Source organism: Aedes aegypti, chromosome 1 (genome assembly GCF_002204515.2).
Source record: "Aedes aegypti strain LVP_AGWG chromosome 1, AaegL5.0 Primary Assembly, whole genome shotgun sequence".
Taxonomy (NCBI): domain Eukaryota; kingdom Metazoa; phylum Arthropoda; class Insecta; order Diptera; family Culicidae; genus Aedes; species Aedes aegypti.
The window spans coordinates 156,362,652-156,504,613 of record NC_035107.1 but is presented as its reverse complement, the minus strand read 5'-3'; the positions used below and the strand labels follow the sequence as shown (position 1 = coordinate 156,504,613).

The window sequence follows — 141,962 nt, the reverse complement described above, 5'->3', positions numbered from 1 at the left end:
AATTCCGACAAGGACGACTGATGCGATGGCTTCTGTGTCGGGTTCAACGGGGGCTATCCCCAAACAACCAGATTTATCGAAGTTTGTCACTAAAGACGACTTTAAAAGTACGATGACCGATATTGGGAGCCTTATTCAGGCACTATCGAGCCAATTAAAGGGTTTGAGAGAAGAGATACGAAAACCTCCAATTCCCTCACCCCGAACATCTCTCAACAAGACAAATCCGTTCGTAATGGACGAAGCACCCCGAATTCCGGGGGCTGCGACAAACCCATCGAGCCCGGCAATCACGACCACTGCAACTACAAGGACGGGAATATCCTATGGACCCCCTACCAGCAGTGTATCGCTGAGAGATTTCAACTTGATTGGTTCAGCTACCGCGTTGCGTTCAACAGCAAATACCGATGTGCCATTTCACTTCCCAGGCGGTGAAAGTTCATCACCGAATTTTTTTGAAGTGGGTTCACAGGTCCGACCTACCACCACAATTCAGGGTAGCATTCCTTACCCTCGGCCGGCGATTAACGCTTCGGATGCCAATGATTCGTTTTGTCGGAAAATTAACGAACTTTCTTTCAGCCCGTTATGGATGGGACACAATATTCCTTCCTCAAACATAAATGTCCAAAATATTCAAAGTAATCAAGATTTAGCGGCATCAGCGCCTTACAGGCCATCATCGATGCCGCCGGCAACGTCGCTAAACACGCAATCGACTATGCCGCCGAATACTTTACAGACTTTCCCCTCAAGTATTCCTCCTTGTCCAATGGCGATTCCACCGGCAATTCCGCCACGCAAGACGACGCCTGTCTCGCAGTGGAAAGTGAAGAAATATTCTGGTACTGATCATGGCCTAGAGCTCAACGAGTTTCTTTCCCATGTTCAGCAATTGGCTATTTCCGAACGAGCCAGTGACGCTGATTTATTTGATTCGGCCATTCACCTCGTTGAGGGACCCGCTCTATGCTGGTATTCCACAAAAAGGAACCAGGGGTCACTCAGAGATTGGCATCATTTTGCGGAGGAACTGAAAAGGGAGTTCAGGCACCCGGACCTCGATTCCATGCTTCGAACAAAAATCTATCAGACTCGGCAACAAAAAGGGGAGTCCTTCCAACAATATTACCTCCAAATGAGCAAGCTGTTCCAGGCTATGAGCACGCCCATGTCTGACCCCGAGAAGGTAGAGGTTTTGAAGACTAATCTACGATATGATGGTCGGAAGGCTTTAGTGGGTAGGCGTGTATCAACGCTTCTCGATTTAATAACTATTGGAAAAGATCTGGATGCGACAGATTTCTCAGCATTCACAAAGGTTTTTGGTTCAAACAAGAAAGAATCTTGTGCGATAAACACCGGAAATGAAAATCCTCCATTTACGCGGACATTCGTGAACCGAAATCGTCAAAATGACTTACCTGGGAATCAATCCCAGCAAAAATTCAGTAAACCGAATCCCAATAACTCGAAATCTGAAAACAAACCGATCCCTGATAAGAACTTCCCGGTAAAAGGGGCGAAAACCGATAGTCACCCGATTGAACAAAAATCCGGCGGTAGAAAACCGAGTTTTCTGGCCAAGCTGATATCCGATTATAGGCCACCAAGTGAAGGCGAATGCTTTAACTGTGGGGATGACCACGAGCTAGTAAAATGTCCTGTTCCACGCAGGGTATTTTGTAGCCGATGCGCCCTAAAAGGGTTTACAGCAGACAATTGTCCGTACTGTATAAAAAAAACTCGAATGGGAAGCCCTTAAGGCGCAGGGTCTTCCTTTGGCGCAACCGGAGCCATCTCCGGAACCATGGTTGCCTGATTTATATCGCTTTTACGAGCGCAGATCAGTCAACCCAGATGAAGATTATGAACACCCTAAAATCCATAAAATAAATTTGAATAATGTAAACGATAATCGACCACATACCACAGTTAAGATTTTTGATTTGTCAGTAAATGCTCTTCTAGATTGTGGTAGCAATTTATCTTTTATCAATGCTGCAGTTTTCAAAAAACTAAGAAATGTTCGGCTCAGAAAGCCAGCATATTCCGTCGAATTACAGACCGCAGATGGCTCACCTTTAGAAATTCTAGGAGAAGTTCTAATTCCGTTTACCTTCAATGGTAAAACAAGAGTTTTGCCTACCCTAGTGGCACCCAGCCTGACGAAGGAGTGTATTTGTGGGATGGACTACTGGCATCTCTTTCAAATTCATCTGGCGATTGCTACAATCTCCGAAGCAGATGAAGAGACAACATCCAAACACAAAAATGCAGGACCGAATTTATCAAAAGCGCAGCTTGAGCGGCTAGAAAACATCAAAAAAATGTTTAAGGTAGCCTACTCTGATACACTCGAAACTACTCCTCTCTGTGAGCACCACATTGTTCTCAAAGAGGAATGTCAAACGAGCAAACCAGTAAGACTTTACCCGTATCCAATCGCACCAAAAGTTCAGCAAGGTTTGTTTGCTGAAGTGGATAGATTACTCGCCCGAGGAATAATCGAGGAATCTAATTCGGATTGGTCACTCAATATCGTACCAATTAAAAAAACATCAGGAGCAATACGGCTTTGTCTCGACGCTCGCAAGCTAAATGAGAGGACCGTACGTGATGCCTATCCTCTCCCGCACCCTGGACGAATACTTGGCCGTTTACCTCGGGCCAATTATCTCTCCACCATTGACCTTACCGAGGCCTTTTTGCAAATACCGTTGGCCCGAGAATCAAGGAAATTCTGTTCGTTCAGTGTGCAAGGAAAGGGGATGTTCCAGTCACCCGGGAGCATCATGACAGCTGCAGTACAACGTCAATGTACCGAAAAATTTTGGTCCGTGGTACTGTCAAACTCAATGAAATCATGGAGTGTTCTCAAAATAGGGCGTAAACTAGAATTATGCTTGATGGACATAAAAAAAGTTTTACATATTTTGTTTGGCATTTGTAACATCATTATAAACGAGTGATCACCAAATAGCGATTCTCTAAAAGGATTTGTACGGTCATCGGGAAGATTTTGTATGGCCCACGAGCGAGTTTTGAATAGTGGTGTGATGTGGTCCGCATGCTGTAAGTTGCTTATAGTAACCGTTCCTTTGTTTACGAAATTATTTTTTGACCACTTGGCAATTCAAAGCAAGACAAATTTGTTAGGGATCGTTCAAATATTACGTTCAAACACAACAAGGAGAGGTAAGGGATATTTTGTAGTGTTTCGGTCTATACAATAAATTGAAATTTTCCATATAAAACCTGTTACTTCAGGGAAGGAGGGGGTTTAAATTGGCAAATTTCTTCGTCACATAATATTTGAATCATCCCTTAGATATTTACGATAATCATCAATTTATGGGAAATTGACTGTAGTTATAAGCTTGAAATCAATCTAAGATTATATCAACTCGCAGTACATTTTATTTTGAGGATTTGAACACTTTTTTTCTCATACTCACCGCCAGATGTCTAAGTTTCAATCAGATAAGCTTATTGGATGAAGTATCCCGCTTTTACGAACGCTCATATCACCAAAAATTAGCCCACTTTTACAAAAAGGGATCTAGTGATCTGGCGTTTGACTTGGGTCGCTTGATATGGACTTATCCACCGGTGCACTAAATTTACTCAGTCCAAGAATTTTTACACTTGACCGAAACACGTGGGAAGCATCTACGTGACCCGCTAAAACGTCAAAATTCTTTAACCGAGTGAATTTATCACACCGGTGGACAAGTCAATAGGATAATATTTTCAAAGCTGAACGATCACTTCGACATTTGGTGGCTAGTAGGAGAACCGTCATAAAAGAGATTGAGTTGAGACCGCACCGTGTGCAGCATAGGAAAGAGCAAACATATTACACTTTTTCTCGGAATAGTTATGTTGTAGACGATCAGAGAGCATTGAAAAACCTGATAAACTTTTTTTCCTTCGAAAATGTACAGATCCTACAGTGCTCATGTACGATTAGTGGGATAAAATTGGAAAATTGGTGTTTGGCTACATAGGTTATAAACCTCCGGATTCTTTGTTTGTGGTTAAATTTGTTATGAAATCACGCGTATCGCAAGAATAAAGGGTCGAAATGATTATGCCAATGGAAAATAGTTTAATAATTAATTGATTATGAGCTAATTTTTGGGTAAAAAAAAATGAATTTTGGACGTAAACAAACATTTTCAATGACATTTCTCTCCTTCTTCCCTAGCGACCTCTATGATGGTGGCGCATTAAATTTGCCTATTGACCGGAACAAAGCCAAACGTCAATATGTTGGATCCCTACCAGAAAGTAAGCTAACTTTTGGCGGCCATTACCGCTTTTAAAAAGCTGGATAGTTCAGCCAATGGACTTATCCACGGTCTACTTTTCTTGTTGATTTTTTCCGATCTAAATATGTTTACATAAAATAACATCCACGCCAACACGAATGTTCATCGGATGAACAATGCGTGGATGAATGTGCAACGAAATCATTTATTTTTCTGTATACATCGCCCGCTGTAAAGGTTTTCTTCACGCTGAAAGTTGCAGCGTGACGTCATCGTATATTAGTTCATAGGCTTATTTGATTGAAACTTAGACCTCTGGTGGTGAGTATGAAAAAAAGTGTTCTAATCCGCAAAGAAAAAAAAAACTGCAAATAAAAAAATATCACTTTTCGACTTGATTCGATCTCCAATAAAAATATAAGGACACCGTCTCCAGCCATTTAGCTGCACGGAATGTAACTTAACACTAGACAATGGATACACACTTAGTTTTTATTTCGTTGTTCGGTAAACATTCTTACCGAAAACGTCCTGTAAATGAAAAACGAACTGAAGTTTCGGTATCGCTAACGAGCTTTACCGAAAAAAAACTTGAAAAAATAGGAAAATCATAAACATATTTATCTTTTTTTACCGAAGTCGTTATTACATTTACCGAAAAACTGTAAATCGTTCAGATTTACTGTAGACTGTGAACTTTTACAGTAGTTCAGTACTAACGCAACAATGGTTTACCGAACAAATTGTAATTTGTTCCAAACACCAAACATGCCGCCATATTTGTTTCAAAGTGCAAAACAACGCGTTTGGATTGTGTCCGATGATTTTTAAAAGATGTGTTCGAGATCATTTCTTAAAATCGAAGTAGGATGAACAAGACGTGCGTTTGGTTCTTATCCGTAAGTATGATAAGTATATTTTCATGGAAATTTTATTAACGAGCTGTATTTTAGGTTGGAATTTGCTGTTTCGTTGTTGAATACAATTACCAGTTCACGTCTCGGATTACAACGTCCTATCAAGCATATTCGGAAACATGAAATCAATCCTGCCCTACGAAGTTTTATTGTACTTCTGAACTTCAGACTGTAGAATAATGTACTTATTTCATACATGAAGTGAAGACGAATATGAATACCCAAGATAAATCAATTTGTTTCATTTACCATCAATATGAATTTACTTTTTCATGTTTTTTTCAATCATCTGGAACGAAATACTTACTGCCTGCTGATATCAACAATACGTTCGGTAATTAATTTTACAATTTGCTCGGTAATCGTTAACGAACAGTCTGTAATATTTTGACAGCTGCGTTTTGATTTAAATTACTGATCGTTCGGTAATTCTTAACTTTACCGAAAGCATTACTGAGCGCTCAGCGGTTTATATTTCGGTAAAAAAATTACCGGAGTCGGTGGTATTTTCTAAGTGTGTAAGGATGCTCCAGTGGCACAATTGAGAAACATTCCTGACGAAAAGTTTCAATGGCTGGAGTGGGAATCGAACCCACACCCAATGACACGATGCGCTTAAATGCCTAACGACACTAACCGCACGGCCACGAGGCTCACAATATTTTATTTTATTTTACGGCCAGCGCTTTCTTTTGAGGGCATAAAAGCGATCCACAAATCAGTTAGGCTGTATTGTAAGTAATTTCTTATAGATTACTTTTCCGCAAAACAAAGCACTAACACGTCATTTAATCTTTTCATCGAACGAATTGGTACGCTCTTAAGTTCATTTGGTGCTTAATGGTTGGTATCCACTTCGTAAGTACTGTGCAAAAGGATAGGACAAGTAATGGTCAAGAAATACTTCAGCTGTTCAAATTACTTGAGCTGTATCCAGTTGACAAGTAGAGCTAATTTCGTAACATTGGTAACGCCTGCCGTACAAATCAAATGGAGCTGTCACTATTCCGTACGGAAAAATGTGCCGCTCAATTATTCCGCAAGTAAAAGTGACACTTCGCTCATTCTGGATCAGCTGTCAAAATTACTTTGGTAATTAGCAACAAATTGTACTTGACCGCTCTACTTAGGATGTGGATACTAGGCTTAAACTTGGTGATTTTATTAAATTTATTTCCATTGGCAGACGAAAATATCAGACTCGCCCTTATTTCATTTCATTCCATTCGTTGTTTTGCACCCGTCAACAACGAAACAAAATTCCGATCTGCCATAGTGAAAAATTGTGCCGGCAGCGGTGGATGGCCCCATTGTTTACGTTGAAAGTAGGTACGTGAAAATTGCGTTATCTGTCACTTCGCGGGGGGGTTGGGTTCAGTGTTGTTCAGACTCATTTCCCCGAAAATAACATTTTCCGAACTACGAAGCCACGAACTACTACAACCATGCTCTATCCTCCTAAGATAGAAAAGCAGATGGTTAAGCTTGAGTACTGCACACAAAATCGATCAATTTTGATCCCAGAGAGCCACAATTCAAGTTTCGGTGAAATGAAATGAGTGAGTGAGTGAGTGCGAATCATTTCACCGAAACTTGAATTGTGGCCCACCGAGATCGAAACTGTCGGATCCAATGTGCAACACTCAAGCCCAACCACCTCCCCCTCCATCTCAGGAATACAACGCACAGTTATAACAGTTCATGGCTTCACAATTCGAATTTCGGGGAAATGAGTCTGGCCAACACTGGTTGGGTTTAATCAATAGCCCAGCAACGCTAGCTCGCTTGATGAACCGAGTATTAGGTCAGGGTGAACTGGAACCGAATGTCTTTGTCTACTTGGACGACATCGTCATCAGGTATCAGAATTTGGGCTCAGGCGGCACGTTCCCCTACAAATGGGAGATTTGTGCCTCGCACGTCATAGCCATTCATCACTTACCCGATGGGAAAAGGACTAGGAAAACAAGGAGAAAGAAAAGGAAACTTGTAAGGGATGATAAAATTCATACAAACACCCTGGAAGGATGCTTGTAAGAATTGATGAGCATCAAATTTCACTTCTGCACCCCCGGAGGGATACTGAAAATGATTTCTAAACAAATTCTCACACTCTATGATGATGTTACATAATCTACCACAGCAGAAGATGCTTTGCCTTTAGAGTACGAGAACCTGTATTATTTCAGAGAACACGACAAGAAACTATATGAAAACCCGTAGTTTATCAAAAAGTTTCGTCCTTAAAGGAGGATTGAATAACAATTACAAATACTGAAAAAGAACGGAGCTGTCCTTTTTAGTATATGTGTCTTTTTAATCCTTCTGAAGTTTCCAAAACAGCTTAATTATGGGAAACCATACGATTAGACACCGTTTTGATTTAAATCTTCAACAGCATTCCGGGAAATGCAGCAAATACTGCACTGGTGAAGATTATAAATTTATTAATGAATTTGTAATCAAATGACACCTATTCATTTATTATTAGCAAACTTCATTTGAGCCAGTCTTGGGTTTCCTGGTTTCCAGTTGAAACCAGATTTTCCAAGTCTGAGCTTAAAATCGAAGAATGATAAGATTAATGAAATAGGTGCCGTATGATATTGCAGGACGTTTAAATCCTTCATCAGTTCATCATTCATCGCATTCATAAAATATGCCTTTTAAGCCTTATTTGCAAACGCAATGAAGTTCTTGAACTGCTAGTTTTCCCAAAGAGAGATTATACCGGTCAAAGCAGCTTTGCGGTATTTATCTCTCTGGGTTTTCGCATAGTTTTTGCCTTTGGCGGCTAAACTAAGATCACCACTATTCATGGCCAGGGGCTTCACACATTGTAGTTCTTTTCCAACATGCAGTATTTCTCCTTTAGCACGTCCAGTAAAAGCTTTAGAAGAACTCACTGAATGCTGCACGGAACTACTAAAGGATTTAGCTAAAAGCTCAGCTATTATACCAAAACTAATATAATCGCAAAGTCAAAATGATCAAACGTCCAGAGTCAGAAAAAAAATGCCTACTTCTGATCGTCTAATTATAATTGTTGTTGAACCAACAAACAAACTGTTGGCGAAAAATTGATCGCCAAAAGCTATAGAAAAGAGTCTACACAAAATCATAAACGAATTGCACTACAGGAATAAAGTCAAGGCGCACATTTTGCCATACACCTTTAAATACCCCACGTAGTACAAGAAGCTCAAAAATTATAATGCACTCTTATACTCTCATGTAGAGAAAAAATTAGTTTGTAATACATGCAATAAATCATAACGCTGTATTCCAACCAAACGACGAACATTTACTGTCATACGTTACCCATGAACATATACAGCTTTATGTTATTTTAGTGGAAATACCAAATAGTGAACAATTTGTAATTCAGGGATATTTTACCGACGCACATAATGTCATGCACCGGAAAGATACCCCATTCAAACAAGTGATCATACAAATAATCGAGGAATCTAATTCGGATTGGTCACTCAATATCGTACCAATTAAAAAAACATCCGGAGCAATACGGCTTTGTCTCGACGCTCGCAAGCTAAATGAGAGGACCGTACGTGATGCCTATCCTCTCCCGCACCCTGGACGAATACTTGGCCGTTTTCCTCGGGCCAATTATCTCTCCACCATTGACCTTACCGAGGCCTTTTTGCAAATACCGTTGGCCCGAGAATCAAGGAAATTCTGTTCGTTCAGTGTGCAAGGAAAGGGGATGTTCCAGTTCACCCGCCTTCCATTTGGTTTAATCAATAGCCCAGCAACGCTAGCTCGCTTGATGAACCGAGTATTAGGTCAGGGTGAACTGGAACCGAATGTCTTTGTCTACTTGGACGACATCGTCATAGTAGCAGAGACATTCGAGGAGCACGTACGGCTTCTCATAGAAGTTGCCAGACGCTTGCGGGAAGCTAATCTCTCGATTAAATTGGAGAAATCACTGTTAGCCACTACGTAGCTAGCGCACCTTACTCACTTCCTAGCTACGCCGCTGTTACTGGTGAGTGGTAATGATCCATCTCTTATCAACGATCCGGTGAGTACCGATAAGAATAGAAGGGAAGAACCAAAACAAAACAGGTAGGCGGAAAACTAATCAGAATTCGTCATCCCACTGTATACCAGACCGCCAAATTTGCTGTACCAGACCAATACAGCTTCCGGTGGATGATGAAAGACAGAGACTCTTGAACGGAAAGAGATAACCGGGTGCCAATTACTGCAGCTTCGATTCCACGACTAGAACTCGAAGCTGCAGTAATTGGCACCCGGTTATCTCTTTCCGTTCAAGAGTCTCTGTCTTTCATCATCCACCGGAAGCTGTATTGGTCTGATTCCAGAGACGTTCTTTGCTGGATCAACTCGGATCACCGGCGCTACAGCCAATACGTAGGCCATAGGATCAGCGAAATTCTTGAAATATCCGAGGCGCAAGAATGGCGATGGGTTCCGGGAAAACAAAATCCTGCCGACGACGCTACGAAGTGGAGCAATTTACCAGAGTTATCACCTGAGGACAGGTGGTTTAACGGCGCAGATTTCCTTTGGCGCCCTGAAGCTGACTGGCCGACCACGCACAGCCGCCAAGATTTGACTGATAACGAACTTCGTCCGTCGCTTCTTACACACCACTTTCCGGTGGAACCAGTGCTTTGCGTCAACAACTTCTCGACTTGGGAGAGACTACGCAAAGTTGTCGCAAACGCACACCGATTTTCTAATAACTGCCGCCACAAACACCGAGGAACAACGGCGGAAACAGGTCCATTCTCGGCAAAGCAACTTCTCATGGCCGAAGTTTGCTTGATTCGACTCTGTCAACGGGAATCTTATCCGGACGAAATGGCAATCCTTCAAAATACACCCCAACGCCCTGAAACAACTACGATCATACCAAAAACCAGTGGCCTATACCAGCTAACACCATGGCTAGACGATAATGGAATCATGCGCATGCGGACCCGTATTGCTGCGTGTCACTATGCCACCCAAGACGCCAAAAACCCCATCATCCTCCCGCAAAAACACTACACCACTCGTCTGATAGTTGCATACTACCACCGCAAATATCATCACCACAACCACGAGACGGTTATAAATGAAATCCGGCAAAAATTCCGTATTCCTCGCCTGCGTGTTTGCTACCAGCAAGTGCGTAAGGACTGCCAACAGTGCAAGAATCAGAATGCAACTCCAAACCCACCATTCATGGCTGACCTTCCACCTGCCCGCCTAGCAGCTTTCTCACAACCGTTCACGCACGTTGGAATCGACTACTTCGGTCCGATCGAAGTCACCGTCGGTAGGAGAGTAGAGAAACGGTGGGTATTGCTTGCCACTTGCCTGACTATTCGGGCAATCCACTTGGAGGTCGCATACTCGCTTAGCACAAGCTCCTGTATTATGGCCTTCCGAAATTTCATGGCCCGTCGTGGTACGCCTCAGAAGGTCTACAGCGACCGTGGAACGAACTTCGTGGGAGCAAATAGAGAGCTGATGGAGATTAACAAAGCCATGAACGAGAGTGAATTTATGCAAGAGTTCGGGAAGTCCGGAATCGAGTGGGTTTTTAATCCGCCTCTCACACCACACATGGGTGGTAGCTGGGAGCGGCTGATCCGAACTGTAAAAAATAACTTGGCAGTAGTATGTCTATCAACAAGGCCATCGGACGAAGTGCTGCGGAATCTGTTGACTGAAGTTGAGAACACCGTGAACTCGCGACCCTTATCTCACGTGCCGATAGACGACGATTCGGCACCAGCCCTAACACCAAACCACCTTCTGCTCGGCTCGTCCAATGGATCGAAACCGCTAACCGACATAGACGACAGTGGTGCAGCACTCAGGAGAAACTGGCTAGCTTCCCAAATCTTGGCAAATCAATTTTGGAAACGCTAGGTAACGGACTACCTCCCAGAAATCACCCGCAGAAGTAAGTGGTTTCAACGCCCGCAGCCGATCGTCGTCGGAGATGTCGTAGTTATCGCCGACCCTAAACTACCACGAAACTGTTGGCCGAAGGGAAAGATCATCGCCACCAGAGTCAGTTTAGATGGACAGGTTCGGTCCGCTACCGTGCGGACAGCGTGCGGCGTATACGACCGCCAAGCGACAAAGTTGGCAGTTTTGGACGTTCGGTGCGACAAGGTGTAAGCCAACCCTGGTTGTCCTACCCGGGGGGAGTGTTAGCCACTACGTAGCTAGCGCACCTTACTCACTTCCTAGCTACGCCGCTGTTACTGGTGAGTGGTAATGATCCATCTCTTATCAACGATCCGGTGAGTACCGATAAGAATAGAAGGGAAGAACCAAAACAAAACAGGTAGGCGGAAAACTAATCAGAATTCGTCATCAGTGATAGAATATAATTGCATTGCCCAAGTTTCTTAGCTAGTGTTAATCTAATCCCAGTTGTACTGAACTTAAATACAATAATTAGTTAAGTGCTGTAGGAGCTGAATTGTATCTACTAAAATAGGTGAGCGAATGAAGCAATTGTATGCCACAAATAAGTGATTCACACTGAACTATTTTACATAGAGTTAAAGCATCAGCGGGATAGCTTGATGATCCCTAAGTTTAATAGCCGGTAAGAAATTATGATTTACTGCAATACTTTTCTTATGGTTTCGCATTACGATACAACTAAATCTTCCAGAGAATAAGCAAACATACATTACGATAGCAAGATAATTACTGCAGAACTGCTTACAAATATCCTTCTGTGGTAAGCAAATTACCCCTACTACATCCAAATGCTCAACTAAATCTTAACATTTATTTAAATTAGAACCTCCTGTCGCGCCAACCAAGCCTGATTGTCAGCACATGTTGTATGAAAACCTAGTGAAGGGACTAAACGTAAGTCGCAACAGTTTTCTAACCATAAAAGTAAAACCTATAGCATACAAATGGGAAACCAGGGGTTCCCATAACAATACATACGTAGCATCATAGTAGTAAATCTAAATGAAAATGTTATCAATCAATATGCATCTAACAGCAATTATGGTATTCTTCAACAGGAAATTATATTCTTCCAATACCGAATCACTCGTGTTTAATTTGCTTTCGGTCGGAGAATAACGTTTCGGAAATCGTTCCCGTTGAAACAGAGTTTCAAAAATCACATTTCTGCCTGACTGAAATCCCATTTCTGGGTTATGTACTTTGTTCTGAAGGTCTGAGAATGGACCCTGAGAAGATAAGGCCCATAGTGGAGTATGATAGACCATCCACTATCACAAAACTTCGTCGCTTCATAGGTATGTCGAATTACTATAGGCGATTTATCGCCGAATACAGTAAAATAACCGCGCCTCTTACAGAACTTCTCAAAACGCAGGCGAAGACTGTGAGATGGACGCCTGAAGCGGAAGAAGCGTTCCAGGCAATCAAAGAAAAACTGATTACGGCTCCGATTCTAGCGAGCCCTGATTTTGATCGGGAGTTCCTCATTCATACCGACGCGAGTGATCATGCCGTCGCTGGTGTTCTTACACAGAATTTCGATGGCCAAGAAAGAGTAATTGAATATTTTTCCAAGAAACTTACCACCCAAGAGCGAGCTTATCACGCAACTGAGAAGGAAGGGCTCGCAGCGCTACTATCTATTGAACACTTTCGCGGGTATATCGAGGGAAGCCGCTTCGTGCTTGTCACCGATTTCTCAGCGTTAACGTACATTATGCGCACAAAATGGAAGACCTCCTCGCGACTCAGTCGCTGGAGTCTGTCTCTCCAAATGTATGACATGTTAATTGTCCACCGGCGAGGCAAGGACAATGTGGTGCCAGATGCGCTTTCGCGCAGCGTGTTGGCAGTGTCCGCTAAAACTCCCTCTTCGTGGTACCATGAACTGAAACTATCCGTCGAGAATAGACCAGAAGACTATCCCGACTTTCGTGTCAGTAATGGTTAACTGATGAAATTTGTATTTACCAATGACTTGGTGGACCACCGGTATGATTGGAAGGTTATTCCATGTCCCGAGGCTCGTCACAATATAATACAGGCCTGTCATGATGAATTCATGCACATTGGTGTTGAGAAAACTTTAACTAAAGTGCGCCAGCAATACTATTGGCCGAAGATGGTTAGCCAAATTCGCAGCTACATACAAAAATGCCAGATTTGCAAGGAAATAAAGCCTGCAAACTCAGCAACTTCCCCTCCCATGGGTGAGATGCGCGTACCGTCTAGGCCGTGGCAGATTATTGCCTTAGATTACGTGGGCCCCTTACCGCGTTCCAAAGCGGGTAATCAATACGTGTTAGTTACAATGGACTTATTTAGTATTTTTCGAAAATAAGTGCCAAAACCCTTTGCACGGAGCTCACTAGGCACTGTTTTTTTAGAAACTCAGTTCCATCAATTATCCTCTCGGATAACGCAACTACTTTCACTTCCAAAGAGTTTGATTCTCTTTTATCTAGATTTAAAATTACCCACTAGTTTACGTCAAAGTATCAAGGCCCAAACGCATTGATAGCGGAACGGCAACGGAATGCGGAACCGGTTCGCCAGCATGAACTATAATCAGCTTGTTGACTCAGTGTTGGTCGAATTTCATTCGTTGTCAGCTCAGACGAGATGTAGTGATTCATGCTGGCGAACCGGTTCCGCATTCCGTTGCCGTTCCGCTATCATTGCGTTTGGGCCTTCACTCGCAGGCAAACCCGGTCGAACGGGTGAACCGTGTGATTAATACCTCACTTCGCTCATACGCGAGAGAAAATCAGCGAGAATGGGACACTCGGCTAGCCGAGGTGGAAGTAGTAATAAATTCGACAATTCTCGCGTAACAATTCTAAAGGGCCAATGATCAAATTGTAAACAAATCGGGTTTTGATACCATTCGATAGCACCTCCCAACACCCACAAACTATGCAAACATTGTCAAAATAATCATAAAACTTACCGTTATAAACTCGGTTTTCAAAACGGCCAATAACCGCTTTTTTCCAAATCATTCATTGGCCCCTGCTCGAAAAGGCCAATGATTGGTTCTCGCTCCATCAAGAAGGCCTACAATCGGAAAATTTCGCAAACTGTCATTGGCCTTAGCATGGTGAGAGGCCAATGACTCTCTCTTGCTCATTCATTGAAAACCGAAAAGGCCTAGCCTTGGGCCAAGCACGCTTATAAAATTCTATTTTTAACAATAAAAAAGGCCCATGCTTTGTTTAAAATCAAAAATGGGCCAAGCATTTAAACTCATCATTTTTTCCGCATTTTTGTCAGTTTTCAGAATAAAATCAATTATTAGTGTGTAGTAATAGTAAATCGTCACTCAACTAGCAAGAAATCACATTGATTGATTTGAATACTGAGAAATAGGAATTGAAAATGTGGTGAATAATGTTCAAATTGAATTTTCTCAGAGTCAACGATCTGAGGATTGGCCCTTTAGAAATGTTACGCGAGAATTCATTCATCAGCAGGGTATAGTCCATTTCGAATCGCAAAAGGTGAGGAAGTGGTGCTCCAGGGAGCAGACCATGAATTGTACGAAAATGAAGATGAATCTACAGTCGAGGCCCGACTGGCCCGAATTAGCGAAGAAATGCCAAAAAACTGAAAACGGCCACTTCCAACAGGATACCTAAAATCTACTATACAGTGGTCATGGCAGCCTAGAAGCCTGGAAGAGCTTTCGGAAGCATCACTTTCTGCAATCTTGATAATTGATACCCATATTAATGTAATTCCGGACATGTTTTGAATTGGCCACTCGGGGCACCTGAAACCCACTACAGTTAACTCTCCCTCACTCGATATTCCGTATCTCGATATCGAGTTAGAGAACCATAGTAAAAGTTGGTTTTCATGGCTAACTCGATGATCCCTTGGAACGCAGTTGCACTGCTTTTGTGTTCTGTAACTCTCCCTTCAATATCGAGTAAGGGAGAGATGACTGTATAGAGTTGTCATGGTAGTCTGTGGTTTTGGAAATTCTTCTGGAATTATCACCTTCAAAAATCTTGAAGTTTGATGCCCATACCGATATGGTTCCGAATATTTTCCTAATTGGTTACTTCCCCCCAAGGCACCTGGAACCTATTGCAGTCTACATGAACATATTAAAAAACTTATAATCTATTAAACATTATTTTGAGTCTAGTTATAAAAACATCTACAGATACATTGAAATCGAACACACTGACAACACTATTAAAAACGCTACACATTGCTCTTAGAGGCTCATTTTGTCCATAATCTGTTCGGTGATAATCAAGTCGTAAAAAGTCACGATTCCTAAGTAACCGAGGAGGAACATTGAAACTGATTTGCCTCAATAGAGTGGGGGAGTCGATGGCGTTCAAAAGCAGTTTTCCGACGAAGGCAGCTTTCGATATACTTCGTCTGTTGGAGAGGGTTTCTAGACCCAACAATCGGCATCGGTCTTCATATGGTGGCAAGTTTTCTGGATTATTCCAGGGTAGAAATCTAAGAGCGTATCTGATAAACCGTCTCTGTACAGCTTCAATCCGTCTACCCCAGTTGTCAGTGTAGGGACACCAAACAATAGATGCTGACTCTAGGACTGATCGTACCAGCGCTACATAAAGAGCACGTAAGCAGTAAGGGTCTCAAAATTCGGATGAAATCCTAAAAATCAATCCTAAGTTTCTGTTTGCTTTTGATATGATCGACGAGTAGTGATCCGTGAACGAGAGCTTTGCGTCGAGCAGCACTCCCAAGTCTTTCACCACAGATGTTCGTTCTAATGGTTCTCCACACATTGTGTAACTCCAAACGATAGGAGTTTTTCTTCTTGTGAAAGATATGACGGAACATTTCGAGATGCTTACTAACAATAAATTCCTCGAGCACCAGCCTTGGAATACATCTATTAACCGTTGCAGCTCTTTACAGTCCTGTATAGACCTGATTCGCAAAAATATTTTGAGGTCATCCGCGTAAAGTAGCCGGGTTCCATCTGGCAGCACTAAGCAGATGTCGTTGAAAAAAATCGAGAATAGGAGCGGCCCCAGGTTGCTCCCTTGTGGTACTCCCGATGTTGCCTGGTAGCATACCGATGTTGCATTGCCAACCTTCACGTAGAGAACACGGTTATATAGATATGAGCGCAACCATGAGACGAATCTTTCTGTTGCACCAAGACGCTCAATTTTTGCTAGTAGAAGGTCGTGATTCACCCGATCGAATGCAGATTTTAAATCGAATTTTGCTCTAGCATAATATATGCATGATTGGAAATACAAACGTGACTGGCCACATTTTCCGGAACAAGTTTTACGGAAATGATCATATTTCTGAAGATTTTCAATGAATCTTGATGCGTCCACCGACATTCATCTATAACGCACAAAAATACAAGTGACCGAATAAATGCCATTTGGACAAAAATAAAGTTTATTTACACAAAGTAAAATCAGTCTGAAATGATTGATCTAATTTCATGAGAGCTTCAGTTTGTTCAAAACTTCAATTTTTTATTAATTAATAATTTCATTGATTTGTATTTTTCATAAAACTATCATGCATTAAAGAAATAGTCCTCTGTATAAATATATTTACATCATTTAAGGTGAAGATAAATCGAAGCCAAAGTTCAAATTTTCAAGAGCACGGATCTGGAGAACCAAACATCCGTTTGAGCTAAAAACCTAATCGATTGGTCACCACCAGCTACTTACCAATCGATTAAGTTTTCAGCTTAAACGGATGTTTGGTTCTTCAGATCCGTGCTCTTGAAAATTTGAACTTTGGCTTCGATTCATCTTCACCTTAAGGGTTCTGAGGACTATGCACCTGAAAAAAGTAATCGAATATCTTGATGCCTGGGATTTTTTCAGAAATGGCCAACTAAATAATTTTTCTTAGATCGCAGTACATACAGTTAAAAAAAAAGACACGGATACCGTCTTCAGCCATTTAGCTGCACAGACTGTAACTTAACACTAGACAACAGACAAGCATGCTCCAGTGGCACAGCCAAGAAACATTCTTGACGAAAAGTTCCAATGACTGAAGCGGGAATTGAACCCACACCCCATGACACGATGCGCTCAAATGCCTGACGACACTAACCGCACGGCCACGGAGGCCCACCCAGTTGTGAAGAATTGTAATTTCAAATGTAGCTAAAGACATTTATTTAATTATTCCTGTCAAAGAAATTTCCACTTTTCTTGTACGGAACAACATAGCAATTGCAAATTATAATATGGATAGCTAAAAGTGATATTAACTTCATAGATAAAAGAGATGAAAGATCTGGAAAAGATATCTAAAATTAGTTACTGGAACAACATTGGCATGTCATATTTAGATACTGTAGGATTTTAACAATAACTGCGTTCTATTCGTTAGATCCGCGAACATTGAATTTTGCTATGGTTCAGAAGTTTCAGGATCAAAATTATGATCTTTTATCTATTAGGTCAATCAAGTCAATATTACGTTTTGTTTGTCAGAACTTCGCTCGTACTCGGAATACTTAACATAAATGTTTTTTTTTTGTTACCTATATTTCTGGAGGCTGAGCATATTTATTTTCTAAACAGTTATTTAAAAAGTTTTGAGAAAGCAACAGTTATGATTGTATCTGACAACTTTCTGTATATTGGTAGTTTGAACTTTGAAATGCATTCGGAACTCAGCACGAATTTCGGATATTTTGACCATTTTATGAAATTTAGATGTAGTGTGACCTCTTTTACACGGCTTATTCATTGCTGAACAATGTGCTTATTAATTGTTATTTTGACCTCTTTTGGATCAACTGTTCTTATAATATACCGAAGTTGAATTAGGATTTTATAAAATGATTGTTCAGCCCTTAATCATAATCATGTTAAACATGTGGAAATAGCTGAAGTGCGAAGCAAGTAAAACGTTAGTTCGTTTTCTGAATATCCATTTGTTTGGAGGAATATTGGCTTTTTAGGGGGGAAACGTGTTTTGTTCAGCTCATTAGTAAAACTTGCCTAGTCTAATGAGAATCTTTGGAAACGTTTAATAAGTGGTGATTCAACTTTTGTTTATTCCAATGCATAACGGTGAACATTGACTTAAGTTTGTGCTTAAACAGCATCTTTTCAGCTCCTTATAGTGCAAAACTGTTATTCAGCTGTCATTACCATTAAAAATGCATGCTTATTTGTGGCTCTGAATTGTTAGTTGGGAAACCACAACGTATAAAGTAAAGTGGGGCAAAAGTTCGAGTGGGGCAAGAGTTTATTTTTAAGATTTCTAGCTCAATTCACAACAAAACTTATAAACATTATGGTGGTTCGAATGCTATTCAAGTAAGAGACTTTCATTCCAAATATCATAAAAATCTATTGAGATTTGAAAAAGTTATGGCTATTTGTTGTTTTTCAACATTTATATTGTAATTTTTGGTCAAATTTTCGTTGCATGGAAACAAATGAAGATAAAATCTTTTTCAATATTTTATGTGAGGGCGTTTCTAGGCCTATCATAAGGATGCTTTGAGGTTTATTAGTTTTTGTATAAATGCTTGAAAACAATTTTTGGCCCATAGCGGGGCAAAAGTTCGACCCATGTATAAACTCACGGAAAAAATGCAAATTGCCTTAAACCCACATATATTTTTTTTTTAAGGCACTCCGTGCTCGTGGCCACTACTGTGCCGGAATCAGTTCATTTGTATCTACTTTACCGATACAGATCTATTTATAACTAATCTATATTTACATCTGCTTTCACTCTCTTCTACTCTTTTACTCTCACACCGAGCAGGTAGGAGAGAGCTCTGCTGTTAGTGAGGCTAGCTGCCTGCGAAGAGGGTCAGTTTGTCTCAGTCACCATCTGATACTGACGGAGGATGGATGTGCTCCCCAAAGCACGGTCCTCCGTGCGGCGTCTTCTGGTGGCTGGACGGTTTTTTTTTGTGGTGGGGCTGGGAATTGAACCCATGACCTTCCGCTTATGAAGCGGAAGCGTAACCTCAAGGCTACGGACCCCCCCAAACCCACATATTATCTTCAAATTTATCAAAATTTGTCTGATCGTGCGAAAAATGTCACAAAAATTTTAATTTTTCACTTGGTTTTGCGAAAAACTGTTATTTTTGGGTATATTACAATTAACCCTGTTTTGGGCAAAATTTTGATGAAAATTTAGTGTGTATTTTTCGTCAACCTTAAGTTTACGGCTGGTGTAAAATATGCCTGTCATAAAAGTATCGGTATTTTGTGTTTTAGCCTGCGAACTTTTGCCCCACACTTGATTCGAACTCTTGCCCCACCGGTGGGGCAAAAGTTCGTTTAAGACAATTTATTTTGAAATTGTTATAACTAAAAATGGGTAAATATTTTAACTCAAGTTTGTTCAGCAAAATTATAGCCAATATGTTGAAGGTTCACTGTATAGTGTTTGTTTCGTTTCAACTGGAATTGTTTTTCTGGAAACTTTGATTATACCACTAAGGTCGAACTTTTGCCCCACCTTACTCTACCTCGTTTGGCATAATGCCAAACATAACATAACGTTTGACATAACAGTTGTTTGGCATGATAGCCGCTTGGCATAATTTGAAAAGGAAGATACTGCAGTAGTACAGTAATATCCGGGACCATAACATGCGTCATAAAATATCATGGTAACCCTAACCATCCGTCCTTATTTAGCAGGACATGTCCTGATTTTGAGATTCTTTTGAGGTGTCCTGATTTATTTTCTATATTTCAAATTTTGTCCTGCTTTTTCCTGCTTGCCGTTAGAATTTTAAAAATAATTCTAATATCGATAAGCTACCATTCTATTGCAATTTGAATGAAAGAGATCTTCGAAAAAGTCAATCAGGCATTCTCTTATTTGAATTCCAAGAAACTCAAAAGTATTGAATCAGAGAGAATGAAATACTGTTTTCATCATTAAACATGTTCTTAAATAGCAGAATTTGCCATTTCAATGGAGACGATAATTAAGAACAACCATGGCCAAAACTACGATCTTGCATTGCGCATCATGGCGAACTATGGGTTTTTGAAGAAATCCTTAGCGAATGCTTCTCAGAACTTTAATATCTTTTCAAGATTTTTTCAAAAATAATTGATTTTAAGTAGGATTCTTTACTAATTTCTGGCGACATCCTTAGCGATGTTAATGAAAGCCTAACGGAAGCATCTTTGCAAAAATCTGAACGCGATTGTTATCAAATTCTTTGTAAAACTCTGATTAGAGGATTGTCCTGACAGCATTTCCTTGGAATTTCAATGAACCTTCGAATAAATTCTAGGCGAATTTTTGTTAGATTTTTTTTTGCAATATATGTACTTGGCTGTTTTCTGACATGCTGAGTAATTTTCTCTCGAGATCTAGAAGTAAATGGCCTAGTAAATTACCGCCAAGATGGTTGCAGTATTGATTTTAGTTTTGGATATATAAATTTATGTTTCGAGACCCTTGGCAAATTCTATAAGGATTATTATTGGTGGATTGGGATTCTTGGAGAGATGCTTCAGGAAATTTTAAGCGACAGTTTGGCATAGAGGATTTGTTTTTCGGTAGATTTCAAACAATAACCTTGAGAAAAATATTGTTAGATACCCAGCAACATCATTGAGTATATTGAGTATAATATTCTTACGTAGTCAACCTAGTGTTTTCGAACGGTTAATATATTGAACAATTTATACTTTTATCCCCTTATTAAAAATTTGTTGAGATCTTCCGAGAACTACGACAAATATTTTACTGCAATTGCGTTAAAACAAACTAATATGATTTATTTTATTAGAAGAAAAAATGTCACTTTCACTTGTTATTAACAACAGAAGACAGTCTTAAAAAGTGTTTTGTCGTCTCAAATTTTGAATACCCTAACTTGAACGGTACTTAATGCAATTTATCGGGGTTTATTTTTAAGTTGGACTTCTAGTCACCCTAAGAAAAACATAAAATCGTACTCCTGGTCACCCCTTTGGCGGTTTTTTTTTTTAATTCTGCGTTCCATTCCACAAAGTTCTTTTTCACTCTGTTTCATGAGCTTAATTACGTTTGAACCATTGCAAATTAAAGTATTCAGGTAAAATGTGGTCAAACCAACGGGGTTCCCGGTTTTCCGAATCTTTAAACAGTGGTTTCTAAAGAAAATAACTTATTTTTTCCACAGGATTATTAATTTTTACAAGTCTATTACATTAAAAAATAAAAAATCTCCGGAATCGCTGCTGTTCGCTGTTGACAGGAATGTTGTGAGAACTCACAGGAAAGTTGTGAAAATTACAAAATGTCCTGATTTGGAATCTTCAGAAGATGGTCACCCTAATGGTGCGCTCAGTCAACACAAATATCATAGTCCTTTTTTAGATAACATGGCGTATCGTAGGCGTTGAACACATTTTTGTGAAAAGAGGGCTATATCCCGGACGTATAATTACCCCGAAAGTTATGAATTATGCAATTCCAAAAGAGCTTTATTGGATATTGGATTCCTTTAAAAATGAAAATTAAAAGTACATCCTATCAAAAACCCTTTGCCTAATGAAAGGAAGTTGATCAAATTCAATGGTTTTCGCAATTATGCCAAAATGGCGATTATGCCAAACGACCGTTATGTCAAACATATGCCATAATGCCGTTTGTAACTGTATGACAAGTTACAAGTTATAAGTTTGTAAGTAGCATACAATGTGACCTTATGACATGACTATTCAGTTAAAAAACATTGAATTCCGTGTTTCCGATTTCAGGAAACTGTGGAATTCATTTGTTTCATAATATTTTTATAATGCCAGCTTATGGAGACTCAACATATGAACTCAATTTAATTCGATAGTGACGAACTATAGAACAACTTTGCTGAAGGCACCAGACTTCATGATTGAGTTAAGATGGCATATAAGTCTGAAATATACCGATATACACTCGGTTTTTGTATGACGATTTGGTTGAAACGTTTTGCTGAAATATGTCATCAAATTACCAGATGGCAGTCAATTGCAGTTCAATTTTAACGTCTTCCAATTTATTTTATACCTCGGGAATAGTGATGGTTCTCTAGTTCGAGGTCAGTGAAATTAACTCAGATAAATTTGTTTGCGAAATTATTCATTTAAATACGATTTATTCGTGCTGTTCGGAATTTGAATCAAGGTGTTCGGAATATGGAATAGAATGAACACAGTGTTCGGCATTTAAACCAAAATGCTGTTTCATACTTTCACGTAAAAACCATACTAAACAAGTTTAAATAAACATTTTTAACGGAACACCCAACAGCTGACAATTAGACTTGGCGAAGAAATTAAAATGTTCACTAATATCAGCTAATTTATGCCTATTAGACGCATTTGAATTTTGGGGCCTTCCTTAGCCGAGTTGTTAGAGTCCGCGGCTACAAAGCAAAGCCATGCTGAAGGTGTCTGGGTTCGATTCCCGGTCGGTCCAGGATCTTTTCGTAATAGAAATTTTCTTGACATCCCTGGGCATAAAGTAGCATCGTACCTGCCACACGATATACAAATGCGAAAATGGCAACATAGGCAAAGAATGCTCTCAGTTAATAACTGTGGAAGTGCTCATTAGAACACTACGCTGAGTAGCCACTGGGACAGAAGTGGGGACGTTAATGCCAAGAAGAAGTAGAAGACGCAACTGAATTCACTGTTGGCCTTAAGTGTTCGGAATATGAATCAAAACGGTATGGGTGCTCATTTGCGCCTCCGAGTGGCACTACTCCGACCTCAGGTATGCTTAGCATTACTTTTGGTAACCAGCAACTTTACTGAAGACATTGGCCTACTATTCGATTTGCATTCTGATATATATAGTGTCCACATCGTTTGGCATAATTTTAAAAAGGAAAATACTGCAGTTGTACACTAATGTCCGGACCATAAGAAGCGTCATAAAATATCATACTCCTTCTGTTTTTCAAATAACATGGCGTAGCTTAGGCGTTGGACATAATTTTGTTAAAAATGCGCTATACAGTCGACTCTCCATAACTCGATATGCAAGGGACCATCGACTTATAGAATTATCGAATTATAGAATATACCGACACAAAAAATCAAAATATCAAAGTGTAGTATTATATTTCGGGATGTTTTTCCTACCCTAGCTGAACAGGAAGTGTGCTGGCGGGAACGTGAACGTATATACTCTACAAAACTCTCCCAAATCACTGAGCCTAAACTGAAGGGATAAGATCTGTTTGTTGAAATCGAGGGGTAATTTCCTATCTCTTTGTTTCATGTATCGTTGCGATCTGAACGGCAATCGATAATAGTTCCTTAATCGATTCTGTAACATTCCTGTAATAAATTGAAAATTCTTATTACTGCCCATTATCACTCAATTCACTTTCAGATCCGTTATCCGAAGGTCTCGTGGGATCACGCTAGTACAACCGCATATTTTGTAAGTCGAATATTCTCTCAAAACGTTTCCCTAATACCCGATAGTCCTCAATATCGGTAACAACATAACGGTTTCTATCCAACACTTTCTTGACTTGATAGGGGCCTTTGAATCGAGGCCTCAGCTTTTTATTCTCACCAACAACCGGAACGCTACGGCTCACGACTAGGTCCCCTCCAAATAAACGGGTTTCAAGCATTTACCATCATGGTTTCGCTTGTTATAATCTTGGATTTTACGCATATGAATAGCCGCTTCATTCCAAAAAGACTTCAGCCAACACAATCTGGAGATTCTAGCAAATCCTGAAAATACTGGACGGCATCATTGGATATTTTACGTAGCTGCAGAACACCAAACAACAGTTTCGACGGTATTGCTCCAGATCCACGGTTTGTTGTATTATTCAAAAGATATTCGGCGTCAATCAAGGCACTATCCCAAGACGAACCGGAGGACTCAACTAGTTTTGCCAATAAGGGTACTAATGTATCTTTCCACTTGCCCATTGGTTTGTGGACAAGCCGTTGCTGCGAGATTATGAACAACCCCATGCGTCTCAACAAAACTTTTAAGGCGAAGTAGGCCGTCATTGAAATTTGTACGCATCGTTGATGATTGCTGCTAATTCATCTCACGATTTCGAATCAAAGAAAATCAGTTGGTTTTGCACTGACCAAGCTGAAAAAGTATCAGCATACTTCAAGCATGTTAGCGCGTACAGTGATACAGTTTCAAGACTGAGTTTTATCACTTTGAAATGCAAGCTAAAAAGTCATCATTGTTTTTTTTTAGTACTTTTATTTGGTTTATTTGTTTATTTGTTGCCAAAACGAATGACGGGCTACTTAGCCTTAAACGCCTGAGAAGTAAAGCATGCTCCACGATCTGTGACAAGTATCCTAGGAGTACTGTAGTTGATGAAATAAGACTTCAAATGCTTCATAACTTCATGCGTGTTCGTCGTCTTGGTAGGATAAAGCTTAATAAATTTGGAAAAACCGTCCACCACCGCCAAAACGTATTTGTTTCCAAAAGGGGCGATTACCTTTATCGATACTCTGAAGTTCTCCATCTGCTTTCCTAGACTTCGGATTGAACATGATACAGGAAATACATTTTTTTCGTGTGTGCAAGAACCTTTTCGGCCATTTTAGGAAACCAGAAAGAACGTTTTATAAAATGTAGAACCTTATCTTTACCAAAATGACCGAGAGAATCATGGAACCTATATATAACCGACTCCTCCATTTCTTCAGGGATATACAGAAGAAGGCGACCGTTATCTGCTTTGTACAACAAGTTATCACGAATCACATAACCAGGAATTTGTCCTTCCTCTACAGACGATTTAAGACGACAAAGCCTTTCATCTTTAATAATAATATAATAATCCATTTATTTATCTTTTGATAATAATATACAGTAACTCATACATACAATTTTATGATGTTATTTATCTATACTTAAATTTAATCCACGTTGCGCAGTTTCTTTTGAATTCAGTGACGCATCTAGCATTTTTGATTTCAGCTGGTAATTCATTAAAAATTCTTATTCCATTATAATACATAGATTTTTGAGTACTAGTCATTGTGAACGGCACAACGCGTAAATCATCACTTCGTCTAGTTCTATGGTTATGAATGTTTCGTCCTCGTAAAATAATATTTGTCAAGTATTCCGGCAAGAGATCATTTGTCAGTTTAAAAATCACAGTCAGCACATTGAAAATAATACGCTCTTTCACAGAAAGCCATTGTAGCACCTCTAACATGTTTTTAATTGGTGTATATCTGTCGCAGTTCAAAATGTATCTCATGAATTTATTTTGCAACCTTTGCAATCGTTTTAGGTGAGTTTCACTTGCTAAGAATAACACTGAAGAGCAATAGTCAATATGTGGTGCCACTAATGTTTTATACAAAAATATTTTGCTCCAAAACGTCAGTGGACTTTTCAAACGAATTAGCATGCCATACTTTCTTGCTACTTTTTTTATTACGCTATCGATATGTGCACTGAATGACAATTTCTGGTCAATTATGACTCCAAGGTATTTAAAGACATCTACTTTTTCTACTTCAACTCCTTCAATATGAATTTTCAGTTCTGTGTAATCCAATTGCTTCTTGTTACTTATAACCATCGATTTAGTTTTCTGGACGTTCAATTTGAGCTTTTTTACTTCTTACTTTAATCTGTGCAACGTACAGAGACGGGGTTGGTGGTCTGATGGCTACCGCTTCTGCTTCATATGCAGAAGGTCATGGGTTCAATCCCAGGCCCGTCCCTTTCCTCGTACTTTGTAGTTGTATATCTCTCACTTGCTTCTATCTTCCATTCTAAATATATCACACTCAAACTATTCGTTCATAGCAAACGCTAGAACCAGAGACGGACAAGAAACCGTTTTCCTAACGCTTCCTACTTCCACGCGCACGCCTTTCTTACGCCTGATATATAGGCAGTCTGCTAACCACAAAAGCCAACCTCTCTGCCATGCCTTTCCCCCAATCCATACACTCCCGCATGAACTGACGTGGATGCAGTGGAATATACGGTCTACGTGGGAGTCAGTTCAATGCATCATCAATTCCTCCCCCTTTCCCTCATTGGTCTGCATTCTGACGTGGCAGGTGCCATTGTTGCCTAAAAATAGAAGATCACCAGCACTTATACACTGAGGATGCCTGTTAGTCCCAAGCAGTCATTCGGTTGGTTCCTTGTGTAAGTGCAGCTGATCTGGCGATACTGGAGTGCATCCACGGGCGGCCAATCAAGCTCAAGCTCAAGCTTACTTTAATCTGTGCAACGTACAATGAATCCTCAAACAAACTTCGACTTCCATGTTCATCTACCTAGCTTTCAACCACCGAATAACGATTGTCGAGTCCGACCAGAAGAAGCTCCTAGAGAACTTCAAATCTAACGCAGAGATGCCCTTTTCATAGTCAGGCGATACCTCGTCGTCCCAGTAGCCACAAATGCTGCATCAGTATTTTTGCTTGCACAACAACGGGAGCGATGATACCAAGCGAGTCGAATAATTACGCAATTGCTGATAAAATATTGCGCTTGATAGCAGGTTGGTTCTTCACCATGAGGGACACATCGAAACGATAGACATCTGCTTCAAGGACCCAGCGTATTCCCAAGGTCTTGATTATTTCACCGGGATCGAACCTCACAGACGATTGTGTCCCAAGCAGCTCAGAGGGAAGTCCGGATAGGACCGGGAGGGAATTCGAACACCATTTACGGAGACGAAAACCTCCCTTTTGTAGCGGATTGGAGAGTTCTTCACGGAGCTGAATTGCGTCTTCAATACTGTAGGCTCCAGCGAGTAGATCGTCGATGTAAGTGTTTTTCTTGATGGCTGTGCTTGCATGCGGGACCCCGCCTTCGTCCTCGACAAGTTGCAGGAGCGTTCGTGTGGCGAGGAACGAAGATGGAGCCAAACCGTAAGTAACGGTGCTCAATTCAAACTGTTGAACCGGAAGCGTACTGTCGAAGCGCCAAAAAATTCTTTGCAACGGACGATCTTGTTCGTGCATCACAATCTGGCGGTACATCTTCTCGATGTCAGACACCAAGCGATTTATTACCTAACAGTTATAGTCATTTGAATTTGAGGTCAATATGACCCCATTGTACAGACAACGTTCTATTTCAAGAAAAAAAACTCGGATAACTATTCTTCAAGATATTTGGAAATAACTCATGCGCAAATACACTCAAAATAATCCAAACGTCATTGCTACGTGAAAATCACGTAGATCATTCCAAATTCATTTTACCTCCACTTCACCTGACTAAGATAAAGATCACTAAGCCATTCATAACCACTAAACAGTGACTCGGTAATTGTTACTGAGGTTACCTATCGCACTTACGGGAAATTCACGTAGGTGCCTAAGCACATTTTGACATCTGCATATTGTACGTACATTCGGTGTTGAGCTCAAATCCTAAGATGGCGCCCGCTTGATTTTTGAAGAACTTCAGAAGCTGCTGAACTTTAAACCCTGTGTAAGATTGATTTCAAGGTAAATATGCTTTGAATACCGAAGAATCCCTGCATTACTTCATATATTATACCTGATTTATAATCTCTATCAATTATAGCACGCGAAGGCTACAACAAGACAGACCAAACTCACAAAATCTAGGAAACAGGATTCAAAATCCTCAATTGTATATAAAAATATCACAATCTTTTAAGTTTGTTTATATTTTTCAATTGGGAATTAGTTTTCTTCCAAAGCCTTTTAGAAATAAGGTTGGTCTTCATTACGGTTAAATTTAATGCAAACCCATCTAGGTCCTATTGAAACGCTTCGTAAAGGCTACCGGAAAATCCACGTAGCACTTACGTGTAGCGCCGGTGGAATGGACGAAGTTCAAAAGTTCATGCGTTCATTCTGGGCTACCTATGATTCACGTACGTGAAAAGTGCGATGAAAAAAATCACGTATGTTTCCACGTAACAAAGACGTTTGGATTATTTTGAGTGAAAAAAAAACTGCGGAAATGCTGAAAAAATTTCACAAATCCGTTTACTAACAAAAAAAGTTACAGTCCTTCAAAATGCTTTGGAGTCATATTGACCCCAGGTTTACCAAATTCGGATGTTATGGTCGCACAGGACACCAAGATAAAACAAATGTAATCAATAAATTAAAAAGGTAACACAATGATTAGGATTTCGGATATCTTACACATACAAGGAACAGATAGTTTAGATGCAAGATATGTATTTACTCACATCATGAAACAGACTTGCATTAAATTCTCTATCAACAGCTGAAAATATAGCGAAACAAAATTACATAAAACATATCTAATATCTAGATGTATTATTCACATAAGTCAGCGCGTTGGAATTACCACTGGTACCTACTACTTGACTTTCTTATTTTTGCGTTCGGTATGCATACATATATCTGCACAATATCAAGATAAACACCTGTATGTTTCTTTATTTTCATAGATTCTGCCACTGTGTTGCGAACAATGTTTGTTGCGTTTCAGTCCGGCGGGTTATTTCCTCATGAATACCGTGACTGAGCCATGTGATGTGCAGTTTCTTATAGCGTTCCCTACATAGTCGCAACGGGTTGCCACGGCGCAATCCTTGATCCGTCTCGCCATACTCATCCAAATAAGGAGCAGGGATGAAACAACCCTTATTCATTCCAAGTAACAATATTTCAGATTCACGAATTCTTAAAAATACTCCGATTCCGGCGCCACATGTATGGACATGATAGGTGCACGAACCTACTGAGCTTTTATCCAGTTCTTTCTGACAACAAAACGATTGGGAGCATAGAATTTCGCCACAGACTAGACACATTGTAGGGTTGCGAGAATCGTCTCGTACATTGTTTGGGCAAGTGAAAGATGATACACTGTTGATCAGATCACTGTAATCTTCCGGGAGATCTATCAGCTGCCGGATGGGTGGTATGGCCTGAATAATTGGAACAATATCTTCTGATTGCTTATTCCGTATATTCTGTTTAACGGCTTGAAGTTCTTGAAGGTTGGCATTGATCAAATTGGATATGAATTGACCGTAAATATCGTTGTTGAAATACGTGCACACGTCTGTTTCCAAGCCTAAATACGAAGCTAGTGCTTCGAAATTGTCTCCACTAGGAAGCTCTACGTCCGTAATAGCATGGAACAATAAGCACGAGCATCTTAGAAAAGTTTGACTTTGTTCTTTGATAGTATTTGCCAAATAATGCCCAATGGAGGTTGGAACATTCTCATCTTCAACATTTGTGTGGTAAATATTATACTTCATAAAAATATTACACAGATTTGTTGATACTTCTTTGTCGCTACCAGTAGCTGTCTCATCGATATCCATGACATTGGAAAATTTCATCTCATGTGTAACGACGATTCTAATTGCATTCACCAGGAACATTGCAGTCAGAATGTCATGGTCGATCACATTTCCTTTGGGTATAGTTTCTTCCTTACTGGCGCTAAACAAAACACATCTAGTTGCGAATATCAACGATGTCATCATGCTGAAGATATCCCACTCCAAGAAGGAGGATCCTCGTTTTCCAAGCAACGTATCGTACAGATCACACATGTAATCGATCAATCCGGGGTTGAATCGCTTAATATTGTTTCCTAACACTGCGGATACCCGAACAAATCCACTCAAGCAAGAAGTGTACCTGAAAGTTAATAAAAAGGTCAATTATTTTGTTATACCTTAAAAAATCTACAAATTTAAAATCACAGCAAACATAAACAACGCGATCAATGAGAGGGGGGATCAATGATGATTATCCCGAATTTGTTTTTTGATGTTTAAGTTTTGCAATTTTTATGCATAAATCTGAGATAATTTGGTATTGCAATATACAATATGAATGGTTTTGCAGTTTTGAACGTATTTAAGAGAAGGGGGATTTGAAAAAGTGTTTTTTTGTGTATACTAATCAAACATTTTATGTTCTTGTGAAGACCTCTACTGTTCCTAGAAATAATTTCTGGCTACGCCACCGCAACATATAAATAAAACAACGAAAAAAGATAACATTTAAGTTCGTTTATCGAGGATTTCAATTTTTTTTCCTAGTGATTCGATTATCCGGAGTGAAAAAATACTCCGGATAATCGAGTCCGACCTGTACTACTTTGCGCATGCGCGAGCAATATATTAGGGTTAAATGCCGCCTATAAGAGAACAAGTCGGCATTGCTCCAATCGCTATCAACAACAAGTTCAACGAGACCTTACAGCAAAACCGAAATCTTTTTGGAGGTAGGTACGTGAATGAGCAGAGAAAATTGTCTGTTCTGCCTCCAACATTAGTTTTAAATGGAGATGTCGCTCAAAGCGTTTGTCAACTCTTCGCTAATTCCTGAGGAACTCGTTACTCAAGCCGCCAGCAACGTTCCGTTGGTCAACGATTCGTCTTTTTATTTACTTTCACCGCCTTTTTATTGAATTTCTAGCCACATCCAGAATTCCTCAAGGCAGCCACTTGGGACCGTTAATATTTTTGATAAACTTCAACGATGTTCATTAAATTCTCAAGGGGCCTCGATTATCCTCCGCTGATTATTTAAAGATCTATCGACGATTTTTTTCGGACTACGACGCAATATGCCTTCAGCAGGATCTTCATGCATTTGCCAACTGTTGTACCCTTAACCGAATTACCGTTAATCCTGGGAAATGTTCTGTGATTTCTTTTGCCCGTATACGTAGGCCTGTTTCTGGCACGAACTCTTCAACACTGTGAATCAGCGCGTTGACAGTGTGACAGATCTTGGAATGATACTTGATCCACAACTCACTTTCAAACACCATGTGGCGTACGTAGTTGCGAAGGCATCAAGGACATTGGGCTTCATATTTTGCGTTGCCAAAGATTTTACTAGCGTATACTGTCTGAAGTCGCTGTACTGCTCGCTGGTTCGATCAACCCTTGAATATTGCAATGTAGTTTGGAATCCCGACTACCAGAACGGATCTGACAGGATTGAATCAGTACAGCACCGCTTTATTCGCTTCACTCTCCGTCAGCTTCGGATGCCGAGTTACAGAAGTTGGTGCCAACTAATTAATTTCGAGACTCTTCAGTTACGTAGGGACATCGCACGAACTATGGTTGTAGCAGACACATTGCAGGGGAGAATCAACTGTCATGGACTTCTGCAGTCACTTGATTTGAAGAGGGTGCCCAAGAGTATTACGAAACAATATGATGCTTCGACTTCCATCGACTTTGGACAACAGATCGCCTATATTGGCATGAGAGCGGTTACATTTGAATTCGAATGTCGGTTTACTTTTGTATTTTTTGATTTGGCTGAAATTTGGCATATGCTTTCTTTATACCCAAAAATGCCTATTTGCATCATCGGTTCGCCATTTTTACCCTAGCGTTACTTTTGAGAAGGGCCTAAGAAAAAAAGCCTTAACAATTTTCAAAAAATTATAACTTAGAAACTATTTGTCTGATCGGTTTGGTGTCTTCCGCAAAGTTTTAGGTTATTGTTGGAACTATCTGGAAAAAATATACACTGTAAAAAAAATGTTGAATTTTTTTTTATTTCGAAAATAAAGCTTAAAAATCATTTTTTTCAAAAATCGTTTTTTTTTATTTTTTTATATTTTTATATTTTAAAGTAGACAAAAAATGGAGTTTTTTGCACAGTGGGTCAAGATGGAGAAATCATGGACAAAAAAGTTTTTTTAAAGAAGGTTGATTTTTCAATATGGTCTAAATCAGTGATTCCCAAAGTGGGCGAATTCGCCCCCCTGGGGGCGATTTTCAGGCTCAAGGGGGCGAAAATTTGTAAAACAGAATTTAGGGGGCGAAAAATCTAGAAAGGGGGCGAAAAAGCTAGCACGGGAGTATTTGAAAATAATTACTCAAAACCTTTGGAGGACACACATCTGAAAGTTAATCAACTCTAAACTTAACTATTCCCAGGACTATTTTACCTTAGATCGTTATATCAAAGACACATAATAGACCTCCATGTCCTTTGCAGTGGCCCAAAATCTGAGCCCGAGTGGGACGGACCTGGTTATATCTCTAATCATGGACATTTTAAAATTATGATAGACAACATTACATCACTGTCAAACACAAAATATTTGTGTTATGCATTGAGGTTTTTAAGTATCATGTGAGTTTTAAGAATGGTCAGCATTTGAGATTTTCACAAGATTTTTGCAGATGCCCAATATTTAATATAAGGACCTTTTTTTGTATGTGAACTTTAAAGGCTGGAAGGGATTATTTCTGGCATCCAGCTTTTTACAAAAAAAATCTACAGTACAAATTTTGGATAAAGAAAAACGTTCCCAGAAACGTCAGACATTTATTATTCACAATTTCTGAAAATTATTGCAGTAATTTTTTAAATAGCAGATAAATCAATATCATATATTCACGGGGTGAGTTCTTCCAAAAACGAACAATTGCGAACAGAATCAATGCAGTTCACCCAAATATGACATATCCATGCAAAAATAAATGCGATTGCTCGAAAAGCATTGCATTTGGTTAAGATTTGGAGAACTTCGCCCCCGAATTTGAGTTGAAACTGGACCGAACTTTTATCATCTGATTCAATGGACGCAAGATATTGTAAAAAATATTATTATAAATTACAGTCCAGGTTACCGATATGGAAGAAAATATTTTTCAATGTACAATGTACATAATAGTTATTGTATTAATATTCTTTGGATATCGGAGTCGAGTGCATTTTTTTTGACCTTATCAAAATATTTTAATCACATTTCTGGGGGGCGATTCCAGATAAATATTGGCCTCAAGGGGGCGAAAGTTGAAAAGGTTTGGGAAGCACTGGTCTAAATAAACTTTTTGAATGCTTTTCGACCCGATTTTATAAAAGTACGCAAAATTTGCAACAAAAAAGGTATATGAGAAAATTTTGCTAATTGCTACAGTTTCCGAGATACAGCGATTTTAAAATTAAATTTACTGGAAAATCATTTTATACTTCATTGTTCTAAGCTATCTTTTACTTTTCACTTGATTATCACTTGCTTGTGTCTTTGCTGCATCAGCTCTTTTTTATACCAACATGGGTACTTGAATCAACTATTAGCTACGTTTCTGTCCGACCACAAAAATATACCAACGTGCTGTACTTTAAAAAACATCAGGTATATTTGTGTGAGACAACTGGGCACGTTACTCCTCTACTCATAAAGCTTTTGTTTTCGAATGGAAATATTTCATTATCTTAAATCGATATAAATGCATTTCACGTATTGATTGCTTTATATTGTTATTTCTTTAACTTTTAACATTTTGTTCAATATTTTCTTGATAATTACATATCAAAATATCACAATGTTGAATGTGGAAGTTGTGTTTCGTTAAAAAAAATAAATACATCATTTTTACAGGGCACATTTTTTATTTCGCCTCATACATACCATGAAAAATTACCAAATCAATATTTTTTCAAACATTTTAATCAAAAATTATCTGCTCTTTCAGACAATGAACAAATTTCTAGGCTTATGCGCCTCGAAAAACATTCGAAAATGACCGAAAATTGAAAATTATATCATAATTTTGTATTGAAATCGCTGTATCTTTAAAACGGTAAAAGTTAGCCTGATTTTCCCGTATACCTTTTTTGTTGTAAATTTTGCGCACTTTCATAAATTTGAGTTGAAAAACATTTAAAAAGTTTATTATGACCATTTTCAAAAATTCACCTTTTTTTAAAAAATCATAGCTTTTTTGTCCATTATTTCTCCATCTTGACCCACTGTGCAAAAGACTTCATTTTTGTTACTTAAATAAAAAAAAAAAACGATTTTGAGAAATTGATTTTAAGCTTTATTTTCGAAATATAAAAAAATTACAACATTTTTTTTACAGTGTATATTTTTTCAGATAGTCCCAACAATAACCTAAAACTTTGCGGAAGAAACCAAACCGATCGGACAAACCGTTTCTAAGTTATAATTTTTTGAAAATTATTAAGGATTTTTTTTCTTAGGCCCTTCTCAAAAGTAATGCTAGAGTCAAAATGGCGAACCGATGATGCAAAAAGGCATTTTTGGGCATAAAGAAAGCATGTGCAAAATTTAATCCAAATAAAAAAATATAAAAATGAAATTTGGGAAAAAAAGTCGTCATTTTCTGTGGAACCGCTCATGAAACGAGTGTTTAACAGGTTTCGCTTGTAAAAATTGTGAAAATTTCAAATATTATCAACAATCTTAATGACAATATTTTACATGAACTGTGGGTATGTGCCCAACCTTACCATTTGGCGTAGAAAACATCAAAATATATTGTCTATTTTGATTTCTATAATTTTTAAAATTTGCGCTAGGCCTTAAATGATTCTTAATTGTGGAACTTGTGTACCATCAGTGCACCAGTATCCGCTCATACTCCAGTAGCCCGCTCACACAGAAAAAGATAATTTTGCACAAAGTAAATTTGAAAACTTTAGCCGCTATACGGTTGAAATCGACAAAATGAATCATACTGTGCGCATTTGTTTGTGTATTTACTCAAATTACCTTACTTTTTAAGCTCGTGAGCGGGCTACTGGAACATGAGCGAGTACTGGTACGTTGACGGTATGCCAAAATCACGCACAATTTTAATTTTGGACTTTTGATCGCTACTATTTTAACCCGTATAGGCCTGAGTGCAAACAAAAATTCTAAAACCCTTACCGCTCAGCGAATTTTTAATGGATTCAAGTGATTGTTTGTCGGTATACTGGCACACATATCTAGTTTCTAGAAGTGCACAGAGGAACGCGGAAATATTCCTGTGGCCGGAGTTATTCCAGTGGATCACTGGGTCAGGTCGTGTGAGAAGGGTACTGTGCGTTTGTGCCCCTGGAGGTAGGCAAATTCCATGTCACAGATAATTTCCGGAATCGACTATAATGTGGCCATTATAGTTCAGGGCATTACGTCCGAATGGCCACATCCGGTATATTTTAAGGTGATTATAAAACGAAGCCAAACTTTAAATTTTCAAGTGCACAAGACGAGAGTATCTGACAACAGTTCGCGTTGAAAACCAATCAAATTGCTCGCTTGCTGGTGGTGACCAATGGGATAGATTTTGAACGCGGAGCGCTGTTTGGTTTTCAAGTCTTGTGCTCTTGAAAATTTGAGGTGTGGCTTCGTTCTATAATCACCTTAAACGATGCAAAACTCTTCATTTATAATGTTGAATATCATATCTTAATGATTTATGCAAATCCAAATGATTGTCATTGCAAATATATAAAGTTTACTTGGTATGTCCCAACAAATAGCCATATTCTACCCGACTTGACCCAGTGACCCACCGGAATAACTCCGGCCACAGGAATATTTCCGAGTTCCTTTGACTACTTCTAGAAACTAGAAATGTGGGCCAGTGAACTGACAAAAAATCATTTGAATCCGTTTAGAATTCGCTGAGCGGTGAGGGTTTCAGTATTTTTGCTTTCACTCAGGCCTATACGGGTTAAACGTAATTTAATGGATTGTTTCAATGCATGTACTTACCGTATTGAAAGTTCTCCACTAAGTTTCTTGTCCGTAGCTCTCAGCAACATTTCCAACGATTCTATTGTGTAAGCACACGACAGCCATGTGACGAGATATTCTTCAAAGTTTCTAGATGTTGACGGGAAGGGAGCTACGTCGTGAACAGCGGTGCAAAATTTATTAATGTACTCTTCAATGGAATCCCGAACTAACGATTGTGTATGACAATCATTTTTGTCTACAGCAATGCCTAATGCAGCTGATAATTTTGGGAGAATTGCTTCCTCATAAACACGCATGCAATTTTTGTTGACCTGCTCTTCAATGTCGGCTTCGGCTTCTTGCTGAGTTTCCATCTGGCTGGTGTTGGCATTCCTTAGGGTCACAGAAAACTCCTCCATCAATGTATTCCAATTTTGGAAATCGATTGCATCGGGTATTGGTTTAATGGAATTAGTGTTTTCATTAAACGTTCCAAGCGCTGGCAAAAGTGGTAGCAGTGCGTTACTTAAAAACCGACAAAGTGGACACAGAAATTCTCGTTTTTCTATATCGAACAGTACCGGAGTTCGATTGCGGTATGGTCGACGGTTTTCTTTAATCATTTCGTTGCTGAAATATTTTTCAAAGCAAGATGCATGCATAACGTGTCCACAAGTGCTGACATGTGGTGAAGGATGGATGCTGGTTTCCAAGTACTTAAGTTGCCCTTGATCATCTGTTTGCTGATAACGAGACAGTACACTCGATTTCTGCACAAATGCGGCATATACCATGCATTCTTCGGTTTTAGTAACCGAGGATTCTTCCGAACAGAGAATACACCGATGACGAGCCTCTTCAACGCGTTGGATTTTTCGTTTCAAACCAACACATGCCTGTTCGCCAGTTTCTTCAGTAGTGGCTTGCCAATCCATGCTGCTGCATCCTGCCTCCTTTTCGTCATCGCTATTGTTCTCGAACAGTTCAGCATTAGATGTCATAAAGTTTTTCTGGGCGTTCTGCATCTGGGCCAATATCTGGGCGCGCCTTTTGGCTGCCAATTTTGCCCGTTCTTCCTTTTCCAGTCGCTCTGCCTCTATCTGAGTCATTGAAGAAGTTTGAGGCTGCTCGTTGCTCGTGTGATCTTCATCCATTTTTTTATCTTGGAATTTCAGGGATACATCTTTGTATTTCTGTATGACCCATAGAAGGAGATCTCGCTGAGATTCGACCTAAAATGAATAAATAATTTAAAGCTAATAAACATTCAAGTTGCAATTTGTATTTTTGCACCAAGTAATGCATGGCATTCATTTTTAGCAAATATGAGCTTCTTTATAGCTCCTAATTAACTAAAATGGATGTATTATTTAAGGCTCAAGAATTCATCATTCAATCATTAAAAATGAAAAACCAGTTTTTTCGTTCAATTTTAAAGATATCCTTATGAAAATATATTACTGCATTACAGATAGCAAGTGCAATGCAATGATAGATTTTCATAAACATTGCTTCGGGAGTGAGCAAAAAAACTGGTTTTGAAAATTTGTAACACGATGATGGTTATTTTCCTCTTAACCTATTTTCAACTCTTTAAGTGACGAATTATTTGGTGCACAAATGCTGCTAGCATTCTGTATTGTGCTTAACAAAAGTTTTTTCTTACCCTTGCACTGTTGACCAATTCCTCCAACATGGGAAAAATATTCATCTTTTTGGATCGCTCAATGAACTTCAGAAAAGCATAGTTGCCAGATTCCTCTTCTTGAATAGCATAGCCGATTAGGTGTAGAGTCTTTAAAGGGAAACACAGATTGTAGATTAAAGAGGAACAGTTTATTTAATAATATTGCATATCTTACCCGCTGAACGTGACTTTCCGAGAATGTGATCGCTTTAAGGTCAAGAGCTCGTTTAAGCACAGTCTGCATTATAAGAAGCATTACATCGCATTGCAGCAAATTAGCAATCATGCTGAAAAGAAACATTGTTCATAAGTAGTATTAGAATACATTCAAACATCCATAGCTCGACACCCCGAGCAGAGCAGATGCTCCGACTGCTTTTAAAATCTTAACAAAATCATATCAATCGTTCAACAATTACGTAAACGCTGATACGACCCCCTCGGTCGTATATCAGAAAATCTTGTTTTTTTTTCTTTCAAGTGAAGGAGGATGGCTTGGGTAGAATCTCACGTAAGATTTTGTAGAATCAGTCAATCAAGTGTTTTACAATTGTTAGTTATAATTGCCGTAAAGATGCTATTCACCGCTCATGGCGTTTTTTTTTCAGGGGGACGCAATTTGGCATAAAATAATTTAGCATAACGGTCGTTTGACATAATAGTTATTTGACATAATGAACATTTGGCATAATCATTGAAAACTGAGTTTCTATGTTTTTGGCGTTACCATTGCTAACATTCTCATATGTGATTTTCCCTTCTTTTGGTCATAGGCTGTTCTTTCTCATTAGGGGAAGGGGTGGTAAAATGAACACCATAAGGATATCATCTTGTTTCTGATAGAAAAACGAGGAATGTGTATGGTTCTATTGCACAACATCAAATATAGGGATGTTATCTATAGGCCTTCCTTAGCCGAGTGGTTAGAGTCCGCGGCTACAAAGCAAAGCCATGCTGAAGGTGTCTGGGTTCGATTCCCGGTCGGTCCAGGATCTTTTCGTAATGGAAATTTCCTTGACTACCCTGGGCATAGAGTATAATCGTACCTGCCACACGATATACGAATGCGAAAATGGCAACTTTGGCAAAGAAAGCTCTCAGTTAATAACTGTGGAAGTGCTCATAAGAACACTAAGCTGAGAAGCAGGCTTTGTCCCAGTGAGGACGTAATGCCAAGAAGGAGGAGGAGGAGATCTATAGCAGCAACACGAATTCAGACTGAAATAGCTAAATTTTCACATATTTCTATCGCTAGCAAAAAACGATGCAAATGTTCATTTTACCTGCACTATGTGGGTTAAATGAACAACTGTTGGTGGTAAAATGAACATCATGCAAAAAACGTGAGCAAACCAAACATTTTTGAAAATTTTCATTGCATTTCCCAAAATGCATCCGATAATGATTGTAACCCATTTAAAAAGAAATCTAAAAGTATCAGATTTGACATCATATCATAACGATATTTACCTTACTGAAAAACCTCAAGACTCCCGAGCTAAATGTTACGTCAGTTTTAATTTTCAAACGTGGTTTTCTAAAATCTTAGTTTTCGTTGATATTTTCACTTCAATTGACCTCCGTACCAATCCGAACACTCCGATTTATGCTCTAAATCGTCCGTACGTGATAGAAATTCAATCAAATTTGTTTTTTTCTCGATAAAAGGCACGGTGTTCATTTTACCACCACTTCCCCTACGTCGTTAAATTAGTGGTTTGCATTGTAACTACAGTGGGATCCCGTTTTTGGCATGCTCCGATTTTGGCACTCCTCGATTTTGGCAACAAAATGGATCCGTTTTTGGCAACATTTTTTAATACCGTTAAAATTTGTAAATTTTTGTCAATATTATCGTGTCTGTTGCCTTAGTCATTTGAATAGCATGTCAACTCCACATCGATTAAATTCCAGAGCTCCATTTTCGTCGATATTTCCCCAAATCTCACCAACTACTAAGGACTCGCGTACGCGCTTATTTACTTCAGAATGGTCATTGGTCATACATTGACAACGTTTCATGAGGTAGGCATTCATATTGAGTGACCAGCCCACTTGAGTCTGCCAGTAGGTGCTACAAAAAAAAAACACTTTTCTTCAAATTTGGAACAGCTTGTTTGAACAAAGCACCAGCACCGACATAAGAGCAACAAAAAATCTATGGCTCACACAGAGTTACAATCATAAATCTTGTCTCATCTTTTTGGCTCACTGTCTTTATTATTATGGATTTACATACATTGCGCATGTAAAGACACACCGCAATAATAGATACAAATATGTACAGCAAAATGTCGTGTATCATAACTTTTAATAAAATTCATTATCATTCAAACTTATTCGCAATGATAATAATTCTTCGAGCTGTTTAGTATAATTCCTATAAGTAGATGAAAAAACCGAATTTAGTACTATACAATTTAATTCCACTAGAGTTTGTATCCTTTGCCAGATACGCGTATTTCGATTTCAAGTGTAAGGCCGTCTTCAGTGTCGTGTACTAGAGTCGAGTGTAGTACACGAAACTGAAGACGGCCTTACAGTTTAGGTCGAAATACGCGTATCTGTCAAAGGATACAAACTCTAGTGGAATTAAATGGGGGGGACGCGATTTGGCATAAAGCCGTTTGGCATAAAATAATTTGGCATAACGGTCGTTTGGCATAATAGTCATTTGGCATAATGGACGTTAGGCATAATCATTCGAAACTGAGTTGCTATGCTTTTGGCATTACCATTGCTAACATTCTCATATGTGATTTTCCCTTCTTTTGGTCATAGGCTGTTCTTTCTCATTACGTCGTTAAACTAGTGGTTTGCATTGTGACTTCTAACATTTTCATTGACAATTTTGCCTTCTTTCCTACGTTGGCATTATAACTACTAATATTTTCATCGACGATTTTCCCTTCTTTTGATCATCAAATCTTCTTTTAAGTAGCACTATTTAAATTTCTTATTTATTTTCTTTTATGCCAAACGTCCATTATGCCAAATGACCATTATGCTAAATGACCATTATGCCAAACGACTTTATGCCAAATGGCTTTATGCCAAATGACTTTATGCCAAACGGGGTAGCCCCAATTAAATGATACAGTACTAAATTTCGTTCGGTATTGGTGTGTATATTGATCTTTCTGCGTCAACTATTTAAAGCTACATTCCCTCTTTTCTATAGACTCTGTAAGGCGTTAGATCTGTTAAGAGACGATCCAGAATTCTGGACAAGATTGTTAATCAAGGATACGGGTCTCAACATCATCAAAATGGTCCTTACGAGCTGAGTCTATGAGTTTCCTAACTTTACCCTGGAGAATCCTTAAGGGATTATTGGTTCTTGTGGTACTTTTCAGAAATTTTAACGAATTCAAGAGGATATCTGCAGATTCCAAGTGGACACTGAGGGCTTCTTGAGGGATCCTTAGAGTGTATAATTGCTTATGGAGAATTATGTTCAAAATCTGATGATTCCTAATAAACTCTAGGGCATCCTGTAAATTTTAAGCGGGATAATGTGAATGTGAAAGCTTGGGGATTTTGAAAAGGTTCCCAGAGGAATTTGAGATGTGCTAGTGGTAGCCTAATAATAAAAAAAACTTAAAATGTTTTTTTTTCATCGGAGACTTGAGAATTTTCAGCAACATCGTAGCGGAATTTTTTTTTTTTTTTTTTTGTCGGTTGCGATAGGGGTAGTACTGGCACTCTTAATCTGCCCTAAGCTCCTTCCCAGCATTTGCTTTTATAAGCCTCTATTGCGTTCATCACACAGACGTTCCTAAGCAATGTTGCTCAAATGGTCACTGTGTACCCTAGCAGCAATCAGCCCTTACCGTAGTTTTGCAGTCTAGTAGTTCAGACCTGGGAGGGAGAAACCAATACAAAATTTCTCTACGTCACAGTGAGCCGAGATTTTGCTTTCACGAACTGTCACTGTGAGCCCAGATCTCAAACAATGGACAAACATGATAAAAGCGCATAATTAGCCTAAGCATATTTTTGCATTTCATCAAAAGTAGCAAAAATCGAATTAGAATCAATTCATGCACATTCAAAAGTAACGTCACGAGAGCACCGTTAATTCTTATTGAATGTAACGTATTGGAATGAGGCTTTTTTTACTGTTTTCATTAAAACTGAAAATTAAACGCATAGAAAACTGTGGCCCTTTTACAATGTTTGTCCAGAAAGATCGAAGGCACACAACAATTGAAAACTAGCGATTTTCACTAAGCCTGCCTTGATTGTCGTTAGCAAACTGGAGTTATCTTGCAATTTGGAAAACAATTGTATCCAATTTCGTGTGTAGTATCGGTGCCTCCCTCCCAGGTTCAGACTACTATCAAACTATGATAAGGCCTGAAATGCTACTAGAGTGGTTAAAGTGAAGAACGAAATAGTTTTATTAAAAGGTCCTCATTCCCCATTTCATTTCATCACTCACTATCGTCACTTTTATTTTCGACACTATCACGTACCTATATCACCCATTATCACTCAACAACTTTCGTAATACACTTCAGATATACTTTCCATTATATCACTTTTCTTATCACACCATTTTCATATAAATTCATTGTTATTACCATTTACCATCTGTTAGCATTACTAAGTTAAGTAATTAAAAGATATTCAATTTAAATGTTTCATTATTTTTGTTGCTGTAGAGTCATTACTATTCAAACTACAATTTAGCACTATCACGAAAGTTACAGTAAAACAAAATCACTTCGATCCATTCTTCTGCACTCGCTGTCATTATTAACACTTTCATCATGAATGTTTGAAGAACTAGGCAATAATGTTTATATTCAGAGAAATGATTGCAAAATGTATTATGGCCTTTAATAAATTAGTAGAGTTCACATCATTATACATCATCATTATTATATTTTTAACAAAACTATCAGAATCACTTCTAATTTCATTTTCAAATTTTCTTCACCATTGATTTTATTATAAAGTCACTATTAGCACCCTCACAATCACTAAATTTAATAACAATGAGTGTTACCCGCAGTTCCACCAAACACTCATTCATTTGTTGCATTATAAAACGATTGATCACACGTTAGTTTCGAAACTTAACCACCATTACTGATTAGTACAAAAGATGCTACAGCTCGTGGTAAACGAACTAAACCATCAACAACCAGCACTGGTTTATAAGTAACTAATGAGCCCTGGCGGTCCCTCCGTTCGAAGAGGTGATAATATGCCGAAACATATTAACAGATCCTCCGCCTGAATGCAGCCGTTTCATGATAAATCATGAAGCGTTAGAGGTGTGCCAAAGTATTGGGAAGGTGATATGTTTCACAGACGGGTATTATTATGGTGCACCTTCTACTTTGGCACCGTCAAACCCTGTGATCGTGGCCAGGGAGCAACATCGTAGCGGAATTCCAAGATGTTAACTCCTAGCGAAATCCTTAGCAAGATCCTAAAAACTCTATGCGAGATCCTACGGATGCTTCAGAGCTCAAGCGTTTTTTCTGTATATTTCTTTTGAGAACCTGAAGATTCCTATAAGGTTTTTGAGGTTTCATAACAGGATCCTGTAAATTTCAGTTGATTTCATAAGGTAGGTGTAAAACATATATCAAGCTCAATAAAAAAATATATCAAGTAAAAATTAAATTCTACAAAATTACAAGTAACATTTATGCATAATCTCATGCTTATGTTTGCCCTTTTGATTGCAGTAAACCATTCAAATGATGTTATAAATGTTATAAAATGCTTTGCTTTATCAGAAACATAAATTGCAAAAGCAATTCTAATCTTACCGATTTTTTCAAATTTTACGCTAAAGTCCAAAAGTTAAACTGATATTAAATGTTCATTCAATTAGAAAAAAACTAATACCGTTTTACAATACCCAGCGCTTTTGATTCGTAAATACGTCTTTATAAGAAAACAAAAAAAAATCGTGTTCTTTCATAGTTTTAAGAAAATGTCCAGTTCTTGAATAAAGGTCACTTATGCGATTATTGGTTTAACAAGGCCCTCTTATACAAAAATTATACATAAAGCTTCTAAAAAATAATTGAAGACAATGAGGCGTAAAATCGCCACCGCTATAGATTCATAGCATAGTATAATCCTTCGGAAAATGCTTCTAAGTGAACCTTTCCGAAATCTCAACGCCTTATGATTCCATAAAAATGATGTATTAACATTGTAATCATGTTTTCAAAACCAATAGTTGAAAAATAAAATTTGAAATATGGTTTCCGTTTTTGGCACGGTTCCGATTTTGGCAACTGAAAATTCAATCTTTGTTGCCAAAAACGGAATTCCACTGTACTAACATTTTCATTGACAATTTCATTCATGGCATTATAACTACTAACATTTTCATCGACGGTTTTCCCTTCTCTTGATCGCCAGATCTTCTTATAAGTCGCACTATTTAATTTTCTAATTTTTTTTTCTTTTATGCCAAACGTCCATTATGCCAAATGACCACGATGCGAAATGACCATTATACCAACCGACTTTATGCCAAATCACTTTATGCTTTTAAACTGAACTATTTTTGTCAACAAAAATTGCCACAATATAATAGCATACCAAAATGGAGTTCATTACAGTGGAATTCCCTATTGGCTGAAAAAAATCATGCTGTTTACGTCGAAAATTACTTCAAGGGCTGATAGCGGATGGGCAGCAAAATGATAGCGACTTTAACCCCTCTACCGCAGCTTCAGTTTTTACCGCAAAAAATATTCAAATCGCGATAACTTTTTTGTTTCGCTATATTTTTGTACCATTTTTTCATGAGATCTCAAAAAACTCTTCTAATTTAAGAATCCGTGTCAATATTAATCATTGGTGATCTAGTTTTGAAGATATTTCGATGTTCCTTGGGGGACAGACATTCTCCATATAAAATGTCTTTGGCGGCCATTTTGTTTTTGGTAGATTTATCAAAAAAATAAAATATATACAATATCAAATAAAAAGCTACCCTGAAAAAAACACACAAATCGGTTCAGTATTCTTGGAGAAATCTGAAAATTACGATACGAGGTTTGTTTAGAGTTTTCAAGATCTTTATTTGTCCTAGAAACATAAATGCTCATTACTCAAAGACGGCTGTACCAAATCGCTTCATTTTTTCACAACATACTCGCATTAATGTATCATTCCGAGGAATGAATATTCGAATACGATAAAAAAAATCTGTAGCCTGAGATATTCATGTGGGTTATGGCTACGCGTCGGTCCCCCAAGGAATTTTGGAATATCTCCGGTTCAAGATGACCAAGTATCAATATCGATACATATTTTTAAACTAGAAGAGTTTTTTGAGAATTTGTGAAAGAATAGTGCAAAAATATTGAAAAACAAAAGAGGTATCGCAATTTGAATATTTTCGTAACGGTAAAAAATGAAGCTGCCGGTAGAAAGGTTTATGACTAAAATCAAAATAATTTCTTCAAAAACTACGACCATTAGTTGCATAACCGGTATTAAATATGTCTCTTATACTGTATACTTATACCTTTTATACACCAAATCTCGCATAAGCCATTTTTAGCCAAGTGTATAGTTGTGTTACTGAGCAAACGAATGGATTTACACGTAATTTAACCTGTATAACTGCCCATACTTCCCAGGGGCCCAGATAGCCGTAGCGGTAAACGCGCAGCTATTCAGCATGACCATGCTGAGGGTCGTGGGTTCGAATCCCGCTGGTCGAGGATCTTTTCGTAAAGGAAATTTTCTCGATTCCAAGGGCATAGAGTATCTTCGTACCTGCCACACGAATACACACTGCGGCAACAGTGCGAGATTCAGGTGCCCACCGCTGCCGTTCAGCTACGGAAAGGTCCGGCAGGTACTCAGGTGGCCTTAGTACACCTACCTGTGGCGGACGCAAATAAGTCCGCTAAGGTAGGCAAGATCAAGGTTGGTTGGTCAGTATGCTCACTGAACATACATGAGCAACCGGTGATCTGCTTTAGGTGTAGGGAACCAGGACACAAGTCCTGGGGCTGTAAAGGCCCTGATAAGACCAAGTTGTGTAGGCGTTGTGGTGAGGAAGGTCATAAGGCACTAGGCTGCAAGAACCCTCCCAAGTGCTTGATTTGTTCCGGCAAGTCCGTGAACAACAATCATCCAACGGGAGGCTCAAGGTGCCCGACCTTCAAACGAGCCATTAACGAAAAGTCACAGTGCAGGTAACGCAGCTGAACCTGAACCACTGTGACGCAGCTCAGCAACTGCTGTACCAGGCAGTTGCTGAGTGGGGGACGGACATCGCCATCATATCGGACCCATACCGAGTACCCGCCGGCAACGGCAACTGGGTCGTGGATGGATCCGGAAAAATGGCGGCGATATGGACGACAGGTAAATACCCCGTCCAGGAGTTGGTGTCTACTACCTACGAGGGCTTCGTGATCGCCAAGGTAAACGGGGTCCTCTTTTGTAGCTGCTATGCGCCTCCGAGTTGGTCGACCGAGCGATTCACGCAGATGCTGGACTGCATGACGACCGTGTTGACAGGGCGAAGGCCAGTAGTAATAGCGGGTGACTTCAATGCCTGGGCCGTGGAATGGGGAAGCCGCATCACGAACCAGCGAGATCAAATCCTGCTAGAGGCACTGGCCGTGCTAGATGTCGATCTGGCTAATGTTGGTACCAAAAGTACCTTCAGCCGAAACGGAGCGGAGTCGATTATCGACGTTACTTTTTGTAGTCCTGGCCTAACGAGTAGTTCGAACTGGAGGGTAGACAATGCCTACACTCACAGCGACCACCTGGCGGTTCGCTACAGTATCGACTACAACAACAGCAGGCAGCGCGTAGAGGAAGCGGCTAGGTCACGGCCAAGCCCTCGTAGGTGGAAGACATCGTACTTCAATGACGAAGTACTTAGGGAGGCGCTCCGTCGTGAGCGTAACCTACTCGGCCTAAGCGGGGACGAACTGGTAGCGGTGCTTTCGCGTGCGTGCGATGCGACCATGCCTAGGAAAGTCCACCCTAGAAATGGGAGACCACCGACGTACTGGTGGACTCAAGCAATTGCGAACCTGCGCCGTGCCTGCCTACGGGCCAGGAGGCGGATGCAGCGAGCACGTACCGAGCAGGAGCGTGAAGAACGACGGGCGGTGTTCACCGCTGCCAAAGTCGCGCTGAAGTCCGAGATAAGGGCAAGCAAAAAGGCCTGCTTTGAGAGACTCTGTCAGAGTGCCAACGTGAACCCGTGGGGTGATGCCTACAGGATCGTTATGGCGAAGACAAGAGGTGCAATTGCTCCTACGGAGCAATCTCCACAGATGCTGGAGGGGATCATCGAGGGGCTCTTTCCGCGCCACAACCCTAGCCCATGGCCTCCTTTTGTAGGACAGCCGGGGATTGGGGCTGGCGATGAGGATAGAGTAACCGATGAGGAACTTGTAGGGATTGCAAAATCCCTAAGCATGGGGAAGGCACCAGGTCCGGACGGAGTTCCAAACCTGGCCCTCAAAGTCGCAATCTTGGAGGCTCCCGGTATGTTCAGATCTGCTATGCAGATATGCCTGGACGAGGGAGTATTTCCAGATGCGTGGAAGAGGCAGAGCCTGGTACTATTGCCAAAGGCGGGGAAACCACCTGGTGACCCGTCGGCGTATAGACCAATATGCTTGATTGACACGGCGGGGAAGGTGCTCGAGAAGATCATCCTCAACAGACTGTTGAGGTACACTGAGAGTGTAAATGGTCTCTCAAGCAACCAGTTCGGCTTCCGGAAAGGGAAGTCCACCGTAGACGCTATTCTGACGGTTAAGAAAACCGCTGAGATAGCACTCCAGCGTAAGAGGAGGGGGATTCGCTACTGCGCAGTAGTGACTCTGGATGTAAGGAACGCATTTAATAGTGCCAGTTGGGCGGCTATTGCCGATGCGCTCCTGCGTCTGGGGATACCCGAGTACCTGTACAAGATTCTCGGAAGTTACTTCCAGAATCGGGTATTAGTCTATGACACAGAGGTGGGTCGGAAGTGCTTTCACATAACCTCAGGAGTCCCGCAAGGTTCCATCCTGGGCCCGGTGTTATGGAATGTCATGTATGACGAGGTGTTGAGATTAAAATTACCGGCGGGTGTGGTCATCGTTGGCTTTGCCGACGATATTACGCTGGAGGTCTACGGTGAATCGAACGAAGAAGTGGAATTCACTGCAGCCCACTCGATCGCAATTGTGGAGGAGTGGATGAGCTCCAGGAAACTGGAATTGGCTCACCACAAAACTGAGGCGGTTGTAGTCAACAACCGAAAGTCGGTGCAGCAAGCGGTGATCAGTGTAGGCGACTGCACGATCACTTCGAAGCGCTCCGTCAAACACTTGGGGGTGATGATCGACGATAAGCTTACCTTCGGTAGCCACGTCGATTATGCCTGCAAGAGAGCCTCCACAGCTATTGTGGCACTGTCCCGGATGATGTCCAATAGCTCTGCGGTGTACGCCAGCAAGCGAAAGCTTCTGGCCAGTGTCGCCTCGTCCATACTGAGGTATGGTGGCCCGGCTTGGGGCACGGCCTTAAGTACCAAGAGCTACCGTAGCAAGCTAGAGAGTACTTATAGGCTAATGTGCCTGAGGGTTGCGAGCGCGTACCGTACCGTGTCACACGATGCACTCTGCGTCATCACCGGTATGGTGCCTATTGGTATCCTTATCATGGAAGACATAGAGTGCTTTGAAATGCGCGGCACAAGAGGCATACGCAGGACTGCCAGACTGGCCTCCATGGTCAAATGGCAGCGTGCGTGGGACAGTTCCACCAAGGGAGTGTGGACTCACAGGTTGATTCCGAGGTTAGATATCTGGGTCAATAGGCGCCATGGGGAACTAACATTCCACCTGACACAGGTCCTTTCGGGCCATGGTTGCTTTAGACAGTATCTACACCGTTTCGGTCATGCGGGTTCTCCCGAATGTCCAGTTTGTGCAGGTTTGGAGGAAACGGCGGAACACGTTTTGTTCGTGTGCCCGCGTTTCCGCACAATGCGTGACCGCATGTTAGCCACATGCGGTCGGGACACGACTCCGGACAATTTGGTCCAGAGGATGTGTGAAGACGAGTTTGGCTGGAATGCCGTTTCATCGGCTATCACCCACATCGTCTCGGAACTGCAAAGGAGGTGGCGAGTGGACTCGAGGAGTGGCTAGTGCAGACGCTAAACAACAGGTGGTCCAAGGGTTCGCAGTCGGCTACGTAGGTCATACCGGTGCCCTACGGTCGAAATCGACCCTTACAGCGATTAAGTGGCCGCGGGGAGAACATCCTGGTAGCGCTGCTGTCGTGGCGCCGGCCTACTGGGTGGATACGAGCCTCTGGTTGTTCGGGGCAGGTGGAGGCCCCTTCGTCAGCAATCCCAGCTGGTGCTAGCTGATAGGGCCTGAGCCTTCAGTAGGTCAAATTGCGAAGCCCGCACTATCAGTTCTTGATATCTGCGGTGCAGCTGGGCGCGGGCGTAGTGGTCGACCCTGCCCGCTTTCAGCGGACAACGGGAGGTGAGGACCACCTGGGAAGCTGGCAAAGCGCCAGCATGCTACCTTGGTGGACCCCCCTAAGCGTGTCATCGATGTTCGTTGCTGCATGGCTACGCAGCTAACCTGGAGGATGCGATGTGCAATAGCCCCTCTCCGAAGCAATGCCTTCTTGGTGGTCCCGGAGAGACGAAGGGTTTGGCGGCAATGGAAATGGTTTAGTGGGTCGGGGGTGTAGTCCTGTTTACTGCTTGCATGTAGTAAATGGTCCCTAACCCCACACGGCGTCTGTTGAGCAGATTATCCCCCCATTGCTTAGAAGAAAAAAAAAAAAAAAAAAAAAAAAAAAAAAAAAAAAAAAAACACGAATACACATGCAAAAATGGTCAATCGGCAAAGAAAGTTAATAACAGTGGAAGTGCTCAGAAGAACACTAATCTGAGCAGCAGGCTTTGTCCCAGTTGGGACGTAACGCCAGAAAGAAGAACTGCCCATACTCGCAAAGCAGTACTTGATGGTATCATACTTAAAACTGTATCTTTGTATGGACAAAATGCGAAAAAATAACGAATCATGTGCGTCCCATATTGAAAGTACCCGCATAACAGCCCCAGTAGTAGATTACGATGAAATTTAAGTAAACCTATTCCTGTTATGATTTCTGTATAATCTTGCATCGTACTTTTCATCCCACAAGTAAAAGAAATGCTACAAATTAGTGTTTTAAACCATCTCCACTTCATAACAAATGTTGTTTTTCATTTTTGTCTAGGATGCTTCTGGTGCGATGAGTGATAGAAACATATCTAATCCTTATGAGAGTCTAAATTAAAAATAAGATAAATAGCTTCCCTCCAAGTCAAACCTATACTGCCGTGAATCGCAAGTCAGTCCCATCTGCATTTTCGACAAAATTGAGTTGAGTTCAGTTTTCAACATCTTTTCCAATGCTCTTTCAGTCAAGTCAATTTGTCCCATAATGAAAAGTAACCGCATATCAGTCCCACTACAGACTTTCCCATCGCGAAACACTAAAATGTAACTTATTTTGATCATCTTTATATTTTTCTCGGAAAGATATCGTAGTGAAGAGCAAGTTGTGAAAGTTTCATTAAGATTGGAACATGTTACAATCCTCTGGAATTTTTTGAATATCGTATGGAAAACGAGTTTAAAAACTTCACAACCCATTTTTTCAATGCCTACTTTTTACAGATGGGACTGACTTGCGATTCACGGCAGTATAGTTGTCATAACTTTCGTCTTCTGATCAATTGCCTATCAATGAAATCTCCGCTGGGTTCACCTTTTTGAACGACATGGAGGGGAGGCTTTTTGGGCCAACATGTGAATTAGCATATCACCACTGGTATCGTCGGCTGGTCAAGCAGTGCGTTTAGCAATATTTAATGCTGAGAATTAAGAAAGTCCAATTAAAATCCCACATTATGAATTACTAAGAAATGTCCAACAGCTTTGTCGAAATCAAGCTAACAAAAACTAACCCGCCTGAATACCTGAGTTTCATATTCAACAACGTGCTGCAGATGAATCCAAAATACTTTTCCTAGGTATAAGGCCGGCCGCATCGCTTTCATCAAACCCAGGAATGTCTTGAGGACTGTCATTATCACCACCGTATTGTTTCATATTGTATAATAAGTATTGCCATTAAAATATGAAAGAACTATAGTAGCAAAAGGAAAAGTGCCTTGGAATCCATAGTAAATTTGTAAAGGTAAGTAAGCGAGTCCCATGTAATGGGACTGGTTCTTTTTCTTCTTCTTGGCATTACGTCCTCACTGGGACAAAGAATGCTTCCCAACTTAGTGTTCAATGAGCACTTCCACAGTTATTAACTGAGAATTTTCTTTGCCAAAGTTGCCATTTTCGCATCTGTATATCGTGTGGCAGGTACGATGATATTTTATGCCCAGGGAAGTCAAGGAAATTTCCATTACGAAAAAATCCTGAACCGACCGGGAATCGTACCCAGACACCTTCAGCATGGCTTTGCTTTGTAGCCGCGGATCCTAACCACTCGGCTAAGGAAGGCCTCATAGGACTGGCACTCGGATAACGATTCCCATTGACAACTATCTTGGATTTGTATATAAAAAACAACCGCATTCACAATATTTTAGTAGTTGTTCATTTTCTTGTACTCTAATGATAATGTGTTGAGTAATGCCACTAGAATTTTCTGCTACGAAAACTTTTGCAATAATGTTCAGTTGCGTTTTTCTCGACATGATGATTTTCCTGATGGGACTGTATTGGGAGTATGCGCAGTATAGCCCAGAGTGAAATAAAAAAGCTGAAAATCTCACCACTCGACGAATACTTAACAGATTTCATTTAATTTTTGGTCAGTATACTCGTACACGATCCTATAACACTTCCCCGAATACCATTACCCCGAAAACCATCACCCCGAAAGTCAATACCCCGAATGGTCAAGTACCCCGAAAACCAATACCCCGAAATCCATTACCCCGAATGGTCCGTTACCCCGAATACCATTTCCCCGAATGGACCATAACCCCGAATTTTCTTGCCCCGAAAAATTCAAAATTAAGCTTCGACAAATCAACACCATACATTTTTTTAATAATTAGTTGTGGTTAAGCACGTCTTCTCTTGTTCGTTGGAGGTCATTGTCTATCAAATTGTCGCTAATGTACCGTAAAATGGGGCGAATAGAAACACTTTCCGACATGTTTGAATGCGTACAACTTAAACCGTGTGGATAAAAACCAATTTTATTAGCCTTAAATATGGGTCGCGTCTTCCTTTGCTAAGACCCCAATTGCTGTTAAAAATAAAAAAAATATATCGTACAAAGATTTATGAAAATGTTGTATGTTTCTATTCACCCCGCAATGGGGCGAATAGAAATACCGTTCAGTAAATATTAATACTTTTTTTCATTTTAATGGAAAAATAAACACATTTACTTAGCGAAGAAAAAAAATTAAATTTTTGAAATCAAGTTCAATTTTCGATCATTTTTTAAATCAGTCAAAATGGCGGATGTTTCAAGCTATCAAAAATGATTGAGATTTCAATATTTTCATCTTAATTTTTTAATGAGAAATGTAGCAAAATTTTTAATTTGAAAATCGTCTAGCGATATTCTGTTGTTATTGAACTAATGGAAAAAAAATATTTCAGTAGGTTTTTAAAGTTTATCATTACATAATAGTCGCATTTTTTACTGAAGGTCGCTTTGTTTCTATTCGCCCACTGTTTCTATTCACCCCGTTTTACGGTATATGACAAAAAGAATCTGAAGATTCGGAAGTAGAAAATTTCTCCTCTATATGACGAAGTGTTCCCTACTTCAAAATATACTTTACTCAATGATATTAAATAACGGTACTAGCCTGGAAGCCGCCAACCAAATATAATTTACTACTTGATTTTTATTTGAATTCGTGTTCTTGTTATCAAAGATTTATTCTTCTTTTAATCAACAGCTATTCTTTGAGGGTCAAGTGAGAACCAAAATCTCATTCACAGGCGTGCACTTAATTTTGTGAGGATGGCTGTGTTCACAGATTCATTGTTACATTTTTCGAACTGCTGATAATGCTGGTACTGATTTCGTTTTCACATGTTAATATTAGATACCTTTACAGCCCTCTTTCAAAAGCGTTATATCAATTGATGATCAACATATTCTGGAATGGCACTAGACTATTATACTGACAACTATTTAAAAAATGCATCGCCAAAGAGCCGATGATAAAAGAAGAAAAAATCATTGCTGAAAACGTTAAAAATTATGATGCCGATAGTCACTTTACAAGCGCAACTTTTGAAAGAGTAGTCGATAATTAAAAGAAGGACAATTCTCTTGTTGGAAGTTGTAATACCTACAAGATGTAATACAGACTAGTAATGCAGGAGCTTATTTTCAAGGTCGCCCGTCTGAACTACAACTCGGCTGTTCTATAACTCAAAGAAGGGAAAATCATTGGTTAAAACGTACACTCTGGCATTATACAACCTCGAAAGAACAGCCGATGATTGAAAGAATAAAAAAATACTTATAGAAATGTTAGTAGTTATTACGCCGACAATTATTTTAACACTGCCAGGAAAACCTCGCTTGTCGTACATAGAACGAGAAAAATGGAATTTTAGGCTCAAATTCGCGAGCGTCTTCGAAGAATTTCTTGAAGTGCATCACTGACTTTCGGGGAACTGGTTTTCGGGGTAATGTGTCATTCGGGTAACGTTGCATTGGGGTAATGGTTTTCGGGGTAATGGTATTCGGGGAAGTGTTATAGGACCCTCGTACACATACCTAATTTCTAAAAGTGGCCGAATCCTCCTATATCTCACTGTAGTTATAGTTTTTTTTTTATCTTGGCTCATTCATTTGCTTAAAATCAACGAGCTACACATTCGGTTTGTAATGACTTTTAGGACGAGGTCATAAGTTACGCGAGAAATGTAAAATGTGGCAATAATTAGTAACTTGAAAAAATAATTTACAGTTCCTCGTCTGGGACAAGACTTGTTTGCTTCAAATGACTCTTTTTTAGAAATGGGATCGTCAAATTACAAGAGGCATGAAGCAACATCAATAAAAAGAGTGTGACTAAAATATTGTGTTTTGTGTCTCTACGGGACAAATAAGCTACGCATATATTACAATTCTCCCAATTCCTAAAATACTAAATCCATGAAATCAGAAGGAAGAAACTTGTGAATGATCTTCTGATAAATTGTCTAGAGCAGTGATTCCCAAAGAGGGCGAATTCGCCCCCCTGGGGGCGATTTTCATGTCCAGGGGGGCGAAAATTTTTAGAATGGAATTTGGGGGGCGAAAATACTAAAAAGGGGGCGAAAGTGGAAGAAACTGAAAACTACGATTCATTTGGAGAAGAGACTCAATTTAATAAGAGATTATACTCTAAAAATCTAAAGATTCCACATGTCAATCTTTCCCTCTATTTCTTTGTACCTTTTAACATTTTCTTATTATATCAGGATAGACAAAACTTGGACACACATTGTTAAAGACGAAATATGTTTGTAAAGCATCGCTATAAATTATGAATCGGTAACTGAAATTTTCCCAAAACATAACGTATTCAGAACTTTATTATATGTTTATAGTCAGAGATTGTTTGAAAGAGTTCTTAAATTGATCAATTTCATTTAATTATTAAACATTTTTAGATATTGGATCTAATATCTAAATTTAATAAATTGATGTTTTATTTATAAAAGAGTTTTAGAATTTGGCAGCAAGTGGCCAAGTTTTCGGCAACACTTGTAACTAACTCAAAGCACAAACTATTTAAAAAATCAGAAAATTTTGTTAGCAAAAATAAGGTGCCAACGTTGGATTTAATAATCACCGAAGACGTTAATCATGTAACTAAAAACAGATTTGAAGAATTATCGGATAAATATCTCCAGGTTTTCGGAAAAAAAAAATATTTTTTAAAACGAAAAACGTTCTTTCAAAACAAAAATTCCAACATTTGTTTTAACAATTGTAAAAAGAACGTATTTATTCAATCAAATAAGTTTCGAAATTCAGAAAGTCAGCCAAATTTATTTAGCGTAGTGAAAACTGGTGCAGTAGCATGTAATACTCATAGGTTGTTTGCTGTTATGAATTACTTACCAGCACATCATTTTAAAAAACGGTAGTTTATTGAAATTTAAGAAAATGTATCATCATGATATTATGCAGATCTACAGATAGATTTTATGATAAAAGATTATCAATGAATATAATATGAATAATTTAAACTTCAAAACCGCATATGTTTGATATTTTTACATAAGTAAACTTGTTAACTTAACCAATTTTTGATTATTTGTGGTTATATATTGGTCTAAATTTTAGCAAATTAGAGCATCTAATACAAATTTTTCAAAAACATATCAGGGGGGCGATTCCAAAAATATATTGGCCTCAGGGGGGCGAAAGTCAAAAAAGTTTGGGAAGCACTGGTCTAGAGTGTTCAGGGTAGATTTCAATATATTTTACAAGCTAGAAACAGGTCAATTTTTGCTAAGCTAGAAGCATGAACATTACTATTATTTTATCAATTTCTTTTCAAATAGGCTGTTCTTCAAAAGTCATTAAATTAGTTGAGACAAATGAGTTTATGCAAAACGATTTTATGCCAACTGAGCTTAATTACTAATTTTGAATAATAATAATAATAATGCAGGGCATAGACCTGGTGGTTAGAAAACACACGCTGCCACCAGAAGACCTGAGATAGTCATGACTTTAAAAGTAAAGTAAAAGGGAAGTGAAGTCGTTGGTCCCGAGATGAACTAATTCAATATCACAAATCAGTTTACATTCATACAAAATATTGATCTCACATTTTAATTAAATTGTTGTCAACTCGATCAGAATACTATTATATGTAAAAAAACGATGATATCACACCATAAAACTAAGTTTTTAATTAGTTTTAATTCCTTGCTCGGGATTGAAATACATATGCAAAAATAGATCATCACATTTCCATCATTAAATTTTCTATGATTTTTTTGTGAAACTTGTGCTGATCCTTCCACTTAACGCAACCAGATAAAAAACCCTTCTAAAGATTCCGGACTAGAGCAATGCAAATGAGTTCTTACCTGAACGACTGAGTCAGTTGCGGCAATTCTGGTGGCGGACAACATACCAATTCATGCTTTTCCTTACGTCGTCTTCTTTGAGCTTCTTCTGATTTGGACTTGTCTTCCTTACTATAGTGGTAAAAGTACATATTGTACCATTTGAAATATTCCGGTTTCAACTTGTAAACTCCTTTCTTATCAGACTTGGTTGGCTTCTCGAATGTTGCTATCTCTTCAATTACATTCTCCATTCCAGTTTCGCTGCTGTTGTCTTCATTCAAAGCACGGTTCAGTTCCGAATGTGAATACGGCTTAATACAGAGCTGCTGAACGATTTCTTTTTTAATTCGATCATCTTCTGAGATCATCCCGATGCCTGGAACGTAACGTTCGCCGACCACGATAATCAATAGCTCAAGCAGTTCGTCAACCATATTAATGACCTGTCGAACGCAATCTTCTTCCGGATTTGCAGCATTCGAAGGTTCGTAGTCATCGTTCGTCCATTCGATGAGATTAAACTTACTCAATACGTGAATCAAGTATTCATTACTTTCAATCAATGAAGCACCAATTTGAAGGATAACAATATCACGGTCTAGCATCTCGTAACGGCACTTGACGTTACGATAGAAGTAGAGTTGATTGAGCAAAGAATACCCATTGCGACGCCACATTCCGGCATAGACTTGAGAAATCATTGTTCTGGTACTCAGAACTGGTTCTATAATCTGCTCCGGAGTTGGTTTATCAGTAGAGGATGAAGCTACCGTATCGAACGTCAAGTCAAACTTCTCAAAATGAACGTAGAGCCCAGCTAGGAAACGTGTTAGCGGCAAATGGATAGATACAGGTTTCGATGAGACATCATACATCAAACAGGAAGCACTGTGGTCAGCGAGCTCTCGTACCTCAACCTTTGATTCAGATACGATGAATTTGATTTCAGTTAAAGCAGCCAACAGCATGCGATACACTTTAACCAAAACTACTTTATCTGTGCTGCACCATTCTAACACGAGGGTGATCAAATGTGATAGCTTCAGATGCAGAGTAAACGCTGTCTCCCATTCTGGCTCGTATTCCATGTGCTGCCCAACTTGTCTGGTAACAGCATCCATTCCTTGCATGCATTTCAAAAGACGGATAAGAATCTGAACGCCATGTAAAAATCCAGTTCGCAGCTCTTGAGTCCACACATCCGGCTTGAAGCTAAGCAGATATTTCAAATCGACCAAAATATAAGACGCCCTTTTAAAGACATTCATCGTTGATGTGTTCTTGGCAAACTGAAGGAGTTTGTTCTTGACATATTTTTCAATCGATTCGGAATAGAATGTATGCATCAGTTTAAAAAACGCCAGCTCATGGGCAATGAGATGATGCGCAATGGTTGGCACCGTGAACAATTGAACGCTCAGCGATACAATTGAAAACGAGTGGTAATGGTCATCTCGAATAAAATCCTGCATCAAGGTGGAATACAACTTGGTAAACATCACAGCCAGCGATTTTTTGTTCTCGTATTCCATTAGCATGCCGGAGATGAGCAATCTGTGCCAGCAGGTTCTGGCCGACTTCCACAGCTTGTGATCATTGCTGAGAATTTGCTTCAGATTGTACGGTATATTAACCTCAGCAACAATATTGCAATAAATTAACCTGAAAGTCGAGTGTCTTGTAAGAAATTCTTGGAACCTAAAACAAACAATTAAACATATAATGCAAGTTATATTGGCTTCAAAATTGCACAAATCATACCATCCCAAAATTTGCATAGCAAGATGTTGGCAAGCCACCTCATTTTTGTGTAAAACAGTTACTTTCAAAGGGGATGCTTTGGCTGTCATCGAGGATCGTATAACCTTATTCTCGACATCCTCTTTCAATTTTTTACACGTTTCAAATGAAGCACACTTGACAACCGCTCTTCCTTCTCGATCGATGCTGGTAACGTACTCAATCGCTTCCTTTTGAGTGCACTTTACAATCGAAGTTAAAGTCTGGATGACCTAGAAAGAAAAACATAAACGATCAGTGAGAGAAACATCAACACGAGACTTCAAGTCAAGTCGTAGATCTTGTAGCGATGAAAATTGTTTGCAAGTTTTGAAAGTTTCAGAGTCGTCAAAGATTGCAGACAAAGTTAAGCATGTTAGCATCTTGACGCGCGAGGTGGAAGAAATGTGAAAGCAGCACTACGATGAACATTTGAATGACGTATAGGATACAAACGCAAATAGTCAGGACAGTGCAAAGCAAACAGCGTTCACAATAAAGGAACAAACTGGCAATAAAGTTATCGGACCTGAACTCATCAAGATAGGCCCAGAGAGGTTGGCGGCTTGCATTATAACCCTTTTGGACCATGCTCAATGGATTTGGATAATCGCGACATTTTAATTCAATTAATTCAATTGGTTTGTTTAGAAGTATCCATTTTTTTACATATCATGATTCTACGTACAAAATTAAGCCAGAATCCAAAATTTCATAATTTTCCGTGCCCTGGAACTGTTTTTAAAATGAATTTGAAGTTAGTATGGAAATCGCTTTTGAAACATTGCTCGGCAAATGTAACTACGGGACGAGCTGTTATTATGTAAATTGAAATCTCATTGAGTCAACAGGTTTAAATCTTCCTTAATCATTTATAACGTCAAAATTATGATATTGAAGCTTTATCAATTTGTATTATACTTAGACAAATGTACTCTTTCGATCAAGCTACGAAAACTTTTTCAGTGCCAGTTTTCACCGGTTTGAAACTAGAAAAGCGCTTGAATTTCACCATCAAAATGTCGAATTATGAATGAATGAATTTTCTTTATTAAAGAGACTTTCAGCCCTTGGCTGGTTCGTCTCTATGTTGAATTATCATGTTCCGACATGCAGGAGCAAATTATATTCCAAGAAATCATAAAACAGCATCATGTAAACCGGTTACTTTCCATAGAGTTCCAACGATCAATGTGCAGAGAAACCGATGACTAACATTTTTGGGCTAAAACGTGAAAACAAATACCACGAATCTTTTCGTATGTTCCAAGCACTTCCGAGAATCAGATAGCAGGACTATAGCGGAAGGAAATAAAGAAAATCCTAATGTAAGTTTTGAATGAACAATAAACAACAAGCAAATGTACCTTGTGTTATTTATTTTATTATACCTATCTAAAATATCGAAAGGGTCTATCGAAAATCTTCCAAAAACACTGTTGTAAAGCTTGAAACTTTTCAGTATACTTAACTCAAAACCGACCTAAATGTCACTCTCACTCCTTTGTATTTGGGCCCCTCATGTGACCAAGACGTTCGGTCAAATTTCCCAAATTATATCAGATTCAACTCCTGCATTCCGTACAATAAGGCCTTTCTATGTACACATAGTAAATATATTCTTGTATTTAAAATAAAAAAAAAACGACTTGTACTGCTAATTATTTCTGAGGGAGGTAATGGGTTGTGATGAGAAACATGAAAAATACTCCTCATAAATAGAACAAATGCATTTAATGACCTCTCAATCGGATACGTAACAAATTATTCTGCTAAGTTATCGATATTTTGTTATTCTAAATACCGAAATTTACTTAAATTGCATTAAAATACAGTGTCTTACCGATTTTGGCAACAAGGCTTGATTTTTATGTTGCCAAAATGGGGATGTTGCCAAATTCGGGAATTTTGAAAAGCTTATGTTTTTATCATTCTAATCTCTAAAAGTATCAGAAAATGCATGGTAATTACTACGAATGATGTGAAAAATGTCTGGGAGCCTTCTTCAGTTCAGCTTTTGATTCAAAAGCAGAAACATCATGTACTGATTATATGCACCATCTGAAAAGCACGCTTTTTGTACACAGTACAAGCGTGGTATTACTTTCAGTGGCCATTTGCAACTGTTCTAGAGCGCAAATCTCGCATAACTTATAACGCCCTAAAAGCCATTGGTAACCATGAGTGTAGCGTGTTGTTGCTGAGCATTTTAATGGATTTATACGTTATTCAACACCTCTATGGTGAAGAAAGGATCATTCTCTACCTGTCAGTGGTGTTGGTTTAGATGCTTATTCATTCATTTGCTCAGAAACAACAAGCTACACACGTGGTTACCAATGGCTTTTAGGGCGTTATCTCAGATTATGCGAGAAATGCGCAGCTTTAAAGCCAGACCATATTGAAAGTAGCCGATTATGAATACAGGTTCGGTTGAGGATCCTTTCGGGTGGGTTTATTTTAGGGATTTCTTGAACATAGAGCGTATATTTGGTGACCACACTTCTTAATATTGAACAAGGTTCTATGTGGGAAAAAGTGGAAATTCTTCTAAATTACTTCTTACTATTACTATCAATGTTATTTATGTCGAGACTAGCACCGCCATGCACCCAGAAATAGAGTTATTGACGAGTTCTTTTCAAGCATTATGCTCATTTGCTGAGATTCGGGAAAAATCAAGCTGAGAGTTGTAAAATTGATGATTAGAGGATGGGGCCTTCCTGAGCCTAGTGGTTAGAGTCCGCAGCTACAAAGCAAAGCCATGCTGAAGGTGTGGGTTCGATTCCCAGTCGGTCCAGAATCCTTTCGTAAGAGAAATTTTCTTGACTTCCCTGGGCAATAGAGTACCATCGAACTTGCCACACGATATACTCAAGCGAAAATGGCTACTTTTGGTAAAGAAATTTCTCAGTTAACCCCTCTACCGGCAGCTTCATTTTTTACCGCAAAATAAATATTCAAATCGTTGTAACTTTTTTGTTTTTCAATATTTTTGCACCATTTTTTCACAAGTTCTCAAAAAACTCTTATAATTTAGAAATCCGTGTCGATATGAATTATTGGTGATCTAGTTTTAAAGATATTCCGATGTTCCTTGGGGGACCGACATTTTCGATATAAAATGTCTTTGGCGGCTTTGGTCTTTTTGATCAATTTATCAAAAAATAAAATGTGGGCTATATAATGCCAGGTAATAAGGAGCTTCTCTGAAAAAATCATACAAATCGATTCAGTATTCTTGGAGATATCTAAATATTACGATATGATGTTTTTTGAAGTTTTTAAGATCTTTATTTGACCAGCGTGGTTACAGAAACCTAAATGGTCATTACTTAAAGACGGCTGCACCAAATAGCTTCATTTTTTCACAACATACTCTAATTAATGTATTGTTCCGAAGGAATACGATTAAAATTCTGTAGCCTGAGAAATTAACGGGGGGTTCTAGTTACGGGTCGGTCCCCCAAGGAATTTTGGAATATCTTCAAAACCAGATGACCAATGATCAATATCGACACAGATTCTAAAACTAGAAGAGTTTTTTGAGAGCTTGTGAAAAAATGGTGCAAAAATATTGAAAAACAAAAAAGTTATAACGATTTGAATTTGAATTTTGCTGTAAAAAATGAAGCTGCCGGTAGAGGGGTTAATAACTGTTGAAGTGCTAATTGAAACTAAGCTGAGAAGCAGCCTTTGTTTCAGTGAGGACGTAATGCCAAGAAAAAGAAGGATTGAAAGATATTTCTTGAAAAAAAATCACGTTAAAGAAGAAATGTGTGGCAAATCGAAGCAACGCGAGGAGTCACATTCGAACTGATAATTATCGAAAGTTTTGCTGCCGAAATTTCAAATTTCATTCATTTCATTGCGTTTCATTTTTCAAGAGAATACCATTAGATTTTTTTACGAACTCGTTAAGAAACTGCTTGCAAAATCTCTTTGGCACATATGAATTTACTCATCTTCATCTTCTGGTAGAAATACAATCGCTACATGTATCCCTAATGTTTCGATTTGATTTCTGTATGATTCTGTAACATCTGTGAACATGAAAACGAAGAGCAAAGAAATGTAGCTTAGATGCAGAGTCATGGGAAAAAAGTTTAGTCATCATTAATTATTTCTTCTTTTCAATTGTAGAGGTGTCTAAAGTATGGAGCCAAATATTCTTCTATGCCACTCTTCAATTACCGCAAGGATGTGTTCAGTAAAACTTTTGACTGTTGAAGAATCGTCAATATGGTCTAGATTGCTAGAGATGAATTCCAAATGTCTGTATTTGATAAATACGACAGGAAGAATAACCATATAAATGTTAACATTGTCCAAAGAATTTTGATCATGGGCTCTTCTTTTACTCACTCTTAGAATCCTTCTACAAAAGTTTTTCAATTACTAGTTCAAACCTCATTTTCAACAATTTGTCCAAATTGAAATCTAGTGTTATGAACAACTCTCGCATAACTTGTGATCTCGCCCTAAAAGCCATTGGTAACCGAGTGTGTAGTTCCTTGTTTCTAAGCAAATGAATGGCCCAGGATGAAAACTATCATCATTGGGAGATAGAGGAGGATCTTCTCTCCATCTTCTTACCAATGGCTTTTAGGGCGAGATCTTAAGTTATGCGAGAACCGTTACTTACATGCCTACAGAAATACCCAAATAAAATCACTCATCAATTATTCAAAAAAATCTTTAACGGATTAACTAATCAATGATCACGAGATAATTTGAAAACGTTTTCCTGATCTTCAAACCGCCACACATAATCCGATTGATACGTTGAAAATAATTACAAGCACAATAATAACAAAACATTAGAGATCAACACAGTAAAGCTGATCATCTTAACATTTCTCGAAAACTTATTCAAACAGACTCAAGTCAGAAAAGTTAACAAACTTACTTTATCAATCCTACGTGTTTCGCATACGAATTTTTACACGTTCTGCTCCAAACCAACTCGATTTTTTACTTTTAGAACGTTTAATTTCAGGATTTACAAAACGGCGAAAGTAAGATTTTCAACTTTTGTAACCTAACCATTACATTCGCCGATCCGTTGAATGGAGAGACAAAGTGACTTAACCACGAATCAAAACAAAACACTACTTGAGTTTATTTTACATTGGTGAAAAAATGTCGTAAGTAACTGAATGAAACGGCTTATCATTATATCATAAAATTTTTGTGGGAAACGATAGGCAATACCAAGTGTTTTAACGCGAGCTGATTGCATGCAAAATTTAAGCGATGTACCTACACGGTAAAAAAAATTTAAAAAGGGGATTCATTTTAAAACAGTTTTAGAAGACAGGTTGTAATTAACTTTCTCAAAACCGTATGAAAGTTACTTACGTCGATTTGTAAAAGTAATCGAGATTTGATGCTTTTATTACACATCAAGCGTGTGCTATAATAAGGTCGTAAGTCGCATGATTGATTTATCTTCATCGATCCTCTCTTCTGTAAATAAAGGTGACAAGATTTGTCAGCATTTTTTCACCTCAAGACGCAAGATTCTATCACTGACAAGCGGTTTGAAGTGAAAAACGGCTGATAAACTTGTATCTTGTCACTTTTATTCACAGAAGAGAGGGTCGATAAAGAGAAATCGCTCATGCGACCTACGCACGGTGTGCTGGAACACACATATTATCGAACTTGAATGAACCTCAGATCTTTTTTCACTAATAGCCAGCCTTAGTAGTCAAAAAAAGCTTGCGGAATATTAAAAAATCTTTCATCGGCAAAACATTGAAAAAAGTCGATTTTTGGAGTTTTACCCTTCTCCCATATATGAGTTCATAGGAGAATATTAGAGTTACACTAATTTTGATGCATTGCAATAGCTCAAAGACTTATTTGATATACCTTGAACACGAATTGATTACAAGACGTTTCAAATTGAGCATAATTTCTTCATACATTCACGCAATGTGACCAGCCCATGGTGGTATGCCTTTTATTAACGACATCGCATTTTTACATAAATTTATTGAGGTAAACATACTACAATTTATCAAATTTCCATCAATGTTTCCAATTCTACTGAATAATTGAAATCATTGAAGTTCGTTATTGAACATGAAGCTTTTTTAATATAGCAGACAACTATATAATTACATACAACCATTAAAATAAACAGCCAATGGGGCAATGTACTGTTTCGATTTTGTATGGTATTTTCACTCTAACTGGTCTTGTTATTCACACTGGTATGTTAATTATTGATTGCACATGAAGTATTGCATAATGGTTCGATCTGAATGAATCTATAGTTTTTCATATACCGTCAAGCTACCATTCACCGTGCATTTAAGAAAAATTTGCACTTTAATAAATTGTATAACTTTGCCAAATAATTTGATGCGTACTAGAATACCACTACGTAGCGTGCAATTATATAAAAATTCAGGAAAAAATATAAAACTAGTGTTGGATAACAAAAAATACTCTAAAAATATGTTTGAAAATGTAATGTTAAGGTCGCCTCGTACCGTGCTATGTCACCATTTACCGTGCACACTAATGCACCATTCACCGTGCATATAGTTTTCGTCATGATTTAATTTTGTATCTTGAAGAAACGTTGGTAATGGAGCAACTATGTTGCTAGTAGTGTGCGCACTCATTTTTAAGAATATTAAAATCTTCATTTATAATAAAAACCATAAAACGTTTAAAAATTTACTAAATAAATAATTTTTCATTAAAATCGTTATAGGAGGTTTGACTGTATTGTCCAAACCATTTCATATTCACTCAAACACTCAAAATAAAGTTTTTTAATCACGACATAACAATAAATCTAATATTACCGAATAATTTCAAGCTTTTTACAGTACTGCACGGTAATGGGAACCATACATATTGAAAAGGGTCCATTTACCGTGCATTTGGGTTTTGACTGAAACACAATGAAAAATTATAAATTGCATGAAATTTCATTGCTCATACGATGAAATACATCCAACTTAGTGGTATCCACAATGAAAATTTGTTGAAATTTTGAAAAATTTTATACTCTAACGTTAAAATGAAAAATGGTAATTTTTGGCGTTTTTACTAAGAGTGTTGAAAAATCTCATCATCAAACAGAATTCACATGATTTTGACTACATAAACTAGGTTTTTCAAAATGCTTTGTGACAAAAACTACTTCATTTTATTAGTTTCATCTTATTTTGCAGAGAAAAGAATAATTTGTGAAAGTTGTATGAATATTTTGTAGGAATTTGTATATGTGCACGGTGAATGGAGTCCGCACGGTGACTGGTGACTTAACGGTAATCGAAAGTCAGTTTTTGGTAATGGGGTAACATTGATAATGAGTAGAGAGGCACATGAAAATGCACAACAAACTATTGTTTGACATCATCACAGTTTGAATTGGATTGGAGAATGTTAATAGAGAAACTTGATTAGATTTTATCAATTAAAACACAGAATTTATTGAACAAAAAACACCTTTAAAAGTGTTTTCAGTCAAAACAAACATGACAAACACACCATTATAAGTTTACAATAGGAATAAAATTATATCTCTGAATAGATATCTATTGATAATCATATTTCGACATTGAATTCACCATAAATCAATCGTTTTTGGAACATGAATGAGTATAAATCGAATGAATCCCGTAAAGTACATGAAGTGTTGCATACCTCTAGGCTTTTAAAGTTATACGGGAATCTGTGACTTTGATTACAAAACTGATTCCAAATTGTAAAACTGGTTTTCGCTATGAGGTTCGGTACCGGATTCTTGTTCTACTATAGCTAGGCCAGCAAGCATTCGTACCGAACTCATTATAATTTCATGAAATTGTGATGGTAAAACAGATTGTTTGTGAGCGTTTTGAAAGTGCGAACCTCATAATTTTTTAATATTCGAATATAAAGCCTCAAATACCTCCGATTAGTACGAAAACAGCTCCGAGATGAAGTGTCACACTGATACTTCTTACTTTCGCATTCGATTTGCTTAACTGAATGACAATTTTTGTTATTTCGTTTAGTACGTTGCGGACCTCGCACTATCAAAGTTACCTGCATTATCAAAAATACCTCGTTTTACGATACTAAAGTTTATCTGTCCATGTTGGTTGTTGAAATTGTTGTGTCTGTTTCGCAAAATGTGCCCTCCATAAGTGCGAAGTCGTGAATAAAAGTTCGGGATTACGTCGGATTGATTTGTTATCTTCGCCACATTTATTATACATCTTATGACAAATAATTGGAGTATGTCATCACGTATGTCATGTCGATCCGAAGTAATCCAGCTCTTTTATTCAAAATCAGGCTCTTCAAACCCCAAATATAATATGCGCGTTGCATATGAGTAGATTAGTGACTGCACAAAACTTGTATCACGATGAGCTTGAGACCACATTAAGGCTATATAAGCCATTTACTGTTAATCATATTGTAGTGAACTGACTTTTGCGCGTATAAGCACATGAATACAGCCTATACTGCCATGTGTATCCATTTCTGGGAATTCCTATTCTGATTAGAAAACTATGCCGCATAAGTAAAATATTACTTATTTGATTCAGAAAGAAGAATACAAAGCGTTCGTATTAGCTTTTCTGAAGTGAAAAGTGAAATTTCCATTATATAAAATACGACATAACATCATGGGCTGGTCATATTGTGTGAATGTATGTACGAAATGAGGCATTATTTAAAACATCTAAGAATTCATTGATGTTAAAGATATATCAAATTGATCTTTAAGCCATTACAAGTCATCATATTAGTGTAAATCTAATATTTTCCTATGAACCCATGTATGGGGAAGGGCCAAAAATACAAAAATCGACTTTATTCAAATTTTTGCCGATGAAAGATTTTTTAATATGCCGCAAGCTTATTTTGACTACTAAGGCTAACTTTTAGTGAAAAAAGATCGGAGGTTCATGCAAGTTCGATAATATGTGTGTTCCAGCACACCGTGCTACGCCCTTATTCTAGCACACGCTTGACTTCTTTTTACTGTCGATTGCCATCCTATTCCACCAAATTATTATGCCTTTTAAACAATGTAGCAATTATTTATACAGCTCGCTTGCTTTATGAGAATTCTTCTATACGTTAAACAATAACTTTGAAATATGCGCGTTTTACTTATAAGTACGTAGGGGACGGACCTGGTGTAGTGGTTAGAACACACGCCTCTCACGCCGAGGACCTGGGATCGAATCCCATCCCCGAGATAGTCACTAAAAATTTCAGTGACTTCTTCGTTCGGAAGGGAAGTAAAACCGTTGGTCCCGAGATGAACTAGCCCAGGGCTAAAAATCTCGTTAATAAAGATAGAAAAAAAAAATATAATGGGCAATGGTCCCCAACATTTTCATTTTGACTTATTTTCATTTTGTTTTAACTCACAATATTGGGTTTCAGTACTTAATAATCAATTGAAAATATTTTTCAATGTGTTGCCAAAATCGGGAAGAAAATGTTGCCAAAAACGGGTGTTGCCAAAATCGGAGGTAGACAAAAGCGGGTGTTGCCAAAATCGGGAAGGCACTGTATAACAAATGCCATACAAATCCGGAAAAAGTTCATAACTATCTACTAATACCGATGCACAGTCGTGAATAGCATACCTTCTATAGCTGTCAATATACTTAGGCCTGATGGTACTCTACACGCGTCATCACTGTTAAATGTCAAAATTTTTGATTTTGCTTATGGCCACCACCCATGCGGAATATCGCATTGGTATATATTGTGAACCGACAGTAATCCGGAAAAGGTAACCGGGAAAAACATTTTCCGATGACTTTTTCCAAGGAGAACGATTATATTAGAAACTAGTGATCCCGGCAAACTTCGTCTTGCCATCAAGTAGGCTTTTGAAAAACGCCATGCATGTTCCGTTGAGAAAATGACAGATTAGTATTCTCCCGTTTTCCACACTATACCGAAGACTTTCCTAAACTTTTTCTTAGCACAAAGCTCCGACGTTCTGGACGAATTCAACAGTGAAAGAATCATGTAAGTCCAATTACCCGTTCTCAAGCCACTTCGTGACATACAAACACCATTCTATTTTTATTTATATAGATATTCAATTGTCAAAGTCACGTCATATTCATGACATTGAACAGCCCTGATTGGACACAAAACTACTTCTTCTTCTTCATGGCATTGCGTCCTCACTGGAACAGAGCCTGCTTCCCAGCTTAGTGTTCAATGAGCACTTCCACAGTTATTAACTGAGAGCTTTCTTTGCCAAAGTTGCCATTTTCGCATTTGTATATCGTGTGGCAGGTACGAGGATACTTTATGCCCAAGGAGGTCAAGGAAGTTTTCATTACGAAAAGATCCTGAACCAACCGGGAATCGAACCCAGACCACCTTCAGCATGGCTTTGCTTTATAGCCGCGGATTCTAACCACTCGGCTAAGGCCCCAAAAATACCTACTGATCCAATAGCCGCTCACAGGGTCTTGTGTTTCTAATATGAAGAATTATTTAAACCAATGAAAATAATGTGAAACGGCTTCATTTGAAAGTTGTTGATGTAACTAGACGATATCCGTGCATAAAACATTGCATTTTTATACGAACAATTTGTTTTTACACTAGCGAGCAGTAATAGGGACATGAGCGGCTACTGGTGGTAATTACGAACATTTTATGTAATTTGAACATTTCGAAATAGATTCAAATCTATCGTTTAACATAATATATAAACTATAATTACAATTGTTTGATGTGGGATATGGTTTGTTTTGTTTATCTTATTTTATTATCAAACATGCGAAGTCACAGATCGTTATCTACTTTCGAATTTGTATTTAAAAACATTTGGTCGATTCGATTTGGCCGTTGCAATAGTGGCAAATTATTGCTCACAGTCAATCTCTGGTCGATTGTGGCCACTACCCATTCCACGCCCCAGGGACATAAAATAACGATTAGTACTTATTTTTATTTGAGTGGGTGATGAGCCATAGTGAATTCGCCACTAAAATGGCGTTTTGATGACATCCACGATCTTGCACAACAGCCATATTATCCTATCCATGGTCTTTGTTTGGGTGTTCAATAGTTTTGCAACCCCGACAAACCCGGATACAAGAAAGCAAAAGATCCTTCGTGTCCACAATTATTAGCTCAATATTACACAAAACCGCTCGATTAACTGCAAGTACAATTCAATTTAAATACAAACTTTCAAACGATATTTTTTATTACCTTTTTTTGGTATGAATTATAGTAGAAATATAGTAGAGTATGGGACAGTTTTACAGTACTGTGCCTTAGTAACAATACAATAGATTTTAGAAATTTCAACTTTTGACAATGATGATGCTAGCAAACAAAGTTTAAATCGTTTCTAATTCCCATAAGAAATACTAGAAATCCCGATTATATGTCGTATATCTATCTGTTCGTGAGCACCATTGCCCCTTAAGAACCAATGGACCAATGCACGAATTCACTCGTTAACGTTTGAGCGGTGTCGTGTTATTTAGGCGATCATGGAAGCTAGTAAACCTGGCACCGCTCAAACGTCAAATTACTAAACTATTGCATAGGTTCATGCAAGAGATCACTAATTCGACGTTTAAGCGGTGCTATATTCACTCGTTATCATGCTCAATTCAATAACACGGCACCGCTCAAGCGTCATCGAGTTAACTCGTGCATTGGTCCATTTTGTTTGTTCAAATTGCTGTCAACAAATATGGACAGGGTGAGTGGAAGAGGATGAAGTTTGGGAGAAAGAGCGAGTTTTTTGTCGCACGATGAGCTTTGGCTAGGATAGTAGCCGTACAATGTTTTGTGAAGAAAATTGATAATTACAGTGAGAGGCAAAATAAAGTGCCCACCTTACCAGTTTTCGAATTTCTCTCATTGATTTGGTTCAAATTAAAGTTAACACACCTAAATCTTTTGTGATATTTTATTTTTGATGTTCTTTTAAAGTTGCACTTACGAAATTTTGATAAAAAAAAGAATTTTACTTAAAGAAAAAGAAAATCAATTTGTATTGAAAAAAAAGTAGTGACAAAAATAAGTGCCCACTTCCTTCTTGTCCCCAGAAAAGATGATTTAAGAAAAATAAAAAGCAATTTAATAGTTAATGTGTCCTCCTTTGGCCTTAAGGACTTGCTGGAGGCTCTTCGGCATGCTTTTCACCAGGTTTTGTAGGTGTTGTGGATCTAGTTCTTCCCAGGCGCGCTCCAAGGCTTCAAAATAATTATTTTTGTTGGTAACACCAGTTTTTTCAACCCTGGCATCGAGAATCGCCCACAAATTCTCGATGGGGTTGAGGTCTGGGCTTTGTGGAGGCCATTCCAGCGGTTTAATCCGACAAGACCGGAAGAAAGACTTGGTCTTCTTTCCAGTATGCTTCGGGTCGTTGTTCTAGAGAAATATGAATTTCTCTTCAAGGCCCGTCTGGATCAGCGAAACCTCCAGATTTTCCAGCAAGATGTTAATGTAGGAATCTGCCGTCATTATTCCGTCGATTTTCACGACGCTTCCTACTCCACTCCATGAAAAACACCCCCAGACCATCACATTTCATCACATCACACTTCCATGCGTCACCGTTCCTTGGATGTGGCGCTCCTGAAGCTCGAGCTGTCTAACCGAGAGCGGCGGGCTCGTGTGTGATGCAGAGCACCACATCCAAGGAACGGTGAAGCATGGAGGAGGAAATGTGATGGTCTGGGGGTGTTTTTCATGGAGTGGAGTAGAAAACCTCGTGAAAATCGACGGAATAATGATGGCAGATTCCTACATTAACATCTTGCTGGAAAATCTGGAGGTTTCGCTGATCCAGACGGGCCTTGAAGAGAAATTCATATTTCTCTAGAACAACGACCCGAAGCATACTGGAAAGAAGACCAAGTCTTTTTTCCGGTCTTGTCGGATTAAACCGCTGGAATGGCCTCCACAAAGCCCAGACCTCAACCCCATCGAGAATTTGTGGGCGATTCTCGATGCCAGGGTTGAAAAAACTGGTGTTACCAACAAAAATAATTATTTTGAAGCCTTGGAGCGCGCCTGGGAAGAACTAGATCCACAACACCTACAAAACCTGGTGAAAAGCATGCCGAAGAGCCTCCAGCAAGTCCTTAAGGCCAAAGGAGGACACATTAACTATAAATTGCTTTTTATTTTTCTTAAATCATCTTTTCTGGGGCCAAGAAGGAAGTGGGCACTTATTTTTGTCACTACTTTTTTTCAATACAAATTGATTTTCTTTTTCTTTAAGTAAAATTCTTTTTTTTATCAAAATTTCGTAAGTGCAACTTTAAAAGAACATCAAAAATAAAATATCACAAAAGATTTAGGTGTGTTAACTTTAATTTGAACCAAATCAATGAGAGAAATTCGAAAACTGGTAAGGTGGGCACTTTATTTTGCCTCTCACTGTATATCATATGATGTCAGTTATTGAGGGGAAAGAGAAGTTCAAAAATAGTAAATTTTTGCGTGACATAATTGATGGACGTTCCCTAAGATAAATCAGTGTTAAATATTACCTGCTCGAAAGTGTGAGTTTCATCGTTGTATAAAATTGTACAATAGATATCTTCGTCATCAACGTCGTATTCAGCCAAACAGCTTTCGGACTGGATCTGTAGAGTTTTCATACAATATTGCATGATTCCTTTGAAAACAATTTCACTGCACGTCTTAATTTTGTCTGTGATGATAGAGTGATCCGGAGTTTCAGTAACAGTTACCTGGATAGTAAAAATGATATTATTAGATTTAGAAACATTTATGTGGTCCATGCTTTACAGAAAAATCTATATCCAAAAAATATAAATGGGCAATTGAATTGCTAGTCACTTGTAGAATACGGCCAAAAGTATCACAAGAGGACTACCCTGTTTGGCATAACTGTTGTTGGCATAATAGTGATATGGCATCATTTGAAAAGGATTACTGCAGGACAGTAATGTCCGGGACCTTGAGGTGCATCATGTGTCTTTTTTTAGAAGTCATAATATAACTTAGCTGTTAGAGAGAAGTGCTTGATTCTTTGGTCGCGACGCTTGTTCCTGCGGAGGTAGGTGACAAGCAAGTGTTCGATGTACAATGCGGCAATCGAATTATATCGCAAATCCGGTTAGGTGTGAATATATCATGGATCGCCTCACCAATCATACTGCCCTTCTACGCCTACTTGTATCATGTTTTATACAAATCTTATGGACCGCGGGACAAATATGCGTAGAACGGCAGCATAGGCGACTTCCAGATCCTTACCTTATCCCACTAACCCAAAATGATTTCCATTACAACTATGGAGATGCAAATGTTTCTTGGGTCTTTAGTAACAATGGTTAACTAACATTTCTTCCCTTCCCTGATAACCGTCAGGACGTGGCTGGGGCCTTTATTGACTTATAAATTTGAAGCTCTCGATTCGTGCACATTGGAATTGGTACACACTCAAAATGTTCGGTTAAAAATAACCGGGTTTTTAGGCTACCGAAAAAATAAGAAAAATGTTAAAAATCGAAGAACAGAGTACTTTGAAATTTTGCAGGGGGTTGTCTTTCAATATTAAGGGCGATGGGGGCCCCGATAGCCGTAGCGGTAAACGCGCAGCTATTCAGCTTGACCAAGCTGAGGGACGTGGGTTCGAATCCCACCGGTCGAGGATCTTTTCGGGTTGGAAATTTTCGCGACTTCCCAGGGCATAGAGTATCTTCGTACCTGCCACACGATATACGCATGCAAAAATGGTTATTGGCATAGTAAGCTGTCAGTTAATAACTGTGGAAAAGCTCATAAGAACACTGAGCTGAGAAACAGGCTCTGTCCCAGTGGGGACGTAACGCCAGAAAGAAGAAGGGGCAATACGAACATACGGGGCAATATGAGGCACCCCGGATTTGACCTCAAAAACAGTGTTTTGATGTCTAGTGTCATTATGATCGGCTAAAGGATGCTTCACAAAAATGTTCGAATTTGTCCTTTGTCATGGAAAGCTTACAATTTCGGCAGTTTTTAATTAAGCTTTTAAGACAATTATATTTATTATTCTGGTAAGTTATACTAATCCATTGAAACTACAGATAATACGCGAAGCTAGAGATTTGTTCGTAAACAAAATTATTAGAAAACATAATATTAGGACGGGGCAAAATGAGTCACCTAAATTAAAGCTAGAAAACGATATTTTGAACACAACAATTCATTGCATAAATATACTTGGTTTTTGTTTTACTGCATAGTCATCTTGGTGCACCATTACAAATGGAACACTTTGGTAGAAAATAGGTTAAACCAAATGTCGCAATTTATTACTAGAATTACATTGTTTGCTTACTATGTCCTACGTAATTCTCAAAAATCAGCTGCTAGAATCAATAACTTCAAGCAAAGATACTAAAATTTTCTTTTCAATATTGTACAGTTTATTATTAGCTATTCTGTATTTGATTTTAAATAAAAAATATACCATTGAAGTGGCTCATACTGCCCCGTTGGGTGGCTCATAATGCCCCATATGGTTGGTGAACACGAGTAAAAACATGGTTTTTAAAAACGTTACTAAAATAATTTTCAACTTGATTTTAACAATAATCATCGACATAACATGGAAGAAAACATGTTAGAGTACAAGTCATTTGCATTTAAACGAGGGTTTTTGATGTTTTTCTATGCATTCCATGACGTTTTCCTTAGGCGGCCCATATTGCCCCGATCACCCCTATTTACATTTAAATAACAAAAAAATATTATATTGGCCCTTTAATTACGCGTGGCGATTACTTTCATTTTAATTACAATTTCGGTAGTCCAAAAACCCAGTAAAATTTTACCGATCCCAGTGATCCGACTGTGTAAGCTAGACCCAAGCCCCATTTATCAAATCTCTGTGCAACTTTGATTGTGATCAATCACAGAGTGGCAACTACGAATTGTAAGGTCATAACTTAGTTGTTGGACAATTTTTCCTAAAAATGAGTCCTGATAGAGTAAGGTGGGGCAAAAGTTCGACCTTAGTGGTATAATCATAGTTTCCAGGAAAACAATAGCAGTTAAAACAAAACAAATACCATACAGTGAACCTTCAACATTGTTCGCGCCAACGCGAAGTTTCCGTTTGTATGTGTGTCCCTCACATCCCTGTCCCTACTAATCTCGAGCCGCCGCGAGTATATCGGCCTCCAATACCAAACTAACAACCACCCCAAATAACTTACACACACGCACCATGTCGTTAGTTTTGCTTCCCCTTTCCATCCTTCCGAGCGACATGATCGAATATGTACCTGTACGCAGTCAAGCCGACCAACCATCCATCCCAGCTATGTATTGCGTGAAGACACCCGCCCGAGCATCGTTCGCTCAGTAATACATAGCATGCAGTGGAAATTTCCACCATCGTCCCCACACCGCTGCGCATGCAAAGTTGTTGTTTACCTACAGCCTATTTAAGAAACTTGCATGCGCAAGATTCCATTCAGTTTCATTTCAACCACCATTCTGTAAAGTTAAGAGGCAATATAGTAGAAGTTTAAGTAAAGTTCCAAACCGCCTTTCCCTCCACCAGTGGAAGCCAAACAGCCTTTTCCAAGGCTAGAGTTGTTAAGTGCCCCCTCCAGTCGAGCTATCGGTCCTGTGCCCTGTTGCTCCCGGCAACAGGTTGGCGGATGATCAACCGATCTTTCCGTCCCCGCTCACCCGAGCAAAGTCCCAGTTGCACGCCGCAACAATTGGTCCAATCGAACCGGATAGAGGATCCAGTTCCGTGAAAGCTGCAACCGCAGCCGTGTGTGTGTCGTCAATCAGCCGATTGAGACAAATCCCTTCCAATTGCTATCGCCGATAGCAATCAGCATTCCTACCGAGAGGATTGCTGTAGTTCCTGCCCCCGGTAGCTCGACCCAAAAGTGTATAGAGAAAATATTCCCGGTTTCCATTGGCGGAGAGGAAACGATATTCCTCTAGCGAACTGATCAGTGAAAGTGAAAAAGTCCGAATCATTCCACCCCCGAAAGTGAGTCGCGCGCGTGTGGAGTGTGTTCCTGTTCCGAAAATGGCAGAAGTAGAAAGACTGTTTGCCGAGCGTAGCCTCGTGGTGACAAGAGTGAAGCAGCTCCAGGAGAAACTAAATGCGAGAGATGGTGCAATTCGACCCAGTTTGGCACGAGTGAAACAATACGACAACGAACTGCAGTGCTATTACAAGAAGTACCAGAGAGTGTATGGCGAGTTGCTGTCTGCATTCCCAGCCGAGAGGTATGCAGAGCTTGACGAAGATTATGAGCGCTTTGAGGACCTCCATTTTGATGCCTGTGTACTGGTGGAAACGTTGTTGCTATCCTTTCCGACCACCGATAACAGGTATCAGCACAGCCGAGCGTCGCCATCCAGCTATTTTACTGCGCCACGCTGACGTAGCCGATCCCCGAGTCCAACGACGGAACAAGCCGTTCCGATTCCAGACGTTATGGTGGAGCCAAACACGTCACCGAGAGAGTTTTTCCCCGAGAAGCAACTGTTCACAGCCCAAACCAACGAGTTGAAGTTGAGTTCGAGTGCCATCAACCCAATCCTACCCGTGCAGCCACCAAGCGCTGAAGATTTTGCCAAGAAGTTGAATCCTGTGTGTGGACCAGCCCTGGTCCGTTCCGAGGGTGATCACGCCAAGGTCATCCAATGCAAGTCGGCACCCACGCCGATTGTTCCGCCTTCTGATGTGCCACCACTTCAGAAGTTTTCCCGTGAAGAGAGAGTGCCAAGCGCTCAAGCTTCTGCCCATCCTGTGTGTGGACCAGCCCTGGTCCGTTCCGATGGTGATCTCGCCGAGGTCATCCAGTGCAAGTCGTCACCCACGCCGATTGTCCCGCCTTCTGTTGCTCCAATGCTTCAGAAGTGCCTCCGTGAAGAAAATGTACCAACCCAACGAGAAGAAGTGCCCATCAAAAATGGGCAACCCGCCCATCGAAAAGAAGATTCCACCCACCGTGGAAAAGTGCCAACGAAGTGTGAAGAGGTGACAACCGTTGCCTACCTAGACGAGACGATCCCTCCGTGCAAGCAGAGAGAGCATCCTGCTAATTCAACCAAGACGATTCCAGAGGAATTCCACGTCGGCAATGAGTCTACCCAATTTGTCGACAACGTGAACATTTCATCCTGTGAAGCGACGAACCCGATTCCAGTTCCAATCAACCTGGTTGGAACCCACCCGAAGCTGACGTCATTCCAAAGAGCTCCCGGATGTGGAGCGTTACCGAAGTCATTCCTAATGCCACCCGGTTTCCATCCACCGCCCAAGGTTGGCATCGATGTCAACTGACGTGCTTCCTGTGCCCAAGAATCCAGCAGCAAGTTCCCAGTCGTTCCAGTGCGCAACCGGTTCCCGTCCGGTGCTCCAGCGTTTCCCTTGTGTGGGTGGATTCCGCACAATTCCCGTCAAGTTCCCGAGTGCGATCGGATTGTGTCTGGTCACGAAACGATTCCCTTGTAGGACCAGATTCCGTCCAGCGATTCCATCCCGGGTGGCAGGATTCCATCCAACGCCGCAGCGATTCCCGTGTGTGGCCGGATCCATTCCGGCATTGAAGTATTCTTCCAGCCTGACCGAATCCAATTCGGTAGAGAAGCCTTTCCAACGTGTGTTCCCGGATGTGGCCGGATTCCCTCCGGTAATGAAGCAGCCGTCCATTGTGATCGGATACCAGCCGGTGTCCCAGAGATTTCCAGCTGCAAACGTTTTCCATTTGGTGGCCAAGAAGTTCCAGTGTGTGGCCAGAATCCATCCGATTCGTGAGCAGTCATCTTGTGCGACCGGACCTCGTTCGGTTCTGAAACGATCCCAGCCTAGTGTCGGATCCCATCCGGCACGAGAGAAGCCTCCAGATGAGATCGGTATCCTACCTCCGGTTCCGAAGCTTCCAGATGGGACCGGTATCCATCCTCCGATTCCCAAGCCTCCAGATGTGACCGGTATTTCTCCTCCGGTTCCCAAGTCGTTTCGGTTGCCAATCGAAATGAATCCAGTGCTGATGTTCCTGCTGCCGACCGGTATCCCTCCGGTATCGAAGCTAGCCCTGCCGTCCATCGAAAGACCTGCGAGTTTCAAGCCGATTCGGATGTCAGCCGGCATCCCTCCAATCAGCAAGCCGCAGAAGATGAGCGAAATGTGTCCAGCGAAGCACCCGTGTCCAGTGCCAACCGGAATCCATCCGATATCCAAGTGGTTGCGGTGTTCAACCACGATTCCACCGATAGTGATGCCAATCCAGAAGACAGCCGGAATCCATCCGGTGAGAGAGCCAACCCCGATGCCCACCGGAAAACGTCCGGTATTAAGCGAAGTCCCGAACCAGAGATTGACGAAGAAGATAATGCCGCCGGTCAACCCGACTGGTGGTTCCAATCAACCCCATTCCAAGTCCAGGCCGGAGAAACCACCAGATGAAGCCCCCGTCCGACGTCGAGCCAGCAAAGCCATCCCGGAGTGCGTGTCCCGTACGCATCCTCCCGAAGATGTTCATCAAGTGGTAAGCGAGCTTTCGATTTGTGGTGTGTGCCTATTCCCTATCCTGGCTCAAAGTGGTTTCCCCAGTCTACCATTGAAGAGTCCCACCCAAAACGATATTGTTGATGAGTTTGTAACCCGGCAGCCTTACGAGTTTCCCGGATGTAAGTTAAAGTGGCTTATGCGCCACTCCGATTGGAGACCACTAACCGTTTTTGGAGGTTGCCCGACCTTTTGAGACCCTTCAGGGGAGGGTTAAAGATTTTCCCAAAGTTATTGGGCGGGAAACGAGTTGGCTGACCTAGGGAAACAAGATGCCTCACGACTGTGAAGTCGTGCGAATCAGAAAATTTGTGTGTGAAAAAGCGAACTCTGCCGGTAACTAGACAATTGTCGCGAGGGGTATCATCACGGGCAGACTTCACCAGTAAACACTTCGAACAAGCCACGTTCGATGAGAGAAAAATCCTTGGTTGGATTCAGGACCAACCTTCCCAGAAAATACTCCAAAAGAGACTACAAAAAAAACGACCGAAGTGTGAAAATACTTCTACATTTACCCCTTCAGATTTCTTTCATACGAAATGCTGTTCAAAAACTGTTGATCTATCGTGTAACCCAAACTCCCATTTATTCAACTAATTCAACTTTTCATTTCAACATTTGTATTTACAATTCTTCTTTATCGACATCGAGTTCATTTGCTTATAGGCCTATCTATCTACTATGCATTCCCTCTTACGCTAGCTAACTATAAATCTAATATCGTGCGGTATTCTTGTGCGGTGCGGTGTTCATTTCGATGAGCGACTCAAATTCAAAACTTAAAGCCTGCTACCGGCGCTCACGCGCGGCCAAACGGTACGGCTATTTGCAGCGGCCACACTAGCTGATTTGGCTAAGGCTAGGGGCAAATCTCACCATGCGCATGGGAATCAAAAAGCATGCATGCTACTTACGGTTTGGACGCTGTCTACTGTCGTGGGGGCATCTGCGGTTTACTGACTTGGACTATTAGTACCACGTGTACTACACGCGGTCTCCTCTCCGGTGCTCGACTCGCTCGCTCGCTCGCTCGATGATCTTGCCTGCCGTTCTCAACGGCGCATCCCACGCAGATTTGTGGTCTTCAACGACGGGGTACGGCCGTCTCACCAACGATCGACACTGACGGTGGTCTAGTGGATAGGGTCCTCGCCTCTCACGCTGGTGGTCACCGGATCGAATCCGGTCGGGGAACTTTTTTCCTTCGCTGTTTCTCACTCGGACGTAACGTCGTCGGAGCTGAGAACCTCGCCGATAGAAACCGGCTTTGTTGCTTGGCGCCCTGCCAAGGGCGCGGGAGTAACGTACGCAGCCCTCTCCGGCCACGTGTACCGCCGGGACTTCCTTCGCAGCAGGAAAGCGGGGTCGAAAACGGTCGCTATCAAAATGGGGGTGGTGCGACGGGCTCGCAACGTGCCACAAATCTATTTAAAAAAGGTTGATGGCGGGTATTGAACACTGACGCTTCATCATTCTGCACAAAAATCTTACCGCTTAATCCGCAAGTCTACACTAGCACAAAACCGCAAGAAACGCACTACGCACTTTCTACTAACTACTAACTAGTCGAGGGAAACGAAAGAAAATCTAAATTAATAAACTTCGAAGCACTTTCACACTTTAATTTAGTTCACCTTCAAGAACACACCACGGCGCGGTAACCAAAGTTGGACCGTTCTCGCCTCTTCCGCGAACCTGAACGAAGTGAACGAGCTAAGTCTGAGGGTCCTCAGATAAGGCGCGAGATGTGAAGGTCTTCGTCACCGGATATTACGCGAAACTAACGAAGTTAATTTCGCGAAGGTCAAGACTTCGCTTTCACGCACACCAACGTTCTAACTCGTCGGGTGAAAGCATCCCCTTTCCCCAAGATAGATCCTCCAAATCGCTGCCCTCCCGAAGATTATGAATAGGAAAGGCCGGGTCAACGATTCTTCAATATGATCTCGACAGGTCGATGTCCGAGGATCGTCACATGTGGGTTTATTCTACGACTGGCGTGAGGTGACAATTGTCGGCGTCGTATAGCGAGGTGACAATTCTCGACTCGAGTGAAGTGACTCTCCATTTGAATTACACGGCGAGTCACTTCACTCGAGTCGAGAATTGTCACCTCGCTATACGACACCGACAATTGTCACCTCACGCCAGTCGTAGAATAAACCCAATGGTCGCTTCAACAAAGTTCGTATGGCTGCTGAGGTTTGGCGCCAGAAGGCTAGTTGGAACTCATTTAGTTTATGGACTGCGGTGTGGAGCAAGTGAGCTCAGTGAGTTCATTGAGTTCTATCCTAATATTCACTCAATCTGAGCGATCGATTTCAAGGGGTAGTTCAATGGTGAAGTTCATTACATTTGCTACTAATGCTATTTATTTACAAATTATAATTACAAATTCATGGTACTGTTACAAGTTTTCCATCCTTTTTGTGGTTAATGAGTTTTCCTAATCGCCAATTTCCCTTTTACCCAATAAGATTTGAATCCATATAAGTTTTCCACCGATTGAATCCCATAATACAGCCCACTTGACTGGTCCTACAAGAAATGATGATTCCATCAAACGATTTTGCAAGTTTTGTGCCTTACCGAGTTTGTTTCCCTAATGTTGATTCCTTATCCTAATGTGAGTACCTAGTATTGCAAATAGTAGTATACGAATCCCTGTGAAGTGTTTGCCCTTTAATTCCAAATTCCAAGTTTGATATGATATTGTTGTGATCCGTGAGTCCATGTGAAATTTCCTCCCAATGAGTTTTTGATCGTTGAAATCCTTCCCTCCCAAGTTGTATGATGTATGATACCGTGCCCACTAAGAGAGTGTAGCCGATTCCCTCAAGTTACTAGTGTCCCATTTCGTGACAGTTAGATAGCGTCGTAACCAACCTTTTATCCATCCTTGAATTTTACATCTGAAAGTTGTGTCCTCCATATTTTGCCTCGATTCCTTATCCAGTGTTGATTCCGGTTTCTGAACTCTTGTGAAACAAGCAGTTCCCTCCGCAAATCAGTCCGTAGTTCCTTCCATCCCTTTGAGATTATCTGTTAAGCCGTAGTAAGTTAATGTTTCCATCCTACCAATCCTAGAGTTGACTTGCTGAGTTCCCCCTTTCCGAGCATGTTTGTCGTAATAAGCCAGTCTTGAATTCACCATCCCTTTCCCTTTCCGGCCAGAGTCTATAAGTTTTTAAGAAATGGAAGCCTTTGAAATGTTATCTTTCCACCCTGACAGTTCTTATGAGTCGAGTCCCTGAGTTCCCCATCACCGTGAATTTTGTAGTCATACCAAGTCCTCCATTGAACCCATCCCTTTACCTCTTTTGGCCGGGGAGTATGTTCGCGCCAACGCGAAGTTTCCGTTTGTATGTGTGTCCCTCACATCCCTGTCCCTACTAATCTCGAGCCGCCGCGAGTATATCGGCCTCCAATACCAAACTAACAACCACCCCAAATAACTTACACACACGCACCATGTCGTTAGTTTTGCTTCCCCTTTCCATCCTTCCGAGCGACATGATCGAATATGTACCTGTACGCAGTCAAGCCGACCAACCATCCATCCCAGCTATGTATTGCGTGAAGACACCCGCCCGAGCATCGTTCGCTCAGTAATACATAGCATGCAGTGGAAATTTCCACCATCGTCCCCACACCGCTGCGCATGCAAAGTTGTTGTTTACCTACAGCCTATTTAAGAAACTTGCATGCGCAAGATTCCATTCAGTTTCATTTCAACCACCATTCTGTAAAGTTAAGAGACAATATAGTAGAAGTTTAAGTAAAGTTCCAAACCGCCTTTCCCTCCACCAGTGGAAGCCAATCAGTCTTTTTGAAGGCTAGAGTTGTTAAGTCCCCCCTCCAGTCGAGCCATCGGTCCTGTGCCCTGTTGCTCCCGGCAACAGGTGGACGGAAGATCATCCGATCGTTCCGTTCCCGCTCACCCGAGCAAAAAGTCCCAGTTGCACGCCGCAACAAACATATTGGCTATAATTTTGCTGAACAAACTTGTATCAAAATATTTACCCATTTTTAGTTATAACAGTTTCAAAATTGATTGTCTAATTCGAACTTTTGCCCCACCGGTGGGGCAAGAGTTCGAATCTAGTGTGGGGCAAAAGTTCGCTGGCTAAAATACAAAATATCGATCCTTTTATGACAGGCATACTTTACACCAGCCGTAAACTTAAGTTTGCCAAAAAATACACACTAAATTTTCATCAAAAAATTGCCCAAAACCGGGTTAATTGTAATATACTCAAAAATAGCAGTTTTTAGCAAAACTAAGCGGAAATGTAAAATTTTGGTGACAGTTTTCACACGATCAGACAAATTTAACTAAATTTGAAGATAATATGTGGATTTTAGGCAATTTGCACATTTTTCCGTGATTGTATACATGGGTCGAACTTTTGCCTCGCTGATTCGAACTTTTGCCCTACTATGGGCCAAAAATTGTTTTCAAGCATTTCAAGACCAACAATTCAAAAGGCCTCAAGTCCAAAATGTAAACAAATCGGTTTTCTGCTGATTTCAGTGTATAAGAGCCTATTCTTACTAAAACATACATTAGTCATTTAAAAATATACATAAAAGTTGAAAAAATAACATTTTTCTAAAAGGCCCCATCTCATTTTCCGCTAACCAGGTTATTCATCGCAAATGCAGCCTTTTCTCAAAAAGGCCTCATTTCTATATCTGACGGAAACCGAGTTGAGGCCTGTTAAACAAACATCAAAATTGCAATGTAGATTGCGAAAAACGTTCCAAATTCACTAAGTAGATGCAGGTTATACTACGGAGCGACTGCTCCTTGTATTATTTTATACAGTGGTTGTCTAAACGGCGAACATTATCGGGTTCCTGTAGACTGATGTATTTTGTATCATACTACCTAATAATACCTGTGTCAGCCTGTCTGTACTTCACAAATTATCAACAAAAACACGATTTGGTTTCAATTGAATGAAAAACAACGTTCAATTGCAATATTATTTCAATTGAACCAACATTTCCATACATTTTCTCGACGACAAACTCGCGTAGCACATACATAATGTTCATGGATGACGAAGGGTTCAATCAATCACATATTTAATCGATCGCACGAATCTTCTCTTGCTGTAGGGATCTCCATGTACTTTACTTCACCACTTAACACTCTTCTACACTTCAAATTTCTTATTTCATCATCAATTTTGAATGATTTTCAAAAGGCCACATCAGAAGATGATGAAAAAACAAGCCACAACTAGAAGGCCTCAACACATTTTAGAGTAAACAAAGGCGTCAACTCACAGGCCTCATCAGCGTCGGCCGGCGTCTATGGCCACAAATGAAAAGGGCTGCACAGCTTTTGGTGAAATAAAAGCCTCATTTCCTTTGACTCGTTTTTTTAGCAGGATTTTTTGCTAAAATGATAGTAATGAATATTCATAGCTATAAATCAGTTTATCCATCGGGGGATGAAATAACATACAATGCTTAAATTCATAATTTAAATTTGATTTATTGTTTGACAAAACAAGATTGCATTTTTCTCATTGTTTACTTTTTGGAGATGAGGCCTTTTGAATTGTTAGTCTTGATTTATGCAAAATCTAATACACTTCAAAGCAACCTTATGATAGGCCTAGAAACGGCGTTACACAAAATATTGAAAAAGATTTTATCTTCAATTGGCTCCATGCAACGAAAGTTTGACCAAAAATTACAATATTCACGTCCAAAAACAACAAATAGCCATAACTTTTCCGAATCTCAATCAATTTTTATGTTATTTGGAGTAAAAGTCTCTTACTTGAAAAGAATTTGAACCACAATGAAATTTATAAGATTTGTTTTGAATTGAGCTAGAAATTTTAAAAAGAAACTCTTACCCCACTCGAACTTTTGCCCCACTTTACTCTACTCCTGATATCCCAGACAGGAGAACGGTGTGTGGCGGCGAAGGATGAACCACGAGCTCGTCCAACTCTACGACGAACCCAGTATCCAGAACGTGACCAAAGCTGGAAGGATACGCTGGGCAGGGTATGTTGAAGAATGCCAGACAACAGCCCTGTGAAGATGGTGTTCGCTTCCGATCCGGTCGGTCCGGGCGCAGCGAGCTAAATGGATTGACCAGCTACACCATGACCTGGAGAGCGTGGTTCGAAGTCGAGGATGGAGAGAAGCAGGCGACCATGAACCGAGTGAATTGGCGATATATTGAGTGAATTGGCGAGGTTTTATCAAGTTGATTGATTTAAAACCAAATAAATAATAATAATTGTTTTCTTCGCAAATGAAGATTAACAGTATGTCCTCTTAATAGTTGACAATGGAATGCATGATCGCGAGCATTTTATCGATACCCCTTTGCTTTGGAAGGAATTTGATCAAATTCAACGTTTTCAGAATTATGCTAAACGACTATTAACCCTCTAATAGCCAACCCCGCCTTTAGATAGGATACACTTTGGAAGTTTGTGTATTTTGTAGAAGCTCGGAAATCAAAATGATTTTATTTTTGGCTTAAACCTTATGATTTTTATTTTTGGCTTAAACCTTATGAGAATACAATTTTCTAATATAACCTATAAATGCCCGGGGTTCATTGAGCGTGTAATATAAAAAATCGTACCTTTTATATTTTTCTATGATCAACCTATCACAAAAGAAGAGCTAGGTGGTATTAAAATAATTTCAAACCTGTTTTCCGTTAAATACACGGAAAATAAAAATATATTAGAAAAAAAAATAATATTTTTAAAGTGCCGTTCAAAACTTATTATTATTATTTATCTTTATTAGGGAGATTTTCAGCCCTTCGCTGGTTCATCTCGGTTCAAAACTTGAATTTTTATTATTGCTAAAAACCAGTAACTATAAGAGGCTTCAAGAAAAAATGAGAAAGAATAGGGATGATTAAAAATAAAAATTATAAAAATCAAAAACCAAAATTTGTAGATTTGCGAACAAAAATAAATCATTGCCCAAAACGTGTTTAGAACAATTTAATATAACTGAAAATGATATTTAGATCAAAAATAAAAATTTGGGGATTAGAGGGTTAGAGATGCCAAATAACATTATGTCAAACGACTGTATACCGAACGGCATTATAGCACCATTATATGAAACGCCAGACATCTCACAAGTCATCGTCAAATTTTGGATATCCCATGATCGCAAATCAGGCACAAACTTGGTAATGCTTGGATAACTACAAAGCCTTCTACGAGCAATTCGACCGATGGTGGCATGGTTTCAACGAGAATCACTCCTGTTGAAAAATTGGTAATTTGGTTTAGTTTGGCTAATTCCATACAAAGGTGGGCCATCCTGGGTAACTTACGAGTATGAACCATATGTAGCCTATTATAAAAGTACTTACTGCATGCTCCTCACAGGAAGGATCTCGCTTCCATGCTTCGTGATCTCCGCAATCACAACAGCCACCGCCACCGGATGTCGACATTTTGTATTTGTGCAATCTATGAGACGATTTTTTAAAGCACGACGAACAAAGCACACATGTCGGATCCATACCTGGAACGTAAAAAAACACTCTAGAAGTAAAACTCTGTGGATAAACTTACGCAAGGTACGAAAGGCACATGCAAAAGTGATTATGCGCAAATCAACGATCAAAAACTTTTAAAACAGGTTCGTTTATTATCGAACAGTAAATAGGTACTTGCTGAGGCGGCATCCACAAATTACGTTACGCTCTAGGGGGAGGGGGAGTATGCTAAAGCGTTACGGCTCATACAAAAATTTGAAATTTTTCATACAAAAAGCGTTACGGAGGGGGGGAGGGGGGTCAAAAATTTCCAATATTAGCGTTACGTAATAAATGGATGCTGCCTGACTGGATAGCAGTCGGGGTACGGTTGTAAGGTGAAAAAGAATCGAAGCCATACCTCAAATTTTCAAGAGCACAAATCTGGAGAACCGAACACCCGTTTGAGCTGAAACCTAATCGATTGGTCACCTCCAGCGATTAAGTTTTCAGCTTAAGCGGATATTTGGTTCTCCAGATTCGTGCTCTTGAAAATTTGAGGTTTGGCTTCGATTCATCTTCACCTTAAAATAGATCAGTATTAGTTAAACAAAGCCGTAAAATTCAGTTTAACTGTAGTTATAATAGGTTATAATAATATAAACAAATACAATAATAGTAAAACTTACTGCACTCTCGACAACTGTATGTTGGTTCGCCAATCTTGAACACTCGTCCACAGACCGATGCCACATTGTCCTCCAGCTTTAGTCGTTCCAAAAATGATTGCGAATTGTCACCACAGATAAACTTTTCGATTACATCTATTACTGCATGCTTGGCGTTCTGCTCATCGAAATTATAGCTTCCTGAAATGAGAATACAGCACACCATATGGCATTATTCCGTTTGGATACAGTTCATTCTAGCGAGTATTATAATATATTACGACGGAGACGAAACGACATGTTCGATGAGGAGTGCCAGAGATTGACAAACGTGAAGAATACCCCGCCAGGTGCCGTATGCTACTTGGCCGGTACCCTGAGAAGTGTGATAGTTGAAGCAAGATTTGCGGAGATTTTATGCAACGGCCAACAGCGCGCGGCACAATACCTTACCAGTGCTCGCCATATACATCGTGTGGGGAAATGCGATGGAGCATGGGTTATACCGGTCGAACTGTGGATTGATCGACCATAGGAGAAGTTAAAAGGGCTATAAGCAAGCTGAAGAACTGTAAGGGTGTTGCCGTTGAATACCATCACCACCACCACCACCAGCTGGACGAGTGGATAAGTGTGATCAATATCTATTTGATTCAATCCATCAAGAAGTGGTAGTAACCGTTCAGAGATGCAGCGAGTCTTCCGTCCTGTGCAACGTCATTGAAAGTAACTTGCTGACAGGCAACACAATGTGCTGGGTGCTAGGTGGAGAGAGCACTTCGAAACTTTGAAGAATGGTGGGAACGATAAAGCACCAGACAACAGAATAAACATCGACCTATAAAGTTTCAACCACTAGATGAGATTCTTCTGCTTTCTGGCATGACGTCCCCTTTAGGACAGAGCCTGCTTCTCAGCTTTGTGTTCTTATAAGCACCTTCACAGTTATTAAATGAGAGCTTTCTTGGCCAACTGACCATTTTACATGTGTGTATCGTAAGCCAAGCATGAAGTTACTCTATGACCAGGGAAATTTAGAAAATTTCCATTACGAAAAGATGACCGGTGGGATTCGAACTCACGACCTTCAGCTTGCTCTTGCTAAATAGCTGTGCGTTTACTGCTACGGCTATCTGGGTCTTGGATGAAATTTAAAAAAACCAATGACGAATAAAAGTTGGGTTATGTTTCTGATAATTTGGAAATTGAATAAGCAAATTCTGATTTGCTGTCGCCTATATGATATAAAATTTGTCAAGATTCTAAAAAAAAACATTTTTCCTACAATTTCAGCACAATTGAAGTTGTCTGACAAATTTATTCAAATAAACTAACTTCATTCAGATAAATTTCGCTGTCTTTTTTGCTATTGATTTCTATAGAATGTTTTATATCGTCAGCATAAATGTTTAATCACATATGATATATCATTAACAATCAATATAAATAACAATGGACCTAAATGTGAACTTTGTGAAACTCCTGATGTAACATGAACAGGTTTAGACAGTTTTCCTTCAAATCTTACTAGGGAAAGTGTACCAGTTATGGCCATATGTGGAATTTTGACAACTTTCACATTTTAAATCTTTTGAATGTTTTAGCATCAAGATATATCTTAAATCTTAACTTCTACAACACACAAAATTTTTCAAAATTTAAAGACATTAAAGTTATTACGTATGGCGAAATAGGGAACCACTATGTCCATAGCTGGTACACCTACCCTATTTGTTGGCGATCTGTTAAATACGATTCAATCCAGTTAAGGATGAGACTCCTGCAATTCCCATTTTATTTAACTTGAGAATCAACATAGGAATATCTAATCTGTCAAATGCCTTACTAAAGTCGATGTAAAGTGATTCGACGTGGTTACTTCTATCCATTGCATTTAAAGTGTAATTTACAAATTCCAAAAGATTCGTTGTAGTAGAACGACCTTTATAGAAACCATGTTGTGCATTCGTTATTCTATGTTTTATTTGGCTAAATATAATTGATTCAAATAGTTTTGGAATGGATGAAACAATAGCAATTCCACGATAATTTCGAATATCAGAATTTTTACCAGATTTGTAAATGGGTATGAGAAATAACCTTTTCCATTCTTTTGGAAATCTGCCCTTTTCAAGTGACATGTTGAACAGCCAAAATAATGGTGCTGTAAATTCATTGGCTAAGTTTTTCAGTAAAACAGGTGGGATTCTGTCAGACCCTGATCATTTGGTGGAATCTAAATTCTTCAATCCTGTTCAAGTGTCCTGTACCTGTATTTGACTAACGCCGACATCGGTTGTAAAATCAGGAAAACTGGAAAAGTGTTCAAAATCACGGTCTTATTCTTCTTCTTCTTGGCATTAACGTCCTCATTGGGACAGAGCCTGCTTCTCAGCTTAGTGTTATGACCACTTCCACAGTTATTAACTGAGAGCTTTCTATGCCAAAGTGGCCATTTTCGCATTCGTGTATCGTGTGGCAGGTACGATGATACTCTCTATGCCCAGGGAAGTCAAGGGAATTTCCATTACGAAAAGATCCTGGACCGACCGGGAATCGAACCCAGACACCTTCAGCATGGCGTTGCTTTGTAGCTGCAGACTCTAACCACTCGGCTAAGGAAGGTTTCACGGTTATTATCCGATAACTTTGTATAAGTCTCTTGGAAAAAAAAAACAGCAAAAATATTGCCAATGTCATCTTGATTATCTGCTGCTTTATTATCCAATGACATTTTAGATGGAAATTTGTTAGACTTCATCTTAGTTTTAGCATAAGTGAAGAAACTCCTAGGGCAAGATTTTAAGTCATTTTTAATTTTTGTGGTGTACTCTTCAAGTGCAGTGGATATAACTTGATTAAATTGGTTGACAATATACAAATACCGTAAGGACGCCATTCACCGCTCATTTAACAATATTTCAACATGTTAAAAACTGTCAAAACTGTTCTTGCGCTAGACGCAAGATAAAACATTTGTTTTTGTAGGAAAAATGTTGAAAAGTGAAAAATGTATAATGGAACCGAATATGGTACATGTTTAGGGCGCCATTCACCGCTAATCATAAGTATGAGGTCCTATATACAGCACTAATTTGAATTAATTAATTTTCATTAGCTTGTTGTTTTCTTTGTACTATAGTACGACAACATATTAAACCGTGGCAGCTAAGAAGTATTTTTCGAATTGCCATAATAAAATCTTTATTAAACTCATATTTACCGCCTTAAACAGCCTAAAATGTTTTTTTATAAATAATATATAAACTGAAATCAGATGAATTTCATTCAAATACAATCCATTTTGGTATACTAATACATGCTGACAACTTTTATTGCAAAAATTTGTTGATTTTTTAAAATACCGTGTACTCACCAAACTTTGCGCAGTTAAGAAATTATTATCTTATTTTTGCTTTAAATAAGGCTAAAATACTTATTTTTTTATTCAAACTTCTGCCAACGATAGGCTTTTAACCCTTCAGTAGAACACATGATTTAAAAAAAATAAAAATAATTCATAAAATATTTGAAAAAAAAGGGGATGCAATACTTTGTGCCTAACATTGCGCACAAAATCTTAATTGTTCCTAACTTTGCGCATGATGTGCCTAACTTTGCGCATGCCTTAAATTGCTTGTTTGCTCTGAATAATTTTACTTTTTTACTGGTTTTGTATTAAATAAAAAAGGTACAACTAATATGAGTTTCGTCAAGATTTTTTCAGTGAATTTCAATTTAATTTGTTCAACCACCCCAAACATAGAGTGGCCACAAATAGTGATGTTGCGGCGTGCAACTGGGACTTTGCTCGGGTGAGCGGGGACGGCAAGATCGGTTGATCATCCGCCAACCTGTTGCCGGGAGCAACAGGGCACAGGACCGATAGCTCGACTGGGGGGGGCACTTAACAACTCTAGCCTTGGAAAAGGCTGTTTGGTTTCCACTGGTGGAGGGAAAGGCGGTATGGTTCACTTTAACTTAACTACTGTATTTCTATCGAGGTTAATAATATAATGGTTGGAAAGAAACTGAATGGAATCTTGCGCATGCAAGTTTCTTAAATAGGCTGTAGGTAAACAACAACTTTGCATGCGCAGCGGTGTGGGGACGATGGTGGAAATTTCCACTGCATGCTATGTATTACTGAGCGAACGATGCTCGGGCGGGTGTCTTCACGCAATACATAGCTGGGATGGATGGTTGGTCGGCTTGACTGCGTACAGGTATATATTCGATCATGTCGCTCGGAAGGATGGAAAGGGGAAGCAAAACTAACGACGTGGTGCGTGTGTGTGAGTTATTTGGGGTGGTTGTTAGTTTGGTATTGGAGGCCGATATACTCGCGGCGGCTCGAGATTAGTAGGGACAGGGGTGTGAGGGACACACATACAAACGGAAACTTCGCGTTGGCGCGAACATACTCCCCGGCCAAAAGAGGTAAAGGGATGGGTTCAATGGAGGACTTGGTATGACTACAAAATTCACGGTGATGGGGAACTCAGGGACTCGACTCATAAGAACTGTCAGGGTGGAAAGATAACATTTCAAAGGCTTCCATTTCTTAAAAACTTATAGACTCTGGCCGAAAAGGGAAAGGGATGGTGAATTCAAGACTGGCTTATTACGACAAACATGCTCGGAAAGGGGGAACTCAGCAAGTCAACTCTAGGATTGGTAGGATGGAAACATTAACTTACTACGGCTTAACAGATAATCTCAAAGGGATGGAAGGAACTACGGACTGATTTGCGGAGGGAACTGCTTGACTCACAGGATATCAAGAATCTAATTTCAGGAAACAGTAAGGTATATCAGCGACACACTTTAGGCAGCAACTCTTTGCACACTTCTGAAATAGTTCAATCTTGGTGGGTGGGGAAATAATCGAGGGAAAAGAGAATTCTTCTTCAGGCACTGCAAGGAATTTTCAATCTCTTACACAAAGGGCACATTGGTGGGCAGTTTATGGTAGACTGCCATACTAACTCAAATGTTGGGGATTTACACGGATGTATCAATACTTGTGGACTGTATTTGGATAACTGGATACTATTAGGCATTGTGGACACATAAGCTTCAATAAGGATTGGCGATCTATTTTGACTCGGTGAAAGAGCTTAACAAACACTGGATAGGAATCGTGGCAAACTAAGGAGGACACAACTTTCAGATGGAAATTCAAGGTTGGATAAAAGGTTGGTTACGACGCTATCTAACTGTCACGAAATGGAACATTGGTAACTTGAGGGAATCGGCTACACTCTCTTAGTGGGCACGGTATCATACATCATACAACTTGGTAGGGAAGGATTTCAACGATCAAAAACTCAATGGGAGGAAAATTCATATGGACTAACATCTTGATCAAAGTAGAGGGAATCACGGATCACATAATGTCATATCAAACTTGGAATTTTGGAATTAATTGGCAAACACTTCACAGGGTCATATTCTACTAGATACGACATTACTCAAGTAGGCAATGGAAATCAACTCAACAAGGGAAAAGGAAGGATTATCATTTCATGTAGGGCTCTTCAATGGTGGACTGTATTATGGGATTCAATCGGTGGAAAACTCATATGGATTCAAATCTTACTCGGAGAGATGGAAATTGGCGATAAGGAAAACTCATTGACGACAGGAAGGACGGAAAACTCATCAAGAACAATATCGGTTTTGAGTGGGACTATTCAATGGTGGACTGGGGAAACCACTTTGAGCCAGGATAGGGATTAGGCACACACCACAAATCGAAAGCTTGCTTACCACTTGATGAACATCTTCGGGTGGATGCGTACGGGACACGCACTCCGGGATGGCTTTGCTGGCTCGACGTCGCATGGGGGCTTCATCTGGTGGTTTCTCCGACAGGGACATGGTATGGGGTTGCTTGGAACCACCAGTCGGGTTGACTGGCGGCATCATCTTCTCGGTCAATCTCTGGTTCGGGGCTTCGCTCAATACCGGACGTTTTCCGGTGGGCATCGGGGTTGGCTCTTTCGCCGGATGGATTCCGGCTATCGTCGGGATTGACCTCGCTATCGGTGGAATCGTGGTTGGACACCGCAACCACTTGGATACCGGATGGCTTCTGGTTGACACTGGACACGGGTGCTTCGCTGGACACATCTCGCTCATCTGTGGCTTAACCATCGGAGGGATGCCGGCTGGCATCAGAACCGGCTTGAAACTCGCAGGTATTTCGATGGACGGCAGGGCTTGCTTGGATACCGGAAGGATACCGGTCGGCAGCAGGAACATCAGCACTGGATTCATTTCGATTGGCAACCGAAACGACTTGGGAACCGGAGGAGGAATACCGGTCACATCTGGAGGCTTGGGGACCGGAGGAGGAATACCGGTCACATCCGGAGGCTTGGGAACCGGAGGAGGAATACCGGTCACATCCGGAGGAGGAATACCGGTCACAACTGGAGGCTTCTCTGGTGCCGGATGGGATTCGACACTAGGCGGGAATCGTTTCAGAACCGAACGTGGTCCGGCCGCAGAAGATGGCTGCTCACGAATCGGATGGATTCTGGCCACATACTGGAACTTCTTAGCCACCAAATGGAACACGCTTGCGGCTGGAAATCTCTGGGACACCGGCTGGTATCCCATCACACTGGACGGCTGCTTCATTACCGGAGGAAATCCGGCCACATCTGGGAACACACGTTGGAAAGGCTTCTCTATCGAATTGGATCCGGTCAAGCTGGAAGAATACTTCAATGCCGGAATGGATCCGGCCACACACGGGAATCGCTGGGGCGTTCGACGGAATCCGGTCAAACGGGATAGCTGCTTCGAAGCTTGACGGAATCTTGCCACACGCTGCAAAGGCTTAACTACCGAATCAGATTCGGTCAAGTTGGAGGAATGCTTCAATGCCGAAATGGATCCGGCCACACACGGGAATCGCTGCGGCGTTGGATGGAATCCGACCAACCGGGATGGAATCGCTGGACGGAATCTGGTCCTACAAGGGAATCGTATCGCGACCAGACACAATCCGATCGCCCTCGGGAACTCGTTGGGATTTGAGCGGTATCCAGCCACACAATGGAACCGCTGGAGCACCGGACGGGAACCGGTTGCGCACTGGAACGACTGGGAACTTGCTGCTGGATTCTGGAATATCTTGGGCACGTCAGTTGGCATCGATGCCAACCTGGGCGGTGGATGGAAACTGGGTGGCATTAGGAATGATTTCGGTAACGCACCACATCCGGTAGCTCTCTGGAACGGCGTCGACTTCGGATGAATTCCAACCAGGTTGATTGGAACTGGAATCGGGTTCGTCGCTTCACAGGATGGAATGTTGCTTAGGCTGTCGACAAATTGGGTTGACTTATTGCCGACATGGAAATCCTCTGGGGTCGTCTTTGCTGGATTAGAAGGATGCTTTCTCAGCTTGCACGGAGGGTTGGACGTGTCTTCGTAGGCAACGGTTGTCACCTCTTCAGACCACGTTGGCACTTTTCCACGGTGGGTGGAATCTTCTTCTCGATGGGCGGGTTGCTCATTTTTGGTTGGCACACTCTCTTCACGGGGGTACTTCTGAAGTGTTGGCACATCAGAAGGCGGGACAATCGGCGTGGGTACCGACTTGCCCTGGATGACCTCGGCGAGATCACCCTCGGAACGGACCAGGGCTGATCCACACACAGGTTTCGGCTTCTTGGCAAAAGCTTCAGCGCTAGCCACTCTCTCTTCACAGGGGAACTTCTGAAGTGTTGGAACATCAGAAGGCGGTACAATCGGCGTGGGTGCCGACTTGCATTGGATGACCTCGGCGAGATCACCCTCGGAACGGACCAGGGCTGGTCCACACTCAGGATTCAATTTCGCGGAACCTTCAGCGCTTGGTGGCTGCACGGACAGAATTGGCTTGATGGCACTCGAACTCACCTTCACTTCGTTGGCTTGGACTGGGTACAGTTGCTTCTCTGGGGAATGCTTTCTCAGTGGCGACGTGTTTTTCTCCTCCATCACGTCTGGAATCGGAACGGATTGTTCCGTCGTTGGGCTCGGGGATCGACTACGTACGAGCGGGGTGCGCCAGCGTGGCACAGTGGTCGCAGGGAAATAGCTGGATGGGGACGCTCGGCTGTGCTGATACCTGTTATCGGTGGTCGGAAAGGAAAGCAACAAGGTTTCCACCAATACGCAGGCATCGAAATGGATTTCCTCGAAGCGCTCGCAATCTGCATCCAACTCTGCAAACCTTTCGGCTGGGAATGCAGACAGCAACTCGCCATACACTCTCTGGTACTTCTTGTAATAGCACTGCAGTTCGTTGTCGTATTGTTTCACTCGTGCCAAACTGGGTCGAATTGCATCATCTCTCGCATTTAGTTTCTCCTGGAGCTGCTTCACTCTTGCCTCAACAAGGCTACGTTCGGCAAATAGTCTTTCCACTTCTGCCATTTCAGAGCAGGAACACACTTCACACGCGCGCGTCTTACTTTCGGGGAATTGGAATAATTCGGACTTTTTCACTGGCACTGATCTTCACTACTTCGCTTGGAGAATTTCGTTTCCTCTCCGCCAATGGAAACCAGGAATATTCTTTCTTTTCTCCTGGGTCGAGCTACCGGGGCAGGAACTACAGCAATCCTCTCGGTAGGAATGCTGATTGCTATCGGCGATAGCAATTGGGAGGGATTGTCTCAATCGGCTGATTGACGACACACACACGGCTGCGGTTGCAGCTTCCACGGAACTGGATCCTCTATCCGGTTCGATTGGACCAAATGTTGCGGCGTGCAACTGGGACTTTGCTCGGGTGAGCGGGGACGGCAAGATCGGTTGATCATCCGCCAACCTGTTGCCGGGAGCAACAGGGCACAGGACCGATAGCTCGACTGGGGGGGGCACTTAACAACTCTAGCCTTGGAAAAGGCTGTTTGGTTTCCACTGGTGGAGGGAAAGGCGGTATGGTTCACTTTAACTTAACTACTGTATTTCTATCGAGGTTAATAATATAATGGTTGGAAAGAAACTGAATGGAATCTTGCGCATGCAAGTTTCTTAAATAGGCTGTAGGTAAACAACAACTTTGCATGCGCAGCGGTGTGGGGACGATGGTGGAAATTTCCACTGCATGCTATGTATTACTGAGCGAACGATGCTCGGGCGGGTGTCTTCACGCAATACATAGCTGGGATGGATGGTTGGTCGGCTTGACTGCGTACAGGTATATATTCGATCATGTCGCTCGGAAGGATGGAAAGGGGAAGCAAAACTAACGACGTGGTGCGTGTGTGTGAGTTATTTGGGGTGGTTGTTAGTTTGGTATTGGGAGGCCGATATACTCGCGGCGGCTCGAGATTAGTAGGGACAGGGGTGTGAGGGACACACATACAAACGGAAACTTCGCGTTGGCGCGAACAAGTGATTTACTCTGTTCTTAATTTTTATTATAAATTCACAAGATTACAATCTGAGAAATATAGTTTGCAGTCGTAGCTTATGCTTATTTGTTTTCGTACGTTGCTTTATATAATTTATTCTTTTGTTTTTTTTTTTAATTCTTAAACTTTTTTTAATTTATTGTTGTTTCTGTTTCTTATTTTTCTTATTTTGTTCCATCTCTTTGAGTAACTATCAAAATTCGATGCTCGTATACACTGCTGATGGTCATGAACGATTCGAAATCACACAATTTGGAAGCTTTTTTAAAGAAAATCTTCTTTGTTGTGCATGTTGTCAGCTGGAAGTGGAGGATTTTCTGATGAACTTGACGAGTTTTTAGCAGTGATGTGCTATTTTCCAATAATATTTCAAGCTGTAGGTTACATAGGGGCTGCCTTAATGGATGGACCCTTACTTTCCACTGAAGCTTCATCGAATCCATGGAAAGCATCAATTAGTTCGGGAGATGTATCGTTGATCTCTCGCGATTAATTATTTTTTATTGATTTGCCGCCATACGTACTGGATATTTGGATAATAGAACGGGCTTTTTTGCTAGACAACTGGAACTTGAATCATTGTCCATCAACTGGGAAGCCAACCTTTGCGCTATCAATTATCCAAGTTTACAATAAAAGTCTCCTCCTGCGTCAATACAGTGGGTTTTCCGAAATTTTCCAATGCACACCTTTTTTTTCTGTTCGGAACATAAACCACTGCGACCAATATTTGATCTATTGTAGTATATCCCGTGTCCTTTGTTTAGTGCATGTCGTATTACTTTGTCACTATCGAGAAGTGATAAAGTATTCGTTTTTTTTACAGTTGCCATTCTTAACTTGATTTCAGGAAAGGATTCTAATTGAAAGGTTCCGCTTTATATACCCTTCGAAGAGTGTGATTAGACTGGCCCTTAAACAAAAAAGTTGTAAAATTCAACGGGGCACCCCCTAGATATGTGCCTTGGGGTAAGAAAAAAGCTCTCTCAAAATTTCAACTCATTTGGTTGCTCCCCCAGCTGGCGCATTCAATTCAAAGTTTGTATGGAATATTCGTCTCAAATACAGTCGACTCTCCATAACTCGATATTCAAGGGACCATCGACTTATAGAATTATCGAGTTATAGAATGTACCGAAACAAAAAATCACAAAATCGAAGGAACAAATTTCTGTTTTTCTAATACGTAAATGTTCACCTCTGTAAGAAAGTAATATCTCGATTACTTTTTCAAATCGACGTAAGTAACTTCCATACGGGTTTGAGAAAATTAATTCAGAAGAATCACAACCTGTCTTCTAAAACTGTTTTTAAAATGAATCACCTTTTTGACATTTTTTCGCCGTGTACATAGCTTAAATTTTGCATACAATAAGCTCGCATTCAAAAACTAGGGAGTTCCTGTTATTTCCCACAGAAATTTTATTACAAAATGATAAGCCGATTTATTCAGTTACTTTCGACGTTTTTCTACCAGTGTAAAATCAACTCAAGTAGTGTTTTGTTTCGATTCGTGGTTAAGTCACTTTATCTCTCCATACAGCGGAGCGGCGAAAGTAGTGGTTAGGTAGCGAAAGTTGTAAATCTTACTTTCGTCGTTTTGTAAATCCGGAAAGTAAACGTTCTAAAAGTGAAAAATCGAGTTGGTTTAGAGCAAAATGTGTAGAATTTCGTCTGCGAAACACGTAGAATCGATAAAGCAAGTTTATATACTTTTTTGACTTGAGTCTGTTTGAATAAGTTTTCAAGATATTATTTTGTTGATTGTACTCTACAAACTATTATTTGAAAACTATTTTCGAAATGCTCGAAAAAATCACATTATTTTAGCTGACAATATTTTTTTTATTTTCATATTTTTCAACTTGTATTATAACTTGCAAGTATTTTTTTCATCTCTAAACAAGAATTAGACCACGTTTTCCCAAATAAAAAGAATTTAAAATAGATATCGACTTATGGAGAGAAATTTCCCTCTCACGTGACATCGACTAGTGGAGATATCGAGTTATAGAAATATCGACTTATGGAGAGCACGATGTATGGAAATTTGAAGGGACCGAAAAATCCATCGACTTATAGAGTATATCGAGTTATAGAACATCGAGTTGTGGAGAGTCGACTGTATATTGAAAATTGACCCTGTGTCACTGTTTCGTCTCGTACACTAGTTAATCGTGTTCAATTGGGCCCAGAATGGCAAATTCACTAGTTGATACGCTAATGAACATAGTTGCCGAAGGTTGTATCTGGATTTAAGCTCATTTTCATTAAGCTTCCAGTTGTTGAAAGTTAGACTTAGATCAGCACTCCCGTACAATCACATATGTGCATGCACCTTGTGCCGCAGCTCGCCCAACGTCATAGGTGGCTATGATGCGCATGGTGGCTACCACCCAGCAAAGTTGAAGGAATACTAAGCAATATTGCAAATCTACTTCAGATAGTTAAAACTAGCGATGGGCGATTTTGAATCGATGTTCGGAAAATCGATTTTTTTGTTCCGATTAATCGATTTTTTGAATCGATGTTAGGAGCACTCAAAATCGAGTGAATCGATTTTCTTCATTCGATGTTTTGTCTCGATTCAAAATGATGTAATTAATTAGAATTGTTTAATGAGTTGACATAGTTTTGAATCAGCCTTGAAGTGTTCAACGTATAACTTTTAATTTCAAATGTTTTTCAATCGGAGGAATTATACAATAATATGCTTTTTCAGTTGGTCTTATTTTGAAAACTTGTTTTTGTAATTTTTTTATCAGTTTGACATTTGAATCGATTCAAAAACATCGATTCCAATGATTCGATTTATTCGGTGAATCGATTCAACATATTGAATTTGAATCGATTCAGTAACATCGATGTTCTGGTCAAATTTGCCCAACGCTAGTTAAAACACCAACATTATCAATTTTAATCATCATACAACCTTCTACAATATTGTTTGCTATAGTATCAAGTAATGTTTTTAACATTCTGGGTTCAATTGAACGCGATCAACAATTTTCCTGACTCAAACAGGAGATGATGTGCTGTTTCCTATATGTTGGAGCTGAAAATCCCATATTGACTTCAATTCAATTGCGCCAGCTCATGGAACGACCAAATGAACTGAAACTTTCAGGAAGTCTTCCTCTAACTTTAAAGAATAATCCTGGCGGGTGCCCCGTGGAATTATACAACTTTATTTTTCTCCCATACTAAGGTGGGCCAGTCTAGGGTGATGGGTACACTCTCCGCAGGCGCGCCCCTTTATCAGTCAAAATCGTATCCCTTGATAAAGTCAAGAAATGACACCGATATTGGCCATGCATCAGAATCCAAGTCCGTACTTCTTCAAACTAGAGAACTAAATAAATTAAAGATTAGAAAACAAATAGTTGATTTCGACTCATTTTTTCCTTATCTCAAGGTCATTCTCGGCTACTGGAAAACCGAGACTTGTCACTTTCAACAAGGTTTAAAATGTAACAAGGACTAAATGTGTTCCTTTGATTACCATGGCATCCTGTCCTCTTCGTTTGAAGCAGTCAGGACTAGGATTCATTGGTCTTTATCCATAACGCACCACGAAAAGGTGATCTACTCGCATTATGGGTCAATGCACACCTTACCTTCAGCATCATACAAAAGGTACTTTCAAGAATATTACATGTAGCCGCTGCTGTATAGATGGAGTGATCATTCCTGGTAAGATCGACAGTTTTTGTCATTTGCAAGGACGTACATGTACCGTAAGGACGCCATTCACCGCTCATTTAACAGCATTTCAACACATTAAATTCTGTCAAAAATCGGGTTTTCGATAGTTTTCGCAACTTTTTGCGCTAGACGCAAGATAAAACATTTGTTTTTGTAGGAAAGAAGTTGAAATCTGAACAACGTATTATGGAACCGAATAACATGTACAGTATCGGACACATAAAATGCACCAAAGCCGTTTTCCCATACAAAACGTTCAACTTCATAGAGCTATATCTCCACCGTTTCTCTACCGATTTTTCTCATTTTTCCTGTGACGAACTTCAAATTACCTCAATTGTTGATAACTATTGATAAAGTTATGTGAAAATTACTCGTTTAAAAGTTACAGATAGGTTGAATTTTGACATAAAAAAAGCACCAAGACGAAAAGTAATGTATCAGACAAACTATGCGTCGTAACGCTTCAGTGTCTTCAGCGCATTTGGTTCTTATCACGCAATGTACAAATGCGCTGAAGACACCAAGATGCTACGACGCGTAATTTTCCTTCTACATCACTTTGTGTCTTGGTGCATTTTTATGTCAATATTCAACCTATCTGTAACTTTTAAACCAAAAATTTTCACACAACTTTATCAATAGTTATCAACAATTGAGGTAATTTGTAGTTCGTCACAGGAAAAATGAGAAAAATCGGTAGAGAAATGGTGGAGATATAGCTCTCTGAAGTTGAGCGTTTTGTATGGGAAAACGGCTTTGGTGCATTTTATATGTCCGATACTGTATGCCAATAATACATGTGTAGGGCGCCATTCACCGCTCATCCTAAGTATGAGGCTCTATATACACAACTAGTTGGAATTAATCTACTTTCATTAGCCGGTAGTTATCTTTGTACTATAGTACAACAACATATTAGAGCGTGGCAGCTAAGAAGCATTTTTCGATCTGCCATAATAAAATTATTGTTCAACTCATGTATACCGCCTTAAACAGCCTAAAATTATTTTTTTATAAATAGTATATAAAATTAAATCATATGAATTTCATTCTGATACAATCCATTCTGGTATACTAATACATGTTGATGACTTTTATTGCGAAAATTCGTTCAGATTTTTCAAAATAATTCAATGAGCGGTGAATGGCGTCCTTACGGTATTTACGGTATTTACGGTATTTACGTGCCATTCCGAATTGCTAGAAGTGCGCAAAAATTAAGACCCTCATGTAAAAAATGGGTCCTAACATTGCGCATCGCTTTTATCACATAAAAATTCGACATATTGTATAGAAAACTAATGAAATTACTAGAATATTACCTTTTTTTGCAAATACACCGCAATTATACTTCTCACAACATAGTTTTGTTCACAAAAATGTTTGACAGAGCCACTCCTTAGCGCTTGTGTTAAGACGGTGTAAAAGTTGACATTTATACGTGTGACGATAAGGTTTTTTGTTTATTTACTTTATTTACTAACATTAACGAGGGTTTCTGAGTAAACAAATGTATGTCAAATACTTATTTCACATAAACGAACATGTTGCTGCAACTGAATTGTTAAAACAATCAAAAATTAATTATCATTTTTTCATGCTTCTTAAAAATGCGCAAAGTTTGGAGCTGCGCAAAGTTAGGTGCGTACACGGTAATTCAATAAGCGGTGAATGGAGCATGAGCGGTGAATGGCGTCCTTATGGTAATTTTCTAAACTTTCTTGGGTTTTTCGTTGTCTGTAAATTTCATGAGCCTTTTGCTTACTATTTTTCAAATTTTTTATTTGCTTCAGACAGGATTTTTTGAACCACTCCTATGACGTCTCCGCAAGAGTGGAACTTCCATCTGAATAATTTCCGACAAAATTGAATAAGAACCCGTAACTGCATACTCTAAATATTCCTGATTTTTCAAAACGGATTGCCAATCTATTCTTTTCAATTTCTGTTTGATTCCGTTATAATTGGCGTTTTTATAATCAAAGAAATTCTCAAAGTCATAGTAGTCAGAATTATGATGATTATGAACAAAAATTCAGTATTCGATAGCTGTATTAAACGCTTCATTTGTCCATAGTGGAGAAAGAGATTCGTTCACACAGATATCTTCCATTATGTTTGAGAATAGGAAGTCCAAATAACAGTAATTTTTTCAGTAGCGATAGGGGTAGTACTGGCGGGGCCTTCCTTAGCCGAGTGGTTAGAGTCCGCGGCTACAAAGCACAGCCATGCTGAAGGTGTTTGGGTTCGATTCCCGGTCGGTCCAGGATCTTTTCGTAATGGAAATTTCCTTGACTTACCTGGGCATAAAGTATAATCGTTCCTGCCACACGATATACGAATGCGAAAATGGCAACTTTGGCAAAGTAAACTCTCAGTTAATAACTGTGGAAGTGCTCACAAGAACACACCCTTAGCTGAGAAGCAGGCTAAGTCCCAATGAGGACGTAATGCCAAGATGAAGAAGAAGGGGTAGTACTGGCACTCTTAATCTGCCCTAAGCTCATTCCCAGCATTTGCTTTTATAAGCCTCTATTGCGTTCATCACACAGACATTCCTAAGCAATGTTGCTCAAATGGTCACTGTGTACCCTAGCAGCAATCAACCCTTGCCGTAGTTTTGCAGTCTAGTAGTTCAGACTACTATCAAACTATGATAAGGCCTGAAATGCTACTAGAGTGGTTAAAGTGAAGAACGAAATTGTTTTATTAAAAGGTCCTCATTCCCCATTTCATTTCATCACTCACTATCGTCACTTTTATTCTCGACACTATCACGTGTATCACCGATTATCACTCATCAACTTTCGTAATACACTTCAGATATGCTTTCCATTATATCACTTATCACATCACACCATTTTCATATAAATTCATTGTTATTACCATTTACCATCTGTTAGCATTACTAAGTAATTAAAATGTATCATTATTTTTGTTGCTGTAGAGTCATTACTATTCAAACTAAGATTTGGCACTATGATCAAGAAAGTTACAGTAAAAAAAAAAAAACTTCGATCCATTCTTCTGCACTCGCTGTCATTATTAACACTTTTATCATGCATGTTTGAAGAACTAGGCAATAAAGTGTATATTCAGAGAAATGATTGCACAATGTAATATGGCCATTATTAAATTAGTAGAGTTCACATCATTATTATTATATTTTTAACAAAACTAACAGAATCACTTCCAATTTCATTTTCAAATTTTCATCACCATATATTTTATTATAAAATCACTATTAGCACCCTCACAATCACTTAATTTAATAACGACGAGTGTAACGCATAGTTCCACCAAACACCCATTCTTATGTTGCACTATAAAACGATTGATCACACGTTGGCTTTGAAACTTAACCACCATTACTGATTAGTACAAAGGATGCTACAGCTCGTGTAAACGAACTGAAACATCAACAACCAGCACTGGTTTATAAGCAACTACTGAGCACTGGCGGTCCCTCCGTTCGAAGAGAACCTGATAATATGCTGAAACAAATTAACAGATCCTCCGCCTGAAAGCAGCCGTTTCATGATAAATCATGAACCGTTGGAGGTGTGCCAAAGTATTGGAAAGGTGATATGTTTCACAGACGAGTATTATTATTGTACACCTTCTACTTTGGCACCGTCAAACCCTGTGATCATGGCCAGGGCGGAAGTCCAAATAACAGTATAAACCCATATGTTTACGAAGATTCTATAACATTCCCCAGAAAACCATTCCCCCGAAAACCGTTCCCCAGAATTCCATTCCCCAGAATCTCATTCCCCAGAATGTACCATTCCCCAGAAACCCAATCCCCAGAATATACCATTGCCAAGAAAATTATATACCTACTTCATAGTTTTAAAATAATCCATTTGAAAATATTTATCCATACAAAGTTGTTTACAAGCAAGTTAGCATTGGTATTAATTATGAACACTTTACGAATATTTCAAATTTCATTTGCAAATGAACTATCACAGTAGTTTCACTTTTATTGGCACTTGTGAAGACTGATAGATCAGTCTAGGAGGAAACACAATATCCAATAATTATTTAAAAGAACATGTAACTCATCACTATTCTGCATTAAATAGAGCTACTGCTACACCCTTCTTTTGGTATAGTAGTTTCAAAATGTATACATGCGAAATGTTCAATTTTTATAGAATATAGTAATGTATCCAGCTTTTCATCAATTTTTGAGAAGGTGCATCACAGCTTACCTCTTGGGACTACCCCGAATAGAATAAAGACGTTCATAATTTCATATTATACGTCTCCGATTTAATACATTATAATATATAAATTAGGCAAAATACATAGGTACCATTCTGCACATTAAAATGATTTGCTCTTTTTTACGTCAAATCTAAATAAAAATGTATAAACGACTTTTTTAATTTTGCACAACACAGTGATGCACCCTTCTTTCAGTCTTATCATATTGACGATGTAGACAAAATGTTACGTAGGGAGACATTTATGGCAAGAAGTCATTTGGCACGATTGATTGAATGATCATGGGCCATTTGGCCAATGACCATGTGTCATAACATGAAGAACATTCTTTTTGAAAAGAATGAGCATATGTATGGTTGGATGCCTAATGATCATTATGTCAAATGGCCACTCAGTGTTTCATATAGTTATGCTAAATGCTTATGCTATATAGGCTCTCCATCGATATATTTAGCTTATATCATCATTAAGGCTCAACGTTCCATCATTCAATCATCAGCAATCATCAAAAATCAAAAACCAGTTTTTCGTTAAAATTGAAAGAAATCCTCATAAAAATCTATCATCGCATTATAGATACCAAGTGCAATGTAATGATAGATTTTCTTGAACATGTTCAATGTTGAGCAAAAATAAACAACGGGTTTTGAAAAATTTTAAATGATTATTTTCCTCTTAAGGGGGGTTCATCACTATATAGGCAGAAATAAACACGTTTGTACATATTATGGGAATTTACTGAAAGAAGGGTGTATCATTATTATATCCAAAATAATCATGAATATCTACCAACGTATTTCTTTTGTCACATCAGACCTTAGCCTGTCACATCAGGGGATTTTTTTTAATACCGTACGGGTTTGGGCCGAAGGGTCTCAGATTTTCATGAAACTTTTTCCACAGGCAGGGCTCATGGATATATGAATAAAAAAAAGAGGAAAATTCAGGGTCGCCTATTTTTCCGGAAAACTCAGGTGGAAATTTTTTGTTTTCCCTTGACACTACTTACTTTGAAAAATAATAACTCAAGAACGAAGCATCGTAGAAACAAAGTTTTTATGTGAAAATTTAAGCAAATTTTCCCAAATATCAAAAAAAAAAAATGAACTGGAAAAAGTTTTCCACAAAATTTTCCACCGTTGGGAAAATTCGTAAAGAAAAGCCGGAAAAACTATGCCCGAACTCGTGGAAAATTTTCAAAAAAATATTTTCGAGAAGGTAATTTTATAAGCTTTAATCACTGAAATTTTTGGAATGCACTTTTTTTTTCGTTTTTGAGTTATGGCCAATTTTGTGAAAAATGTCCAGATGTGCCATATAAGACTTTTCTTTGAAAAATCATAACTCAAGAACGAAACATTGTAGAAACAAAGTTTTTATATGAAAATTTAAGCAAATTTTCTCAGGAATCCTAAAAAAATGAACTGGAAAAAGTTTTCCACAAAATTTTCCACCGTTGGGGAAATTCATAAAGAAAAGCTGGAAAATCTATGCCCGAACTCGCGGAAATTTTTTAATAAAATATTTTTAAGAAAGAAACTTTATAAACTTCAATTCTGGTAACTTTTAGGATGTACTTTTTTTAGTTCCTGATCTATGGTTAATTTTGTAAAAAATGCAAAGATTTGCCATACATGCCTTTTCGTTTAAAAATCATGACTCAAGACTCATCATGACTTGTCGAACCGGATTCAAATTATCTCAAAAATATGAAATTTTTGAAATGGAATCAGTTTCCCAGGACATTTTTCACTGTTTATGAAAACAAATAATGAAAACCCGATTAGCTATTCCAGTTTTCAAACAAAGTATATTTGAAAAGAGCGATCAATAAGATCCAATCCTACAATATTTTTCAATACGCTCATTTTTCGTTCCTAAAACATGATCAAATATTGCTAGGATGAGCTGTTTGAACCATATATTTACAAATTTATAAGTTCATAAACAAAATTTCTTAAGAACGATACTACATAGAAACAAAGTTTTCTTCAATCAGAATGTAGGCAATTTTTTCCTGTTAGGTAACTACAAAATTGACAGTTAAATAAATGGATAGACAATATGACAAATAGGTATTTACCAATTCAAGTTTAAAGCGTTGAAATGACTTGAGAATCATAAGTTTACCAAAAACTTACAAAGAGCAGTGAGAAAGTGCAAGTGTTGTCTATCAGCTGTATATTCCTCGTTATTATTTTTTGTAAAGTGAAAAAAGTTTTCTCGAAGCTGTTGAAATGGACAAAGTTCAATATTACGAATACAATTCTTTATGCTGTAACCCCTTCGGACTGGACGGCCACAAATCAGTATGGACAAATCTACGATCGATCAGCCAAGGCCTCATCAGTAAGCTTCATTCGAATGGAGTTCGGTGGATTACGGAAAAGATGAAAATTTGCGTGAAGTGCTCCATTACCGGTGACCAGAAGGCTCTCGTAACGGATCTTCCAGAAGCAATGGCGTTTGAGGAACAAGTTTCACCACTCTCTTCGTTGGCGTCGCCAAAGGAAACTCCTTCCTCGGGTGGTTCTATAAATAATGTACAAAAAATACAAGAGCTTGCTAAATTCTTGGAAATTTCTTTTCAAGTAAAATCTTCACGTTTGGATGCTTCTAGTAGTAACTATCGCAATGCTTCTATGGACGAAATGTTCAATCAAATTTTGAGTAAAATAAAGACTTGGTTTCCGCCTAATATTGTCGATGTTACGGAGGATTTTAATTCCGTTTTATTAAATTTGAGCTCAGCTGTTACAAAAGCTATTGGAGGGGTAAATTAGCAGAGAGAACAGTAAAACACGTCTTTACAGATCGAGGCAAAACACTTGAATGAGCTTTATTCATTTCCTTCTTTCCATTCACTTTTGAGCTTCATTCAGTCAGCTCCTTTTACACTCAATTGGCGCGCGATGCTGAATGACGCAGGGCTGCCATCACTCCTCCTCATCGCGCAGAGATCGCAATCCAATCCTCTCGCGTATGTCCTCCAATTTTACCCTGTTCAGCGGTTTCGTAAAAATGTCCGCCAACATATCCGCCGATGGGCAATAAGTTACATTTACGTTGTCGTTTTCAGCCAAATCCTTCACGAAGTGGTATTTGGTATCCACGTGCTTCGAACGCTTCAGTCCTGCATTCTGCTCCAACATCTTGATGCAACTTTGGTTGTCTTCGAAGATCTGTACTGGTTCCTGTACAGGCTCCCCGAAGTCCTTCAATAGTTTTTTCAGCCAAAGCAGCTCCCGACAACTTTCAGCTAACGAAATGTACTCCGCTTCCGTCGATGAAAGTGCCACACACGATTGCTTTCTGGCACACCATGAAATCGGGCCACCACCCAGTTGAAACAGATAGCCCGAATTCGATTTTCGGTCCTTCACATTTCCGGCCCAGTCTGCGTCTGCGTATCCTCGAAGTTCTTGTCTGTTTACAGCCAATTCCAACTTCAAATCACTCGTAGACTTCAGGTAGCGCAGAACCCGTTTTGCTTCCGTCCAATCCGCATTCGTTGGCTTGCTTACCTGCCTTCCAAGAATGGATGTACTAATAGCGATGTCTGGCCGGGTATTTACTGATAGATACAGCAAACCACCGACGAGGCTTTGGAACTTCTCATTGTTCGGTAGACTCTCCAGCTCCTCCTTTTGCTGTAGGTATCCGACGTCCATAGGAATCCGTGATCCCTTAGCATCCGCAAGTCCGAACTGTGCAACCAACTTGTCGATATAAGCCTTTTGGTCCAAGCAGTAGGCGTTGTTCTTCCGCGTCACTCTTATTCCCAAAAAATGTTTCACTTCACCAAGTGTTGTAATCTGGAACTCGCTAGCTAAAGCCTTCACAACTCCTTCGTAGTCTTCATCACGTGATGTAGCGATTAGCATATCATCCACATACACCAGGATATACACTGTGCCACCGCTCGTCTTCCGCACATATAAGCACGGGTCAGCATCCGCCTGCCGGAATCCCAGTCGCTTCATAACATCATTCAGCTTTTGGTTCCAAACCCTGGCTGATTGCTTCAAACCATATAGGCTCTTACGCAAACGACACACCTGTCCTTTTTCAACTCGTAGTCCGGGTGGTACCCGCATATAAATGGTCTCCTTGAGATCGCCATTCAAATATGCAGTTTTCACGTCAACGTGCCTGACCTGCATCTCATCTCGTCCAGCGATGGTCAGCAGTGTACGAAGCGTCACTTGCTTCGCGACTGGGGCGAATACCTCGTCGTAGTCCAGGCCATATCGTTGCGTGAAACCTTGCGCTACTAATCTCGCTTTATATCGTACTAGTTTACCTTGCTCATCCTGCTTCTTCTTATAGATCCAGCGGCATCCGATGGTCTTGCTTCCTGGCGGCAACGACGTCAAGTCCCAGGCCTTGCAATCCCGCAATGACTTCAGCTCGTCGTTCATGGCGGCCTTCCAATGGCCATTCTCAGGATCACTCACTGCCTCTTGGTAGCTTCGGGGTTCACATTGCTGACTCCGAGCCAGTTTACCATCCGCCACGTAACGTTCAGGTGGAATACCTTTCGTTGACCTTCCAGACCGACGAGGTGTAACGGCGAATTGCTCCTCCTGCAAATGCCTCTGGATCGAAACTAGTTCGTCGTCCTGTCGAGAGACAACACTGCCATTGGCATCTTCATATAAACTCCGATCTGCTGGATTTTCAAAACCAAGATCGAAATTGTCGCAAGATTCTTCTTCAAACCCACGGAATTCTTCCTCATCGTCACTATCTGCGTCCGGCTCATCTTCGGAATCTTCATCGGACTCGTCCGACTCTTCATGCTCCATGTTGCTGGACGGTTTCACCGGAGGCACCACGAAAATTTCGTCATCGACTGCATCCGGAATCTCTCGATCACTTGACGGCAATAAACGAGCATCACGACTGAAAACGATTTCGTTTGTCTTCAAGTCGATGAAACGCCACGCTTTATGCTGCTGGGAGTACCCAACAAACGTCAATTTTGTCGCCTTCGATTGCAGCTTCGTCCGCTTTTCCTTCGGGATGTGCACATAAGCTTCCGAACCAAAAATCTGGATCATGCTCATGTCCGGCTTCGTACCGTGCCAAATCTCGTAGGGCGTTTGCTGCACCGGTTTCGTTGGCAACATATTCTGTAGATGGTTGGCCGTGTTAACCGCCTCGGCCCAGTAACGATAATGCAACCCAGAATCGATGATCATACACCGTGCCATCTCTACCAGCGAACGATTTTTGCGCTCCGCAACTCCGTTCTGCTGTGGCGTGTATGCTGTCGTAAACTGCTGCTGAATTCCTTCCTGCTTGAGAAACTTGACCAACTCTGCGCTGCGGTACTCTCCTCCTTGATCCGATCTGATGATCTTCGGGGGTCTACCAAACTGCGTTTTCATCAAACGTACGAAATCTCGGATAACGTCCACGGTATCCGACTTCTTCCTAAGAATGTATAGAGTGGTGAAGCGGCTGTAGTCGTCGATCAGCGAAAGAAAATACCGACGGCCTCCAGGTGTGGCCGTTTTCATCGGCCCACACAAGTCACTGTGGATCAAATCCAACACCGCTTTCGACTTACGCCTCACTTTCTTAGGAAATGGTCGCCTTGCCATCTTTCCCTCCAAACAGGGTTCACAAGAATAACGAACAGAGCAGTTACGTACCTTGATGCCTGTTGCCAAAGCTTTCCGCTCCAGATCCAGGATAGCTTGAGTATCACGATGTCCCAGCTTCCTGTGCCACTCGTGTATGCAGTTCTTCGTATGACACTGATCCGAAACTGCACTAGCACGTTCAACCATTTGAAGATGGAACAGACCCTTGCTTGACGGCGCAATAGCAGCAATCTTATCACCGTTCGCAATCCTACATCCGTTCTTGTCGAAAATTACGCTCGCTCCCTTCTGAACGAGCCTGCCAACGGACACGAGATTCATGTCGAGATCAGGAACGAAAAGCACTTCACTCAACAAAATTCGCGTTTCTGCGCCACCACCTCCGATGCAAAAAATCTGGCACAATCCGACGCCTTTCACCGCTGCATGTTTACCGTCGGCAACCGTAACCGATTTCGGAGTGTCTTTCCGCGGTTCATTGAACGACACGAAAAACTTCCGATTTGCGCACATATGCGAACTCGCACCGGAATCGACGATCCAGTCTTTCGCCGCGCACTCACTGGCAACAAACACACTATTTCTCGGTTTTACGTTCACATCGGAATTGACGACACAACCATTCGTCACGCACTCTCTGGCAAGAAAAGTAAACTCTTCCGTTCGCGACGTCGCAAGCTTCGCCTTCACGAGCTTTTTCGACACTTTTCTCACTTCGCTGTGCCTGCTCACTGCTGAGCTACTGTCACCTTCTTCTTTCTTCTGCCTCAGCCACAAGCTGCAGTTTGCTTTCTTATGACCGGGCTTCTCGCAGAAAAAACACACCGAGTTTTTCTTCTTGTCTTCCGCTTTGAGAACAACCGAATCCACTACCGCCGGATCACGACGCTTGTGCACTTCGTTTATGATCTTCCCTTTCACAAGATGCATCGTTAGCTCATCATCGGCTCGGTTCTCTAGCGTCGTCGTCAAGGCATCGAACGAACCAGGCAAACTTCGAAACACTAAAACCACCTGGAGATCTTCGTCTAGTTTTGTTCCAGCATTAGCCAGCTTCTCGAACAAATCCTCAAACTCCATCAGGTGTTCTTCGATGTTGTCCCCGTCGTGGTACTCCATGTCGCAGATTCGCTTGAGCAAATGCACTTTGGTCGTAAGCGTCTTCTTCTGGTGCTGCTTTTCCAAATTGTCCCACACTGCTTTCGCGGAATTCGTATTCCGGATATGCCCGTGTTGACTTTTTGTCAGCAATAAACCGATCGTCGCGCGCGCTCTCTGGTCTCCCTCGTCCCAGGCAGCCAGTTCCGCGACGTTCGAACCCGAAGCAGCCACTTCCGGCTTCACTCCCGGCGAGACATACTTCCAAAGTCCTTCTCTCACTAACAAAAACTCGACTTCCAATTTCCACGAATCGTAATTATCGTTCGTTAACTTCGCGATACCAATTTTCTCCATTTTTGTTGAATTTAACACTTCCGGAAAAATTCCAACAAACGCGCCACGACTTGTCTGAACGTGTTCACTTTGCACAAAAACAAAATGGCTACTTCACAGGCCCATAACCTATTGGAGGGGTAAATTAGCAGAGAGAACAGTAAAACACGTCTTTACAGATCGAGGCAAAACACTTGAATGAGCTTTATTCATTTCCTTCTTTCCATTCACTTTTGAGCTTCATTCAGTCAGCTCCTTTTACACTCAATTGGCGCGCGATGCTGAATGACGCAGGGCTGCCATCAAAAGCCAAACCTGACAAGCAAATTGAACTTCTAAAATTACTTCCTAGGAATTGGTCATATGCCAAAGTTAAAGCTCATTTTGACGTGTCTCAATACGTTATGACTGAATCAAAAAAATACAATTTAGGGATTCAACCACTTTCAAAAGTAGGACGACCCTCGCATGGATCAGATGTCCAAGACATAGTTTCAAATTTTTACCTAAGGGATGATATCAGTCGGCCATTTCCTGGCTTGAAAGATACCATATCTATTAAGTTACCCAATGGAGTGCGCCAAAATGTTCAAAAACGCCTTTTGCTTGACCCTTTGGATACTTTATATAAACAATATTTGGAAACCTGTAAGAATGAACAGGAATCTGTCTCATTCACATCGTTCTGGAAACTTAAACCAAAACAATTTATACAAAGGATTCATCGGCCATGAATGTTTGTGTTTGCATGATACATGAGAATATGAAATTCATGGTTGATGCATTGAAAAAAACTAATTGCTTCGAAGTTCATAATGCAGAAAAAAAACTTAACACCTTTTTGACTAGTCAAATGATATGTCCAGATAGTACAGATGATTGTTACTTGAGGTCCTGTGAGGATTTTAAATTCAAGAAATTAGATTTTGTTGCCAATCGCTTAGATGAAAACAACGTTGAAGAAGTTGAGTATTGTTTTTGGATTATTTCTGCTCGTTGTGAAATTATCAACAAAGAGGAAAATGTAAATGATTTTATAGAAAACTTGAAAAATCTCACAGAGAAGTTTCTTGTGCATCAATTCAAAGTAGATAAACAAAATAAATTTTTAAGAGCTAAAAAGGAATCACTAGTTGAAAACAAAGAAATAATGTGCCAGATGGATTTCGCGGAAATTTATTCGTGCGTGATACAAGATTCCATTCAAAGCCATTACTTTGTACGACCTCAAGTAACAATACATCCATTTTGTGGAAAACTTTTTCCAGTTCATATTTTTTTTTTTTTGATTTCTGAGAAAATTTGCTTAAATTTTCATATAAAAACTTTGTTTCTACAATGTTTCGTTCTTGAGTTATGATTTTTCAAAGAAAAGTCTTATATGGCACATCTGGACATTTTTCACAAAATTGACCATAACTCAAAAACGAAAAAAAAAGTGCATTCCAAAAATTTCTCGAAAATATTTTTTTGAAAATTTTCCACGAGTTCGGGCATAGTTTTTCCGGCTTTTCTTTACGAATTTTCCCAACGGTGGAAAATTTCGTGGAAAACTTCTTCCAGTTCATTTTTTTTTGATTTTTGAGAAAATTTGCTTAAATTTTCATATGAAAACTTTGTTTCTACGATGCTTCGTTCTTGAGTTATGATTTTTCAAAGTAAGTAGTGTCAAGGGAAAACAAAAAATTTCCCCCTGAGTTTTCCGGAAAAATTGGCGACCCTGAATTTTTCTCAATTTTTTTTATTCATATATCCATGAGCCCTGCCTGTGGAAAAAGTTTCATGAAAATCTGAGACCCTTCGGCCCAATTTGTACGATAATAAAAAAAATCCCCATCAGTGACTGACGCAAAGGGAAAATAAATAAAAATGGATATGCATATAGCTTTCTGGGGAATGAAATTCTGGGGAATGTTACATTCTAGGGAATGTTACATTCTGGGGAATGTTACATTCTGGGGAATGTTACATTTTGGGGAATGAGATGCTGGAGAATGGTTCATTCTGGGGAATGTTATAGAATCTCTACGAATTGTATACGAAACTGCGACCTATTAGGTGAGTGCCTGTTAAATACATGTGTCTTCAAACAAAATTTATCAAGTAGTGCATCAGTTTTGACGTCCTTTGAAGGCTGGCACCCTTGGCGGGCGCCAATCTGGCCAACCGCAGTAGTAGACACCCTGCGCTTAGTTTACGATCTCGCCTTAAAAGCCTGCTGTTACTAAACAAATGAAATAATTTACACGTTATTTAACGATGTTACGATGAAGGGAAGATCCTCCTCTATATTCAAATGGTGAATGTTTTTATCTTGATCCATTAATTTGCTTAAAGACAACGAGCTAAACACTCGGTTATCAATGGCTCTTAGGGCGAGGTCATAAGTTATGTGAGTAATGTTTGTTCTTCTTTCAGATCCCAACCAAATAGATTACATCGTGAACTAGTAGCTTAATGATTAGAACCGAAGCAAAACAAAATAAAGTCAAACGGAGCAATATTTTGAACATATAGGTAATTAGCTAGAATGCATTATTTTGCTCTGTTTGGCCACACAAAACTTACCTAACTCAGAATTGGACTTCTGCTCGATATGAATGAATTGAGCTGCGCTGCTCTGCAAAAAGGTTACAAAATCCAATTGGCTGAGGCTATTTGCTTCCACTTTGGCTCTCCATTTTTTCAGCGGATTGTCTGAAGCAGGTTCCACTTCCTGAATCTCAAACATTGTTGTTCTTGTTCCGAATTGCTGTGAAATTCGATGATATTCAGCGAACGAAAGAAAAAATAACCGTGGTAGAAACCCGTATTAATAGTGAGTGACTATTACAAATTTAGCTCTTGTTTGCCGTCGCAATTTTTCTCTTGCTTCGTGTCTCCAAGGTTAAAGCCCTAACAAAGAAGAAATCGAAATTTCATTATTGTTCAATCTTTTCGGGATAGAAAATAGTGCTTTTGCTCGGAAAACCTTCCAAATACATTACAATACAAATTAAACGTACCTACAAAAGTAAACTCTAAGTATTTTGCCAACTAAATAAAATTTTCCACGATCTCTTTTCGTACACTTCGTGAAAATTATTTTTCTTCTGAGCTGAACCAAGACGTACACGCATAACTTAAACTGTTCAAAAATAAAATACGTCAAAGAAATTTCAAAATAAGCTTACCTCTTACTTTTAACCCACTGCATACACACTAAAAAAATGCATTCGACTTAATTTTGGGTTGTTTGAGACGTTTTTGAACAGCTGATCGCTTATTTCATGAATGAAATTTTGACAGTAGGGGGTCTTGCACAAATTACGTCACGCTTCAAGGGGAGGTCGAGCCATGCTTGACAAGTCTTACAAAATTTTCGGAGGACTCATACAAAAAGTGTGATTAAGGGGGGGGGGGGGTCGAAAAAGTTAAATTTTAGCGTGACATAATTTGTGTACCATCCCTAGGCGGTGTCGTAACGTATAAAAGTAACAGCAATATCATCAGTGTTGTCGTTTCGTAAAATGGACTATAGGTTGAGCCCTGAGACGAGATTCGTGAAGACGGTCTTATTTTTCTGTGGTTGTTTAGTTTTTTCTTCTTCCACTCTGGGTTTACATCAACCTGCTCCCTGGTTCCAAACCTGGGCCATCGTGAAGCACAATCACGTAAAACAAAAGAGGAAATCAGTCCAATAAAGTCAATGTCAAATCGACTGATCCCTACCAGAAAGTAGAGGATAAATAATTTGCTGCCTGAATGCATTCTGATGCAGATGATAAAACTCATCAAAGTGGACACCCTCCTTTTTCGATACATCTAGACGTTTTTTGTTCAATTAATTCCACAAAGTGAGAATAGCTAAAAACATATGTTTACACAAATGAGAACCAAAGTTTTCTAGCCAACCAGAGGGGTACATTACGCATTATGGTTGGGCAATGTTTGCTTATGGTGTTTCTGGACAAGTATGGCCTCTATGGTTGGGCAATGTTTGCTTATGGTACTTCGAGAGAAGTATGGTTTCAATGTTTTCAGATAGTATCCGATCATGTTACCTTGGTAACTAGTGTGCTATTATTGTTTTACCATAGATCAACTATTCAGTGAACAAAACATTAATGGGTAACAATAATATCTGTATTCGCATTACATTTCTGACCAATTTAAGAATGGTAAATATTTATGCGAGTGATCCGATCATTTTCACCGATCCTGTATGTTTTTTTTGTTTTTCAAAACAGAATGCCCACACACGTAACACTTAGAACAAATCTTGATCAAAATCATAGTCACGAGGGTATAGAGCTTAGTGACATTTGAACACACGTAGACTAGCATACGCTCGTCATACACAGTTTGTTTTTATTTTCCTCAAAGAAACTTGCACACGATTTTCAGACTCATCAAAATGCATATGGAAATATTACCCAATTTGAAAAATTTTCACACGGGTTTTGGGTGTTTTTCGAGACAGAGTGCAGATTGTTTTCCTCTAAGGTTCACAACTACATCTACACTAGGGCACCCATACCATCGGACGTGATAACCACTATTTACGCCCAATTCTAAAATTAGTGTGTTTGGCCGACAGGCCAACAGATGGCGGTAGTGTGTAAACGTCAAACGTGAACAAAAACGATGCGAGCGCTGCGGGTGGTGGATTGGCCACCTACCATATTTTTTAATCGAACGTTAAAAAGGTGGTCGATGGACAATGATGAGAGTATGACGTCTGTTTGTCTGTGGAGTGCATATTGTTTTCCTCTAAGGTTCACAACCACATCTACACTAGGGTGTAGGGAATAGATGTAACAGTGTATGAAGGGAATAAAATTGTGCTATTTGTATGAGGAAAGAATATACAAATGTGTAGAGAATAGATGCATGAAGATGTTTTGATTAACTGTAGAATGCTGAAACAGTATAATGAGTCGACAGAGAACTCGTGAGAAGTTGTTCAGAATGTATAAAGAGTAACTTATTTACACTCTGGTTAACAAATACTCAATAGTGTAAATAAGTTACTCCTTATATACATTCTGAACAATTTCTCACGAGTTCTCTGTCGACTCATTATACTGTTTCAGCATTCTATAGTTAATCAAAACATTTTCTTGCATCTATTCTCTACACATTTGTATATTCTTTTCTCATACAAATAGCACAATTTTATTCCCTTTATACACTGTTACATCTATTCCCTACATAGGGCACTCATACCATTGGGCGTGATGATTCAATGTGATGTATTTTACTCAGGTGGCGCAGATCATTGCTGCATGCCATTAGTTCTCTCTGTTAGACATCCCGGTGGTTGAGTGTTGAAAAGCACCAGCGGTTACTGCTTGGCTTGGCCCGCGTTTTCAACCTGTGCTGTTTGGGCCGGCCCACGTGGGAGATGATTGTTAGGAGAGCTATGTTCGTAGTTGACAGTCGTATACCCACCCTGAATTTCACTCCCTGGCAGGGAGATTTATCCGTTGTCGAAATAACTCAGGTTTGAGTAGATCCACGTTTCCGTGTATTTTTTTTCTGATTTGGGTAATTTTTACTCAAAACTTTATTCCAATATGAGTTAACCTCGATGAGCGTGTATAACATAACATCAACAAAAGGCCTGTCAAAGGAGATTGATGGAAGGCATAAGCCATTTTACGAGACGATCGAATGACGTTTTCTGACTGGCCGCTCATTGTTGTTGTTAAAAAACCTAGCATGATATCTTCCGTGCTTGTTGATTTCAATTTTACATGCGAAAGTTAAAAATTTGGTTGCATTGCCATCAGCGCCATTGTTGAATAAGCTCCTTCCAAATGTAGCACTAGAAGAAACGTAAATAAATCGGCCCGCCAGTAAGTTTCAAAGCTGGTAAACAAACGGAAACCATATGATTCGAAACGTCTCATAAAATGGCTTAGGGTTTGTTCACAAATTTCATAACGCCAAAAATGGCCATTTTTGACACCCACCCACCCCCTTGTAACGCTTTTTATATGAGTGTTCAACAAATTTTGTATGAGCTGTAACACGCCAAGGACACCCACCCACCCCCTTCAGCGTTATGAAATTTGTGAATGGGCCCTTATTTAGCATAAAGTACTTTAATACACAGGTAACCAATTCTCGCAAATGTTCAGTGAGAAAAGAAAGCACAATAAGGGCTTATAGAAGAGTGCATGGTGACGTCACGAAAAATTCTCCTTCTCTGTTTCTCTTCCATCACGCTCAATTGACTTTCCTGCTCTTTGACACTCACTGCTGGAATTGTTTGGATTTTTTTATATGGACTTGACATTTACTGCTGGAATTGTTGACATTTTTTTATATGGAGTTTCGAGGTTATGTCAGGCATGCAACGATCTATACACGCAGCGAACTGGACTATCGAATTTTATACATTTTGCCTTATGAAATGTGGAACGATTATTGCCATACGAACGCTTTATGTATCGTTTTAGAATCACTCCACATCAAGGCGTCGATAGGCGCGTGGTGTACGCTTGGGCCTATCGATCGCAAGGTCCTTGGTTCGATTCCAGGTTGCCGCGTAAACATTTTTTTGTTTTCAAATTCTGGTTTCATAAGGCAAATTTATGAATTTCAACCCGATTTCTTGTGACGAATTTTCATAAGGGGTTCCTTTCCTATGTTTATCGATAGTCCATTTGCCTGAGTGTAATGGTTTTCACGCCCAATAAGGCTATCCATGAGGAAACGTCAAATACTCATGGTAAACAAAAAAAAAACAGCTGATCGCAGCTGTCTCATGGATTGCCTTATGGTATGGGTGCCCTAGTGTAGATGTAGTTGTGAATCTTAGAGGACAACAATATGCATTCTGTCTCGAAAAACACCCAGAATCCGGGTGTCAATTTTTCAAATTGGGTTAAGTGCAGGCGGTTTCATAAGTGCGAAAACGTCAAACCCTTTGGAGGGCAAGAATAGGCAGTGAATCGGTTTCGCGTCAACGAAAATTGTTTACGTTTAAGCAAAAGCATGTGCTCTCAGCAGGGTTGCTAGTTTGTTTGTTTTATTTGTTTCACGAAAACTTGCTTGTAAAACATTTGTAAAAAGTATGTCAGCCACTTGAAATAGGCTTGTTCGATTATAATTAATTGTGGCAATGATACAGTCAAGTGCAAATCTGCATTTGGATAGAAAAACCAGTGGAATTTGTCGCGTAAATGTACATTTGAAGAACTTTGGGTATTCCATTTGCATGGAAACATATTTGGAACCACTGCTTGGTGACCTTCGAAGCGCGATACACAACTTTCCCAATAATCCATCTATCAAAGCAAAGCACAATACAATACGTTAAATTATTTTTGTATTGTATTTTTTACTCGGAAAGATGTTCCGACAGCGACGCCAGCAGCATTCACTAATTACAAAGGCAAGATTAGGGCCCATTCACAAATTTCATAACGCTGAAGGGGGTGGGTGGGTGTTTAAACGCTGTTACGGCCCATACAAGAACTGAATAATATTCATACAAAAAGCGTTACAAGGGGGTGGGTGGGTGTCTAAAATGACCAATTTCAGCGTTATGAAATATATGAATGAACCCTTATCTAAATAAAATAAAAAAAAAAAAACAATTATAACTAACTTAGACGTGCTGGTGAGTTAATTTTCGGGAATCCATTACCTATGTATTAAGGTACTTTGAGTGTGTGATATTTGTGTGTATGTGTTGCACAATGAGCCTATGCATGCTCTAGGCCTTTTCATGTGACAGGTCCGTCTATGCATTTGTTTACATCGGTGGAGGACCGGTGCATACACGAGGCTGTCATTTTCATAGAAGAACTGTCAAAGAGCTTCTCGATCAGCTGTTTTGGAACGTCATGTGAATAGGCCTATTGCCCATTGCACGGTGACGTCAACAGAAAATCGCTCTCTTTCTCTCCTACAAGAAATCTGAAAACAACGGTGCCAATACCTGTCAAAGTTGACAGGTATTGGCACCATTGTTTTCAAGTTTTGTTGAAGAGCGAAAGAGAGAGCATTTCGCCGTGAAATGCCTAATAGAACGTTTGACTTTTACTGTGCGCCCTGTATTCAAGTTGCCCGTAAGAGAGAGCGAGACAGCACCAACACACGGCGCACAGTAAAAGTCAAAAGAACAAAAGAATTTATGGCACGTACAGAGGCTCATTATGGTTCACCCTGGGAATCACAGCGCACAGCGAATGAAGCTTCTTCGTGTAATTAGTGACGTCATATGTTATTGTTAACTTTTTTTCTCTTTTCACTAATACATCGTCGGTTCGACTACTTGCGCACCTCCGACTATAGTGGTTATCACGCTCAATGGTATGGGTGCCCTAGTGTAGATGTAGTTGTGAACCTTAGAGGAAAACAATATGCACTTTGTCTCGAAAAACACCCAGAATCTGGGTAAAATTTTTGCAAATTGGGTAATATTTCCATATGCATTTTGATGAGTCTGGAAAGCGTGTGCAAGTTTCGTTGAGGAAAACAAAAACAAACTATAGTGGTTATCAATGAGAATATATACCGAGGTGAGGAAGACGATATTTAGTGTGAGTGACATCCGTGTACGGTGCAAAAAGTTTCACAACTACAAGCGAGTGAGCTCCCATAAGAAGCCGTGTAAATTAGTGACGTAGTTATTTTTGTTTACGTTTTTTCTCTTTACTAATACATAGCCATTGCTTCTTCTTCCACACCTTGATATATATTCTCATTGAGTGGTTATCACGCTCAATGGTATGGGTGCCCTAGTGTAGATGTAGTTGTGAACCTTAGAGGAAAACAATATGCACTTTGTCTCGAAAAACACCCAGAATCTGGGTAAAATTTTTGCAAATTGGGTAATATTTCCATATGCATTTTGATGAGTCTGGAAAGCGTGTGCAAGTTTCGTTGAGGAAAACAAAAACAAACTATAGTGGTTATCACGCTCAATGGTATGGGTGCCCTAGTGTAGATGTAGTTGTGAACCTTAGAGGAAAACAATATGCACTTTGTCTCGAAAAACACCCAGAATCTGGGTAAAATTTTTGCAAATTGGGTAATATTTCCATATGCATTTTGATGAGTCTGGAAAGCGTGTGCAAGTTTCGTTGAGGGAAACAAAAACAAACTATGTATGATGAGCGTATGCAAGTGGTCGTGTGTTCAAATGTCACTAAGCTCTATAAAAACTCCATTCAACAAAGGCGGGAAAATCGTGATATTATTGTGATGTTGTAAGCGTTGCACGCAGTGATCAACTTTCTGGAATTTTGTTTTAAGTTTACATTTATTTAATAGCAACAAGATAAGGTCGATTCTAGGTTAATATAAAAGCCTTAAGTGAACCCCATTTCCGGACGTGGAATATTGGCATCAGTGGAACCAATGGTAGATTATTTTTTTAAATTCACGCAATGTTTCTTCATACTAACCGACTGAACTTAATTGGTATTAAATGCATTAAGGCACTCACAACCGCCCAAAATGGATCGGCGTTCCTGGCAAAAGCTTCCAACGGTCAACAAGAAGAGTTCAGAAATGTCGAAGAAATGCAGTACTTGGAGGCGATTCAACGCATAATCGACACCGGAGACAAAAGAGTGGACCGTACAGGAGTCGGCACTTTGTCCATTTTCGGAACTCAAATGCGGTACAGTCTGCGTGACAACGTAATCCCTCTACTGACAACAAAGCGGGTGTTCTTCCGAGGAGTGGCCGAGGAGCTTCTCTGGTTCATAAGAGGAAGTACAAATGCTAAAGACTTGCAGGCAAAAAACGTTCATATTTGGGACGGAAACAGCACTCGCGAATTCCTGGATGCTTCTGGATTTACTGATCGTGACGAAGGTAAATGTTATACATATTGTCTTCATATTTCACAAAAGGTTTTCGCCCTTGAGGAAGGCCTGATTAATGTACAGTGACTCAGTTTCATATCCGTACATGGCGCACAGTGGTCCAGATTAAAAAAAAATAATCATGGCATAAATTTCTCATTCCCAATTTTGAACTATTTTTTATTTATTTTGTTTCTCATAGTCAAACCTCAAACTTTCACGAACACCATTCTGAAGAACCAGACAACTTATAACGCTGAAAATTTGATCGATTGTCACCATCAGCGAGTGGCCAATCGATGAAGTTTTCATCGATATGAACGGATATCTGGTTCTTTAGATTTGTGCTCCTGAAAATTTTGAGGTGTGGTATCGATTCATCTTCACCTTAACCTGTTCCCGCTGACAACTCCTTTTAAGGCCCAAGTAAAAATGGAGCAAATGTCAAAAGTGAAAAAGCAGTTTTCGCCGTTGGAATCTGCAAATCGAAGAAAAAACACAGCTGTTTTATTTGCAAATTAAAAAGGCTGTGTTTTTATTTTTTCAGTTTTGTCTAAATTTATCGAAAACGAAAAAAAAAATGTTTCCGATGTAATCAATAGTATGGGTATTAACCTGGGAGTCCACTTTTTGGATTGCATTTAGGTCCCATGACAACTGTGCAAAATTTCAGCTCGATCGGAGAAACTATATTTTAGCGCCAGCCGTTCAAAGTTTGTATGGGATTTACTCGCCAGAGGTCGCCCATTGACCTCTATAAAAATTCTTGGCCTCATTGACCTCTATAAAAAAGGCTCCGGACGGGATTTCTACAGATAACCAGCGAATTCTGCGAAAACACTCATTCTCAATGAATTATGAGATCCTTAATGAATTCATGGCAAGATATTTGATGGATGCAAAAATGGCGAGGGTCTTTTGGCATTCTTCAGCAGATTTTTTAGACAAAATATTTGGATTTCCTAAGTTCTAGGATTCCTAAGAAGATGCTTTTTTAAATCATGTAAAAAATACCCAGTATAGGTGAACAATCATTTTTTTTACAAGATATCATGTCTATCAACTTTTTTGGTACAAAAAGAGTTTAACCAGATCTAAAAAAATCCAAGAACCGACAATGGGTCATGTCTGACGCATAATTTCCAAGGCATTCTTAGAAGCGAATGATTAAACTTTGCCTTTTTGGAATTAGGGTGTAAATTAAGATACAATTTAATACATAACTTTAGATTTAGACCATGTACTTTCGGCATTTCGACTGAAAATAAGTACTGGTAGGTTAATTTTACCATGTCAAACATTTTCTTCGGTGAATCCAAAAGTTATTAGTGGTGGTTTTGAAAAAAATGATAATGATATTTTTAAAAACGAAAACTTGTAAAGCGTAGCGGAAACATTTTGGATTGTTTCAACCTAATTACTCAATTTAGGCGAAATTTCCTAGGTGCCTACTAGGCAGTTTGCCTTTAATTCCATTAGAAAAATATAGTGAATTTTGAGCTGATTTAACGCAAAATGGACCATTAAAATAACCAAAACGGCCGTTAGGAAGAGCATAGATAGCGCCAATGTTATGGATTGTACACCCGATTCTGTTTTTGCACGGATTTTTTTTTACACGGTCATGTAAAACAAGCTTCCATACATTTTTTTCCGCCAAAACCTTATTTTTGCATGAAACGTCGAGAAATGGTGTTACATTTTTGCACGGTTTTTGTTCGTGCAAAAACAGAATCGCGTGTACTCAGGTGGCGCAGATCATTGATGCGTGCCACTAGTTCTCTCTTTTACTCTCCCGCTGTTTTAATACAGAGCAAATAGTGACGTCACTATTTGCGGTGCATGGGGCTCTGCACTGTTTTGATTTTGTATGAGGTTTTGACGTTTACTGGCCTTGTTGTTTACTAATTTTATGAAGGAGTGAAAGAGTGAGACTGATTCCTGTGCAGAGCCCCATAGTGGCACGCATCAATGATCTGCGCCACCTGAGTAAAATGCATACACGGGAAAAAATACTGTGGTAAAAATTACTATTTTAGCTGACTACGCCTATTCTTGAAACTACCATGGAATTTTAGAACAATTTACTAAGTTTATGATTGTTCCCACCACCTTACTGGTAGATTTTACAGAATTTATTTTCATCAATCTGATTTCGACTACAGACATGGTAAAATCAAGCGCATTTCTGGTCTGATGAAAATTGTCGGTGCGAGCGCTTAAGTTAACACCCTGAAATGATAGTTTTTACCGCACATTTTTTTTTGCTTGTAATATTGAGATAGCACCACCGTAGTCTTGCGTGCTTGACAGAACAGTAATGCAGTCACAATGTTAAATACTACATACGGTGGCGCTGCTGATTGGGTGCGGAGAGTGCCGAATGAATTACCTTCAATGATCTATTGAGTTCTTTCAACCAGAACATAAGAAAAGTTGCATTTACCCCAATTTGGCTTAATGGGCCATATTTTGACAACATACGTGAGGAAGAAAGAGAATACCGAGAGATTTTGGGTTGAAAGTATAAGCATAAGATGACCGTACAATTCGTAGTTGCTACTCCGTGATTGACTAGAACAATCTAAATTGCACAGAGAACCAATGAACGGGGCTTGGGATTAGCTAACCATTCTCAATGTGCACAATCAGTTCGCTCTGTGCCGTAGTGCAGGACAGTCGATGTTCTACATCTAGAGACTGTGAGTTGGACTACCGTGAAGGCCCCTAACTCTGCGCAGCTCCTAACTCTGCGCACTTTTACCAAAATCCAATGGTAAAATACTTAAATTTTTGTTTACATTTTTTTTTCATATATTGCTACAATAGTAATAAAAAAGTACGCGACGAATTTTCTTGACAAATTTACGTTTATTACTTTAATAAAAAATAAAATAGCTTTAAAAACGTCCAAATTGACTGCCCGTTAGGCAAAATGCTAAGGGAGTACCTCATCACTTAAGTCATTTGAAGCAAATTAAAGAGAATATATTTCAGATTTTTAGTACGTAGGCACTAGTTTATTTATCGAGCAATCATCACTGGTAAATTGCAACTTTTTTTTCTTCATTTTCTTATTCTTCTTAAGTGCGCATAGTAAGGAACCATTTTTAAACTATGTTCCTTACTATGCGCAGCAGTTATAAAACGTTATTTTCAACAAACAATCAACCCTCCAGAGGTCGATATTGAAGGGAACCATCGACTTGTCGACAGCATCGTGATATGGAATAGAAATGCTTTGGAAAATTGTTTGAGGGGACCATCATAGTAAGGGCAGATTAAAAATGACGTCCATCATATGTTAAGGATTTCTACACTCCGTCCCCTCAATCTCTGTCGCGATTTTTACAGTACCTAATGCATGCTTTGTCACATTTTCATAGACTCTTCCTCCCCTCAACGATGGACGTAATTTTTGAATGCTCCCTAATCATACAATAAAATAATTTAGATTTTTTGTATAGTTTCATGAGTTAATATCGAGTAATGGAACATCGAGGTTTAATCGTATTTGCTATATAGAAACGCCATTAAAGTACTGTTATTGATCTGCAATAGGAATCGTTCATTAATCGGACCCGAACCGAACCAAAGAAAATTTGGTTTTTATATTTTCTAGTGAAAATACATAAACAGTCCAAGCTAATTTTCCTTTACACGCCAAGGGTGAACGCAAAGAAAGACGTAGTTTGTACCCTTTTTGTATATTGGTTTAGATTTTAGAAAACTAAGTTAATTACATGTTTTGGAAATCATATGGTGATTTTGATTATTTTGAAAGTTGCACTTAATGGCATTCATTAACAGTAATTATCATGGATTGAATTATAGATAAAATTCACTTCATTTAGTAAACTTCTATGTTAGAGACATTCCACGCTCCATTAGGGACGTAAAGCTGTATAAAGTAAGAAAATGAAGACTAATTCAGAGTTTAACTGCTAGTAATGCTTTAAGTAAAATACATTAACTGTTATAAAGAATTTATCGAGTGCGCAGAGTTAGGAACCTAAATGCGCAGAATAAGGAGCATTGCAAAAATGAGTGCGCAGAGTTAGGAACACGGACACCCTTGAGAAAAATTAAAAATTTGCAATAAAAATCATTACTTAGTGAAGCTTTTATATTTTTTCTTTATACATAAGATCAATAAGTATTTGCTCCCAAAATTTCAGACTATTGTGTTTTGTTTTCAATTAATTACAGCTGTTTGAAATTTGAAAAGCCTTAAGTGCGCAGAGTATGGGGCCTTCACGGTATTTTCGCTTTTCGTTCGTCGCCTAGATCTTGAAGGGCGGACCGACCTTGACAAAGTAGTGAAGTTTGAAGAGTTCTCGGATTAAACGACAAACAAAAGTGTTTTTTGACTGCAAATTTCATTAAAAGTGAAAAATATACATCTTACCCACGTGTTCGACATCGCGTCAGAAAGTATCCATTGTTCAGTCGAACAATAGTGAGCAATACGCGAGTGATTATCATATTATCCCATCATCGTTTCTCGTTCGATACGTACAACCACATTCAACGCAACAACCGTTGTTAGCAGCCTGACGATGGCCTCAGGGTCATCTCAGGCGATCGGCGGGGACCCGTTTCCCCCTGACATTCCAGGAAGAAAACCGTGGTCAAATGGAAACGTGGTTTCAAACATAGTTGATGGCAGCTTTGCGGGTCAAAGACAACCGGAGTGGATGGATACGATCAACGGGGAGCTGTCTATTCTCTTGATGAAACCGGCTACCGAGAAAGATGTGCTACCTGATGATCCGTTTGTGATTCAGAAGTCCATTGATGCAGCTGTTGGTGCGATCGAAGATGCCCGTCCAGAAGCGAGAGGAGCCCCATATGTGCTGAAAGTTCGTCAGAAGCGACAAATCGACAAACTGATGAGACTGCGTGAATTGATTGATGGTACCCCTATTAAAATCGATTTCCACGAGACTCTCAACGTGAGAAAATGCATCGTAAGTTGTCAGTATGGACTGCAAATTGCGGACAACGAAATGGTTTCACACCTCAGCGCTCAGCGTGTCATCGAAGTACGTCGTTTTACCAGGAAAGACCCCAAAGACAGAACGAAGACTATACCAACGAACACGATGGTATTGACACTCCAAGGAACGACAGTCCCAGAGTTTCTTTACTTTGGGTATGTAAGGGTAAAAACACTCCCCTACTACCCTTCCCCATTACAATGCACAAAATGTCACCGGTTCCGACATACCAGAAAGTATTGTACGCAGAACGAATCATGTGCGGATTGCTTTTCGGAGCATGCTGTCTCTACACCTTGCGCAGCTGATCCTCTCTGCATCAACTGCAGCGGGCCTCACAGCTCTAGATCGAGGGATTGTCCGGTCAAAATTGACGAAGTCAACATAGTCAAAATCAAGATTGATCAGGATGTATCATATGTTGAAGCGAGAAAGAGACACGAAGCCCAAAAACAACAAGGAATCACAGCTACACCGAGTACCAGCGACCTAATGAAGACATTGGAAGCCAAGGATCAGGAAATTGCGAAGTTGAGAACCCTATTACAAAACCTAATCAAGGAGGTAGCAGATCTGAAGAAAAAAGAACATTAAGCCATGTCAGTATCAGCGGAAACAGATGATGAACACAGGATGGACACCAGCGAAGAACAAAAAAAAATACAAAACGTCAGCGAAGCAAAGATAAATCACCAAATACCTCGTGCGACTACGGTAGAAACTCCCCTCCCATCAAAAAGGCATCCGGAGGCTCAACGGATGTACAGCCACAAGCCGCATCGAAGAAGGATACAAGGAAAAAGAATACTGCTAACACCGAAGGACGAACCACCTTCAACAAATCCGAATTCTGCATTTCTCCCTCCCGTGATACAAACGATTCTGAGTGGATTGAACCTACTCTATAATCCATATTCGAGTAAGTCTGCCTGATCCCAACCCAACTAACTAACATTCAATTCTAAACATAACTCTGAAAGTACCAATAATCTCGAAACAATCCAACATTCTCATAGTACTAACACAGGCATCGAGAACAACAACAATAATTACAAAAAACCCTACAAAAAAGCTACCGCGATACAGTGGAACATACGTGGTTATCGTGCTAGACGATCGGAACTACAAATTTCAGCTAGAAATCATCAACCCGATGTAGTTTGTCCACAAGAAACTCTTTGCCAGCCTAACTGCCCATCTTTTTCAACTAACTACAATTTTTACTGCTTGCATCCAACCTCAATAACCGGTTGGGGTGGAGTTGCTATCGCAGTGAGTAAAAATGTACCGCATTCAAGAATCCCCGTTACTACAACTTTACAGGCGGTGGCCATACAGGTTAATTTGCCCACCAAACGAACATACGTTTCACTGTATATCCCCCCTTCTCATAACAACAGCACACGGTGTCTTTGAGGAGTAACTTTATTACAAAAAAATAGGTAAGTCTGAAATTTCGAACTAAAAACAATTAGACTTTGCTCTTTCATTTGCGACCAAAATCAAAATAATCGGTCGGGGGGTCCAGAACATTTTTTTTTATTTTGTGTGAAGTATTCATGGATATGTGTTTTTGTACCGACACACATTGCGTTGAACATAGATACGGGACAAACTGCAAGATCAAACCATTTGAACACCTTGGCTTGGAAGGTAAAGTTGTTCTTGCTCAAAAGAGCTGTAATAAGCAAATATGACATATGATATACGCATAATTGCAAAACTGTCTCAAACGTAATTTTAGTTATTGTCCACGAAAAACCTTGAAAATCGTACTTAAATTGGTCATAATGATGTAAGAAGTTATTAGGAAATATTTTTAATAGGTGAAGATGCATCGATATCAAACCTCGAATTTTCAAGAGCTTGTTTGTTGATTTGTAATTTGAGAACCTGACAACCTTTTGACAGACAGAGGAGGATCTTCTCTTCGTCGTAGCATTGTGAAATAAAGTGTAAATCCATTCGTTTGCTCAGTAATAACAAGCTATGGCTTTTAGGACGAGATCATAAATTATACGAGATTTCTCTTTTTACTCGTAGGGGATGGTACACAAATTATGTCACGCTAAATTTCAATTTTTTCGATCCCCTCCCCCCCTTTGTCACACCTTCTGTATGAGTCCTCCGATAATTTTGTAAGGCTTGTCACGCATGGCTTAACCACCCCCCCCCCTTGGAGCGTGACGTAATTTTTGCATGACCCCTAGATACAAAAGTGACTTATCCGCCTTTCAAACAACACAATTTCAGTTATTCGAATTAACTAGTAGAGGGCTTCGCATGTGATAAACCTTGTTATAAGGCATGTAATAATATACTTGCCCCATGGTGCTGAAAAATACGCTAATTTGGATGGTATTTGAGAAGTTTCAAATCTTATTTTTTTAATGTTATTTTCTTAATGGCACAGTGCTTATGAAAAGATCGGAAACTAACATCATGAGGCTAAAATGGGTTTGGGATTTTTGTACTTGTATGCAGTTCTACAACCCCGGTGGGGATTGCTCATCAAACCTTCCGGTCCGCCTCATAGTTACGTACTATTTGGTGCTGGGTGTAGTTCTTGTTTTTCCAGCTGTATTGAAAAGCATGAGCCATAGTCTTTGGCATACAATCGGGTCTTTCTTTAGCAGAAAAGAACCGAAATGTCTATCGACGACCGGTGATTGCTAGCAGATATAGTGGAGAGCTTGTCTTGATACGTTCATCGCTTCAAGCTAGTTGAAAAACTGAATACACTGATTGCCTGTCGATCAGAGCCGAACTAGGCATAGATCGTCTACATACATCTGAATCTACATGTCTCCGATGTATTACATCGTTCCAGGTGGGAGTTATCTGATATGTGAATATGGTACCATAACAGAATTTTTCATCTGGATGAAGTGATAAATCATAATATTCCGCAAACTGTATCACACATCTACATAATGTATTGCGTGAAGTTAAGACACAGCAGAGTATTGGGTACATAGGACCAAGTCCCTGCCGGGTAGCGCGAAACTGATGAGCGATAGACAATAGAATCAACAACACTGCCATAAGGGATAGTAAGCATGTGACTATTGTCGAAACAATGATTAGGAGGCAAATCAACATCCCAAGATCAAATTTTTGTTACAACCCAATGTAGGTTAGGTATTATTAAATTAGGCTGTAGAAAATGATAAATATCTGATCACTTAGGAATGTGTTGCGAGGTAATAAATGCTCGTGATTTGTTTTCTTCGAATACACATGTATAAATTGATAAAATTTAACCCAATGTATAATGAAATTAGGTTCGAAGAAAGGATTAATATTTGATCACTTAAACTTTACGCTGCAAGATATTCTTAATCGTTTTTCTTTTCTTCTGATGTACAGAAATAACTGGTATATTTAGCTAAAATAATGAACAATCATACGCATAGAGCCTACGGGTCATGCAGTTAGGATTGAAATTAAAATAATATTGCGCATTTCTTTCACACCACAGGTTTATCGCAGAAGTTTTTACATGTGCGGAGGCGTTGGTAGAGGTGCGCGATTGCGTCGAGTCGGGTCGGTGTTTTCAGCGGACTCATTTTTCGCAAATCGAAGAATGAGTGCTCCGAGGGCATCAACATGATTCGATGAGGTCCCACACTTTTATTTGCGCTTTTGCACTTGTAAATGTCTTACTAAATAGGAATACTTTGTGTTAGGGAAAGTGCAGGAGAATAAAATATAATTCATTGGAATTTTCTGATAGAGGCAGAGTTCACATGTTACTTAGGTATTTAAAAGCAAATGAGAACCACATTAAATAATAGATAAACACTAATGGTCATATTTTTATATTTTCATTTCATCGCGGTCCTCATTGCTCGAGCGGAGACGACAAAACTCGAGGTGGATAGAATCGACGCAACTACGACACGGAAAAGAAACAGATGAGAAACTATCGATACATTTATTCAACTATAAAAACCACGTTTTAACGTAATGACTTTATTTCTTCTCGTTTCAGCAATCCAACAACCAAACCATCTCTACTATCTTTTCATTTCCTCTTCGTTACATTTATAGTCCCTCTGGCACTGAATCGAATGACGCATTCCGCATTTTATTAGCGATGTCTTTGCTGTACGTTGAGCATGGTGTCGGAGGTGATGTGCTGTGTAGAACATCGGATGTTCTACACGGCACGCTACTTCCGGCATTTTGTTTGGCGTGCGGGATAGGCAGTGCTAGTGATGATATGAAGGCCGCTATTCGGTTTAGTGCCAGAGGGACTATATCTATTTAATGTATCTGAAGCTTGTGGGACCGCTTTAATTCCGGCGCCTGCTTGTGGAAGATCCCGGTGTGCTAAACGGTATAGGACATGTTAACGGGGGAGGCTTGGTAGGTCCTCACCCAGCCCGTGTCTAGATGGGCGGATAATTGTCTGCCAGGGTGTGGATTGAGCAATTACAATTACAATTACAATTGTATGCAGTTCTACAACCCCATATTAACCCCTCTACCGGCAGCTTCATTTTTTCAAAATATTCAAAACGCGATAACTTTTTTGTTTCTCAATATTTTTGAAAAAAAATTCCACAACTTCTTAAAAAACTCTCTTTTTTTCAGAATCTGTATCGGTTTTGAGCATTGGTCATCTATATTCGGAGATATTCCAAAATTCCTTGGGGGACCGACGCATAGCCATAACTCTCGTAATTATCTCTGGCTACAGATTTTTTCTCATATTCGGTTACTCGCTTTTCAAAACTAAACTTTGATGAAAGGCTATTGTGAAGAAATTAAACAAATCGGTGTAACTGTTTTTGAGCAATGAGCTTTTATGTTTTTGGTACGTAACGAGATCTTGAAAACTTCTTAAAACATCATATTGAAATTTTATATGGGAAGTGTCGGTCCCCCAAGGAACACCGAAATATTTTTAAAACCAGTTGACCAATGGTTAATACCGACATAGATTCCAAAAGTAGAAGAGTTTTTTGAGAAGTTGTGAAAAAATGGTGGAAAAATATAGAGAAACAAAAAAGTTATCGCGATTCAAATATATTTTTGTGCTGAAAAAATAAAGCTGCCGGTAGAGGGGTTAAGCTAAATAATAGCAAATAAACTCATGAATATTCTCTCTTCAGCAAATTACTTTATTATGGTTTGAAGAATGAGCTTTTACAATGGGATAATAAGTTTGTACTTACATTACAGTAGTAGCGTGTTTGGAACATACCTCAAAATTTCTTCATAGTAATTTCCATATAAACTTACATTGTCTTTGGGCCACCTTAAAGCACCACCTAGAAAGCTACGAATTTCACAGAGCACTATTTTTATAGTAAGGATAGTAACCAACATATGTGAGATTGAATTCACAAACATTTTTCAATTTTGAACCGGCCTAATATACATAAACACATAGATAGGCATATTCAAACATATGTGCAAGTCTCTCGAAATCAAAAAAAAAATTACTCTGGACCCCCGACCGATTATTTTGGTTTTAGCAGCAAATGAACGCGAGAAACCTAGACTTTATTGTGGAGAAGTTTCAGACTTACCTATTTTTTTGTAATAAACTTCTTCTACGAAACACACCGTGCAGCATACTTAAAGATGAACTTAATGAGCTAATTCTTCAACTACCCAAACCTTTTTTAATAATGGGTGATTTAAACGCGCATTCGGAAATATGGGGTGGACATTCGACCGACCTGCGAGGAAAGATTTTGATAGAAATAATAGGAAATCATGAGCTGACGATCTGGAATGACGATTCAATGACATTCTTCTGTCCAGCTAACGGAAACCAATCAGCCGTTGATCTGACATTGTCCTCGGAGTACATCAACAATCTCTCCTGGAGTGTTGATAATGATTTACGCGGCAGCGATCATTTTCCAATCTTTCTGTCTCCTATTGATAGAAATATTGATAATCCCGGTAATCCTAAATGGATCTTCGAAAAAGCTGATTGGAGCGAATATCAAAGTAGAATCGACCTCATTTTAGATCAAAATATGACTTATACCCCAGAAGATCTCTCTAGCTTGATATTTAACACAGCTATATCTTGTATTCCTCGAACTTCCGGAAAAAAGGGGCACAAACAGGTCCCGTGGTGGAATAATGAAGTGGCATTATCGATAAAAAGCCTCAAGATCTTTACGACGGTTGCAGAAAACAGATTCAAATTACCAAGCAGCTCTGATAAAATTCCGTACGGAGAGAAATAATGCCCGTAAAAAAATTAAAGATGCTAAAGAAGAAAGCTGGAAGAACTTCGTAGAAGGGGTAAGCATACATTCATCGAGCGCAGAGTTGTGGAAGCGGGTTAATACATTACAAGGACGATTGAAAAATACTAAACCGTTTATTAAAATTGAGGAAGGTATTTCTGATGAACCCAGTGTTGTGGCTGAAGCTCTCGCCGATCATTATGCTAAGATTTCAAGCCGAGAATCGATGTCGGAGGACAATCAATCAAATTCTCTTTTACTACCTACTAATCAACCAGAAAATGGAAATTACAATCAAGATATTTCAATTCGAGAATTAGAGTGGGCCTTGAGAAAATGCACAAGCAAGAGCACTGGTTCAGATGGAATAGGTTATCCCCTATTGAAAAACTTACCAATGATTGGGAAATTAGCGTTAGTACAGGTCGGACTCGATTATCCGGAGTATCGATTTTTTTTTCACTCCGGATAATCGAATCCTCCGGATAATCAAATCACTAAGAAAAAAATTGAAATCTTCGATAAAAGAACTTAAATATTATCTTTTTTTGTTGTTATCATATAAAATGCGGTGGCGTAGCCAGAAATTATTTCTAGGAACAGTAGGGGTCTTTACAAGAAAAAAATGTTTAGACCAGCATACACGAAAAACACTTTTTCAAACCCCCATGTTCTTAAATACGTTCAGAACTGCAAAACCATTCATGTTGTTTATTGCAATACCAAATTATCTCAGATTTATACATACAAATTGAAAAACAAGAACATCAAAAATCAAATTCCGGATAATCGAGTCTAAAATTCCGGATAATCGAATCCCGGATAATCGAAACCCCGGATAATCGAGTCTCCGGATAATCGAGTCCGACCTGTACGTACTTATAATCAAGTTTGGCATTCAGGATCAATTCCTGACAGTTGGAAAGAAGCTATCATTATTCCTATACCCAAGAAAAATAAGAATGAAGGTAATCCTGGTGACTACCGTCCAATATACTTGATAAACTGCATGGCAAAAGTCCTTGAAAGAATCATCAACAGAAGATTGATAGGGTATATTGAAAATGAAAACTTGATAGATCCACGACAATATGCTTTTAGGGCAGGATTAGGTACTGATGTTTACTTTTCTGAACTTGAAGAATTTTTGAATGAACCAATCAAACAGGACCAGCATTGTGAACTACTATCAGTAGACATATCAAAAGCCTACGATACGGTTAACAGAACAGCCGTTCTTAAATCTCTTGTTGAAATGAAAATTTCTGGGCGAATGCTCAGATATATCAAAAGTTTCTTGGACAACCGTACCTTTAAAGTTCGTGTGGGATCCATATATTCAACTACACGATCAATGGACCGTGGAGTACCGCAAGGATCTACACCGTCTGTTACATTATTTCTAATAGCCGTGGATTCACTGCCATCCCTACGGACGTGCAAATACTCATATATGCTGACGATATCATTATTGTGGCGTACGGCAAACAGAGGAAACGACTCAGAGCTAAAATTCAACTGGCAGCCGAGAAAGCATTTGAATGGCTTGCATCTACAGGCTTCAAAGTCGAGATTTCGAAGTGTCAACTGCTCCATACCTGTTCAAATCGCAGACATCGAGGTTCATTACCGAATGTTCATTTTGATGAGATAACAGTTCCATGTGTGAAGCATATGAAGATTTTAGGAGTGATAGTAGACAACAAATTCAGCTTTAAAGAACATGCAAAAGAAAGAAAAAACTGCAACGGGAGTTATAAACCTCCTCAAAATATTATCAGGAAAAGCAAGATGTTCCCGCGAAACTTTGATAAGAATAGTTAAAGCATTGCTAATACCCAGGTTGTTCTATGGGTTTTCTATCAGTAGCAGAAGGAAAGAACTAGGCCGCACAAACCGAGATCTGGTGTTGATTAAAAGAGCAAATACTTCATACGAGACCATAACTGGAGATATTTTCCCAAACATTGTTCCATTATTTCGTTGGAGCCCACAAAAGTGGAATTTTGATTTTCCAAAAGTAGATTGGTCTGTTGCAAATGAAATTAGAGCTGGCAGTAATGCAGCCAAGGCTCAGTCGTGCTTCAACAAAATATGTATCAAGAAATACAGATCACATCTGAAAATTTATACAGATGGTTCCAAAGGGGAGGGAAAAACAGGATATGGCGTTTATTCTACCTCATTCACAGAAAGCGGGAAAATACACGATGATTGTTCAGTTTTTTCTGCGGAAATAATGGCAATCAAATCAGCCACGTCGAAAGTCCCATCAAACACAAAAAGTGTTATATTTACGGACAGCGCAAGCTGTATTAGAGCCTTAGAAGGTGGTTGCTCAAAACATCCATGGGTACAACAGTGTGAAGAAATCATCAAATCAAAAAATGTAAGTCTAGTTTGGGTTCCAGGGCACGCAGGAGTACTTGGTAATGAAAATGCGGACAAATTAGCGAAGGAAGGGAGGAACTTGAGTATAGTGAATAACGAAATTCCTGCCAAAGACTCAAAGAAATTAATTAAAAGAAAAATTTGGGAAGCTTGGTATCAAGAGTGGAATTTAGCAAATCCTGGAACGCAGTTAAATTATATAAAACGCGAGGTTTCTGAATGGAGAGATCCTAGAGATCAATACGAGCAAAAAAATTTAACAAGAATCAGGATAGGTCATACACGTATAACACATGAATTTCTTTTAACTCCATACGCAGATTACCCAGTATGCTCAAGCTGCAACTGCAGACTAACTATAAAACACTTAATGGTAGATTGTGTAAAATATGAAAGAATCAGGAATTCAATCGGTATTACTGGAACACTTTATGATATGTTACAAAACAGAAAAAAGAAAGAAGATAAAATTATACTTTTTGTAAAAGCAATAGAACTATACAAAAAACTTTGAAAATTGTAAAAAACCCTAAAAATTGTAAAATATTTATGAATTACCTAATAAAGAAAGACGTGAATGACCCTTGCGGTTAAAACGTCTATAATAGAAAAAAAAATGTGCACAATTCGAGAGCTCATAATATAATGAAGTCAATAACGGCGCCGGCCACGTCCTTACGATCATCGAGGAGGGAAAGTGATGTTAGTGTGACTACCGATGTTATTAGAGACCGAGATCACCTTTGTATGTCGTCACCCGTGGTAACAAACTATTCAAAAATTATTGTCAATAAACAATATATTTTCATTATCATTTGATGAGTGTTCTTGATGCAAGTTTTTGTCGACACACGGGGTGACGAACTAATCATTATCTATTTACTTAATTCACAATTATTGCACATCGAAACAAAGATAGAAGGTAAAATATAAAAGTGTGTGCCTTCATAAATAAAAAGATAACCAGTTGACAAAAATGAATAAATAATCAAAGCTAAAAGTAAAGATAAAGAAAAAAAAAAGAAAATAACAAGAAAAATTATACTTAACAAAATCCAATTCAAATCTTGATGAATTTCTCCTTGAAAGTAGCATCTTCAATCTTGGACACTTGACAAAACCAAAAAATTGGAAATTGTAATTGTAATTTGTAATTGCTCAATCCACACCCTGGCAGACAAATATCCGCCAATCTAGACACGGGCTGGGTGAGGACCTACCAAGCCTCCCCCGTTAACATGTCCTATACCGTTTAGCACACCGGGTTCTTCCACAAGCAGGCGCCGGAATTAAAGCGGTCCCACAAGTTTCAGATACATTAAATAGATATAGTCCCTCTGGCACTAAACCGAATAGCTCCCTCCACCTCATCACCAGCACTGCCCATCCCGCACGCCAAACAAAATGCCGGAAGTGGCGTGTCGTGTAGCACATCAGATGTTCTACACAGCACACCACCTCCGACACCATGCTCAACGTACAGCAAAGACAGCGCTAATAAAAGCGGAATGCGCCATTCGATTCAGTACCAGAGGGACTATAAATGTAACGAAGAGGAAATGAAAAGATAGTAGAAATGGTTTGGTTGTTGGATTGCTGAAACGAGAAGAAAGAAATAAAGTTATTACGTTAAAACGTGGTTTTTATGGTTGAATAAATGTATCGATAGTTTCTCATCTGTTTCTTTTCCGTATCGTAGTTCCGTCGATTCTATCCACCTCGAGTTTTGTCGACTCCGCTCGGGCAATGAGGACCGCGATGAAATGAAACATATAAAAATATGTGCATTAGTGTTTATCTATCATTTAATGTGGTTCTTATTTGCTTTCAAATACCTAAGTAACATGTGAACTCTGCCTCTATCAGAAAATTCTAATAAATCATAATTTATTCTCCTACACTTTCCCTAACACAAAGTATTCCTATTTAATAAGACAAGTGCAAAAGCACAAATAAAAGTGTGGGATTGCATCGAATCATGTTGATGCCTTCAGAGCATTCTTCGATTTGCGAAATATGAGTCCGCTGAAAACACCGACCCGACTCGACGCAATCGCGCACCTCTACCGGCACCTCCGCACATGTAAAAACTTCTGCGATAATCCTATGGTGTGAAAGAAATGCACAATATTATTTTGAATGCAATCCTAACGTCATGGCGTATGATTGTTCATTATTTAGGCTAAATATACCTGTTTATACCTGTACATCAGAAAAAAAGAAAAACGACTACGAATATCTTGCAGCGTAAAATTCAAGTGATCAAATATTCATCCTCTCTTCGACCCTGCACTATAATAACCTCCTAATATAACGCAGAGCTAAAGATTCCTTCTTGCGTTACACAATCTGAACAAAAAACCATTTCCAAATACTTCCCATAATTTATGCGAGGCAAAACAGATTCCACTTTCTACGTAATGTAACCCAGCATAAACAGCTGACCAACTCACCAGACCTGCGCCCTCCAAGATCCAAGGTGCTGCTGCCTTACGTTCAAAACTTCTTTCCTCAAAGTCTGTCTATCAATTCCGAACTCTATTGCATACTACAATACCAATCAAACCCTATTCCTGACAAGACACAGAGTCACAACCCCAATGTGATGGATTTACCCACAACCTTGTCATAACCCCTCTTACGTTTCGCTATTCTCGGAAGTCACCCATATTGATGCTTGGCAAAAAATATCAGTATTCAATCCACAAATCCCAAATTACACCACATTACGTTGGTCCGTTTGGCGTCGCCGGTGGATACCTGTTCTGACATTCTTTTCTTTTAAACTCCATTTCAAGCCTGTCCCCCCACTTTATCAATAAGAATGTTGACGAATCACGATAATCTGAAGATCGTGACCAGAACGGAGGTAGGATTTATCACTAGGGACCAACCACCACCACAAAACCAAAAAATTGGAAATCTTTGTAAAATTCGAGTGCTTTCCATAATACAGGAATGAACGATCTCTTGAAAGATTGAAAAAGTTCTCCGCAGTCCACGACAATTCGAAAAAATCCTCCTCAGTTCAAAGCACGAACGCACGGAACGCACCCAAAAACGATCATCCTCCAAATGTTCCAATTATAGACTGAAAGTTCTTCCTCAATTCCAAAGGGTAAACTGGATCAATCCAATTCTTGAACGGTTTGAGAAATTTTCTCCTCCTGAAAAGGATAGAAAAATGTCAGACGTTGAAAACACACGTCTTGTTGATTCAAGGCCTACTACCAGTCCTTATTTTGGGTTGAAAGTATAATCGATATACTTAATTTTGGGTAAACTCAAAATTTAGGTGAAACATTTTCTCTGTGCAGTATTTTTAGCATTGGGCATTGATGTTCCCGGTACTATTTTTTAAGTTGATAATTGTTCTAGCTGTTATGTCTGTTAGTCTGTAGGGGATAAAATCTTGCGTTGAGTTTCTGCAGTGATGGATTTCTCTTCATCGATTTTCTTTCTATATTTTTAAGGAAGAAGGACGATGAGAACTTGTTATTGAAATAAGAATTAATGTCAAAAAAAATGGGCTTGGCCAAGTTTTTGCTAAGAGGTACCAAGAGTCGCACCTTCGGCCATCGCTATCAGCACCACGCTCATGCTGTGTAGAACAAGCGGGCTTTCTTAAGATGCGTGTACACGATGCAATGGGTAAACCCAGTCATTCTTTCATCATGCATTCTAACGGTAATATATTACTGAACTTGTAAAAGATTGGAGACATACGGTAGGAATAGTTATTATTATTATTTTTCTTTATTAAAGAGAATTTCAGCCCGAGGCTGGTTCGGGTAGGAATTGCTTTAGAAATAATCCAGAAATTCTGTCAAGAATGTCTTGATAGATTTCACCGTTTCTTTTTCCAAAAATACCCGTAGTTTCCTGGTATTTCTTTAAGAATTCCTAAAGTATTGTCCTAAATTCCTCTGCACTGAATTTACATGTTTATAGATTATACAGATTATCGATACATGCTTATATATTATATGATTACTCAAAACTTTTTTGCCAATTATTGTTGAAACACGGGTAAGACATAGCCAACATCAAAGACCAAACTAACCTGTAGTAAGGTCTTAGGTACCTACTAAGCAAGTATGTTTTTATCGTTTGCAGGTGATCTAGGCCCGGTATACGGATTCCAATGGCGTCATTTTGGCGCCAAATATAAAACATGCAATGATGACTACACAGGGCAGGGTATCGACCAGTTAGCAGAAGTGATAAATCGCATTAAGACCAATCCAACGGATCGACGTATTATCATGAGTGCATGGAACCCGATAGATATCCCACAAATGGCCCTTCCTCCTTGCCATTGCTTGGCGCAATTTTTCGTGGCAAATGGAGAACTTTCGTGTCAGTTATATCAACGATCAGCTGATATGGGCCTCGGAGTCCCATTCAATATCGCTAGTTATGCTTTACTGACTCATATGATGGCCCACGTTACAGGACTTAAGGTAAGCTCAAGCTCTATCTCAATCACTTCACTTCACATGTTAAATCTAAGCCTGCTGTCCAATTGATAAGTTCTTTTTGCAATATAATATTATATATTGAATATAATTATATTAATTTTAAACCATGACATTTCAGGCAGGAGAATTTATCCATACTACTGGTGACACACATGTATATCTTAATCATGTTGAGCCCTTGAAAGAACAACTTCAAAGAGTACCGAAGCGGTTTCCAACACTGCAGTTCAAAAGGCACGTGCAGTCTATAGATGAATTCGAAATGGGAGATTTTGAAGTCTGTGGATATGATCCGTACCCCACCATAAAAATGCAGATGGCTGTATAAATTGAATAACATGTGAACTTTGTTTTTAATTATGGGTAAAATAAATGCCACTGAAAAAAATCTTTACTTCTGTAAACGGAACCCGAATACTCGACCAGAACCACTTAACGAGATTATAACACTTCTCTATCAACAGCAGGTAAAATAATAGAAGTTGACATAATTTTGTAATAAGATGGATTTGCTACATTTTTGTTGTGCTGTGCTATATTTTTGACACGGAATTTGTACGTTTGTAAATGTTCGGGGTTTCCTTCCGTTTTTGTACTGAAAATGGACTGTAATTAAACTGATTGCAAATATCGTCTATATTCTCTTCGCGTCGATCCACTAACTAACTCACCCAAAGTAAACAATAGCATAAACAAAATAAACAAGATAGGGTTACCAATTCAGTAATTCAATTATTGGTATTCGAAGTGACCGTTCGCCTGAACAGTAAGCAACATCCGAAGTTGTGTTCATAATCATAACATAATTTGCAATAATTTTGTTATTTTGGATCATCCATGGAAATAATGTGTTCTGTAATTAAATTAGGAGACTTACGGATTCGGCACTATTCAACTACTATCGGAAAATTTTCAAATGCCAATTACACAGTAGGGTAGGTGTACCAGTTATGGCCAAAGTGGTTCCCTATTTCGCCATACGTAACATCTTTTTTTTTTCTTTCTATCTTTATTAACGAGATGTTTAGTCCTGGGCTAGTTCATCTCGGGACCAACGGCTTTACTTCCCTTCCGAAGGAAGTCGTCACTAAACTTTTTTTTTTGTCAGTGACTATCTCGGGGATGGGATTCGATCCCAGGTCCTCGGCGTGAGAGGCGTGTGTTCTGACCACTACACTAGGTCCGTCCCCACGTAACATCTTGAATGCCTTCACATTTTGAAAAATCTTTTGTGTTTTAGCAGTAAAGTAAAGGATGAATCTTGATTTTAAAACGTTCAAAAAGATTAAAAATGTAAAAGTTATCCAAATTTTGCATATGGCCAAATAGGGAACCACAGCGTATTTCCCTATTTTTCTATCAAAACACACCAATGAAAACATTCAGATGATTGTTTGTTCTGTCAGCTTCTCATTGACGAGATTTCCGAGACTGAACAAACAATATCGCCGGAGATGTTATCAATTCAAATATACACGGATCAAAATGCGACTGATCAGATTTGGAGCTGCCGAACAGGTTCGCCTGCAGTTCTTATGGGAAAGCTGCTGAAGAGAATGAGGCTGCCGACAATAGTCACACTTGGGTTTATTCTACGACTGGCGTGAGGTGACAATTGTCGGTGTCGTATAGCGAGGTGACAATTCTCGACTCGAGTGAAGTGACTCTCCATTTGAATTGCACGGCGAGTCACTTCACTCGAGTCGAGAGTTGTCACCTCGCTATACGACACCGACAATTGTCACCTCACGCCAGTCGTAGAATAAACCCAACTGACAAGAGATGTTCGAAGCGTTGTAAAAACGTTTCCATAAACCTTTAAACAAGTCTGTCGTTGCGAATCGATAGAGGATTGAGCAGTGCATAAATGTAAACAACCCTTGATGCTAGACAAGCGCTTTACCAACTAATCTACCGAGTCACTTGAAGGTTAAAAGTTTCGAATTCAAATCCCCACAGATCACGTATTCCTACCTACATTGATACCTTGATGGCTACAGCGTAGCGTCACGCCATTGCCGGGCGTATTGTAAAGCTCCATCTTCGTCGGTCTTGGGCGAAACTTCTCCAGTTGCCCCGAACGTTTAGGGTCGCCAGGTCCTCTTCCACTGCGTAAGCCAGCATATTCGTGGTCTTCCCCGACGTCGCCGACCTCTACCTGGTTCCCTGCTGAATATTATTTTTGCAATTCTTTCTTCCGACCTTCGCACTAAAGACCAGCCCACTGAAGTCTGCCGTATTTTACACGCTTGATAATATTCGCATCTTTGTACACTTGATACAACTCATGATTCATGCGTCTGCGCCACACACCATTTTCGAGTTTCCCATCGAGTATTGTCCGCCCAATTTTACGCTCGAAAACACCGAAAGCTTTCCGGTCTGCCTCTTTCAACGTCCACGCTTCGTGCCCGTAGAGAGCCACCGGAAGAGTCAATGTTTTATACAGGGCGAATTTTGTTTCCGTTTGCAAGCTGCGGGACCTAAGCTGGTTACGTAGTCCGTAAAAGGCCCTATTCGGAGCTGCAACACGTCTTTTCACTTCGCGGGAAACGTCGTTGTCACATGTCACAAGTGTTCTAAGGTAAGCAAATGCTTCAACAACTTCAAACACATCCCCATCAAACACTATCTCAGCACCTACACCACCAAGCCTGACTCTATCTCTACCTGCAACCATGCCCCTATTTCCGCTCACCTGTATGTATGTATGTAGGTAGCCACCATCCTAGCTTGAGTCTTGCTCTGCATGCGGTTCCACTTAACAGTACAGTCAATTTTCATTATCAATCTGATTTCAACATATCATTGTATGAAGGGCCAAAAGGGGTGTGGCGGACCCGTAAGCAGAGACACTTACGCGAAACCCGCGGGAAATAGAGAATCTCCTTCCAATAATATGATCCAACGGAAAGTATAATGAAATTTGCAATACCTGTCAAGTTATCCACGGGATGGTTTGTTATAAGAAGGGCGCGTCAATTCCATTACAACTGTTGGGATAGAAGAACCCATCTACAAGGATGTTACGGTTACTTCAACCCTTGACTCCGGCTGGCACTCCACTCCATTGTCCAGCTGTAACTTCAATGATGCCCTGATGCACCCTCCCAATATCACCCGTATTATATGGTTCAATTAAATGATTGTTATGTAATAAAAATAAATACAATAATGTAAATAAAGTAAAATATAAAAAAAAATATGCAATAACTCGATTGTTTGACCTAGAATGTTGCATGAAAGATGATAAATATTAAATACATAATAGCAGATTGTTCCAACAAGCCTGAAAAAAAATATATACGATGACCTTTCATACTAAATGTTTACGATTGCTTCCTACAAATACATTTTGCTAATATATCCTGAAAAAGAAATACACGAATTAAAAATATCATTTGCAGTTCCTTCCCGATGATCATAGGAAATGGTGCAGAAAGTCTGTAATCAATTTTGAATTAATGATTAAAATTATAAACATAGCCAATGACTGTCATTTTCGTATATAGTTATGATGTTCAGTCTAACTATAAAATGTTGTACTGTATATGTATGAATGTAGATGTATACAGATAGTTTCACCCTAGCTAGAAGAATCTTCTTCCAACATTAAAGTGCAACAATAGACTAATGAGACTCGCAGTGTATGTCCAGCTTTCCACGACGGGATGATTTGTTATAAGAAGGGCGCGTCAATTCCATTTCAATTGTTGGATATATGTACCCATATACAACGATGTTACGGTCTATTCTCCTAGACTCTGACTGGCACTCCACTTCGTCGTCCAGCTGCAATTTCATTGATGCCCCCTCCCAAACCCCAACATATTATAATGCAATTTGAACCTTATGATGTATTAAATAGATATCGAATCAAGTTATGTTGTATATGTGTATATATAAATGAAATGTAAATCATGTTAATGTAAGGGTGGTGTAGTTGTTCAATCCTATTTAATGCAATGGATGTGATGAGTTTCGCCCCATAAGTATGTAGGAGATACGATGAGCGAATTATTAAAATATATATAAATATAAAAGAATTGTTAAAATAAATATATAAAAAAACAATCATTTGTTTCAGTGTACTTTAGATCCTAACGGCATGATCATAACGGTTCTTCATCCTTCTCTGTGTTTCTATCCGACACACAATGCGCCATACACGATGTGCTCGTGCATTTGTCGGATGGTTAGAGCTCACACATACAGAAGCTCGCCCTAGAGACGAACTGAATGTGTATTCGCGACTGTTCGGCTGATGACACTCTGAAAGAGAAGAGAAGTGAAGTGAAGTGTTGGCGAAAAGAGAAGAGAAGAGTTCAAAATGGTATGGCATACTGGGAGAGGTTTCGAAAGAGTTTCAATGCGCTCCGTGTTTTCATTGATTTTGTGCTTCAGCAACAGCATGCTGCCTGCAACCAGAGAGAGCGCGCATGGCTGCTTCATTCGGTTTTTTCTCTTTTCCCATGTCCATCTTCATCAACTGGCGCCTGTAAAGGCGACTCTGTAGAATGTATAGCAAGTGGGTAAAAATCATTTCATCAAGCGGGAGCATTGCTTCTAGATGACGTGCAAGAAAACCGTTCAAATCACGAAGCAAGTTATTTTTCGTCATTATTCGGCAGTCCTGTCCGCTAGAAATTACAATGTAGGGCCGATACATCCTAGATGAAACTAACAGAAATAGCAATCATAGGCTATCATTCAGAGTATAAACAACATTAAAATTAGAAAAACATATAACAGAATTAATAAGTTGTTGTTAATTTGATTGAATACACGATTGACTACATTAATTAAATAACCAATGAA

The 141,962-nt window shown here is 39.6% G+C and overlaps 2 protein-coding genes and 1 long non-coding RNA gene across 4 annotated transcripts; 2 read left to right on the top strand and 1 right to left on the bottom strand.

Moving 5' to 3' along the window:
• Nucleotides 1-11,340: 11,340 nt before the first annotated feature.
• Nucleotides 11,341-12,363, top strand: LOC110674534. The gene is made up of 4 exons (XR_002498960.1): nt 11,341-11,684; nt 11,747-11,795; nt 11,865-11,933; nt 11,997-12,363. It is a non-coding gene; the product is annotated as an uncharacterized LOC110674534 (long non-coding RNA).
• A 15,946-nt stretch (nt 12,364-28,309) lies between these two features.
• LOC5571583 (E3 ubiquitin-protein ligase UBR1) lies at nt 28,310-112,392 on the bottom strand. The gene is made up of 11 exons (XM_021851835.1): nt 112,251-112,392; nt 111,814-112,140; nt 84,855-85,034; nt 84,058-84,212; nt 70,669-70,872; nt 57,131-57,381; nt 55,388-57,067; nt 37,453-37,564; nt 37,257-37,385; nt 35,627-36,822; nt 28,310-29,772 (listed from the first exon to the last, which is right to left on the bottom strand). The coding sequence occupies exons 2-11, from the start codon at nt 111,974-111,976 to the stop codon at nt 28,557-28,559; spliced, it is 5,286 nt and encodes a 1,761-aa protein (XP_021707527.1). The 5' UTR covers nt 111,977-112,140; nt 112,251-112,392; the 3' UTR covers nt 28,310-28,556.
• A 5,977-nt stretch (nt 112,393-118,369) lies between these two features.
• LOC5577671 (thymidylate synthase) lies at nt 118,370-137,532 on the top strand. Of its 2 annotated transcripts, XM_021851824.1 has the most exons (5): nt 118,370-118,451; nt 118,516-118,605; nt 118,683-119,064; nt 136,780-137,126; nt 137,263-137,532. In XM_021851824.1, the coding sequence occupies exons 2-5, from the start codon at nt 118,603-118,605 to the stop codon at nt 137,470-137,472; spliced, it is 942 nt and encodes a 313-aa protein (XP_021707516.1). In that variant the 5' UTR covers nt 118,370-118,451; nt 118,516-118,602; the 3' UTR covers nt 137,473-137,532. The 2 variants fall into 2 exon arrangements, with proteins under 2 accessions (XP_021707516.1, XP_001663452.1); XM_001663402.2 differs by having other exon boundaries at nt 118,411-118,605.
• The last annotated feature ends 4,430 nt before the right edge of the window (nt 137,533-141,962 follow it).

What these genes read in the sequence shown, in the direction of transcription:
- LOC5571583 (XM_021851835.1), bottom strand. Translation starts at nt 111,976, where the DNA reads ATGTTTGAGATTCAGGAAGTGGAACCTGCTTCAGACAATCCGCTGAAA. An exon ending in GAAGTCCAATTCTGAGTTAG is followed by an intron (nt 85,035 to 111,813) that starts GTAAGTTTTGTG and finishes TTCTCATTTCAG; the next exon opens with GAAGCTATAATTTCGATGAG. An exon ending in CTTCCTGTGAGGAGCATGCA is followed by an intron (nt 70,873 to 84,057) that starts GTAAGTACTTTT and finishes TTTACTATCCAG; the next exon opens with GTAACTGTTACTGAAACTCC.
- LOC5577671 (XM_021851824.1), top strand. An exon ending in ATTTACTGATCGTGACGAAG is followed by an intron (nt 119,065 to 136,779) that starts GTAAATGTTATA and finishes TATCGTTTGCAG; the next exon opens with GTGATCTAGGCCCGGTATAC. An exon ending in CCCACGTTACAGGACTTAAG is followed by an intron (nt 137,127 to 137,262) that starts GTAAGCTCAAGC and finishes ATGACATTTCAG; the next exon opens with GCAGGAGAATTTATCCATAC.